The 122,500-nt window shown below is 38.1% G+C and overlaps 5 protein-coding genes across 8 annotated transcripts in view; 3 read left to right on the forward strand and 2 right to left on the reverse strand.

Annotated features, from left to right (window-relative positions):
• The first annotated feature begins 2,479 nt into the window (after positions 1 to 2,479).
• On the forward strand, positions 2,480 to 62,053 carry LOC139128146 (uncharacterized). 2 transcript variants are annotated; one of them, XM_070693982.1, is made up of 12 exons: positions 2,480 to 2,652; positions 5,324 to 6,319; positions 46,019 to 46,230; positions 47,517 to 47,721; positions 50,109 to 50,153; positions 52,844 to 52,977; positions 54,015 to 54,264; positions 54,694 to 54,794; positions 55,547 to 55,688; positions 56,534 to 56,737; positions 58,465 to 58,588; positions 59,649 to 62,053. In XM_070693982.1, the coding sequence occupies exons 2-12, from the start codon at positions 5,668 to 5,670 to the stop codon at positions 59,812 to 59,814; spliced, it is 2,235 nt and encodes a 744-aa protein (XP_070550083.1). In that variant the 5' UTR covers positions 2,480 to 2,652; positions 5,324 to 5,667; the 3' UTR covers positions 59,815 to 62,053. The 2 variants fall into 2 exon arrangements, with proteins under 2 accessions (XP_070550083.1, XP_070550084.1); XM_070693983.1 differs by lacking the exon at positions 50,109 to 50,153 and having other exon boundaries at positions 2,496 to 2,652.
• On the reverse strand, positions 11,350 to 13,559 carry LOC139128147 (tripartite motif-containing protein 2-like). The gene is made up of 2 exons (XM_070693985.1): positions 13,019 to 13,559; positions 11,350 to 12,419 (listed from the first exon to the last, which is right to left on the reverse strand). The coding sequence occupies exons 1-2, from the start codon at positions 13,557 to 13,559 to the stop codon at positions 11,350 to 11,352; spliced, it is 1,611 nt and encodes a 536-aa protein (XP_070550086.1).
• Positions 62,054 to 64,273: 2,220 nt separating the features above from the next.
• LOC139128129 (tripartite motif-containing protein 2-like) lies at positions 64,274 to 66,688 on the reverse strand. Its single transcript, XM_070693965.1, has one exon. It carries the CDS (start codon positions 66,380 to 66,382, stop codon positions 64,274 to 64,276), a length of 2,109 nt encoding a protein of 702 aa, XP_070550066.1. The 5' UTR covers positions 66,383 to 66,688.
• Positions 66,689 to 94,397: 27,709 nt separating this feature from the next.
• On the forward strand, positions 94,398 to 110,225 carry LOC139128119 (guanidinoacetate N-methyltransferase-like). The gene is given in 5 exon segments (XM_070693959.1): positions 94,398 to 94,709; positions 103,912 to 104,121; positions 105,363 to 105,443; positions 105,446 to 105,540; positions 106,559 to 110,225. Coding segments are annotated over 5 exon segments (735 nt in total). The 5' UTR covers positions 94,398 to 94,501; the 3' UTR covers positions 106,700 to 110,225.
• A 7,979-nt stretch (positions 110,226 to 118,204) lies between these two features.
• LOC139128118 (corticotropin-releasing factor-binding protein-like) overlaps positions 118,205 to 122,500 on the forward strand; it is a 52,314-nt gene continuing 48,018 nt past the window's right edge. The window contains exon 1 of one of the 3 annotated variants that reach the window (XM_070693958.1): positions 118,205 to 118,449. In XM_070693958.1, the coding sequence (XP_070550059.1) occupies positions 118,378 to 118,449 (72 nt within the window). In that variant the 5' untranslated portion in view covers positions 118,205 to 118,377. The remainder of the gene's footprint in view (positions 118,450 to 122,500) is intronic. The other 2 variants (XM_070693956.1, XM_070693955.1) reach the window with 2 other exon arrangements.

Below are 122,500 nucleotides of genomic sequence, written 5' to 3' on the forward strand. Positions count from 1 at the left end.
CCCCCCGGATTAAGCCGTCGACTTCAACATATGTTTGTTCTTCGTCATTGGTGTAGATCTTTCGCAAATGTTGTTTTCGAAAAATGATAGTCTTGCAGGGTTTTTTTCCAGCATTTGCTGTACAACTAGAAAATGTATGATATTTTTATTCCGTGTATCAATTATAGTTTCCTTGTCTGCTTCCTACATATGCATCATTCTGGAATACTCATTATTGTATTTGGTTGTCAATACAGCGTGTTAGTGTGTGACATGCCTCAGGGTAATTGTCAATCATTGAATCAGTCCATGACTAAATTAACTTTTGTTTATCAACCCCAAACGGGACAGACATACAGAGAGACTGCGAAGGCATACTGCAGTACTGTGACCACACACCACTTTGGTTCAACAACATCGTTAGACCCCCACCAACGTACAAGGTGTGCATCGAATGCGCGAATAAAATTTTGAACCTACACCATTCAGGATTCCAGTGCAGCTGGATACTTGCGAAAGTACACAATAATGACAGAAATATCATATTTTACCAACGATGTGTATGATTATAAATCTATTTATAAAGTAACTATTTTTTGCACATTTCTTACGACTAATAGCATCTTCTGGCCCTGTGGGACAACTAAGGTTATATAGAAAACAGTGATTTCTCCTTTCTACTATGGAGGTTGCTTCTTTGGCAGTGAGTACGTAGTCATAATGACGTCAAAGCGTTAAGCTTATGTTGCTTGCCTTACGTTGTTCAGTCAATTATTTCAATTAGATTTTTTTGTCTTGCATTTGTGTCTTTTGTTTTGTATATCTATTATTATTTTTATTATTATTATTATTATTATTATTATTATTATTATTATTATTATTTTGTTTGTTTGTTTGTTTGTTTGTTTTGTTTTTATTCTTGCTTCCCTTCGGGTTATCGAGAGGTAAGCTAACTTGGGATTTTGTTCAAAGTATCGACAAAGATGTTCAGTTCGTTTGAACTATGGTAGGACCTATACACTTTTCTTTAGTAGACAAGCTTATGGATTTCATATAGTTTCAGTCTTCTGTCTCGGTGTGGAGAGAGAGAGAGAGAGAGAGAGAGAGAGAGAGAGGAGGAGAGAGAGAGAAGAGAGAGAGAGAGAGAGAGAGAGAGAGAGAGAGAGAGAGAGCAACATTGTTGAAGTATGGGCTTTTGAACAATGCCTTAGGCCTAAGGGACATGGTTCTACTCGTACAATAATATTAATTAAAGATTTGAAAAAAATTCACCCAATCATAAGTATCAATATAACTATTGAAATAATCATACGAGCTACAATTCACAAGTCACAAAACTATCTCGCAAAATTCTCAAGTTAAATTTTTCCCCACTAAATATCGATCAAAATCATTAAGTGGTAAAGCATACTACTATAAGGTCACATACGGAAATATGCCAATAAAACACCACCGTCGTAATGTCTTCGTGGGTAGTGTCCGTTCTGTATGCAAATCAACTTTCAATTAACCGGTGGTGTTTTAATTACCAATGTGGGTGTCTGGCATTCCGCCAATGGAGTAGATGAGCAGTCGATAAATGCTGAACGTGTTAATCTGTATTGTGGGATGGAAAAAAGTCACGGAGGAATGATTTCGTAACCCACCCATTCCCAGCCCATCCCAGCTTACGCATGATGATCGTAAAGGTCACGTAGCAAACAAGCCCACTTCAAGAAATTTTAGGCCTTGCGCGAAGAGGTGTTTTTATTTGCAAATATTTTTCATTTGTAAATATATTTATTACAAATCTATTAAAAGTTTTGTGAGGAAGAAAATGAAGGGAAGAGAAGCTATTCGCAGATGCCGTTCTACTAGCGCCCCTCCCATCCTCCATTCATTCCCACCCTCCATTGGTTTTCTGACCTCAAATTCCCAGAAGGAAAATTCCTCGCTGACTACCCCCTCCAAAAGTGTCCTCTATCAGCCACAAATGTTTGCCCTGAAGCCGATATTCCTACAAAATCCCTGCAAACAGCTTCGATTCAGTCGGCAAATCTACTAGCTACCTGCTGGACCCCTGCCCCTTATTAATTCGAGTTGTTCTGAGCAAAGAAGATCCTTCTCCTCCTATCGATTTCGAGTCTGCCCGTCCGTCCCCCTCCTCCTGATACACGAGGAAACATTGTTGGTCTAAACGATGAGCCGCTTACATACAACTGTTTACGCGAACGGCTTTGTCGACTGCCCCTAGCAATAATCACAGATACAGTGCATCGACGTGTCTCGTATGTGAAGTAGCAGACTTGCAGTTCACGATCATGACGTATACCCATGCCGGGCCCCTCATACACGGCTTGCCATCAATCAATATCAGAGAAACGAGGATTTTTCTTATTATATATTATTTTGATACGCCACGTATGTGAAATATCACATTTAATATTGTTTTATCCCCCGAAGCTATTATTTTTCCAGTCAATATTTCTCCAGACGTAAGAATAGTGTCGAACGAGGCTGCAAGGTCATCCCTGGCCATCCAGCACGATCGGCGACGCCGGAAACAGTCAGTCTTGATTTCGTTCGCGGAATGCATGCAAACCAACGTACGATTTTCCACAAACCATTCGTCGCCTATTAGCTTGACAATTAGCGGTCAGTGCAGTTTCATCTTCGGACGGAAACCCGGGCAAGGTATGTCGATAATGTTGCTGTTTTATCACTAGTCAATAAATTATCTTACGAACAAGTCTCTTTATTCATTCACTCGCCTCTTGTAGAAAGATGTTGCAGCATTTCGTTTCTTATGAACTCGACAGAGAAAATGTGTCCTTCCGAAATGTAAAGGGTACATAAGCAGGCTCCGTACATCGACATATTTATGTGGTGTACGTTTATTACGTAACGAAGCAATCGGTTCGGGTTTGTTTAATTTATGTAACGGAATCATAACAGTAACACTGCACTGAGCTGTTCGTCAATTATCTGACGCCGTAGATTTCGCGACTGTCGCTGCGTGATCACTGCACATCTCTTCGCAATCTCTCTTCGTGACAAAACTGTAAACATCGCGGTGATTCTGATGAAAAAAAATCTGAAGTGTCGCAGAGCAATTATTTCGACGTGCGTTTGATTCGTATAGCGGAGCAATGCAGGCCTGGTGTAGAGGACGCCCGTCAATTTTTACAGTAAATATTGTTGAACAGCGTTCAATGACAAATTCCATTTGGATGAACTCGGCTCAGTTATATTTATCTGGGTTGGTTTTACTTTGAAAGCAAGAGTTTAAAACACGTTGAGAGAATTTTGTATATTAGCGGTAGAGGAATTTCACCTCTGTGTACCCTCACGTAAATAGAAGAAACGCACATACATGGGAGGGCTTCGTTTATAATCGGTAATTGGCGACGCCCGCATATTGGTGAATGGGCCTTTCAAATGCTGAAAACATCAAGCCATTCAGCGACTACAGGAATTTTCAAGCCATGCATTCTAATGAAACCTGTCTGTGCACTGTAATATAGTCGTATAACCTTGCATTTAGGTCAGTGAAATTAAAAACCTGTATATCATATGTCAACATGATATGAAGGCGGGTGGGGCATGTCAATGTCAAAGTGTTAAAGGGAGGCATCATTAGAGCTTAGGGAGGGGGGTGTCGTCAGAACTGTGCCTTTGCAACTTTCTTGTTTACAAACAAGCATGATGCATCACGTCAGAAAAGCAGCAACATGTAAATTTTACTGTGTATGGTACACTATGACAAACATGTTCTAACTTTCAACAATCGCAAATGTACCTTGGACAGTGTTTGCATAGGACGAATGGGTCCCATTGCGACCTTTTAGCACAGTTCTGGTGACCTTGAATATGGGGTTGGTCAGCATTAAGTCCCTCCTCCCAGATTCCTCCCTAGATTTGTATTGATAGCAAACTCCCCTCAAATGCTACCTGCTTTGTAGAGGGCTGACTGTCAAGAGAATACTATTTGACAAAACCAGCTAGATTGCCAAAGTTGTTTTAGTACGTGTATGTTGCTGTGCTCATTGTGTTGCATTTGCCCTGTCCCTTGCATAGATCTTAAGGTGTCAAACCTTTCCATAACATGCTATTACACCTCACTCATTCAGCGCGCACTGCCATTGGTTAAACATGACTCACGTGACATGTAAAAGAACGTGATGATGCCCTCTGCAAACATGATAATGCCCTCTGCGAACTTGATGATGCCCTCTGCATTTGATATTACATGGATGACGTCATTTTACTTACTGCGCGTCCTTTCTGCGCATAACAAATTGTCGTTCGCTTGTAAGCAGTCAGCAACTATGGCTGCGAAACGTCATGCACAGCTGTCACCGGCACAGTTAGACGATATTTTGATGCAAGTAAACAGCAAACGAACGAAAATGGCAACAAGGAATGCAATTTCTGTGTTCAGCGACTATGCAAGCAACAAATGTGGATACGCCACCGAGGAGACGGCAAACTTTCAGCGGCAACCCTAGACTCGGCACTGACAACATTTTACGCTGAGGTCCGGACTCAGAAAGGCGAACTGTACTCGAAGAAGTCTTTGTGTTTTTGTGTCTTTGCATGTTTGCTTGTTCGGTGTAATAAAATTAATAACACACGCCGGCACGGGCAAGATCACGATTTGTTGCCTGCCCTCGGGCTGGTGCTCATGACGGTAATATTGATGATACCCTTGCCTTCGGCTCGGGCATCATCAATATTACCGTCATGAGCACCATCCCTTGGGCGGGCAACAAATCGTGATCTTGCCCTCGCTGGCGTGTGTTATTATTTAAATATTGCATGCTATTAAAAATGCACTTCTATTGTATTTTCCACACAAACTTGCCAGTGCCCAGTGTCCTACATATTAAGAATTGTTCTGGTCATGCAGTAATAGTAAAAGTAAATCTTTATTGAAACCATATTCCTATTTGCATGTTGATCATAAAACAATAAAGTGTGTTATCAAAGAAAGCTGACAAACAATACAGACAATATCAAAAATTAAATGTCTGTAATAAATACATAGGCGAATATATATATATATATATATATATATATATATATATATATATATATATATATATATATTATTCATATAAGTGTTTGTTTTTGATTTCTTTTTTCTCTTTGTTTAAAGCATGTATAAATATGCAGTGTTTGTTATATATATATATATATATATATATATATATATATCATATAAGTGTTTGTTTTTGATTTTTTTTTCTCTTTGTTTAAAGTATGTATAAATACGCAGTGTTCCTTTATACATTTTAGTTAAAATGACATTCGCATATTTTGAAACTTTTGTAAAATTCTAAAATTCTTGAACTTGTCCTTTCAGCATCCTGGAGTAAAATGATACTGGAATATGGTTAAACAGATGTGATACATTAAAGATGGAGAGTATGCATTCACAAAGTTTGCAAGTTGACCAGTATAGAAAGTATGAAAGTAGACAAGTGTAGGAAGATTGACAGTTACAAATCACCATGGAAACCAAGCAGACATTTGAAAGATGCAGAACACACTTGGAAATCTAGTGCGTGATAATCAGAATAATCTTGCCGTAGATAAGGATTTGAAATTCAGCGCCTGCGATTTGGTGAAGAGTGGAGTGCTCTGCACACGTGCAGAGAAGACAGCCACAGTGATGATACCAGCGGAGACGGTTGTCAACAGCAACCAATGGGCTTGCTGCAGACAAAGAAGAGAGAGAGAATCGGGCAAGAAAACGATGATGGAGACGTTGCGACAAAAATTCCCAAAACGGACGGTTCGGCTGTTGACACGTGTGTGAAAGATATGACTGAGAATAAGATGAAAGACTTTGATAAAAATGAAGGATTATCTAGCGTGGAAGGACTCAGTGCTGTATGCAGAGAAAGTGGGAAGAAGTTTTTTTCCGGCAAACCGGTCCCGATACTTACAGTGTCCAACGCATTGCCTTCAAGCGGAAAACCATTTAATTTTCAGGAATCTGTGAAAAGTAAGAATCTTGAACTTGAAACGTTGGCTAAGAATCCAACTCAAACACAATCACCTTGTTCTATTACTGAGATCTCAAATGTTAACAAACAAACTACAAACAGCGTTGAGAGTAACACAAACGATGTTACCATAGCAACCAAAATTGAACATCCAAAATTAGAGGAGGACAAGAAACCGCTCGGTGATGGATGTGAGAGGATAAAAGTTGCCTTGACTAAATTGAAGAGTAAAGGGGAATATTGGAATAAGGAATCCAAGGAATTGGTCAAATCCATCGGGGATTGTTATTGGGATTTCCCGGAATCAAGAGAGAAACTATCAAGAGTTTTCAGACAACACGGAGGAGCAGGTAAGATTGAGGATATCAACCACTGGATTATAGGGGTGGTCAGGATTGGAAAAATAGTCTGCAGAGCCAATGTGGTGATTTAGTCATGGTTACCCACAATGCATTTGAGGGCTCTCATCCGGCTGCCACAACACAGTCTGGGGAAATCCCAGTAAAAAATTCACGAGCAAATATAAAGGTGGTGTGATACAGACAAGAGTGATGTGTTATTGGGGCAGCTGATCCATGATTTAAATTGTTTTGAGACAAAGTCAAGGAAACTGTAGCAATTATGTAGAAGTGGTTTTCAAAGTCCTTTCTAGGTACTGATTTGATATGAGGACTTTTATATTGTGGATCAGTTGCGCCCCCTGATGCATCCCTTTTGTCTATAACATACCCTATTTGCTCTGAAATTTCTGAATGGAATTCCCTGTGTGGGCTCAGCTGGATGAGCTCTTCAGTGCAGTCTGGGTAACCAAGACTGATGTGGTGAAAAACATCTTCATTAGGGGCCCAAGCCGACCGGCTGGGACCCTATGTTATTGCTCGAGTTCTACTATTTCTTCCTCCTCTTCTTCTTCTTCTTCTGCCGTTTCTTTGTCAACCTAGATCTCTTAAACGGCTAAACGAAAACTTCTCAAACTTGCAGGGGGTAACAGGTGATGGGTAGTACTCGTGCACCTGACCCTTGAATTTTTAATTAGTCATGTGACCTGGCTACAATTTTGAAATGAAAATGTTTTTTACTGTCCCATTTCCATAAAATTTGACCGATCCAAAATCTTTTCGCAAACTTTATAGGCAATACTACCTAGATGCTATATAATAAATTTCAAGGAAATTGACCCGGCAGTTTTTGAGAAGAAGATTTTTAAAGTATTATTTTTCTGATTTTTCAATGACCTTTGACCTCCCCTATACTTCTTCAGCTAAGCTACATCAATGGCTTAATCTGGCCTATGTAAGAGTCATGTCTAATTCTGGGCAAGCCAATAGAGCCAGAGGTCTGATTTTTGGTACATAGGGATAACCACGGAAAGCAAATTTTTTAATAAAATGTCACATGACTTCCATGACCTTTGACCTCAAACATACATATATGTCCGTAACTCAGTAACCACAAGAGCTACATCATTCATTTTTGGCATGATGGGAGACCTTATGATGACACATCATGCACCTCATTAAATATGCACATATCTAATTTTGGGCAAGCCAACACAGCTAGAGGTCTGATTTTTGGTATATGGGGATAGTTATGGGATACACTTTTTTTAGCAAAATGTCAAATGACTCAGATGACATTTGACCTCAAATGTACATATATGTCCATATCTCAGGAACTACAAGTGCTACATCCTTCATATTTGGTATGATGGGAGACCATATGGTGCCATATGCGGTACCTCATTAAATATGCACATATCTAATTCTGGGCAAGCCAATAGGGCTAGAGGTCTGATTTTTGGTATATAGGCATAACTTAGCAATACAATTTTTTTGACAAAATGTCATGTGACCTTCATGACCTTTGACCTTGAATATACGTATATGTCTATAACTAAGTAACCACAAGTGCTACAGCCTTCATATTTAGTATGATGGGAGACCTTATGACACTACATCCTGTACCTCATTAATTATGCGCATATCTAATTCTGAGCCATCCAATAGAGCTAGAGGTCTGATTTTTGGTATATAGGGATAACTTAGCGTTACAATTTTTTTGACAAAATGTCATGTGACCTCGATGACCTTTGACCTTAAATATGAGTATATGTCCATAACTCAGTAACCACAAGTGCACACCCTTCATATTTGCTACGATGGGAGACCTTATGACACCACATCCTGTACCTCATTAATTATGCGCATATCTAATTCTGAGCCAGCCAATAGAGCTAGAGGTCTGATTTTTGGTATATAGGGATAACTGAGCAATACAATTTTTTTGACAATATGTCACGTGACCTTCATGACCTTTGACCTTGAATATACGTATATGTCCATAACTCAGTAACCACAAGTGCTACACCCTTCATATTTGGTATGATGGGAGACCTTATGACACTACATCCTGTACCTCATTAATTATGTGCATATCTAATTCTGAGCCAGCCAATAGAGCTAGAGGTCTGATTTTTGGTATATAGGGATAACTTAGCAATACAATTTTTTTGACAAAATGTCACGTGACCTCGATGACCTTTGACCCTGAATAAACGTATATGTCCAGAACTCAGTAACCACAAGTGCTACACCCTTCATATTGGTATGATGGGAGACCTTATGACACCACATCCTGTACCTCATTAATTATGTGCATATCTAATTCTGAGCCAGCCAATAGAGCTAGAGGTCTGATTTTTGGTATATAGGGATAACTAAGCAATACAATTTTTTTGACAAAATGTCACGTGACCTCGATGACCTTTGACCTTGAATATACGTATATGTCCATAACTCAGTAACCACAAGTGCTACACCCTTCATATTTGGTAGGATGGGAGACCATATGGTGCCATATCCGGTACTTTATTAAATATGCACATATCTAATTCTCGGCAAGCCAATAGAGCTAGAGGTCTGATTTTTGGTAGATAGGCATAACTTACCCATACAATTTTTTGACAAAATGTCATGTGACCTCGATGACCTTTGACCTTAAATATACGTGTATGTTCATAACTAAGTAACCAGAAGTGCTACACCCTTCATATTGGGTAGGATTGGAGACCTTATGATGCCACATCATGCACCTCATTAAATATGCACATATCTAATTCTGGGCAAGCAAATAGAGCTAGAGGCCTGATTTTTGGTATACAGGGATAAGTATGGGATAGAAATTTTTATTGACAAAATGTCACGTGACCTCGATGACCTTTGACCTCAAATATACATATATGTCCATAATTCAGTAACTACAAGTGCTACACCCTTCATATTTGGTATGATGGGAGACCTTATGGTGCAATATCCGGTACCTCATTAAATATGCATATATCTAAATCATGGTTTGGCCGCCATCTTGGATTTCATGGAAATCGTACTTTAATCTTCAAAATTGTTCATTTTCAAAAATAAACCACCGATTGAGCTGGAATTTTACTCATGTCATCCTTAGAGTGATCTCTTTCATGCTTGCAAAAGAAATTTTGATCTGCCAAGCGTTTCTGCCGTCATATTTGATTTTGCGTAAAACTTACGTTTACAAAAAAACCAACAGTAACTATGAATCATGTTCAATTTCCTTCTTAACAAGATGCAAAAGATTTTACCAAGTTCAAATTTTGTACACATTATGATCAGTTGAAGAACTTCAAAACAATGTTAACTGCTTGGGCCCCGGCAACGCTGCTTGCAGCTTTAATTCTTACTAATATTGTCATTCAGACAACATGGTGGAATAGGTAAGTGTTAAGGATCCACATTGGACTTTGATGGCCCTAAGGAATGATCAAGAATGGATCACAATGTTGTTGTGCAAAAGTAATTTAACATATTTTCAATATGACTGGTGCTGCTCTTGCAAGGAAATAGGGACATGATAAAATTTTTAAAGTACTAGAAATAGTGTATGAATGTTCTGTCTGCTCCCTCTAAAATGTGTCAAATTTTGGAATGCCAAGAAATGACTAACAAGCACTACTGATGATTTCTAACTATCATTACTGCAATAATTTTTAGTTTGTTGTTCACAGCAGTTTGTAAAGCCACACAAGTTGTGGTATTTTCCATAAAATACCTGGTGTGATTTTGTTTGTGGACATAGATTCATTCAACCATTTAAGGATTTTTTTTTTTCAGAATTTTATTAGTTTACAGAAAAATTTACAACAAATATAGTGACTATATACTGGTATAGTGTCCTGACATAGTTTTAGTATGGCTGAGTACAGTGGTGGATATTTGCCAAAAATCAGATGTTTATTCGAGCTTGTCAGATCACTTGACAGTTGTCTACTTTAAGGTTATCAGTTGTTACAATGTTGCAAGTGTCAGTGATATCTTATCTATGATACAAAGAGACTTTCTTCAATGATCCTGGTGGCAAAAAAGGAAACACATTGCAATATTGTTATCTTTGGAAAGTTTCACTGTATCATGTGATGGTTGTTGAAAACATATCTTCATGAGTGCTACCAGCATTACATGTCTACTCTATGGATTTCAACACTGGAACACTGCTTGAAGAAAACACAGAGCCATTTCTGTTAGATACCAGTACAGCCAACTTAAAAAACAGCCGACTCAGCATTGGTTTTAATGGGTTTAATAATCAACTAGAACCGTCAAAATGTTAAAAACAATGTGAATTTCAATCTGAATCGTCAGACTAAATAACATACCGTCATTGGCATTTTATACTCACAGGGACATATTTACAAACAAAGTACCCCTCAAAGACATTATTTATTTCATTTTGCATATCATTAATCTGATTTGGCAAAAATACCAGTTTGTCACTTGTGTTATTAATCCCATATTACAATTATTATTATTGTGTACATAAATATTGCACTGAATTTGGTTTTAAAAGTATCCTGTAACAATATTTGTTTGTAATTTGGGATGCAAATCTCAGAGATAACATTTATGCAAATAAAAACACAGGATTGCTTTTGCTAATTTGCATATCAGCTGCTAAATATACAGGTTTTCTTTTTTTACATGCAACATGGAATAGTGTAATACATGTGTCATAATCCTTGTTTTGTGATCAAGTTTAAACCCTCTACCAGTACATATACACTGAAATACACTGGAATAGATAGCACAGTGAAAGTCACATTGAAGTACATCATTCTGTTGAAATTCTCAGTAAAATTAGTTGTAAACAATTTATGCGTGTTCCAACTTCAGAAAATGTATAGAAGAGAAATATAAACAAAGAAAAAAGCTAGGAATACCTACATAGCAGTGTAAACATTGTTTTGAATTCTCTCTGCATGATTCTATAGTAATGGCATGTATACATCATGATGAAGGATTGAGCAAAAAACTCAATTATTTGTTATCACTGTACAAACACTTTGATGCAATGTTCACCAGGTATCAGCTACAAACACCCTGCAAGGTACATCATCTGTCAATGCTATACCTTTAGGGCAGTCAAGCCCATCACTATCACTATCAATACGACAAACAAACTTACCACTACTCTCAAACTTCAGTAGACTACAATCCTCAATCTTCAGCTCACTACCTTGCTTATAAAATCTACCAGTGGTAATATAGAGATATTTATCATTTTCAATTGCTATTCCCCTGGGACATCTCATCTTACCATCCCCACTCTGACAATCAAAGGAATACAAATACTGGTCATCTGCATTGAATACCTGGATACGCTTGTTATAGTAGTCTGCTACAAATACCATTCCAGTACTTGAAATGACTACACCCCAGGGACAATTGAATTGCCCTTGACCTTTACCTTCTGACCCAAATGATCTAAGGTATTTGCCATGTTGTGTATAAACCCTGACACAATGTCCACCATTATCTGTCACATAGACATTGCCATCTACAGGACTAATCCCAATACCATATGGATCTTTCAACTCATTTTGTCCAAAGTATCTGATGACATGTCCATTCTCATCACTGACAACTACTTGCTTATTGTTGTTATCTAAACTATAGTATGTATTATCACTTGATATAGCTATATCACATGGTGTGAAAGGCTTCTCAAACTGTTTGAATTTCAAGAATTTCTTAAATTTTCCCTCTCTGGTGGTTATCTGCAACCTATTATTGTTCCTATCTGCAGTGACAATGTCTCTGTCTTTGTTTATGGCCACACTCAAGGGATGGTTGTACTGTCCCTCAGCACTTCCTTTACTGCCAATGGTCTTCACCAATCCTTTGATGACAGGTATGATGACAGGACAGCCTGGTATTGGTTGATCTCCTATTGTCATGGTAACTTGATATTTTCCATCCAATTGTCCAGCCACTGTAACTCTGTGTGTACCATCTCTGTTATCATCTACATTGATGTCTTCCCATGATGCATCAGGTTTTCTTACCTTGGCTTTCACTTGTTGTTTTGGGATGACTTGGTTTCCTGTGGAATCTCTGGTTGTGATCAGTAGGTCTGCAGAGTCATCTTTCCGGAGTGTTTTGGTATGTTTTGAATTGTACAGTTTGACATACACACATCAGATTTCAGTATTCCCAGTATTCCATGCTCACTGTACTGATCATTTGGTGTGAATGTTAAGTCCTCATGTTCAGAGTCTGCTTCAGTTTCCATGGTAATCAGTTGTTTGATACGAGTACCAATATCACCCTTCGTAGAGAGAAGTTGGGCAGCATTCCCATGATGCATTAGTGTCTTGATGTAACTGCATGCACTCTTAATGTTACCATGTTTTAATTCCATCTCATCAATATCAACAGCTGCTCTTTTAATTTTCATTTTGTAATTGTTTTTCAGTTCATCTATCAGTCTCTGCTCTTCTCTCTTTATTTTCTTGATGATTTCTTCTGCTTTTATTCTCACCTTCCTTTCTTCTCTGCTGCACTGCTCTGTAAGATCACTGTGTATCTGCTTGGCCAGGGTTTTGTTCTTTTCAGCTTCCTGTTCTTTCACTTTCAGTTTGTCAACCATGGCTTTCAATTCTGTAAGATACTCATCTGCTGCATCTTTCAAGTCTCTGTGTACATGTTCTGGTATGCGGTGTTTGACTATGGTACAGTCTGTACAGACAGGTACCTGACAGGTTTCACAGTAGAATTTGACCTCATTCTTGGTGTGAACATTGCAATATTCTACTGCTTGTAGTGTTAGTGGACTGGTTGACTTTGCTGTTTCATATTCTCCAATGGTCATTAGTTGATGTGTCTGTGTAATTGGCAGATTTCTATGCACCTTAACACAGTTGTTACAGAGATAATGTCTGCACTCCACACACCTGTGAGTGGCTGTGTTCTCTTTGCAACCTGCACACCTGATCTCAGTTCCCTGCATAGACTCCAGTCGTTGCTTGAATATCTCAATCAGATTGCTCATAAAGAAGTTGCCTTTTATCGCTGGCACTCCTCCAACAGGAAGCTGATATTGCTGTCGACATTCTGGACAGTTTAGAGATCCAGTCTTCTCAACCAGTGTGACTAAACACTGCTCACAGAATGTATGCAGACATGGCAGAATTTTAGGAGACTTGAACTGCTCCAGACAGATGGTACAACACAAGAAATCTTCACCGATTTCTTCCAAAACTTTACGTTCAGGAGCAGCAGCCATTGTGTGTTCTGTAGGTGTCCAAGTGAACCAGTCTGAGACAGGTACAGAGCTGAAAGCAGAAAAGGCCCCTTGGCATGATATTATACTTTTCATGGTGTCATGTGACCTATGGTTAAAGTACTGAACCTATAGAAATTCTGTATATACACTATATACTAACTTAGGGAGTTATTAATGACATCTTGATCAGGCGATTCATTTGTAAAATATTGTCATGTGATGAAGGTCAGAGGTCATTTTAACAATACATTTTTAGCTCACGTGTGTAAACACGTGGGCTAATGTCATAGCGATGTCTGTCTGTCTGTCCGTGTGTGTGTGTGTGTGTCTGTCTGTCTGTCTGTTTACACGATAACTCAAAAACGCCTGAACGGATTCAAGTCAGATTTGGTACACAGGTACCATATGCTACTTGCAAGAACTGATTAGATTTTGGTTAGTGTGGCTTGCATATTAATGAAGTTATGCAATATCGTTTTTTTCCGTACAATGGTTTCCCTATGGAGACGGTAATGACAGTGTAGACATATATCAAGAAATACTGCACAAAATTTCATGAAACTTTTCACAGATGACAATCTCAGAATATTATGATGATACTGTGAGTGTCATGTCAATTACCTTCTCATTTGCATATTTAATGAACTGTTGTTATTAGTGGGATAACTCTGAATTCCTGCACCTAACTTGATGATACTTGCAACAAATATTGATCTGATATATCTAATTATACTTAGAAGCATTTGGCAGTGTCAAGTTAATAAATAGGTCATTTGCATATTTTATGAAGTTTTGTAATTAGTCATATAACTCCGATATAACTTCACCAAATGTGATGAAATCTGCTGCAGATACTGATCCGACTGATATCTAACTGTAGTGTAAAGCATTTAGAAGTGTGAAATTAATTAAGGGTTCATTTGCATATTTAATGAACTTTGTAATTAGGTATATAAGTCTGAAATTACGGCACCCAAGTCTTTGAAAGTGGGTACAGATATTGTTTTGATAAATATCTAATTGTACTGGGAAGCATTTGGCAGTGTCAAGTTAACAAATAGGTCATTTGCATATTTTATGAAGTTTTGTGATTAGTGATATCACTCCAAAATACTGCACCAATTTTTGTGAAACGTGCTACAGATATTGATTTGATAAATATTTAATTGTGCTATGAATCATTGAACAGTGTCAAGTTAATTTAGGGATATTTGCATATTTAATGAACTTTGTAATTAGTGACATTACTCTAAAATTCCAGCATTAAATTAAATAAAACGTGCTACAAATGTTGAGCTGATGATATCTAATTGTCCCATGAAGCATTGAGCAGTGTCAAGTTTTTTAACAGCTCATTTGCTTATTAAATAAAGTTTCTTAGTGATTAAAATCTGAGAGTACTGTGCGATGTTGAAAAAAACCTGCTTCATATAGTGATAACATATATCTTATTGTTCTGTGAAGCGTACTACTATTAATGAACCTGTTGTAAAACACGTGAGCATATTCAGTTCATATCTGGTTTTGTATAAAGGTTTCCTAGGGTACAGTGACAGCCATAAGCTTATGTATAACACCTGATTGACCTATCTTACTTGTTCACCAAATAGTTTCATTTTCATGAAAAATTGCGCATTAGTATGCTGAAGGGTAGAGGAGTTGATGATTTTTTGGACTCCTGAATATATTGAAAGATTTATGAAGTTTTGTATATGTTGGGTCCCATAGAACAGAAAGTATTTACTCATATTAAAATGCAAATAAATTATTGTTTATTTTTGGTTTGGTTGATTGGCAAATTATTTAGTACAACGAAAACAGAAATCACAAAAAGGATGCCACTGAAAATAACATTTAAAAAAGTCACTGAAAAACACTTGTCAGGGACTAAACAAGAAAGTGAAGAACTTATTTCCATTGTGGTCCTGAAATTAAAACAGGCAAAAAGTCACTTTATCCAAGTAACTCTCACTAAAACTGGTAGAAAATAAAAAATTTTAAAAGCCCAAAAAAATCCAAGTTGAATGCAGGCAAAACACATTACAACAAAAAGAACAAGTAGAATACCCTCAGTCTTCAAGATTGTGTACAGATAAATTTTAACCTTCTTCTTGAAAGCCTGTAAGCAATGACTTTAGTTATAAATATTAATATCATTGCTCTATGCTATTTAGCTCCTGACATCAGGAATGAATGTTGACCATGAGAACCAAAGGTGGTCATTGAAAGGAATATGAACTTGATCTGGTGTGGTAAGAATGAGAGTTTAGATCTGGTGTGGTATGAATGACAGTTTGATGTTAAATTAAAATGTTCAGAGAATTTAGGGGCTTGACTATTGACCACTGGGTATAGTGATATAATAGAAAACTGATCTACTCTTTGTCCAACATGCAGCCAGCATGGTTGTTTGAAATGCTTTAAATATTGTAAATAACTATGCTAATTGGTGTATGTGTTCTTGGAGGTAATTAAGAACATATCTGACTATTTATTTTGGGAGCTCTACAAGTTGACCTTGTACACTTTGTTAAACTTGAAAACAAGATGTACAAGCATAGTGATAATGACATTGAATTATAACGACTTGTTATTTCCTTATATTACAATCCAAGAAATGAGATTTTCAATGCAAAGGAATTTAAGAGGGACATTAATTTTGTTCAAGAAATTCTTTGCCATAGACTCTCCATTGAGCGATTGGTCAATATCTGCTCCCAAATATTTCACCAACAGAAGGTTGTGTGAGAAACTTCAAGTCCATCACAAACGACTTTAAGTTTGGAGATTGTTTTCATCCAATGCTTGAAAGCAAATAAGATTGACTCAGTTTGGTGTTGTATTTGGTCTCCCAGTATTTCAGTGCTGTCTCCCGTATTGCAATCTGCTCTACAATAGTAAACATTGACAAATTCATCTACCCGTGGTACATTATGTGGACAGATTCATAAATATGACATACTAAATATCACCTTTTCAGTGGCACATGTTTTGTCATCCAACATGTATTATTTGAGTCTGTATCATCACCTCTGTCTGAGCTGACAAGGTTTGGAATTCAGAAAACTGTCATCAAACTGGTTTACAGAAGTATTAATATTACTATATTTATTTAGTGCTATAGATCACTGGCCATAAAGTTGGAATATACCTTGGGACAGATATTGAGACTTTTAAACTTTTAATATCTTCTTTTGGCCTACTGCTTGTGGAGGCTCATTTTGAGACTTATGGAGTACTGGTAAATAAAGTTTTCACTAGCTTTGTTGTGTGAAATTTTGGAATTTTATTTAATATATATATATAGTCTAACATAGGGATGGTGCCTTGAATTTAAAATATTGGTAAATGTTGGGTAATTTGTTGTCTAGTCCCAAAATTTGCATGGTGACACTCCCCCCCCCCCCCCATTTTTATTCCTGATTTTCAAAGAGATTGGTTGAAAGTTTCTTTCAGGAAAGTGTGAGCAAAAGTTCAAGTCTTTCATTTTTGAGGTGGAAACTACCTTGATGTACACACAGATTTCCAAATCTGATAGTTTAGGAAAGGTCTTAAACTCCCAAATCATTCAGTTGCTGCTGCTTTTTAATGAAAATACCGTAATTCATAAAAGGAGCATACTCCTCAAACATTTCAGTTTTCAGACAACATGGAGGAGCAGGTAAGATTGAGGATACAGACAAGAGCCATGCATTCTAAGAGCAGCTGGTCCATGATATAAATTGTTTTAAGACAAAGTCATGGATATCAGTAATGTAGAAGATGATTTCAAAGTCCTTTTTGGTACTCAACAATGACTTTGACATCATGGATCAGTTTGCTCCCCTGATGCATTGCTCTTGTCTACAGGTATATTGCGCCGTCTTTGCTTGGAGATTTTTGTATGGAATTTCCTGTGTGGAAGATTCTGGATGAGAGCTCTTCAGTGCAATATGAGTAACCAAGACTAATGTGGTGAAAATATTTTAATTCTTACCGTGGCATTTACACAAGGATCAACCATTGGTAAATGTAGGGGTGATCAGAATGGAACACAATGCTTTAATATAGTGCAAGAGTGATTTAATGTATTTTAAGTTTTACTGATGTTGCTGCTTTTGCAAGAAAATAGTGACATGACTTGAAAAAAGTGTAGAATTCTAGAAACAGAGTGAATATTCTCTACGCTCCCCCAAAATACATCAAATTTAGAGTGCCAAGATATCCTTATTCTGACAGTCCTGTCCTAAGCTCTAATGGTGACATCCTTAAACTGTCGTTACTGCGATTAGTTTGCTGTTTACAGTAGTTTGAAAAGCCTCACAAATTGTGGTGTTTTCCATAAAATTCAATGATCTCCTGATTTATTTTGGATGAAACTGGCATGATTTGTTTTACACAGATTTATGTAAATATTTTTGCAATTCTTGCTTAATTTCATGTTCGTACAGAATATTTACGAAACAATAAGGTGACTATATAAACCAGTAGTGTCCCTTACATAGTTTTAGTATGGCTGAGTACAGAGTTGGATATTTGCCAAAAACTATATTCCTGTACGAACTTGTCAGATAATTTGACAGTTAACTACTTTAAAGTAATCAGTTGTTACAGTGTTGTAAATGTCAGTGATATTTTATTTATGATAAAAAAACACTTTTTTTAACCCTTTTCCTGCCAAGCGCCCTTGTCCGTTATCCTGCCAAGTCAGTAGAAAACCGCCCCATAATATGTGCCTGCAAAAGATTGGCTCTCCTGCATGTTATCCTGCCAGGCATTTTGGCAGAAATCGCCCATTTTCAGGGTAGTTTTAGCCGTACTTATACGTGTTAGACTTCGATAATTTCTACATGCCCGTTGACAGGGGAAGGAGCTCAAGGGTTACTGCAGAAAAAAATTGAGGTCACCGGCTTTGTTTGCCCCTGGGAGTGCGTCATTTTATTGCGTTTCATGTTTATTTTTTCTGAAATAAACTCCTTCAGTATTGCGCACGTCCGCTAGGCACAAACATCACCTCACTCGTCTGTTAGTCAGAGACCCTGGGGGTCGTGCTAGGGGTGCGGCAGCACCAGCAAACCTGTCCTGTTTCCCCAGGGTAGGGTCAATTGAATACGTACCTTCAACGACTTGGCAGTGTAGCACAAAAACTACGTTTTTGCCGTTGTATTAACGACATGGCTGAGCCATTGAAGCACAGCTCCATGTAGTTTAGCCAGCTCATTTGGGAGTTGGCTTACGAGTGTTACCGTTCATTACCGACTTAATCGAGTGGTCCTCAGTCAGGTACGGGTTTGTACCTACATGGATTGGGCTGCAGCTAACCAGTGATAACCAGTCACTGCACCCAAGTCGTCAGTCTCACTTTTGCGATGCATGGGTACAACGCAATATGCTTCCATTGTTCTAGCCATCGACGTGTCCACATGCCTGGCAGCCATATTGTACTGCTAGCTGGTTTGCATAACAAAAGCAGTAGTCCTGCTAAGTGCAGGCAGTATCCCCGTACCATTGACCTTATAATGTCCCCTTTTGAATTCTCTGTACGCAAACAGCGTACGTAGTTACCAATGCGTCGGCAAGAGGATACGTTTGCCTGCAAACCAAAGCCAATACTTCGGACGATGGAATAAATAAAAATCCAAAGCTACGACCATTGAATGGCACGGCCAAGGCGGTGAAGGACGTTGCCTGGCTTGAACTTGCAGAGCTGAAGCCCAGCTTAGTACGTCAGACACCAGTTTGTAATGGTATTTCCGAGTCGTTCACATCCGTTCCATCGGAGGAACAAGTCGAGCCGTCCCGTCAAAAATACGTTCTCATTTTCAGTCATGCACAACTGAATAAGTGACTTTCGTCTCGCACCATCGGCACCATCTGCCAAGTCGTTTACAAGAGGTAGCCTTCTAGATTAGCATTGCCGAGTTGGTCAAGTTCGGCAGCAATCTCTATAGTGCCAGGCAGCCAAGTACGTCCAACTCCGCCAGAAAACGTCACCATGCTATCCTGCCAAGTCCGCTAAAAAGCGGTAAAAAAAACCCAGCCCCCCTCGGGTGTGGGGGACTGGCGGACAGGTTTCTGCACCTTTCCCTGTCTATCGACTCCCTGCGAACCCATTTCGAGGGGAAAAAGCATTCCTTGTCAGAAAACCTGTCCTCGGATGACCCCTAAACGCACAGGGGATTGCAAAACGTAGTGCCGTCGACTTGGTAGGAAAGGGGGTACCCAAAAAGGGCCCGATTTCCACCGGGTTGGTAGAATAACGGTCACCAGTGCTTAGATTCTGGCTACACCGAATTTCAAGCGGATTTTCACCGACTTGCAGGAAAAGGGTTAATGGTCTGGCTGCAATGTAAAGTCAACAGATTGCAATATTGTTATCTTTGGAAAATTTGATTGTACCTGTAAATTTTACTAGCAGTTAAAGTATCTGAATACAAATATTACTGAGTACTACCAGCGTTACATGTCTACAGAATGGATTTCAACCCTGAAACACTGCATGAAGAAAACACAGAGCTTATAAACAACTCACTGTTCAAAACGAACAGCAAACACACTATTAGTTTTAATGGGTTTAATACTCAACAAAAACTGTCAGAATGTTGAAAATAGCAATTGTTTCAGGCTGGCTCATCAGAATAAATACATAGAGATTGGCATTTTATTCTCAGAGGGACATATTTACAAACAGAAAGTATTTCCCCTCTAGGACCACATTCTTTTAAATTTGCATATCGATACTCTCATTTGGTATAATATACCAGTTTGTCACGTGTGGTATGATTCAATATATTACAATGTTGATTACTTTGTAAATAAATCTTACAATGAATTTGGTACCAGCAGTATCCCTTTAACATGCCGTAAGTGTAAAGGGAGAAAACAAATGTCAGAGACTACATTATGATTTATGTATTAAAATAAAGACAGGGATAAATTGTTTTTGCTAATTTGCATATCAACTTGTGAAAATACAGGATTTATTTTTTCACATGCAACATGGAACACAGTATATAATACATTTGTAATAATTCTCACTCTTTTCATAAAGTTTATTCTTTCTACCAGTTCATATAAATTGAAATCCACAGTCATTCAATACATAATATTTGTTTTTATCAGGAGGATGTGACACCAATTCAGATGATGAAAAAGTGTTGTCATCAAAACAAATATTATTTATCAAATTTAAGCACCACCTAGAGTTATAGAAGTGAAAATTATTTCAGTAGATACATTAGCTTCTAAGGAAAAATACTGCATGAGATAACATGAAAACAAGACAAGAAAAGACATTTTATGATATTTTTCCTAATAACTAAACAAAGTCTCTATCTACCTATCTATCTATCTATCTATCTATCTATCTATCTATCTATCTATCTATCTATCTTTGTATTTTGCAGGTTATATATATATATATACACTGTATATATATATATTATATATATATATATATATATATATATTATATATATATATATATATATATATATATATATATCCCTGCATCCCTGCATCTAGCACTTTACCCCTCTGAGAAGATACAAACAAGTGTTGGTATATATATATATATATATATATATATATATATATATATTATATATATATATATATATATATATATATATATATATATATATATATATAATATATATAATCTACCTATCTGACGATTGCATGTACCGGTATGCGTGAAACTCAAGTAATAGGTACCAAACATACTTGATGTGTTCTCATATTTATTGTAATATTGCTCTGCATCCCTGCATCTAGCACTTTACCCTCTGAGAAGATACAAACAAGTGTTGGTATATATATATATATATATATATATATATATATATATATATATATATATATTATATATATATATATATATATATATATATATATATATATATATATATATATATATATATATATATATATATATATATATATCAGGTTATCCCATTATTCTACTGTACATGTCAACTATAAATTTATGGAATACAGAAATTAATATTTTGAATTTAGTTTCAGCTGGCACATAAAGTATTTTATATCTTCTTAAAATATAAATTTCAGAAATGTCTTGAATATACTGGTTGTCTTCCACATAAAAGATGACCATTATTTTCTAAAACTAAAGAAGACAATAATATTTTGTATATTAGTACTGCCTTATGTCACCCAAAAAGTCTATGCATACTGCTACCTACATCTGATACTGTTTTTACCTGACAATGAAACCATGACTCTGCTTTTCGAAAGAAATTATTAATTTCTCAAGTTTGTGTTGCCTATAAAGCAAAAGAAGATTAAAATTATGACATTCTAAAGTGAATCTTTAAATTTTCCCTTAAAGTACATGTATTGAACCATGAAAAAGTTTGTACAACAAGAAAAACATTTAATTGCCTGTTGATTGATGGCAATAGGCCACTTTATGTCTTCTCTTTGCTGTGTGTAAAATGTGAGTCTGTCTATGGTACAAAAAGATGAATTGCATACTAACTTACAGTAATAAAGTAATTGTTTGAAATTTTCTCTGCTTGATATAAATGTACAAGTACATGCTGTGATCACATCATATATAATATGATGAAGTCTTGAGCAAAAAAATACAATCTCATACGATTTATTGTGATGTTTTTCATTGTACAAACACTTTTATGCAGTAATTGTTGGTATCAGCTACAATCACTCTGCAAGGTACATCATCTGTCAGTGCTATACCAGTCGGGCAGTCCAGCCCATCGCTATCACTATCAATACGACAAACAAACTTACCACTACTTGTAAACTTCAATAGACAACCACTTTCAAACTTCAGCTCACCACTAGGGGTATAATAAACACCACCAGTGGTAATGTAGAGATATTTGTCATTTTCAATCGCTATTTTTCTAGGACATCTCATCTTACCATCCCCGCTCTGACAATCAAAGGAATACAAATACTGGTCATCTGCATTGAATACCTGGATATGCTTGTTATTGTATTCTGCTACAAATATCATTCCATTAGTTGCTATGACTACACCCCAGGGACAATGAATTGCCCTTGACCTTGACCTTGTGACCCAAATGACTTAAGATATTTGCCATGTTGTGTATAAACCCTGACACAATGCCCTCCCCAGTCTGTTACATAGATATTGCCATCTACAGGACTAATTCCAATACCCGTGGATCTTTCAACTCATTTTGTCCAAAGTATCTGAGTACATGTCCATTCTCATCACTGACAACTACTTGCTTGTTGTTATAATCTAAACTATAGTGTGTATTATCACTTGATATAGCAATATCACGTGGTGTGTATGGCTTCTTAAACTGTTTGAATTTCAGGCATTTCAGAAATTGTCCCTCTTTATCTGTTATCTGCAATCTATGATTTTCTGTATCTGCAGTAACGATATGTCTGTTTTTGTCTATGTCCACACTCCATGGATATATATGCTGTCCGTCAGCACTTCCTTGACAGCCAATTGTCTTCACCAATCCTTTGATGACAGGTATGATGACAGGACAGCCTGGTATTGGTTTATCTGCTGTTGTCATGGTTACTTGATATTTTCCATCCAATTGTCCAGCCACTATGACTTCGTGTGTGCCATCTCTGTTATCAGCTACATAAATGTCTTCCCATGATGCATCAGGCTTTATTACCTTGGCTTTCACTTGTTGTTTTGGGATGACTTGTTTTCCAGTGGAATCTCTAGTCGTGATCAGTAGGTCTGCAGAGTCACCTTTCCAGAGTTGTTTTGGAATGTTTTCAACTGTACACTTTGACATACACACATCAGATTTCAGTATTCCCAGAATTCCATGCTCACTGAACTGATCATTTGCTGTGAATATGAAGTCCTCATGTTTAGTGCCTGCTTTAGTTTCCATAGTAATCAGTTGCTTGATACGAGTACCAACATCACCCTTTGTGGAGAGAAGTTGAGCAGCATTCCCATGATGCATCAGTGTCTCTATGTAACTGCATGCACTCTTAATGTTACCATGTTTTAATTCCATCTCATCAATATCAACAGCTGCTTTTTTAATTTTCATTTTGTAATTGTTTTTCAGTTCATCTATCAGTCTCTGCTCTTCTCTCTTTATTTTCTTGATGATTTCTTCTGCTTTCATTCTCACCTTCCTTTCTTCTCTGCTGCACTGCTCTGTAAGGTCAATGTTTATCTGCTTGGCCAGGGTTTTGTTCTTTTCAGCTTCCTGTTCTTTCACTTTCAGTTTGTCAACCATGGCTTTCAATTCTGTAAGATACTCATCTGCTGCATCTTTCAAGTCTCTGTGTACATGTTCTGGTATGCGGTGTTTGACTACGGTGCAGTCTGTACAGACAGGTACCTGACAGGTTTCACAGTAGAATTTGACCTCATTCTTGATGTGAACATTGCAATATTCCACTGCTTGTAGTGTTACTGGACTGGTTGACTTTGCTGTTTCATATTCACCAATGGTTATCAGTTGATGTGTCTGTGTAAATGGTAAATTTTGATGTACCTTAACACAGTTGTTACAGAGATATTGTCTGCAATCCACACATCTGTGAGTGGCTGTGTTCTCTTTGCAACCTCCACATCTGATCTCAGTTCCCTGCATAGACCCCAGTCGTTGCTTGAATATTTCAACCAAATTGCTCATAAAGAAGTTGCCTTTTATTGCTGGCACTCCTCCAACTGGAAGCTGATATTGCTGTCGACATTCTGGACAGTTTAGAGATTCAGTCTTCTCAACCAGTGTGACTAAACACTGCTCACAGAATGTATGCAGACATGGTAAAATTTTAGGAGACTTGAACTGCTCCAAACAGATGGTACAACACAGGAAATCTTCACCAATTTCTTCCAGAACTTTGCGTTCAGGAGCAGCAGCCATTGTGTGTTCCAGGTGGAGTGGTAGTAAAACAAGTGGAGACAGGTACAGATCTGATAGTGGATATAAAGGCCCCTCAACAGCTCATGCTCTTATAAGAAGTATAAATTATTAGAGATGTGTAGGAATGCAAATCTACATTTAACTAAGAGAATTGTTGATAAGTCTACTTCTTGATCAGGTGATGCATTGCATTCAACATTGCTGTGTGACAAAGGTCAGAGGTTATTTTTACAACTATGCCATAATTCTTAGATGTGAAGATAAATAGAGCTATATAGAACATAAGTTGAACCTGTGCTGAGAACACTAGAGCTGTATTCCCTGTGAACCAAAATGACACACCAATAACCCAAGAAAATGCAGTAAAGATTAGGAAATGTTAAAACACATAATCTATGGACTGATATCACAAGTGTACTTAAAGAAATTTCCAGAAATTCTGTAAATGACCCAATGTTTTATGAAGGTTTGTATTAGCAACGCTGAATTGGGGAAGTATTGTCCTATATTGAAGCTGTGAAAGAACATTTCATTAGTTTATTGTTTGCAAAGTAATGTCGCCAGATTTTCTAACAAGTGACATCTTTTGCCTGTACCCTGACTTCATAGAATGATAGGAATTTCAGATGCCATCATGAATTACTTTGCTTTGCATGCTGGGAAATTTCTGTGAGATCCTGTACCTGTATGTTTGATACAGAAATGTTACTGCATTGTGATAGCCGAGGATTTGTAATTATATCTTGTGAAAAGATGCTTTCTCATGTCTCATGTGAGAAATGATGAAGCGTATTTTTCTGGATCTACTACAGTGCAAAAGATTAATGCAGCCAGAGACAAGAGGTTTTTCTTCTGAATATCTCCCATGAATCAGAACAATCTCACCAAGCCATAATCTACATCATAATCATAAGTTCCATAGTGACAAACTTGATATAACTCACAGCACAGCACAGATTGACAACAAACTTGTTCCGTTACACACAACAAAAGTCAAATCCATAGAAGAAAAACATAATTATGGACCTCAGGTAAAGATAACTGAGAAGTAATTTCAGGCGTTTTGAAAATGGTAAGCACTTTCTGTCCTACATGTGTCACCTGCCATATATAAATCTGTAAGTGAAAAAGGAAGTGGTGATAATCTATCTGTCAGTCAAAATATGAGTACACTTATCTGCCAGTGATAATAGGAAGTGGGCTATCTCTATCTGTAAGTAAACAAAAGTGATCTTTATCAATTGATCTGTAAGTCAAAATAGGAAGTGGTCTTTATCGATAGATAAGATACATCAGACTTACCTATCAGTTCATGATACCTGCCAAAAATGTGTTTGAATGTAGAGACAGTTTTAACCCTTTTCCTGCCGAGCGCCCTGTCCGTTATCCTGCCAAGTCGGTCAAAACCGGCCCCCTTTTCCGTGTCTACAGAAGATAGGCTCTCCTGCACGCTTTCCTGCCAGGCATTTGGCGGGAAAATACCGCATTTTCGGGGTACGATTACCGACCATATACGTGTTAGACTTCAAAAATTTTTGCATGCCCGTATAGAGGGGCAACCGCTGATGAGGTTGTGTCCAGAAAATGACGAGGTCACGGGCGTTGTTTGCCCCGGGGACGTGCACTTTTATGCCCTTTTCTAGCTTACTTTCGCGGAAGTAAAGCTCGTTCGCCGGCACGCACGGCCACACCGGGGAAACGTCACCTCTCTCGTGGGTTAGTAGAAGACCCAGGGGTTAGTGCTATGGGTGCGGGAGCACCCTCAAACCTGTCCTGTTTCCCCTGGGTTGTGTCACTTGGCCACGTACTTTGAACGACTTGGAAGAGTCGCACATTGCAGTCTGCTTTGACGTAGTGTCAACGACATAGTTCCGCCATTGAAGGAAGGCGTGTACGTAGTTTGGCCAGTTCAGTGAACACTTAGCTCGTTAGTGTTACCGTTTCCTAACACGTTAGTTGTGCAGTTGTTACTAAGGTGCAGTTTTGTACCACCTTAGCTCTGGACAGTGCAACTGCTCTATGCACTAACCCCAACGACAGATGGTTGGTACAACGTCTACGTCGCACGAGCACAGCCTCCGTTGGGCTGTGCCCCTCCCACGTGATACAACGCACGTTCATCCATTACTATAGCGTCCTTACGGATCTGCCAAAAACGAAAGTGGGGGTAAAAACAAAACAAACGAAAATATGCGATCCATAGATAGTATTTTATTCGGGAATAATTTACATTATGCCGAACAATAAATCTCGGAGTCTGTCTCGATGTCCGAGTGCATGGTCCGTGTTTCAAAAATTACAATCGGGGTGGCAGATCCGTGTTTCAAAATTATAATAGGGGGAATTGTACAAAATAATCCGTCTAAACAAAACAAAACAAAACGAAAATATGCGATCCATAGATAGTATTTTATTCGGGAATAATTTACATTATGCCGAATAATAAATCTCAGAGTCTGTCTCGACGTCCGAGTGCATGGTCCGTGTTACAAAGATTACAATCGGGGGATTGTACAAAATAATCCGTGTTTCAATTTACAATCAGCGGGATCGTAAAGCACAAACAAACGGCACAACCGTGCTCAAAATGTGATCATGGTCCGTGTTCAGAATACAGTCAAGCCACTGTTAGGCGAAGCTGTCCCCTGTCCGTTATTTACGTCGGGTTCTCTTGCTGATGGGTGTCGTCGGGGCTGTGTGAGTAGAGGTCTGCACGCCAATGCTCCTCTTACCTCGTAGCATCATGCGATGATGAAAAGCCGCAAAAACACTCGCCCTCATGAAGATGAACCCCGCACAGACTACATCCTTTGGAAGTCTCAGACAGTCGTCCGCTCGCAGTGGTCTTACCCTCTCTGCTACATACTTTACAGCATTTCTGCCGCCCCTCCAAACGGCTGACAACGTGCATCGGCTGATTTTGTGGATTGATGTACGAGCAAGAGAAACAGTGGCCTCGACCTCTCTCACACTGGGCTGCGATCGCCCACAAAAACCGCCAATGAGTTGTTTCCCGACACGCAGATGAAACATCTTATGGGTCAGCTTACTATCAGGGTGTACATGCTTGAAGCATATATATGCATTTACCAGGGCAACATCAATCAGGTAACATGCCAGATATGTCCACCATCTGTGGTTCTTGCGCCCAGTGTGAAAGTACTTGCGCTTCTGGTTGGCTCGGTCGACGCCTCCCATGTACCGGCGATAATTATACAGCGACAGAGGCACTTGTCGCCGCTCGTCTCCCTCCCCCACTGGCACGCACTCCAAGGGTGGATAGACCGTATTCAAGATCAGCACCTGAGCGTTACTATCCTGATAAGCAGTGATGTTAAGACGAGAGTCCGTTCTGGTCGTGGCTTTCATATCCCCAACAGACAGAGGAAGGCGCTTCCTCTTACCCGGCGGAATTAATTGAGGGGGCATGGTGCGACGATTACGGCGGTTGAAACTCCCGACCATGTAGATCCCGGTCTCCATCAGCTCTCTAGCAGTAACGACCGTGCTAAACAGGCTATCACAGAATAGGCTGTGATTATATCCACAGAATGGCTGGACCAGCTCCATCGTAATTCTTTTCACCACACCTCGCTCCTGCCGTCTCCCATCAGTCCGATCCCGATATTTCACACCTAGTACGGTGCAAAGTTAGCTATGTATGCAGTGGTGGAGTCGCACAGCTGCCATATCTTGAAACCGTCTCGATCAGGCTTATGCGGTAATCTCTGCTTAAATTTAGAACGGCCCTTAAATCGCACCATGCCCTCGTCGATGGAGATCTCTCTACCCATCTTATAATTATTTACGCACCGGTCAACTATGGGCTCCATCCATGGATTGATTTTATACAGGGGATCCTCCTGACACCGACGTCGGCGGCGTGCCTCATCAGGATCACGACGTGGATCGTTCTCTGGGTCTGCCAGATGAAAGTATCGCATAAGCTGCTGAAAGCGACTGCGGGTAATCACAGTAGAATACCCTGGTTTCTCAGAAAGGGATCGCTAGACCAATAATCCTCCACTGATGATTTACGGTCGATACCCATACAGACTAAGACGCCAATGAACGCCTGCACCTCTCGGTAGTCAGCGTTACGCCAGTATTATCTATTTTCCTAGCGATATGTCGCTGGTGGAATTGGCGTATTTATTAGTCTCGTCCTTGGCCAATCTGATCAGTGTAGCTGGAATAAACTTAAAAAAGTAATCGAGCTCACGGGCGTGGCTGGGCAAGGTGAAAGTCGGTCCTCTCTCATGGTCAAAATCGGTCTCCTCAAATATATTAGCATCGGTAGTCTCCGACATACGCCAGACAGGAGGTGTGTCGTCCTCCGCCAACACAGCAGCAGCGTCATCATCGTCGTCAGAGCTTGCCTCACCTACGTACTGCCTGTCATAAAAGTCATCGTCCTCTGCCGCATCCTCGTCAACCTCCGAGTCGGACTCAGCGGTGATATCACCGTCGTCTGGGCGTCTGGGCCTGAACTCGCCCGTAGCGGCATCAAGGATCATATCTGGCTCAAAATCAGGTGGGCTATCCTGATAACGAACCCTCCGCACTATCTTTTTCGGCGGGGACATCGCAGCACACGAAACTATGGCAGGAGCGGGCTCGGCAGCCTCTGCTGATGACGAGGACTCAAGCTCTTTCGCACTGGGCACAGGAACCTCTCCTGACGCAGGATGAGGGCTCATAGTAGCAACAGGTGGTGTCTCTCCCGGAGCAGCCGGGGGAGAACCAATGGCATCAGCCGTCTCATTACTCACTGTCTCACTAGCAGCAGCAGACGTAGTCTGTGCAGGTGAAGTATCTCCCACAAGAGCAGATGTAGTCTCTGCAGGTGAAGTAGTCTCTCCCGGAGCAGCCGGGTGAGAACCACTGGCAACCGGTGACCCGTCATCATCCTCATCGGCAGAACGATCGGTCTTACGTTTACGCTTACCACTGGGTTTTTCAGCCGGAGATGGCTTCGCCTTACGGGAGCGTTTCTTGCCCGACTTCTTAGAACGTTTACTAGGGACATCACAACGATCGCTACCACTACCGCCCGGAGACTCTGCATCTTTGAGCTTCAGTCGTCTGCTCGCCTTCAGAAAACTTTTGCGGTCCGTCAAGCTCATGTCTGGAACAGTGTCGACAGACTAGCAGGTCCCTCCCTTTTAAAGCCACGGGAAACAAAGCCCTGGACATGATTGGACGCAGGGGTGTTAATATATGCATCCACCTGTTATTATAATGGACCTACGGCAATCAGTCCCACAACCGGCGCTGACATTCCTACCCGTCATGTAAATTGCCTGTCCGCACCATTTGATATGCTAATAATACTCATTTGCGATGCAAATCAATCGAGCACTTAGCATAACATAGTCAATGTCATTAGCATCTCAACTTGACATTCCGTCCAGCTGGGTACGTGGCATGCGCACCTGCCACCCAAGGACGTTGCCCCAAGCCCATGTTTAGTACGGGTGGGAAACCCGTATCTTTAACCTCATGTCCCTTCTAAGTACGCCTGCGCAGGGCGTATTGTCATCCAAGTCGGTGACAAGCCAACCCGACAGATTGCCCATTAAGCAGTAATGGACTGGCCGTCTCGTTCTTGTACGGCAACGAACAGTGCTTCAGCGGCTTGTTTAGGTCATAACCGTCGCCTGCCGAGCGGCTTACCCAACTAAGGCGGTCAAAGATGAAGGATGCCAAAATTGTCAACGGCTGTCTCGGCCTCGTCCGTTGGGCAAACATGGCTCCTTCAAATAACGTGGCCAGCACGTCTACGTCATCAGCGGTGATGACGACCCGTCATTGACGCCCGAGTGCGTAAAACTCGGAATATACCGACAGGTACCTCTACCTGAGTCGGTCATACTACGGTATAAACCAAACACAGGTCTGCCAACTCCCGTTAGACTCGGCCGTTAGCCGAACTTCACAGGGACAACATAGGCGTAACAAGTCGGTGAACAACGGTTCACGCACCTAACCGCAGCCGCCAAGTCGGTGAACAATGGTATCAAATTTTGAGGCCATGTTCCTGAATGGCAAGGCTGAGGCGGTTGTTTCGTTGCACGGCTTGAACGTCTAGAGCCAAGTGCAGCCGACAACGTCCGACATCTGAGTGGGTAGTCTTTTCGAGAAGGTAACAAGTCGGTTAAAAGCGGTGGTTACCCTTCACAAATGTCGCTCAAGTCCGTTCGGATCAGTTCCATGTCAGGGACTAATCAAGCCGAGTCCGTCAAATCCGTCCGCACTTCCCGTCATCAGGACCAAGTCCGTGATTTTCGTCTCGCACCATTGGCAAAAAATTGCACCGCCAGCTGAGGCGGTCTTAGGCGGTTGCCTTCGAGAAAGCCGAGGTCCGTCAAATCCGTCCGCACTTCCCGTCAATCAGGACCAAGTCCGTGATTTTCGTCTCGCACCATTGGCAAAAAATTGCACCGCCAGCTGAGGCGGTCTTAGGCGGTTGCTTCTTACAGATTAGCGTTGCCGAGACGGTCAATTTCGGCCGCAATCTATGTAGTGCCTCAGAGCCAAGTTACCCCAAACTCCGATAGAATACGTCAACGTGCTAACCTGCCAAGTACGCTACTCGTCCCCCAAAAAAAAACCAGTCCCCCACCGGGGTGGGGGACTGGCTGGGTAGCTTCCGCACCTTTCCCTGTCCTTGGACTCTCTGTGAACCCATTTCGAGAGCAAACGCCGTTCCTCGCCCAAAACCTGTCCTCGAACGACCCCTAGCGCGAGCAAGGGTTTGCTACACGTAGTTCCGTCGACTAGGCAGGAAAGGGGGTACCAAAAAGTAGCCCGATTTCCACCGCCTTGGCAGGATAACGGCCGTGGCTGCTCAGATTCTAGCTACACCGAATTTCAAGCGGATTTTCACCGACTTGGCAGGAAAAGGGTTAATCTGGAAGGAAATTTGATCATAACATAGTAATTATTCATTTGTACAGTATAAATGACCCTTGGCATCCACATACATGTATAGATTTCAAGCTGAAATTACGAAATAGGTGCTGTTTGACTATTTCTATGGCAACAACTCTTGGTTGTGCATCAATGTTCTGTTTTACGTTGCACCACAGGAGGGACTGTGGTTGCACAAATTTAACCTATTCACCCCAATTCCCTGTAAACAGGTCCACTACCACCATTGATAACAATAGGTTTGGGCCGCGTGCCAGGGACTCATGAGAAATTATACGGAGGGAGGGAGGGCCTTATTAAAAAGAGTATTCGACGGAAACTGACACAATCACACAACGGAATCTAGGAATTGCGTTAGTTTATACATGCCCAGAGTATATTCAGGCAACACCACAATAGCGCTGTTCGGGGTTACAGGTTTGTTACTAAATATCGTTGTACGCACGCGACATTGGACACGCAGCTTGAAATGCGGACAAATTTTATCAATGTTGCATACATGGCCGTTTTTGCAGCTTGTACTCTGAGTCGTGAATATGTCTTAATTTTAGTATTCTTTGTTACACTAGTAGTCGCGTACTAAGATGTGTTTTCGTCATTTTTACATGTGTAATTTTCAAAAGCGTAATCTAAAATGCGGACAAATATTTTTTTTGCATGTTAATTAGAAAACAGTCACGTAAACTGTGAACAACCTATACCCATCTCAACACTACCTTTGTTACGCCAAACTCACAAAAGTCGGGGATAGAAATTAATTAGATGGAATAAAGTCTTTAGAGTTTGACCAATTTCGACACTTCTGCACACAGAGACTTCGTCTTGGAGCCGAGTTGTCGCAGAGCGGAGAAGTTTGCGACCGGCCGTGTTCTCATTGTATTCAAACTTATTGGCATGTAAAGACCGGCACAATTGTGCATTTTGTCGCAAAACCTTTGCGATCTTTGTGACAAACTGATGGTGAATCACAGTGATATTTGGGAAAGGGTGTCAGTCATTGTTTTCATTACCAGAAAGTAAATTGAAGTAATGCGGAACAACAAATGTTACGGTAATAACACAGCGTGTAGGTATAAAAGTTGGCTACAGATGGAGACATACGGGATACGCTATCCGTTCACGTGATCGCTAGGTCGGAAGCAATTCACACTCAAAGTCGATGCCGAAAAGACAAAGTGAAATACTATTGGCTGATAATTTTAGTTTTTCTCTATTTTCCCGCCTTTGGCAACCTTACCATATGGTCTACAAAATAATGTACAGAATTTTGATTGATCAATTTTTAATGTTACAGATTTACGCGCAGTGTGATTTTGAAAAATACTGGCCCTCCCTCGATCCCTATAATTTCTCTTGAGTCCCTTTCTGCATATGCATAGAATTCGCTGGTCATTCGCTGGTCCCCAGTTCATGCATTTAAAAGGCTGCGTTGAAGCCGAATGTTGATTTATTAATGAAAATGAATCAATAAATTAAATTGGAGTGAAAATGCATCTACTTCTGGCACGCGGCACATGGTATGAGGCACATGAATTACGTTTACCCTCAACTGTGTTATGTTTTGAATACCGTATAACATGGTTATTTCCAAGTCTCCACCAATCAGATTGCAGCGCTTACACCATCAATATACTGGTATGATACAATGGGGGCTAGAAAATTGATAAGATTTAAAGTCCCAATAGCTGCAAATGTTTAATAAACCGATCTCAAAATATCCTTAGTTTTCCAAGAGTTTTCTTTGAATAAGACCCATTAGAGACTGAAAAAGTGTATAACGCTGCCATGAGTGTCGAGAGTGGCGTGTGAATTCAAAAGTTTTAACGTCATTTTAGATTTCCCGCCATTTTCAAAAACTAATCATATGACAGAGAAAATAAAGATTACAACAACAAAATGTTAGCCATCGTGTGTTGTGCATTCAAGTAAATGGCATCATGCTTGTTTCTGTTATGATCACGATGTATATGTGCAGGAAATACTGTTTTTTCTATTTTCCCATGGGGGCGCCATTTTATGGGTGCGGCACCCGTTTATTATTAAACCTGTTAAAACGTGTAGGCATGGTCCAAATCAGCGAGTAGTGATACTTCAATACTCATCCTCCAGTAAGTACATTTAAACGAACCAACTCTCATTTGAAAATAACATCATGAAAATAATGCATAAAATTAGCAGCTATTGGGGCTTTAAAACATCGGTACAGGAAATTTGATCATTCTGTGTCTGACATCACAAGCCACGGAATTTGTTGAGTATTGCAAAAATGAAATACCATTTCCTGATGTCATTCTGATGTATTGTTAACATGTGGTGTCCTCACTGACATAACAGCCTTGAGACAGAAAGGTAGAATGGGAATGATTGGTAAATCATGATATAGCGCCCTCACAGTTAACCAGGGTTTTGTGATGTACTGGTACATGTTTCTATGGTTACCAAATCATTTTCCATGCATTCCCTCTGTTAACTCTACAGATTTCATGATCACAGATACAGCTATACAACTATACGGTATTGTCATCTGTTGTCAGTTGTACATCATGTCATCTGGTTGTAAACAATAGATTTTGGGAAATACTATTGTGAGTGCGTTGAACCAGAACTTGAAATAAACATGTTACCATGCATGGTAAGGAGACCAAGTTTGTTTGCCCAACACTTGTGTCAGTTTTTCTACACAAGGATGTTTCCCATCTTAGACCAATTTCAATCACAACACCAATGTCAATACATAAACTGAAATACACACTCTGCATGTAAAGGTTACCCAGTGTGATAAAGTAAAGACCAAGTTGATCGGATCAAATCATGTGAGCTTTTTAGCTCCACTGTCAGCAATGCCGAGCTTATCAAATAGGTTGATTTTCCGTCGTCGTCGGTCGTCGTCGTCATCATCCGTCATCCCTCGTGCGTCAACAATTGCCTTCTCCTCTGAAAGCACAAGTCCAATTGCTTTGAAATTTTATATGCAGTTCACTTTGGGTGACCTCACTTAAGTTTGTTCAAATCGTGGTGAAATTTGCATATTTGTATTTTTGGGGCATTTTTTGGTGTTTTTGGTAAAAAAATCTTCCTCTCTGAAACCGCTTGTCCGATTGCTTTGAAATGTGATATGCAGTTTACTTAGGGTGACTTCAGTCAGATTTGAAATTTGCATTTGTATTTTTAAGGTAATTTTTGTCATTTTGGTAAAAAAATCTTCAAAGTCTTCTTCTTCAAAACTACCAGTCAGGTAGCTTTGATATTTGGTACATATGTCCCTATGATGATCTTTTTCAGATTTGTTCAAATTGTGCAGAAATATGCAAATGTGTACTTTAAAGGCAATTTTTGCCATTTTTGGTAAAAAATGTATTTCTCAAAAAGAACTGGTCAGATAGCTTTGAAATTTGGTATACAGGTTCCTGCAGATGAACTAAATGATATTTATTGAAATTATGATGAAATCTGCAATTTTGTATTTTTGGGGCAATTTTTCCATTTTTGGTCAAAAAATGTGTATTTCCACAACTACTCATCTGATAGCTTGGAAATTTGGTATACAGGTTTCTATAGATGAACTAAATGATAATTTTGAAATTATGATGAAATCTGCAATTTTGAATTTTTGGGGCAAATTTTTTCCATTTTTGGTCAAAAAATGTGTTTCTCAAAAGTACTGGTCTAACAGCTTTGAAATTTGGTATACAGATTTCTATAGATGAACTAAATTTGGTCTTTTTGAAATAATGATGAAATCTGCAATTTTTATTTTTGGGGCAATTGTTGCCATTTTTGGTCAGAAAATTTTATTCTCAAAAAACTACTCATCAGATAGCTTTGGTTGACATGTTCTGAAGGGATGAGCCAATGTGATATATCAGCGTTTCCGTTACAATTTCAGAACTTGCGTATGATTTTACTCAACTTGGTTTTTATTTAATTGCGTAAATGTATCAACAATGCGTACGGCGTCGGTGGGAATCGGTATCTGAAGTGAGTTGGGCAGTCTTTTCTGTAGAACTTGGGGGTTTCCTTTAATGCGCATGCTCTATAAACAAAAAACAATAACCTGGGGGGCTTCAAGGTATAGTAGCTGAGCTGAACGCTTGCAATGCCGTGATGGATGTCTCGTATATGCCTAATGACTTCATGTTCAAAGAAAATACTTTCTGACAATGAAATTAGTGTTTTCAAAGGGCCAACAAAAAGCAGATACTGATCAAAGTCCAGCGGGACCTCTCAAGATGCAACCCTACAGAGTGAAAATCATCACCCATAAACACTTTCCAAATAACATGCAACGTAATGACCATTAACTGTATTGTGTTACCAACAACGTAGACTCGATGGATTCTCGAATTTTTTGCATCTGTAGTGTCATTGTCTGTACAGAACTGATTGACATGATGCTTTGTGATGATGAAATACAATGTTTCATAAAGAGTTGCGGTCCGCTAAAGTCTAAAATGTTGCAATATCATGATAAATGTCACTTGCAAGCAGGTGCATATGTTCTATTTTTGTCCTGCATTGTAGCATTGAACCACATTCAGGCAATGCATGCAGTGCGGGCCAAGTACGTCATGTCATGGGGCGGCATTTCTCAATGCGTATTAGTTTACGCAGTCATGATTTTTTTTGCGTATTTCAGAACAATTTTGCGTAAAATACGCAGGATTTTGCGTGAACGGAAACATTGATATATTCAAAGTATGATGAAATCTTCAATTGTGTATTTTTGCAGCAATTTTAGCCACTTTTTTCTGGCCACTGCATTGAGCTATCAAAGATTTCCACCTTCAAAAATAGTTATTCTCTACATAAACACAGCGGAGCTATATCGGCCGCTAGGTCGCTTGTCTATCAGAGAGATAAACCTTACTCTCTGATCAAGATCATTCCCAATACCAGTACTTGTACAGTACTTGTAAACTGAAAGACACAGACGTTGATAATCCAATTAAGTCTGATTGAAATACGTCGTTCTCTTTAATTCACATTAACATTAATTAAAAACAATGTGTACGATACTTTAACTTTATGAAAAAAAATTAAAAACTTTCTCTCAAACTTACACAATGTATTGCCTACAAATAAACACCAATTACTTTAAGTACAAGGTAATAATATCTGTTACGAAAGTTTCATGCATTATGCAATCTTCACATAAAACTGAAAGGGTTTTTAGGTCTACACTCCAATTTATATGGTTTGGTCGTCCCAACCATATAAATGAAGATTGTAGGATGCATGAAACTTAGAGCCCAAGATTTAATTATCTTGTACTCAAACTTCCTGCAGTAATTTGTGTTATTATTTTAATGCTTTGCTTTTAGCATTAAGCGTTGTAAAATCCCATGAGGACATCTGTATACTTTGATATATATATATATATATATATATATATATATATATATATATATATATATATATATATATATAGATAGATAGATAGATATAGATATAGATATATAATATTGCAGTTACCATAGAATACAGGTAAACACTTTGATTTTTTCTGTATCAGGTAGCATGAAAATTTTAAAATATAATTTTCTTAAATGTCTTGAATATACGACTTGTTGGTGATAAAAAACGTGATCATCATCCTCTAAAAGTCAAGGAAGGCATAATGTATGTATCAGTATATCATTACTGCCCGTGGTCACATAAAGTCTACCCCTGCTACCAACAAGTGATACCTTTTTGTCTGGCAATGAAAACTGTTAACCCTTTGAGTACCGTAATTTTGCCTTTTTTTTGTGCAACATTTTACCAAATTTTTATGAATTTTTAAAATTTTTTTTGATTATTTTGGACCAAATGGAAATCACATTTCCTTGGCTGCAGTTATCAAAATTTTGCCAAAAATCAGGAAAAATCTGGATGAGATATATTCTGTAAAGGCGACAAAAATTGACTGTGGCGCTCAAAGGCTTAACCCTATGAAAGAAATTAAAAACTTGCTCTCAAACGTAGTCTATGACAAAACTGTGAATAATGTGATATTCACTGTGACCGTGAATAATTGACATAATTGTACTTTATTAGAAAAGGGTGGTTACATGTACATATGTGTACAAGAAATTTGATTTTGGATCGGAATTTCGCCGAAAATGTTCATACACTATATACATGTTAGTCTATGAGGAAAGTATGAATAATATTTTTACAATATAAAACTCGGTAAATCTGTTTATTCATGTACATTTTTGATTATTGATTTTAATGTACTTGATCTGGATAGGGTGGTTACAACTCCATGTGTGTGCATGAAATTTGTTTTTGGAATTTCACCGAAATGTTGATTCACTATACATTGCAGTCTATGAGGAAACTATGAATAATTTGTTTACAATACAAAACTAGCTAAATCTGTGTATTTATAGATGTTTGAGAATTGATATTAATCTCCTTGATTACAAGTGCATGTGTGTGCAGGCAATTTGATTTTGGAATTTCACTGAAAATATTGATTCACTATTTATTGTATGGTAGGCAATGAGGAAACTACAAATAACATAAAGGTTATCTCCCAAATTTTATTCAAAGGTTGTTTGACCTGAAGCTCCCATTGTTTTTGATTACACTGCACTATTCTAAATAGTTTGTTTCTAATCTGTCAAAGTCCTCAAAAATAAAAATGTACATACACATGAACATGAACGTTTGACAACAAGTACAACCTACACCCAATGTCCTGTCAATGCAGGGTGAATGTTATCAAATAATTCATCTCCCAAATTGATATTGAATGGTTACGTTGAAACTTTTTGTCATTATAGAGGACAGTTTTGCACAACATAGGGGTTGGAAAAGTAGAATCATGACAAACTAAATCTTATGCCTCAAGGTGGCTGCTTGGATCATCAATAAATTGTATAATATACCCTAAAACTTGCACTTGATGGGTGCGCCAAAAGTGGAAAGGGCAGAAAATGAAAGTGCCAGAAGCTATTTGAAAAGGAAATGTATATTCAATAAAATTTCATGTCCCCCCTTTGTAATGTTAATTTTTTTCAGATCCCCTCGTGCATGTTGTAAATTTTTTCAAATCTCCCCCCCCCCTTCCTTCGATGTTTGTGAATTCAGCTGAACTTAAAGAAATATAATGATTGTTTTAAATTGTCGCTGCTTGCTATAAATGTATAAGTTCATCCTGTAACCATGGCATGTATACATCATGATGAAGTATTCAGCATTAAAACACAATCTGGTAGTATTTATTGTGATGTTATCACTGTACAAACACTTTGATGCAGTGGTTACTGGTATCAGCTACAATCACCCTGCAAGGTACATCATCTGTCAGTGCTATACCAATGGGGCCACACAGACAATCACTATCACTATCAATACGACAAACAAACTTACCACTACTCTCAAACTTCAGTCGACTGCAACCTGCTAACTCCAGCCAACGACCACGGGAATAGTAAACGTCGCCAGTGGTAATGTAGACATATTTATCATTTTCAATTGTTATTCCCCTTGGGTTTCTCATCTTACCATCCCCACTCTGACAATCAAAGGAATACAAATACTGGTCATCTGCATTGAATACCTGGATACGCTTGTTATCATAGTCTGCTACAAATACCATTCCAGTAGTTGCTATGACTACACCCCAGGGACAATTGAATTGCCCTTTACCTTTACCTTTTGACCCAAATGACTTCAGATATTTACCATGTTTTGTATAAACCCTGACACAATGCCCACCCCAGTCTGTCACATAGACATTGCCATCTACAGGACTAATCCCAATACCCCTTGGATCTTTCAACTCATTTTGTCCAAAGCATCTGATGAAATTTTCATTTTCATCACTTACAACTACTTGCTTTTTGTTATAATCTAAATTATAGTATGTATTATCACTTGATATAGCTATATCACGTGGTGTGTATGGCTTCTCAAACTGTTTGAATTTCAGGCATTTCAGAAATTGACCCTCTTTATTTATTATCTGCAATCTATATGATTTTCTGTATCAGTAGTGACAATATGTCTGTTTTTGTCTATGTCCACACTCCATGGATAGATATGCTGTCCGTACTTCCTTGACTGCCAATGGTCTTCACCAATCCTTTGATGACAGGTATGATGACAGGACAGCCTGGCATTGGTTGATCTCCTGTTGTCATGGTTACTTGATCTTTTCCATGCAATTGTCCAGCCACTGTAACTCTATGTGTGCCATCTCTGTTATCGGCTACATCGATGACTTCCCATGATGCATCAGGTTTTCTTACCTTGGTATTCACTTGTTGTTTTGGGATGACTTGTTTTCCTGTGGAATCTGTGGTTGTGATCAGTAGGTCTGCAGAGTCACCTTTCAGGAGTTTTTTGGGAGTGTTTTCAACTGTACACTTTGACATACACACATCAGATTTCAGTATTCCAAGAATTCCATGCTCACTGTACTGATCATTGGTTTGAATATAAGTCCCCATGTTTAGTGTCTGCTATGGTTTCCATGGTAATCAGTTGCTTGATACGAGTGCCGATATCACCCTTTGTGGAAAGAAGTTGAACGGCATTCCCATGATGCATCAGTGTCTCTATGTAACTGCATGCATTCTTAATATTACCATGTTTTAATTTTATCTCATCAACATCAATAGCTGCTTTTTTAATTTTCATTTTGTAATTGTTTTTCAGTTCATCTATCAGTCTCTGCTCTTCTCTCTTTATTTTCTGGATGATTTCTTCTGCTTTCATTCTCACCTTCCTTTCTTCTCTGCTGCACTGCTCTGTAAGATCACTGTGTATCTGCTTGGCCAGGGTTTTGTTCTTTTCAGCTTCCTGTTCTTTCACTTTCAGTTTGTCAACCATGGCTTTCAATTCTGTAAGATACTCATCTGCTGCATCTTTCAAGTCTCTGTGTACATGTTCTGGTATGCGGTGTTTGACTATGGTGCAGTCTGTACAGACAGGTACCTGACAGGTTTCACAGTAGAATTTGACCTCATTTTTGGTGTGAATATTGCAATATTCCACTGCTTTTGGTATTGCTGGACTGGTTGACTTTGCTGTTGTGTGTTCTTCAATGGTCATCAGTTGATGTGTCTGCGTAAATGGTAGATTTTGATGTACCTTAACACAGTTGTTACAAAGATAATGTCTGCATTCCATACACCTGTGAGTGGCTGTGTTCTCTTTGCAACCTGCACACCTGATCTCATTTCCCTGCATAGACTCCAGTCGTTGCTTGAATATCTCAATCAGATTGCTCATAAAGAAGTTGTCTTTTATCGCTGGCACTCCTCCAACAGGAAGCTGATATTGCTGTCGACATTCTGGACAGTTTAGAGATCCAGTCTTCTCAACCAGTGTGAGTAAACACTGCTCACAGAATGTATGCAGACATGGTAGAATTTTAGGAGACTTGAACTGCTCCAGACAGATGGTACAACACAGGAAATCTTCACTGATTTCTTTCAGAACTTTGCGTTCAGGAGCAGCAGCCATTGTGTGTTCTAGGTGTGTGACAGTAAACCAAGTCGAGACATGCAGGTACAGGGCTGATAGTGGATGAGGTGCCTCAACTTTATTTCATTATATGCCGCTCATGCTGTACAGTAGTTAACTATATTAACTATTAGAGAATTGTTTATTAACCTAATTATGAGGTGATGCATTACATTCAACACTGCCATATATGTGACTAAGATCAGAGGTCATTTTTAAACTAATTCCATTGCATTGAAGATTAATTTCTTCGAATTTTAGGAGACTTGAACTGCTCCAGGCAGATGGTACAACACAGGAAATCTTCACCGATTTCTTCCAAAACTTTGTGTTGAGATGCAGCAGCCATTGTGCATACTGGTATAGGTGAAGAGTTGATGAATCAGCTTGAGACACGTACAGAGCTGATACTAAATAGTGAATAAGGCCCCTCAACTTTATTTCAAACATGCAGCTCATGCTGTCATTTGAAATATGATGTATTATTGATCTATAGCTAAGCAAATTATACATCTATACTATGAATAAGAGAATGGTTGATAACCTACTTCTTGATGAGGTGATACATGCAGGTACAGAGCTGATAGTGGATGAGGTGCCTCAACTTTATTTCATATATGCCACTCATGCTGTCATAGAGATTTATGGCTCTGCAAATAGTATTAACTATATTAACTATTAGAGAATTGTTTATAACCTAATTGATGAGAAGATTAATTTCTTCGATGTTAAGATAAATTTCTTAGTACTATTGCACAATAGCCATTGAGCTCTATAGAACATTATAGCTGAACCTACATGCACAGAACACTGGAGCTGTATTCACTATTGAGCAAAACATACATGAATGACTGGGATATGTGCTGTAAAAATTAGAAAATGTGACTCACATATTGTATGGATTGGTATCACAAAGTGTAGATTTCCAGAAATTCTCAAAATGATCCAACGATGTGTGAAGTTTTGAAAGTCACACTGACTGGGAGAAGTATTCTCTTATATTGAAACTATGAAAGAACATTCACTGATCATGTGTTATGTTTCACTCTTAATTAACAATTTACTCCATAATTTCACTGTCGTTTAATTCTCTCTCTGCTATTCTAATGGTTATACATTAGTCATACATCCAAATTGCATGCATGTGCAAAGTTTTTGAAAATAACAAAAGTAGCATTAGTTTATATTGAATGTGAGTGGAATTCAATGGAGCATCTCTGTTATGATCTGTACAGGTACAACAGGAATTTCTTTATTTGAGTCCCATCAAAATCTCTTTCAGCTTTAAGAATGGAATGCACTGCTGTAGAGCAAAACTGATTTAACATATTTTAAGTTTACTGTTGCTGTTTTTGTTAGAAAACAGTGACACAACTTGAAAAGTGGAATTCTGAAAATAGAGTATGAGTATCCTGTCAACTTTTCAAAAATATGTGTCAAATTTATGATTGCTAAGAAACGCACATAGCCTTATTATGACAATCCTATCCCAAGCTGTAATGGTGACATCCAACTGTTATTTCTGCAATATCTATTTGTTTGCTGTTTACAGCAGTTTTTAAAGTCACATAAAATTGTAGTATTTTCCATTAAATTAAACAACTTACTGATTTATTTTGGATGAAACTTGGATGATTTTGTTTGTAGATCCAAATTATGAAAAGTTTCAGGAATTTCTGCATAAGTTCATGTGTTTACAGAAAAATTTACTGAACGATAATATGGTGACTGTAAACCAGTAAAGTGTCCCTTACATGGCTTTATATGGCTGAGTACAGTGTTGGATATTTGCCAAAAAACAGATTTCTATACATTGCAGTTAACTACTTTAAGGTTATCAGTTGTTACAATGTTGCAAGTGTTGGTGATATCTTATCTGTGATAAAAAGACACTTTCTTCAATGGCCTTGGTTGCACAAGTCACACACTGCAATCTTTGGAAAGTTTTGCTGTACTGGTATTTGATTGTGTAGTGCGGTAGTTAGAAGTATATGAAAAATATTACTGTGTGCTACTAGTGTTACACATCCACTGTATGGATTTCCATGCTGGAACACTGCGTTAAAGCCCCAATAGCTGCTAATTTTATGCATTATTTTTATGATTTTATTTTCAAACCAAAGTTGGTTTGTGTAAATGTGCTAACTGAAGGACGTGTATTGAAGTATCACTGCTCACTGATTTGGACCATGACTACACGTTTTAACAGGCTAAACAATAAACGGGTGCCGCACTCATAAAATGGCACCCTCACAGGAAGATATAAAAACAGTATTTCCTGCACATACACATCGTGATCATACCGGAAACAAGTATGATGCCATTTACTTAAATGCACAAGACAGGATGGCCGACATTTTGTTGTTGTAATTTTTATTTTCTCTGTTATATGATGAGTTTTTGAAAATGGCGGGAAATCAAATGACTTTAAAACCTTTGCATTTACATGCCACTTCGACACTCATAGCATCGTGATACACTTTTTCAATCTCCAATGGGCCTTATTCAAAGAAAACTCTTGGAAAACTAAGGATATTTTGAGATCGGTTTAATAAACATTTGCAGCTATTGGGGCTTTAAGAAAACACTTATTATCTGAATCACCCAGCTGTTACTCACCCACTGCAGCAGAACTCTTGACGCCAATCAAGATGGACAGTACCTTTACTCGTAACTGATCCCAATAGATATGGCTTGTCAAAAGATTCAGACATAACAGGCTGAAAAGGGACTCAAAAGGAATGAAAAATGTCAAAAGATAGTCTGGCTTTGCATATCGTTTATGCAACTGTATGTGAATTCTTATAATTACTGACAGGCTAGAACTGTATGGTATATTGTCTTTATGATTTGCAATTACAAATTATTTGCAAAGTAATATCACCAGACTTTTGGACAGGTTACAGCTTTTTGTCTCCAATTGAGCACTGAATTCTTAGACTTTGAGATGCCATCACAAATTACTATGCTCGTGCTGGGAAATTCTGGTGAGATCCTGTATGTGTATGTTTGGTACAGAAATGTTACTGCATTGTGATATCTTGGGACTTAAAAATTGTCTTGTGAAAAGTTGCTTTCCCTTGTTTCATCAGAAAAAGTAATGAAGCATAATGTTTAAGATAAATAAGAAAATGTCAACGGTAGATTAAGCCAGAGGCAAGAGTATTCTTCTCAATGTCTCTCATAAATTTCAATCTGTAATTAATGTTGAATAACATAGCAATTAATTCATTTGTACATTATTAATGACCTGTGACATCCACGTACCGTGCATGTATAGATTTCAAGCTAAAATTATGAAATTAGGTACTGTTTTACCATTTCCATGGCAACAACTCTCGGTTGTCATCATTGTTCGTGTTTTTGTTGCCAACAGGAGTGACTGTGGTTACACAAATTTAAGCAATTTTAGACTGGCATTGTCTTTGTGAGTGGCGATCATCCAGACAATACCATTTTCATTTGGTATTTCAGTGGAAAAGCTGTACTTACCATTGAAGGAGGGTGAGATCCAATAAATTTTTTTAACATGAATGCATGTAGTAGACCAGGCAAAGATATGTAATAAATCACACCCAGTGACAGCATACCACAAGATCTTGACCAGTCATGTGATCAAGTAATAGTGACTTGTATATATAGAGTGAACTGGTCAAAACTGAGTTGTATACCTGTACGATTCAATATGCGGCCATTTTTGTTTGGTTTTTGTTTCATGTCCAGAGCCATAACTCAGGCATGTCTCAACTGATTTTATTCAAAATTGGTACAAGGACATTGACTTATGTCATACATATGCACTTTGTTTTTTTTTACAGTGAGATCAAGTGCATTGGCTGCGTGGCGACCATTACGTTACGATTTTTTTTCATGTCAGCAGCCATAACTCAGACATGTATCAACCGATTTTATTCAAAGTTGGTACAAGGACATTGACCTACATGTATATCATAAGTTAGCATGTCTATTGGTTCACTCTCCAATGCAAAATGGTGCCTGGTGGCCTTTTTGTCACTTTTTGTCATGTACAGAGCCATAACTCAGACATATTCCACCAATATCATTTAAAGTTGGTAGAAGGACATTGACCTACATTGTATGTCATACGTACATTGATTTGTTTCACGACATGTAGCAGTATCATGCCAATTATTTAATTTTCATAATTAGGCTGGTATATCAAGAAATACTGCATCAAATTTCATGAAACTTGGTACAGATGTTAAGCTCACATTGCTTTAACAGTGAATAAAGACATTATCAGTGTCATGTTAATCTGTAATTGCATATGTAATGAACTTTCTTAATTAGTCTAAGAGTGATATGTCCACAAATAATGCATCAAATTTGACGAAACTTGGTACAGATGTTGATCTCGTAATGTAGTTAATATAATTCAGTTACACTTAGCAGTATTGTTTAAATTAATTGCTAATTTGCATTTACATGATGAATTTTTGTTTTTAGGGTAAATGTCCAGAAGCACTGCATCAAACTTTATGAAATATGGTACCGGTGATAATCTGTCAGTGTTATGATAGGATGCAAAAATGTTTGGCAACATCCTGTCGATTAATTACTTATTGACTCATTTAATGACCTTTTGTAATTAGGATGGCGGCCTACATTGGTTTTATGTTTTCACCACCATGGAACTCATTCTTGGCCATAAGCCCCATCTGTATCGCAGTATTTTTAATCACAGACCTAATTAATGAAGAGGACTCTATCCTCTCTGAGGACTTGTAATTAAAGTACCCATTAACAAGTGGGGACTGTGTCATCAACAATGACTAGTCTATGGGACCCTGCTTTTTGATCAAGCTTATACCCTCTACCAGTTCATATGAACTGAAATAGACAGACACTGACAACACAGTGCAAGTCACATTGAAATACAACATTCTATTTAATTCAATTAAAATTAGTCAAGAAATTGATGTGTACCAATTTTAGAAATAGTATGGAACAGAATGTACACAAAGAAACATCTAAGAATACATACACGGCAGTGTAAATTTAAAATTATTTTCATTTGACCTTTGGCATTAGCCTTGGAGAAAAAAAATCACTGCATGAGATATAACATCAATACAAGAAGACAGCATAACATATTCAACGTTTTTCCTATAATTAAACATACGGTATATATATTTTCATATTTTATTATTATTAGACGTTATAATATACTATAAGTATCTTATGTTTCAGGTTTGTGCGTGACTATGATCAACAATTTATCACGACACGGTTTATTCAAGACAACTGCAGCGTGGTTCACTGCGTACTATGCCTACACTCTGTGCTGGAATTTCAGTGATATAAGTCTGGAGTTGTGCAGAAGTTTTGGTGAAGTCGGAATGATCAGAATATGTCTAACTAACATTGCTCATGAACCGTACAGGAAAAATATCAGACAGAAAGTAAGTTATACTGCACTTTTAGATTTGATATATTGATAAGTTTAATCTACCCTCTCCCTCTCCCACTTTGGTATATTCCTATTGTTTTCTGTAGTATGGTCTAACGCATTTACAGGCAAAAGGGGTCAAGACCTGAATTGAGAATCATTTGTTAGAATCAGTACATCTAGTTTTCTTTAAATTTTGACTTTGTTGCAAAGTCAGTCATGTCCTTCCAACACATTGGTTCAGACAAATCTTGCTTAGATGATGGTTGCTGATTGGCTATTTTAAAATGATTCATCAATGCCAATGATATTAAACCAATCAGCAACAGCCTTCCAAGACACTGTATATTATCATTATTAACAGCCCCACTTTTGTTTTCCAAATACCCAATAAGAACGTTTTCATTTTATTTCATGTCGATCAAAATGTAACTTTTTGTTTCAATACCATGATTTATGTATAAGTTTAATCATAAATGTGTAAAGTTAATGAGGGAGTCATTTATTCACTCAAAAATAAATTAAAATTTCACTCCTCGTCATTAACTTGTCCAGCAAAGCTTATCTGAAGAATAGCATTTATAAGCCAAGCATAGTTCAACTTATTCAGCCTGTGTAGTGAGTTTTACTGCAAATGCTACGCCGGCTGTGAAAGTAAATTTTTGTGCGATTCAAAAATCTGAGACTGTAGAAAAAGAGGGGCTCCTTGTCAGTGGGTTTGTTAGAGAGGGCAGTGTGCTTGCAAGTTGATCACAACAAATAAGTTGACTCATCTGAATTTTTACACTTCATTTAAATTTCAGTGCTTTAGCTGCCACAGATAAATATAGCTTGAATAGCAAAAAGATATTATGATGATATATGTATGATAATTACATTTATTTTAATTGTACTTCATGTTTAGTATTAGACTTTTCCCCGGTTATCCCATCATACATTGTAGTGGCCGAATCAAACACCGTGTATGCACTCAAAACAACAAAAACATACCGACTTTGTGTTTTACAACGGATGGTTGTACAAGAAGGAAACAAATTTACAATGTAAAAATAATGTACCATGTATTTTGTAGAGGTCAGGGTGTCACTTGCCGTGGTGTTCTACAATACCTTGCATATACCCATCAGCTAAAACGTTCTGTGAGTAATGTACCCCTTGCATACACTAGCACGCACTGCATTATGGAGCCAGTAAAATAACTATTGGAGGTACAAGAAAGTGAAGTCTGTAGTCTGAATGTATACTATGTCTGTGCATATATTTCATCTATAGCTGACCATATCTGCCTTTTTATTTCAGAACATTCTGTATCTTGTGAAGGCTTCTCTAAACATTCTCCACAACCTAGCCAAGGAACCCAGCAACCGGCAGTACTTCCGCAAGGACAAGGCCGTCGACAAGATCAAATATTTCATGAACAGTGACCAATATTTGAAATCCATCGCGATGATGACCCTGGCTTACATCATTGAAGAGCATGAAAATCATCTCATATCAGATCACAGTGAGTAAAATCAGATCATACTAGGTTAAAATGTTTCAGAGTACTTGTAGCCTTGCTGGCCAGACTTTGAACTTGTCTTTGGACTTGTCTGTGAAGAGCGCCACCAGTGGCAAAAGCTGTCAGCAACTGAAGGTTGCAAGTTCATGCCGCTGTTCAGAGTTTTGCCTTTTGCTGTCCACATCACAGACAACCATTCATTTAGAAGTTCATGGCCAGGCTTGCATGATTCTTTAATCTTGTGTATGTGCCATTATGTACCTTACATCATTTTTTTGTGTCATCACAAAATTGTAGCTCGACCACTTTCGCTGCAATCTTCATTGGTATTTGTAATGAGTTTGTCATGTTTTTATAATTATCACTCTCCAGCTAATTTTGATGTGATATTTAAGTCTTACTAAACATTAACAGAACGCTCCGCTTGTGAATGCATTTTAGAACCTAAGCTTTCATTTCACCATGTCACTAAACACTACAATTTCCATGGCAACATTTACCGACTAGTCCACAAACAACTCCATACAGACAGTTCAGAGACAAATAATATTCATTCAATTGACACCAGTGCATGAATTTTTCAAGGCCTTTGAAATTTCAATGTTATAGGAGTAATCCACATGTTTCCACCGTAGTATTCTAAAACAACTGCTTACACACTGTCTAAATAATTCACATTCTGGTATCACTAATTTAATAGATTTAATATTTGGAGCTGTCTTCCATTCTTACCTGAAACTTCAGAACAGGAAAAAAGATGTATTGGAATCTGAAAAAACCTGTTATGAAAACAACCTGCATTGAGAATGTAACAAATTAAGTATAGGAATAAACAAAAATACTAGGAATTTAAATGTTGAATTCCCATATTGCAAAGTATAAGAAAGATGGAATACAGTTGATTTCTTGATGTATAAATTTCAGTGATAGCTGATGCTTATTCTCCAATTCATGCAACCAGTGTACTGTGTATTAGTTACTACCTCCCATAATGCTTGGTGTTAGTACAAATGAAAGACCCAGGGGGCTGATGTGTACAACCAATCTAAATATTCACGATATATAGATTTGCATTTCTTTCATTGACCTCAAATTATAGGCAGGGAACAAGAAATATTTTTTCCTGATATAATTGTATAAATCTGACTAAGTACATATCTTTATCGAAGACACACAACAATATACCCTGCAGCAGTTTATACTACCTTGCAATGCTTGGATTTGGTGCAAATGAAAAGCCTAGGTCTAATTGCTGTTATTTGCATCAAAATACCTGTAATATGATGACAAATGAGCTGAAGGGCAAAAATGTTGGTTGCAGCAAACCTGCCACTAGAAAGTACTGAATGCATGTACTTGTATATTGTAATTGATGTGCATACTGTATGTGTCAGAAAAACTTTTAAAAAACTGCGGAGATAAGTTTGCAAGCCAGCTGATGCAAAGCAAAACTGCTTGCTGGAGGTAGTATATGCGCCTCGAAAGGGAAAGACTTAAACTTTTGCTCAAACTTTCCTCAAAGAATATTTCAACCATTCTCTTTCAAAATCAAGAATAAAAATTGGGGGTCACCATGCAAATTTTGGAACTAGAGAAACAAATTACTCAAGATTTACCGATATTTGAAATTCAAAATGGCCGCCATCCCTGTGTTAACTCTATGGAGAAAAAATAAAATTTTCGATTTTCGAAAAACTAAGCCGGTGAAAAGTTTTCTTACACCAAGAGCTTTAAAACGAACCCCTACAAGTGGTAGATCAGAAAAGAATTGAAACAATTTTAGAGTCCGAACATCTGTCCCCGAGGTGCGTTCTACCTTAAGACAGAGTAAAGGCTTGAAGAGTGACTTTCAATTACTTTCAAATGAAATGCACTTTACAGAAAGTTAACTCAGATGTTAGCTCTGAGTATTCTGACAATATAAAAATGAAGCATTTTTTTTAATATTGATGTGTTCTTTTGTAGCTTGAAACGTGGACTAATCAATAGGTTTTTCACTCTCTTTGGCCAGCTGAGTAATGTCTTGTCAACCTTTGTCTTATTCAAGAAGAGAAATATAACCTCCTATTTATTTATTTATTTATTTATTTATTTATTTATTTATTTATTTATTTATTTTAGTATGGCAAGGCGTGTTTGTGGACTAGTTCAGCTTTACTCTATGACATCTGTTAATATGAACACCACTGTTATCCAGACAAATCCAGATGATACAGTCTACCACTGACATCAAACATTAACCTGTGTAATGCAGACAGTGCAATCTAGTCATTCATAGTAATACTGATGATGTTCATAGTACACAGGTTGTGTTTCATTTTGTAATGGAGTGAGCAATTCTAGCATTGCATTTCATCTAACCATAACACCATTTACTTCTCACACAAAAGCTGACGGTAACACTGTTGAAACAGACACTGTCAAGATTGAAAAAGGTAAAAATTAACACTTTCTTTTCCTTCCAATCATATAATCCGTTGCACTACAAAAATGTATTATTAATGTTTAAGAGCACCGTAGCATTCCTTGCATTTTTAGTCTTTGTCCTTTTGGACTTGTACAGGTAGATTTAGTCTTGTCCCTGTGTCCCTGTGTGCATCCATGCATGCATCCTTGTGTCCAGTCACACAAGTTTCTTGGAGATGCCGCGAGCAATTACTTTCAAACTTGGTACAAGCATAGATAGCTGTTTATGGTACCTGGTTACTCCCTATGTCGTACATGTGTTTGTCAATTTGTTTTGTGATACAATCCAATATGACCATCATTTCCGTCAATGGTTCCCAAATTCATAAACCAAGTGGGGACTGTGTCTTTGATAATGACTTGTTTACAAGAATTCTTCAGCTTGAATGTTGACTTTTCAAAGTTTGAGAGTTGCAATTATTTCTTGCTGAAAAAATATTCCTTTCAGTGCGACAGTTGCTAACATGTGTTTTTGGCACATCTTAAAATTTCTGTGTTCAGTGGCAACTTTCACAAATTGGTAAACAAATTTGTAAATCTGTATTCCTTGGCAATAAACACATTGAAAGGATAATAGCAGTGGACACTACTATTTGTACGAAATCCAGACATTAAAAATAGTCAGTAAAATTTTACTGGAAGTTAAATTATAAGTTCCATGTGTATATAAATTACCTTGAGTCATCGAATTACATAGTTATTCTGAAAGATTGAATATTTTACCGGTATAAATATTTCCATGTAGTCCAGAAATTTATTCAAGGTCATATGTACAAATATAAAAACATAAACAAGAAACATGCCATGCAATTTGAACTTAAAGAGATTTAGTGTACAAGTAACAGTGTGATCTGATAAATACCGGTAACTTTGATAATTGCTAATTTGCATGCGCCCATCTGTGAAAGACTTAAATTTTTGCTCAAAATTTCCTCTCTAAAACTATCAACCATTCTCTTACTAAATTCAACAATAAAAATTAGGGGTCACCGTGCAAAGTTCAGCACTAAAGAAACCAATTACCAAACATTTTGCGATATTTGAATTTCAAAATGGCAGCTATCCCTGCGTTATCTCTATTGGGAAAATTAAATTTTGGATTTTTAAAAAACTAAGACAGTGAACAAGTTGTAGATCAGAAAAGAATTGTTGAACTTTGAGAATCTGAATATCTGTCCCAGGGGTATCATCATTGTTTTTCTAGACTAAAATTTGGCATTATTTATATAGTTGATCATATTGCCTGGACATCCCTAACCATTAGTGGGTGAAGAAAATTTTTTTACATCGCATTGGCCTATAGCATGTATCGACTAATCTGTCATGTTTATGTACCATATTGTCTTTTGAACATTGCTTACTGTGTGTATCATTGTCTGTTACACATTGTGTGTACATGTGTACCTGTGTGTTATGGCAGTGATCCTTATAATTATCAACAGAGGACTTATAGCTTGCACAAAGTTTACTAAAAGTGACTCTGTATTGAGGCATGATATCATTAATTTGAGATTGTGCAAATATGTTGACCTCATTGTGATATTAGCATCATGGACTACATCTAATTAAAGGACATAAGCTGTAACTTGTGGCAAGTTTTCCAGTATTCTGCTTCTGTATTTCAACTACCGTGTCTGACACTAATCCATTTGTCATGCTGAAATTTCAAGTATTCTTTTTGTCAGCACAGCTTGTGTGTGTGTAGTGATCATTGTTTGTTGTTTACAACTGAAATTCTAGTCCAGACTTGAATACAGTTTTCACAATATCAAAGGAAATTATACTCATATAGGTTGTGTTGATATGCTAAATACTTGCATTAAATTACAGTTTAGGGATTCAATGCAGAAAGTGTAGGGAAACCCAAAACAAAAGTTCTGAAAAAATAGCTAAAAGATACAGCTTATGGTGCTTTAAAAGACCATGCTACTACATCTGTATTTTTTGTTTTATCAAGCATGTGATTGTCATGTGACATGTGTCTTGATGTCAGGTGATGTGTCTTATGATATGCCATGCTATGTAGCAGTTTATGACTGGTAGTACAGTCTCACCAAGATTTTGAAGTCAGAGCTCACCCCTGTATTTCTGCTACAGTGTCTTATTAGGCCATTGTCTAACTTATCATTACATGAGCATTTCTTGAGTATGAAATAAAAAAACTGTTTAAAAACTATAATTACTATAAATTATATGTGATAAAAACAATATTAGTCTCTTTATATCAAAAAAATAATTGCTGATATTTGATAATTTTTGTCAAGTTTTGCCATTATTTTTGGGTCATAGATGTAAGAAATGTAATAGTGTGACGAGGGAAACCCTCTTTCACGTTGAATAAGGGTGTTTAATCCAGTGTAATAAGTTCAAGTTCACTTACAAAAGTGGTGTCACTGGAAAAAAATCTTATACTGATGTTACAAGTTTCATTTCCCAAAATTTGGTGATTTATTGTGGTTATTTACCACATTTGTGTAAAACTTTGAAAAAGGGTCTGATAATTTCATATACAAAAAAATTTAATAAATGCTTTTGTTATGACAATTAAGTCTTACTCCATGTGCTGTAACACTGTTTGAGAATTACTATAGAATTCAACGGCAATTTTATTTTTCTTCAATCAATATTCACTTGTTTCAATTCTTTCCACTATGACTAGGTGCCATAGAGTTCATAGCCAAGTTACTTCGTGATGCTCTGTGCAATCAGACCGGTAGGGCTGAGGGATTCTCGTGTATGGAACTGGCCCAGGGCCTGGGTCACCTTGCTGTCAATGACCGCAACAAAACAAAGGTATTTCATCATAAATTGTCATCTTTATTCCATCTGTCATATCTGCTCTTCTAATTTTTAAATGATTTTTAAAATATATTTTCAATGTGAGATTTTTCCTATGATTACAAGCTACCAATTTAGCAACATAATTCCTGAGGTATATGTAGTTTTTATTCATGGAAATACAACTTCATACATGAAGTATGGGGTTTAGAAGGGCGCCCTCATTGATGAGAGAGGGGCGGGAACAGACCTGCAGACAGTTATATGATATGGTTGCCAAGGAATTACAGACAATGTTTTCACAAATAAATCCTACAAAGCAACATAACTGGCAAGGGAATTGATGTCAATTTTCAAATTTTATCTCAAGTTAATGACTTAAAAGAAATAGTGTTGACTTGTCAAAGCAAATAGGAAAAGGTGTTGAAATTATGGATCATCCTGTTGCATTTAAATCCCTTTCATACTATGGTTTCTTCATAAAAAAAAATTTAAATTTGAAACAAAATACAAGTCTGCTCTCCTTGATATTGTTGAACTAAACATTGATATTGACATATGGATATTGAATGGATTGTATGTCAAATCAACTTTTACTGGTGTGGAAGATGGTACGAAACACAAGCACTTTCTCACATTTCTACCAATTGGTTTTGAACTTTAACCCCTGTGGGAATAGTATGTCGTCTGCATTTATTTCTTCCATCATCGCTAACATGCAATTTTATGCAAAGCAAATAAATTTCTTCTCTAAGATGGATATTCTTTCTGGGAGAGTGATCCATTAACCTTTTGAGAGCTGTAATTTTTACCATCAAAATTTAAGTGCAACATTTGACAGATTTTTATAAATTTTTCTGTAATTTTTTCGACAATTTTTGACAGGGTAGACATCACATTTCATATGCTACAGTTTTGTACAAAAATTTTGGCAAAAATCTGAAAAAAATTGACTTGGGTATATGGTTTATGAAGGCGCTCAAAGGCATAAGGTATATCTCTCAATGCAATCACTTTGTGTAAAATTATTTTTCTGTTTTGATAATTTGTAGATAGATTCTGCCGGTGCATTGCCTCTGTTGATAGAAATGCTGGACAGATCTGAACCGACGGAACAAGCTGCCGCGGCTAATGCACTCTGGAATCTCACATTTGATGACTGCGTCCGGAAAAAGATCAAAGACAACGAGAATTGCATCCTGGCATTGCAGCAGCTAAGTCGATCTGAAAATGATCTCGTCAAGTCAGCAGCTAATGGTGCATTGTGGGTAATTGGCCGCGATGATAGACCTCCTACAAGAAGTATGTTTGTTACTAAATACTCTTAAATACACTAATTCTGAATATCAAATGTACCGATATGAATATTAACCAATCTCATTTACTTTAAAGCATCCTTTCTTTTCATCCTCAAAGTCTGAGTACAATTTTGCTGAATGAGTCTTCATTCATTTGTTTTCTTAAATGATGTTAAATTCCGCTCATCTTTGTTTTTAGGTTTTCAGCTCAGTTGACTGGCTGTCACCATAACAATGACAAAAGCATAATTACATAAATTATGCAAATTGTGTGTTCATGATTCACAGTATTCAAGTTTAATCACAAAATCGGAGTGTTTGTGCTCATTAATTTTTGGAAATTTGCAACTCTACACGGGATGTTGAGAGTAAATTGAACAACATTTATGTCCAAATATTGAAAAATTGAAACATTTGTAATTTTTTTAATCAGGGTATTCAAGTCGGAGTGGCAAGTTTGTCCAGCCTCATATCATGATAAGCTATCAGTGGGGTTCACAGGAAACTGTCCTGAGAATTGCTAATGATTTGAAGGTGAGTATCGTACCTTCAGATCTATACTGGTGATGACAAAGTAGATATACTTCACACAGGATTGCGTAATATTTACAAAATAAATACAGAAATGAAAATATATTACAAATAAATGTAAATACCGGTATACAGTTTGCATTGTACTTTTAACTTTTTGCTTACTTTTATATAGATTTTATTATTACAATGCCTGCAGCTCAACCATTGCAAATTACTGATAATAACACCATTATATTGGATAAAAGACAATGAAAAAATAGGCAGATACGACACAGCATGTAGTTAAACATTGAACAAGTGTATATGAACACACATACAGGGGAGCATCTTACTTTTAAACATGCACACCATGTAAGCTACATGTACTGGTACAGCAGATGTAAATTGGCTTCCCCTTTGTGTGTGTGCTAATACAAAGTAACTTTAGGTTCTGAGTGTAACCACAGACTCTAACGGTCTGTGGACTAGATGCCATCTCATCTCTTGTGATCTCATTTGTCCTATGTTAATTGTATTAGCATTCTTAGCAGTAATTCATGGTAGTTGGTTGTCGGCGTATGTTGTAGTTTGTAAGTTTCTCTTCAAGTAGTGCATTTTATTGTATTGAATATTATTTATTCAGTGATCTTGATTACAGTAAGGACACATTTTCAATGATGACCTTGTAGCCTCTGTGCAGTACTTGTATCTCAGCAAATGTGGTGTTAATTAATTTTGTTGAAGAAGTGCCTTTCCTTGCATGTTAATTGTAGGAAGCAGGGTACAATGTGTGGATAGATGTCGAGTACATGGGTGGTTCCACTTTGGAAGCCATGGCTGAAGCCGTGGAAAATGCAGCTGTGGTTTTAGTGTGTGCCTCTCAGAAATATAAGGAAAGTCCAAATTGCAGAACAGGTGAGTGTGGTCTGGGGAATTTTGTTACAGTCCTAAATAATAGTCAAAATTATAAGATCACCTTAAATGAAGAATGACACAAGAAAAGCTTTCAAAAATGAAGAAAAACTGCCAAGAACTTTTTTGAAGAATGAACACAAAAAACAATATTGCATTATAGCACATTCAAGATTTTGTTTCTTGAGAAAATATACTCAAAGTATTAGGAACATTAAAAGTTAAATTTACAATTTACATCGATGTTAATTGTCAGGGCAGTGGATAAAGCGTGTGCCTGAAAATACCCGTATGCCATTTCTCTGAAAAGCCCAATCTGACAACTTCCATATCAAAGTGATTGCTATGACCTCATTAGGATTTACTCAAATTGTTACATTATAATCCTAGGACCAAATTTTTGTCAATATTTCTCTCACAAAGTGTTTTCTGTGTTCTATATTTGCATGTTAAATTGCCTAACTGGACTTCTTACTTTATCACAGTGTAAATTGTTGTAATCATGTTGGTCATTTTCCCAGCTTTGTTGAACACATTAATGCTAGTTGTTCTGTGAAAATTATCATGTGATATCAATTTTGCTTACTTTTAAGAACTGCAAGCAATGACCTCTTTGACTGATATCGTCCAATATTACATAATTTTAATTTTTATCTCCATAAATATTGTTGTGTCTCTGTATTGACTTATCTTCAAAGAATCTTGTCTTCAGGTCCATTGGCTGTTGGCTGAGCACTTTTGACTGTGATGTCTTCATTAGGTGACTTCAATTGGTGCCGTATGTTGTGAATTTGAATCAGGTTTTACTGAATTTTCATTCATTCATTTCTGTCTGTCTGTCTCCACAGAGGCCGAGTACACATATCAACTCCACAAAGACGTCGTTCCGTTGCTGATGGAATCTTACTACAAACCTGACGGATGGCTGGGGATGCTGATGGGGGTCAAGCTGTACATAGATTTCTCAGGTTCCTACCAGTACGATGACCAAGTCAAGAAATTAATCAAAGAACTTGGAGAAAGAGGGAAAAAAGTGGTGTCCATGACAGAGGGTAAGACAAATCTTCAAGTTGGGAAACCTAAAGAGTGCTATGCCCAAATCCTGTGAAAATGATAGGTTTTAGGGGGCTTCCACAGCTGTTTAAAGGAATTGGGCCCCATAGGATTATGTTGATATTTGTAATTGTGAAAATCTCGGCAAACCTGAAGAACGCTGGGCCCAAATCCTGTGAAAATCATAGAAGTTACCGTAGGGGGTCTGCCACAGCTCTTTGAAGGAACTGAGCCCCTCAGGATTATGCTGATTTGTGAAATTGTCCAAATCTTGGCAAACCTGAAAAATGCTGGGCCCAAATCCTGTGAAAAATCATAGGAGCTAGCCTAGGGGGTCTGCCACAGCTCTTTAAAGGAACTGGGCCCCATAGGATTATGCTGATTTGTGAATTGTCCAAATCTTGGCAACCTGAAAATGCTGGGCCCAAATTCTATGAAGATGATATAAGTTTCCTCATGGGGCCTTTCATAGCTCTTTAAGGTAGAACACACCTCGGGGACAGACATTCGGACTCTCAAACTTTTACAATTCTCTTCTGATATACCACATGTGGGGGTTCATTTTAAAGCTCTTGGTGAGAGAAATCTTTTCACTGGCTTAGTTTTTCGAAATTCAAAAATTTTTATTTTTCTCCATAGAGTTAACACAGGGATGGCGGCCATTTTGAATTTCTAATATTGGTAAATCTTGGGTAATTTGTTTCTCTAGTACCAAAATTTGCACGGTGACCCCCTATTTTTATTCTTGATTTTGAAAGAGAATGATTGAAAGATTCCTGAGGAAAGTTAGAGCAAAAGTTTAAGTCTTTCACTTTCGAGGTGCACACTACCTTAAAGGAACTGGGCCCTGTAGCATTATTTTGATTGGTGAAGTTGTCCAGAGTTTGGACCCAGTCTTGCCAAAATCTTGTTATAATTGTTTTCTCTTGCAAAAAGCAGTATTGTCTCTGACGATAGTATTTCTGAGCTCTTTTGAGTCTATGAGAGAATTCTTTGACATTTGCCAACCCTATATCAGTGTGAAATTTCTATCCATTGTAGAATTTGTTTCTAAAAAGTGATGGTAGGTCAATTTAGCTTTGGGAACACTTGTGTACGGTATTAACTCTTTGAGTGACAAAGCCAATATTTGTAGCCTTTTGAAATATAACCCAGTCAATTTTTTTTTATTTTGCCCAGAATTTTGATCAAAAACTCTGGCCAATAAACAGTTGTTTCCATGTGGTCCAAAATTTTTAAAAAAATTACAGAAAACTCATAAAAATTGGTAAAATGTTGCACTAAAATTTTGGAGAAAAAAATACAGTACTCAAAGGATGAAATGGAATTGAACACAGGAAATTGGAAGGTTTCGTATGCTGTGCTTGTGATGTATAGTTTTGGTATTTTCCTTCTGATTGTAAGAGTGTTTCCCGTTTTACTGTCAAGGCTAAGATAGAGTGTTGAACTCATGAACACAGCTATGTGTACAATGTCCCATACCTTTGTTGACAACTTAATGTGTATGCATTTATCCACATATATTTGTTTGTTGTGCTATGATATCATGGTGTCTTTAGCATCAGTTTTCCATAAAAAAAACAGTAAGTAGTCAGAGTGCAGCATTTTATACCGAAGTAGTTTCTAGGGCAATGGAAAATGAACTTGTGTGGGTGAAAATTTAATACTGGGTCTCAGAGTATTGGGTGTACTGACTACAGCTGCGTACTATATCTTCTCTCACCAGAGACTTCACCAGTCACTAAAAAATTCACCACAGTGGGTAGTGTGCCGATGCTGAACTATCACAACGTTGTCTGTTGGAACTCACAAGATGTACAAAACTGGGCGACAGAGATCGGACTTGAAAGGTAACTATATCTTACACAAGTTGCATGTTGGTTTGATAAGTCACTCCCTAAATGACAGTCAGTATTGTGAATATATTGTTATAAAATGACATTTATTATTGTCAAGAATTTTTAATTTGATTTTCAGGAGATGTCGTAGGCACCCATTGGATGTTCAACAGAGTTGAATGATAAATTATAATTGGTATTTTTCATACATACTCAGTAAAAAAATCCCCCCAAAATGTGTCTTGAATTGATTCTTCGATGTTCACTCTGGTATGTGTTTTTATGGGTCATTGGATAAAAGTAGGGTTTGTATTGTGACCGTGTTTTGTGTGAGGAAGTTAAAATTTGAATCTTCTGAATGTTGGCAAAATGTCAGTGGACTTTCAATGTATTGGTTGAATGGAGATATTCAAATGAAGTGAGGTATCAGTTGTCTAATGTCAAAGGTCAAAGTTTAGGTCAAAGTAATAAAAGTTTTACGATTTTGTGTCCAGCTATCCACTTTTGTCAAAGTTACTCGGTACAAACGTCAATATGAAAATTGTCAGCCGTGAGAAAGTTGTAATGTTAGAGAACATAAAGTTTTATCATCGGACGAGTCAAGTTTGATGTGTGATATACCAGCCATTAAGGTAGTTCGTGTCTCGAAAGTGAAAGACTTAAACTTTTTCTCAAACTTTCTTCAGAAGAACTTTAAACCATTCTCTTACAAAATCAAGAATAAAAATCAGGGGTCACCATGCAAAATTTGGAACTTAGAGAGACAAATTACCCGAGATTTCTCGATATTTGAAATTCAAAATGGCTGCCATCCCTGTGTTAACTCTATTGGGTAAAATTAATTTTTGATTTCCTGAAAATTGAGAAGGTTAAACCCTTTCTTACACCATGACCCTTAAATTGAGCCCCACAAGTGGTAGACCAGAATAGAATTGATAGAATTTGAAAGCCTCAGTCAAGGAGGCATGTTCTACCGTGAAAGTTATCCTATGACGTTGTTCTATGCTGTTCCGATTCACCAACTGACTATGAACGTCAACATATCAAAAAATCGCTGTTCTTTTTCTCTCAGCTGTAGGGACCAGTTATCGGAGTATAACGGCAAACTGCTGATCCAACTCCAGAAACTACGACAAGAAGCTCCAGAATTCTTCTACAACTCCCTCAAGCAGGATTTAAAATTAACCAAATTGGTTGACATACTGAAATTCACTGAAGCCTTGGACAGTCTACTTTGATATGGTTACTTAATCACTGTTCTCCTAGGGGGTCACTGTTCACAAAAGCCATGGAGAATTCAGTCCAGAGCTATGACAGTGCCATTTAAGTTGCAGTTTAAAGTACCAGTTCCATTTGATTGAAAATGTCAACTGCATTCCATGGACAGCAATGAAAAGGTTGATGGTTTTTTTGAAAATTCAAACATCATGTGTGAGATTGTAAATACTGTAGTTTTGTTCAGCAGAAAGCAAGTGTTCAGCAAGATTCAAATTGTCTTGAAGAAGATTAAATTATATATGTATATTAAAATGATGTAGCATGTACAAAAGAGGTTTTTGCCGATCAACTGTATATTTTCCATGAGAAATTCATAATTTGAGGCTAGGTCATTTGAAGGTCATTGAAGGTCATTGTCCATGAATGTTAGGAACTGTTCGTTTTGACACAGCAAATTGAGCTGCTTGAATTACTGAAGCTTGATACACTGAGCTTTAGGGTCATTGACTTTGAGCCTGAAAGTCACCAACTGTTTGTTTCAATACAGCAAATTGAACAGCTTGCAGACTAAGGGAACAGTAACACAGAATAAAAAAAATGGACAAAAATGGATTTTGTACCTGAATCAAATACAGGTCACAGTTAAAAAGGTATGGCTTGACAGGAGAAATGGTTTATGTAGACACTGACCTCACATGACCTTTTGAACTTTGACTGACATATGGGGCATCAAATTGCATTCAGATGTAGCAGTGTTGTCTGATAAGTGTGGCCAGAGCTGTGCTCTAGTTTAAAGTCCCACTAGTTGCATCTTTTAGCATTAATTTTATGATATTACTTTCAAGCTAAAATAAGTTTGTGGGAATGTACTAAGTTAGGCGTGTGCATACAGGTATTATTAACTGCCTACTGGGACTGTATATGCAATTTTGAACAAGATAAAGATTACACTGTGATTAAATGTTTGCCCATATACTTAATTGCAGCCCCATTTGAAAAAGCAAAAACCATGGATACTGTGCACATCTGCACTGAAATCTTCACATAAACTGCACAAAGTAGTCCAATGTTATGCATAGGGGTGAATGTTTTGAATTGAGAAATTGTATGTTCTGTTTCATTTGAAATATTACAAATATTTGAAAATGTTCGGAAATCAAAATGACTGTTAAAATTTGAATTTACTTGTCAAATGTTTCACCAAGGAATGGTTTCCTAATGCAGTAAAAGCCCATATCCCTTCAGAGGGTAGAATTCAGAGAAAACCAGGAGAGAATAGGAAGATATTTTGAGGTCAACAAATTTCAAGAGTTACAGCTAGTGGGGCTTTAAATTCTGGATGTTTCCCTCTATCTAATATTTTCACTTTCCCTATAGTGAAGCCACATGGATCTAAGCTCTGACAAGTCCAGCAATCTTATATGATTAAATGAAAAACTTCCCTTTTGTTACAAATGTACAATTTTTCCTATGTAGTGTTATTCAATTTCATGAACGATATGTTCTTTTAAGGTAGTATGCGCCTCAAATATGAATGAAAGACACTTTTGCACAAACTTCCTTGATTAAGCTTTCAATCATTCTCTTACTAAATCAAGAATGAAAATCAGGGGTCACCATGCAACGTTTCGCACTACAGAAATAACCACCTAACATTTACTGATCTGAAATTCAAAATGGCCACCTTTCCTGTGTTTACTCTAGTGGGAAAAATTTAATTTTGGATTTTCGAAAAACTAAATCACAATTGCAAGTTTTCTTAGTCCAAGAGCTTTAAAATGAATCCCTAAAAATGGTAAACAAGAAAAGTATTGAAAAAATTCTTGAATGTGAATATCTGTCTCTGAGGTGCATGCTACTTTAAACCCAATACACGTCTGAATATGCTACCAGGGAAATATTTTCTTTCCCTCACTAAATCCAGAAATTAAAAAGTCTGTTTTAATCTGTAACATGGAAACACGAGCACAATGTTTTTGTATTTATTTATTTATTTATTTATCTCTTTATTTATTAAATGCTGATGGCAAGATTAACATAAATCAGAAGAGGCCTTCTTTGAATATGTAAATATTGGATTGCACAGTACACCTGGTATGTCCTACTGTGATATGCAAATTTTTGCCATACACTGAGACTTGTTGGACAAGATTTTGTACATCTTAATAGAGGCAGATTATTGTACTGTCATTGCACACACATTGTAGACAGTACTGTAAATTATTTAGTTTGAAGTGGTGTTTATTAAAACTAGGAAGTAAAATCTGTGCTAGCTTAAAAGGCAAGATATAATTCAACAAGTTACTTTTATGTTGTCTTGTAATTTGACTGATGTCAATCAACAAAACAAACTCTGGCACAATTTGTTGTGATGCTATCACTGTACAAACACTTTGATGCAGTGGTTGTCGGTATCTGCTACAACCACCCTGCAAGGTACATCATCTGTCAGTGCTATACCAATGGTAGACTTGGTTCAAGTCTGTGATTTGTGAATGTTTGAGTGGAGTGAACGCAATGATTTGTATTCTGCTTTCATGTGAAACGCGCGCGTGAGTGGACGCGATGAGTAGGGTGAACGCGATGAGTGGAGTGAATGCTATACAGCGGAGTTTCACCCGGAATCACAGACTTGGCTTTCTTGCACGATCTGCGTTGCTATAAATTATTCATGAGATGACGTTTTCTTTACTTATATATTATTCATAAGATGACATCACTAAATTTTACACATTGGGAGGAGTTACCAATTGACCCAAACGAGACGTGCATAAAACTCACATGGCGTTGTTGAAAATGTCGAGTGCGATCACTCCCACAGAAGTCAGCACGACCTCTGTTGTATCACCGAAAACGCGTGAAAATATCTGTGTTGTTTGTGAGGCCCATGTTGCAAAATGCGAAAATCGTCGCCGGTTATTCAAGGATGGAAAAAGACACCGTCCTTACAGTTGTAGCCTGTTCTATTACGTGCCCAAAGCGACGGAAATCAAAACAATGTGGGGAGATTTCGTATGTCAGTGATTTTCCGCTGCCGGTTGGTGCGGAGACGAACACATCTTTTCCCTTAATGTAACTCTCAACAAGCTTTCTTTGGTAAGCTCGCATGATTAGCGATGGTCGACCGATCAGTTGTAAAACGCGGTTGATGTACGAACTGGATGCCATTTGTTCGCCCAGATATAAAACCACAGTCGTTTGGAGAGCTATTCAGCGCTGGGACTATTCGCCCCATAGACGAGTGTACAGAAGCGAGAAATACCCCAAGTCAGGAAACAGAATGGCTATAAAAACCACGCCATGTCACATTCCGTGTCCGATTTCACTGTGAAAATTAGCAAGTTCATCTATCATGCAACCGTCGATCGTTCCCTATCATTCTAAAATTTCATACCTGATACTTTATCTGATTCAAAAACGCTCGTTTCGTGTGATTTTCGGCCGAATTCGACGGACACCTTGCCAAAACCTGGGGTGAGCAACATTCCGGTCACCTCACAGTGGACGTTGGGCACCTCCACTTTACTGACATTAGCGCCGCATACCCATGAGGGGTGACTGGAAGGTTTTTCATGCCTTATGTTTTGGCGACGAGTCTTCTGAACTCGGCCGAAAATCACACGAAAATTCATACCTGATACTTCATCTGCTTACAAAATGCTCATTTCCTGTGATTTCGGCCGAGTTCGAGAGACACCTGGCCAAAACATAAGCGTGGGCAACATTCCAGTCATCCCTCATGGGTAGGCGGCGCCAACGTCAGTAAAGTGGAGGTACCCAAGAAGTGACCGGAATGTTGCTCACCCCCAGGTTTTGGCGAGGTGTCCGTCGAATTCGGCCGAAAATCACACGAAACGAGCGTTTTTGAATCAGATAAAGTATCAGGTATGAAATTTTAGAATGATAGGGAACGATCGACGGTTGCATGATAGATGAACTTGCTAATTTTCACAGTGAAATCGGACACGGAATGTGACATGGCGTGGTTTTTATAGCCATTCTGTTTCCAGACTTGGGGTATTTCTCGCTTCTGTACACTCGTCTATGGGGCGAATAGTCCCAGCGCTGAATAGCTCTCCAAACGACTGTGTATAAAACGTACTCGATGTCTAGCTTTGCACGGAGATGACAACAAACTTTTTAATGCAAGCAGAGGTTTATTAGCATGCGTTCTTCTTATTGGCCAGAATAAAGGCGGGGGCTGTCAATCACTTTTGTATTTGCTCTACGTTCACTGTGTACACAGTCCGTCTCACCGCCTGTACTTTCCAAGAAGTCCAAGTCGGTGAATCCGGCAGAAACTAACTCACTACTGCGCAGACTCAAACGTGACGCATTCAATCGCTAGGAAACCTGGCGTGAGCTGCAAATTCCGGATAGGTTTATACGAAATAGGAGAGACACAAGAGAAACTATTATAAATGATTTAATTTTTTAAAAATTCACCAACTTGAACCAAGTCTATACCAATGGGGCAGTTCAGCCATCACTATCACTATCAATACGACAAACAAACTTACCACTACTCTCAAACTTCAGTAGACTACTAGGGGTATCAGTAGTAACATAGACATATTTATCATTTTCAATTGCTATTCCCCTTGGACGTCTCATCTTACCATCCCCACTCTGACAATCAAAGGAATACAAATACTGGTCATCTGCATTGAATACCTGGATACGCTGGTTATTGTAGTCTGCTACAAATACCATTCCAGTACTTGAAATGACTACACCCCAGGGACCCTTAAATTTCCCTTCACCTTTACCTTTCAACCCAAATGACCTAAGGAATTTGCCATGTTTTGTATAAACCCTGACACAATGGCCACCACCATCTGTCACATAGACATTGCCATCTACAGGACTAATCCCAATACCACATGGATCTTTCAACTCATTTTGTCCAAAGCATCTGATGACATGTCCATTCTCATCACTGACAACTACTTGCTTATTGTTGTCATCTAAACTATGGTATGTATTATCACTTGATATAGCTATATCACATGGTGTGAAAGGCATTTCAAACTGTTTGAATTCCAATAATTTCATGAATGTACCCTCTCTGGTGCTTATCTGCAGCCTATTATTGTCCCTGTCTGCAGTAACAATGTTTTTATCTTTCTTTAAGGCCACACTCCAGGGATAGATGAACTGTCCCTCAGCATTTCCTTCACTGCCAATGGTCTTCACCAATCCTTTGATGACAGGTATGATGACAGGACAGCCTGGCATTGGTTGATCTCCTATTGTCATGGTAACTTGATATTTTCCATCCAATTGTCCAGCCACTGTAACTCTGTGTGTACCATCTCTGTTATCATCTACGTTAATGTCTTCCCATGATGCATCAGGTTTTCTTACCTTGGCTTTCACTTGTTGATTTTTGATGACTTGTGTTTCTATGGAATCTCTGGTTGTGATCAGTAGGTCTGCAGAGTCACCTTTCCAGAGTTGTTTTGGAATGTTTTCAACTGTACACTTTGACATACACACATCTGATTCCAGTATTCCCAGAATTCCATGCTCACAAAATTCATCATGTGGTGTGAATATGAAGCCATCGTCTTTAGCAGTTCCTACAGTTTCCATGGATATCAATTGCCTGATATGAGTGCCAACATCCCCCTTTGTGGAGAGAAGTTGGGCAGCATTCCCATGATGCATCAGTGTCTCTATATAACTGCATGCACTCTTAATGTTACCATGTTTTAATTCCATCTCATCAATATCATCAGCTGCCTTTTTAATTTTTATTTTGTAATTGTTTTTCAGTTCATCTATCAGTCTCTGCTCTTCTCTCTTTATTTTCTTGATGATTTCTTCTGCTTTCATTCTCACCTTCCTTTCTTCTCTGCTGCACTGCTCTGTAAGATCAGTGTGTATCTGCTTGGCCAGCGTTTTGTTCTTTTCAGCTTCCTGTTCTTTCATTTTGAGTTTGTCAATCATGGCTTTCAATTCTGTAAGATACTCATCTGCTGCATCTTTCAAGTCTCTGTGTACATGTTCTGGTATTCGGTGTTTGACTATAGTGCATTTTGAACAGACAGGTACCTGACAGGTTTCACAGTAGAATTCAATTTCATTCTTTCTATGGAGACTGCAATATTCCACTGCTTGTAGTGTTACTGGATTGGTTGACTTTGCTGTTTCATATTCTCCAATGGTCATCAGTTGATGTGTCTGTGTGATTGGCAGATTTCTGTGAGCCTTGACACAGTTGTTACAAAGATAATGTCCGCACTCAATACACTTATGAGTAGCTGTGTTCTCTTGGCAACCTGCACATTTGATCTCAGCTCCCTGCATTGAATCCAGTTGTTGCTTGAATATTTCAATCAGATTGCTCATAAAGAAGTGGTCTTTAATTTCAGGCACGCCTCCAAGTGGAAGCTGATATTGCTGTCGACATTCTGGGCAGCTTTGAGATCCAGTCTTCTCAACCAGTGTGCCTAAACACTGCTCACAGAATGTATGCAGACATGGTAGAATTTTAGGAGACTTGAACTGCTCCAGACAGATGGTACAACACAGGAAATCTTCACTAATTTCTTCCAAAACTTTACGTTCAGGAGCAGCAGCCATTGTGCACAGGTGTGTCGATCACTAATATGAGACGAGTTCAGTTATTAGATAGCAGTTAAAGCCCCTCAACATAGCATCACTGTTGCTAATGGTTCCATCTGTCCAGTGATTCAAACGTTAGAGCCCTGAAATTTGCAAATTGGACGTTAATACTACATACTATGATAGGGAGTTCTGAAAGACCTATCTCTTGATCAAGCATGCAGTGCATCGAATTTGTCCATGTGAGCAAGGTGACTTTAGATTCCATAGGTCGTTTACGTGATAACCCTAACCAGATTGAACCCTAAGCTTAACCTTTATACAGCATCCTTGGAGTAGTAAGCGTATACTCTATGAACCAAATTGACTGTATGTTACCACATTAGGCCCCTAAATATATCGATTAGTATGCTCTATGCTCTAACAAGAAGAACGTTTGACAAATTCTTAAAATGACCCATGACCTTTTTCAAGTTTTAAGTCACACTGACCTCGAGTTTTGATCATATTAATATTGAAAATCATTGGTGCACTCTGTCATAATTAAGTAATAACCCCAGCCGCAGGCGGGTATATACGAGATTTTGGTACAATTCGCGACATATAGTACAATCCGGTCAACTTGTATGTCTCTGTCGGCTTATTGGAGTATTCTCGTCACTTTAACCCTTCCAAATGCAGAAAATGGACGTCTAAGAGCTCGAAGATCGGAAATTCAGTGCCCGAGACTGAGCATTAGTATTACGTTGACAACACACGCACACAGAAGATGACAAAAAAGCGATAGTGCGAGTATGGTCAAATGCTAAAAGTACAGTGAGGCATTTCTAAAAGGAGGATGAAAAGTCTACACATGTGTTTGCAAAGTAATTATTAAATGAACCATTAATTTATTTTATTTTTTGTATTACCGCCAAAATTTTCCAGTAAGCGAAATGTCCTCTGTTTTATTGGTTTCCCCTCTATGCTGGTTTAGGGGCCCCTTTGAGCGCTACTAAACAGTATTTTGGCATGAGTGGAATGAGCTCTCGTCCAATAAGAATGACACTCTTCTAAACTGCGTCCGCAAGGAGAACAAGTAATAAGAATCGAAATTTTCTAAACTACTATTCTGATAATTCTTGCTCGTAACAACAGTATGTAAGGGAGCTACCGAAGTTAAAATCTTCCGAACAATTTTAAGATCGATCTTACTATCAGACGCATCGTAGAGTTTAAAATGTTATCTAGATCGAGGTAATTGACAACTGCCACACGCAAGTGGCCCTAATGAATAAAGGAGACATTTTCAAGTAAACCGACACTGATCGTTTGTAACGAAGTTAAGCATTTTTTTCAGATCCTAACGTGGTCATTAAATCATACTTTTCTATACCTTATTAATTTACAAAAATAATGTTTCAAATCCAGGATTTCGGCGTCAACTGTTTGACTTTTGTAAAACCATTACAACGCATTTTATGATGATATCATTGTCTTCAATTTTAGTCATACGAGAACTAACGTACACGAACCTCGACACACCCTTAACAACACTCACTAATGTATTGTTTATATAAAGACTGCAAATTGTGGCAATTCGCCTGGGAAACCTATTTATAAGACGTTTTTAAAGTCCAGCACAAGCTGCACTATGGTAGTTGCAGAATCCTGGTATATCATTCTTGTGTGACCACTTTTACCTGCAATCCCTTGATCAGCGATCAAAGAGACTACAGGCAGACTACACATCTTGATGAGGTCACATTTCCATGATGTTGTCCTCTTTGTTCTATGTAATGAGATGAAAAATAAACCCGCAAAATTGCTGAGAATTTGCTCATCATAGCAGAACGTTTGAACAAAGGGTAAAATTTTCGGCATTTCGTTGTGATAAAGCAATAATGAAGTCAACGAAATCTGTAAATAGTAACTTGTTTTAACCCTTTGAGCGCCAAAGTCAATTTTTGTTGCCTTTATAAAATATATCCTTGTCAATTTTTTGAGATTTTACCAAAATTCTGATAAGAAAGTGTAACCAATGAAATGTAATATGCATTTGGTCAAAAATTATCAAAGCAATTTCAGAAAAATTCACAAAACTTAGTAAAATGTTGCAATAAAATTTTGGTGGGAAAAATTACAGTACTCAAAGGGTTAAAATTCTAGCATCCCGCCTTTTTTATTGTATTATGATTAGCTTATTTCATCATTATCACCATCATATATCCACAACTTATGACACTTGGTCTAGCTAGGATTCCATTCTGACAATGGGAGTAAACGACGCTGGCAATTATTTGATTACAACATACTCCTGCCTTGCCACTGTCACCTTCACCAATAGACTAGTATAGAAAAAAGTAAAAAAAAAAAATGGCATCTTTAAGGACATTTAAAAAAATAATATAGTGATTGCCGGAGGAGGGCTATGTCATCATATAAGGACAGTTTTCGCGGTTACGGGTGTCCTGATACCCTAGATCAAGGCGAAGATTGGAAATAGAGGACATATACTGGATATAAATAAAACCACTGGAGGGAATATAGTAAAGTCTTGGTTTAGACTTAAACGTCTCCGAGATATATATAACACGATTGGAACTAATTTGGGATAATTGGATTTTCATATTCTGCAAATTTCTCAAAAAGTGTCAGGTGCCATATAGCTGAATGTTGCGATATCGCAAATTACTCATAAAAACAAGCGTGTAGTATAAAAAGAAAAGGTATGAGATAACATTTGTAGATTAAATCGACATTACTTCACCATCCAATTATTCCAAATTAGTTCCAATCGTGTTATAAACTTCTCATAACCTTTAAGCTAAAGTTGTTACTATAGACTTTGCGAGCTAAATTTTCTAAATTCGATGAGAGACACCTTTTAGGCGCCTTACTCCGTGATATCCTCTTGTTCTGTGTCAGAGGGAAGGACAGGCCGGTGTCCTCCATCGAATGGCAGCCGCAGAGACCACTCAGTCCATTAAATCGGTCTGAGATCCAACAAATCAATAACAGTATATATTATAGCCCAAACATGGGACTATGTGCCCGAGGGTAGGTGACCATTTGCCCGACGTAAGGAGGGCAAATGGTCTCCTGCCCCGACGGTACATAGTCCCTTGTTTGCGCTATAATATTTTTATTACATGTCTCTCTTACATAGTTTTCACTAAAATATTTAGATTTATTGGCAAATGATAATCAAATGCTTTATTTCCTTCTTAGATGAAAACCCGTTAAAATGGAATGATTTTTATCATCGAATGGCGCATTGATATATTTAAACTACTGTTATGCGGTTTATCATTTTTTCCGAAAATTTTCCTAAACTCGAATTTCCTATGCAAAACATGAAATTTCAACATTTTTACATCAAAACGTTGTCAAGTTGAAAATAGTTGCGGTTCACTTTCAGTCCAGTGATGATTATGCGGCCCGCGACGTCACCAACGAGATACCATTGAATCCTATGGAGTGCGTGACGTTCGATATACGTGGCATGTAATAAATAGCCGTGTCAACCTTTTGGGGATTGGTCTTAAAGTTATCAGCAGTAATGGTTGCTATTTATATATCATGGCGCCTGATATTACATCTTCTTCATCAATCTCAAAAAGGGTATGACCTTAAGCTAATATGTCACCATGGTTTTTAGTTAGGGAATACTGCCCCCCCCCCCCCGTTTTGCAAGTTACCCACCCATACTCTACTTGAAGTCAATTTAAAAGTACTCGATCCAATGTTGTGATTTAAAAATCATGGTAACTACTCTTAAAGCCGCAAAGCTTACAACGATACTCCTAAAAACTGACTAATATATCTCGGGGATATAACCTTTAGCGTTAATATTTACACATTTATTAGAACACATCTGCGCAGACGTCTAGCCGTACCCTAAGAGCGCCAAACCAACAAACATACATCAAACTTACAGCATCGACGACCATAATACGGATCTCAATGTTTAGCCTACAAGGAAAACGTTTCTGTCTATTTGCTGCTGGTCTGTGTGTCATCGTTACAACTATTCTCATATATGTGGTAAAGTTAGAAAGTTGGTCGTACAGGCAAAAGCCTTTCAAGGCGAAAAGTAGGTATCATTTTGTACAGTTCAACAGAACACAGTTAGCCCTCACTCCAGCTTCTTCATATCTCAATGTTCTAACTATCAAGCCAGCGATAGATGAGAGTAGACTTCTAAAGTCCCAGTGCCCTGAAAAGAGAATAACGTCAACCATATGTCGTGAAAAATACAGACTGCTCCGGGATTGTCCACCAACATTACCACATGGAAGGACACCTTTGAGAAATTTTTACCTGGCGTTGGAGAACACGTCCCAGAAGTCCGAACACGTTGACACAAGTGATTCGTTGTCTCAGCTTGCAAGGTATCGTAACGCTAGCATAGGATTCGTCCATATTCCAAAATCAGGTGCATGCAGCCAACGGAGCTATTCATCGAAAAAGTAACTTTCCTTATTCCATAAGCAATGAGACCCTGCAAGTGGCAGGAGCAATTTTTGAGGGCAGGGGAAATTTTAATTTAGCTAGGGCAGGGGACATGTTTTTAGGTGGTAGGGGAGCAAATTTTAGGTTATTTTGTAGGGCAGGGCGGATATCGGTTGATTGTCCTGGGGACAGGGCTTGGCGGAAAACTTTTTGAGGGGAATTGTTTCCAGGGCAGGGGAAATTGGCAAGTTGGTTTTCGCCACAGGGCGAGGGAGCTTCAAAAATTCACAGTGGGGAGGGGAAACAGGCAAAAATAAGTGGGGAGTGGGTAAAAATGAAGTTTGAGTGTGGGAGGGTAAGTCGAAAAATGTTCTGTGGGAGGGCAAATTATGAACAGCTAGTTAATTACCCTCTTGACTTAAAATTAGTCAATTCACATTATTTGTCATGCACAATATATCTTATCATAGTAAGGACCTTTTTAAAAGTGCATTGTTCGTTGGCTGCACCTGCAAAATGTGGAGGCACCTCGGTGGAGGATTTGCTGAAAAAGAAATTACCATGGTTCAACAAAAAGGAAAGAAAAGGAAATATTAATTATATAGCTCGCTGTGCTGACTTTGAAAGAAAAACTCTTGATGGAGGGGTAAGCAACGACAGGAATATGTATTTGGCCAAAAGAAGCTTTGGTATTCACAAGTACGTATATCCCCATCGTGAGTTCTTGTACTTAGTATTGTTCAGAAACCCAATAACTCGGGTAATCTCCACTTACTACTACCTCAAAAAACACAACTGCTTCGAGAAAAAATATGTTTGTAAATCATTTCTACTGCCGAGCGAAGATTTAGGAGACTTCCTGCGAAAAATCCGGAACAAAGCTTGGGTGCTTTTTGACAACTATGCTACCAGACTAATGCTATTTGGGGAGTTCCCGGATGTCGACGCTCATCACGAAGACTGTTGCGGAGCCGAACCGACGACAAACTCTTCTGTTGTAGACATTGAGGAAAAACACTACCTGCAGGCTAGGGAAAATCTTGTGAACTTGATGGGGTATGTAGGAATCCTGGAGGACTGGGGTCCATCACAAGAAATGCTGTCATATGTACTGAATATTCCATATGTCAAGGAGGTTCATGTAAACGCAAACTCACACAAATCTTACTTGTCCGATTTTGAAATGAATGAAATAAGGAGACGAAACGTGTGGGATTTAAAACTGTATGAAGACGCGAAGAAGATTTATGGACGACAAAAGGCTACCTATTCAAAAATGATAGGGTCGTTTTAGTTCAAAATTAGCAGGGGGGAGGGAGAGCACAAGAGTATGGGGAAGTGCTAGAAGGATCTAGAGCGTTGCTCAGAGAACAGAACCGCCTAACCAAAGGTGACGTCAGGAGTAGGATATTTATGTCCAAAAAGTTAAATATTAATAGTCTCCAGTCGGCTTTTAATACTGAATATTTCAATTTACCATCATTTTATCAACCATTAAATCTGGTTTGGTACGGTATTGTGACAAAGTTTATGAAACTAGTGGGGTCAATCAAATGTGGATATTAAAGAACTCCAAAGAATTGTTACATATTTTACAAAATAACAAAAACATGCACAATTCAATCCACACATTTGATTTTTCAACGTTGTACACAACCATCCCACATAACAAACTTAAAGACAGGCTATCATCTCTCGTGAAGAAAGCCTTCTTTTACAAGAATGGTAGTCGTAGGTATGAATACGTTGCCATCACTATTTCACCAAAAACAGCGATGCCAAACTCAAATACAGTAATGTTGAGGTGTTTCAAATGGTATATCTCCTAATTGACAACATATTTATCAAGTTTGATGGCATGACATTCAGGCAAACCATAGACATTCCTATGGGCACAAACTGCGCCCCACTAATTGCAGACTAATTGCAGACTTATTTTTGTATTCGTATGAAGCAGAGTTCATACAATCACTTCAGAAATCTGGGTGTAAAAGGATTGCCAAGCGATTTAACAACACCCACAGATATATCGATGATCTCATCAGTTTAAACAATCCTGGTATATCCAATTATCTACACCACATCTACCCAGATGATTTAGAAATAAAAGAAACAACTGAAAGTGTGGACTCGGCTTCATACCTAGACGTATTGTTTGAAATTAGACAAAATACACTATATACTAAGCTGTATGACAAAAGAGACGATTTTAATTTTGAAATCATAAACTTTCCCTTTTTGTCGAGCAATATACCATCATCTCCAGCTTATGGTGTGTATATTTCACAACTCCTTAGATACAGTAGAGCATGCAATTCATATGAAGACTTTCGGATTAGACACAGCCTATTAGCTCAAAAGTTAGTGAGGCAAGGATTCTCAGAAAGTAGATTAGTGAAATCATTTAAGAAGTTCTACGGTAGATACGGAGATGTTGTAACAAAATATGACCTGTCCGTTACTCAAATGATGACTGAAAGCATACCAAATTTTGACTCACAAAAGTAATTTGGTGAATTCACCAAATAACAATGGATTTGTCGCTTTGGGTCAATCTTGACGGGTGCAGCTAGCTGGCAGGGTACGCTTACCCATTCCGGACACCTGGTACCACCACTATTTTGTGGTTCAAGATGACCCCATTGCCTTTGTCATTTTCAATATGTTCCTTGGACCTGGTAAATTTCTTAGTTACATTGAATGATAACGATTATTGGACCTGATTTGATGTCTATATAATATTTAATTTGTTTAAGACCACTTTGATTATTGACTTACAGATTGATATATAGGTGCAACACGTAGGACAAAACGCGTTGATCATTTTTAAACACCTAACATTTCTTCGGTTGACTATACCGGAGGGTCCAAATATTTTTCTACTACAGATTTGACTTTGCTTTGTGTATCAGTACGTGTTTGTTGTCTATAAGTGTTGTGCTGTTTGTGTTTGTTATGTCGCGTTTGTTACAATGGAATTTATGACTATGATTGTAGATTATGGCTAGGTACTATGTGATGAACTACTGACACTCTAACACGCATCACCTATTAGCTTTTTAATCAAATAAAAAATCCGTTCTAAAATCGAGTTCTAAATTCGAGCTTATGTGGGGAGTTTAAAACAGTGTCTTGATGTAGAACAACTGCTTACCGGACAATTGCCACCCGCTAGTCTATTTTGTAAGGAAGAAGACATCAAATAAAACGAAACAGGTCACATGTAACGAAGTTGAGCAACACTCTTAACTACATTCACTAATGTAATGTTTATATTAAGACTGCAACTTGTGGGCAAGTTTAGTCATAAGAAAACGCACAAAACGGACCTTGGCACTTTCAGCTCCTACTGCATTCACAAATGTTTAAAAATTGGAAGTTGACTTAGTTGTGGGCATTCCCCTTAGAAGGCTAGAATAAAGTAGTATTTGACTCGAAAGTGAGAGACTTAAACTTTTGCTCAAACTTTCCTCAAGGGGGCGGGTGGTCACCGTGTAACTTTGAGTACTCAAGAAACAAATAACCGAAGATTTACCGTTATTTAAAATTCAAAATGGCGGTTCTTCCAGAGTTAACTCTATGGGGAATATCTGGGAGGGTGAAAAGCTTACTTACACCAAGAACTTTAAAACGAAGCCCCACAATAGATCAGAAAAGAATTGTAAAAGTTTAAGAGTCTGTATAAATGTCCCAGAGGCGCGACCTACCTTGATAAGATGTTTTGTGTCCAGCACAAGCTGCACTATGCTCTGGCTGCAGAATCCTGGTAAATCATTTATTGCGGAGGCCGGGCAGACTTTTGAGTGGCCACATTCTGCCTATAGTCCTTGGTTCAGCGATCAAAGGGACTGAAGGCAGGCTGCTCATCATAATGCGATCATATTTATTATTATATTACTCATATAGGGGAGGCCGTGCACTCCATAGGATTCAATGATAACTTGTTTATGACGCCGCAGGGCGCATAGCCATCACTTGACTAAAGTGAACCGAAACTATTTTCAACTTGAGAACTTTGGGATTTAAAAATTATAAAATGGCATGTTTTACATAGGAAATACCATTTTTACAAAATAACGCGAAAAAGCAATAAATCGGTAAAAGGTGATTTAAATATATTAATGCACATTCGATGCTAAAAATCGTTCTATTTTTTGAAATCAAATTTTCGTCTAACGTGGAAATAAAGCATACATGATTGCTATTTGTATCTAGACGCAAAAATTTGGAATAAAAACGATGTAAGAGAGGCATGCATGTATAAAAAAATAACCAAAACAAGGGACTATGTACCTTAGAGGCAGGAGACTATTTGACCTTACGTCAGGCAAACAGTCACCGACCCTCGGGTATATAGTCCCATGTTAAGGCAGTAATATATACAAATATATCTTCCATTAGTTCTATGTCATGAAATGAAACAAGAAAGGCAAAAGTTGGTGTGAATTAACTGGTACTACCTGCTCTTCATAACGAAAATCTGTAAACAATTGACAACATGTACTTGTGATAAAGCAATAATGAAGCCAGCGAACAACTGTAATAATGAACAGCTTATATTCTCCTTCAATCATTATGGCAATAAAAGTTGCCGGAACTATTTGATGACGTCACATCAATGTCACCAATGTCAGTGCCAATTAACCTTCACCAAGACGCCATGCAGAAAATAATAAAAAAATCTGCATCTCAGGGACAGTTTAAAAAATAATATCGCTGGGGGGTTGTCTTACAAGGGCTGTTTTCCTAATAAACCAAGAAGCTTTTAAGGATCTGGATAGAGAATATATACTAGGTGAATAAAATTCACTGGAGGAAATATGGCTTGTTTTGATGTATTCGTGATTTTAGAATTAGATTTCTTGTAACTTTTATGCAAAACTTCTTTTTATAAACTTCGTCGAAAGGAAAATAAGGGCACTACATTCCCTGACAACCTCATGTCCCGTCTCAGGAAAGACAGACCGGTGTCTCTATCGAACGACTACCGCAGAGACCACTCATTGCATTCAGCTGGTCTGACCCAATAAATCAATTGTATAACTGTGTCAACGGCTTTGTAATTGGTTTGGAAGTTACCAGCACTAATGGCTATTTTTATCACGTTGCTCGAATACCTTATCGTACAGTCCGCCAATCATCAAATGGGTATGATTAAGGTAATAGCTATGTCATGATGACTTGCAAAAAATCATCTTGTTGTTTCTTTTTAAAACTTTCATATGTTGCCCACCCATTATCTGATTGAGTTTGAATTTAAATATACCAAACTAATGTGGTGTTATAAAATTAATGCTTATTGCCCTAAAAATGCCGATAAATGCTCTCAACGATACAACAAACATGACTGACGTAACCTTTGGTCTTAAAATTTACAAGTGTGCATAGGGCCATATCTGCACAGGTGTGTGGCCTAGTCTGACTAGCCAAAGCCAACAAACATGCAATGAGGTCAAACCTGCAGCATCAATGACCATAACATGGGTCTCAATATTTTCCAAGCCAGGAAAACGTTTCTGTTTATTTGCTGCTTGTCTGTGTGTCATCGTTACAACTATTCTCATATATGTCAAGTTAGAAAGTTGGTCGTAAAAGCAAAAGCCTTTCCATGCCAAAAGCAGATCTTATATTGTGAAGTTTAACAGAACCCGTTCTCCAGTCCCTTCCTATCTCCATGTTCTAAATATCAGGCCGGCGACAGATGGCGGTAGACATTTCAATTCCAATACCCTGGAAAGAGAATGGCATCAACCATATGTCGTGCAAAATACAGACTGCTCTGGGATTGTCAACCAACATTACCACATGGAAGGACACATTTGGGAATTTTTACCTGTCTATGTCTGAACATGTCGGCACAAGTGACTCGTTGTCTGAGCTGATGAGGCCGCGTTCAAAAAATGGTGGGGGGGGGGGGGGCTGGAGGAATTTAGGGGGGGTCGAAATTTTTTGGGGTAGTCGAGGGGGGACTTGAAAGTTTTGCTCAGCCTATAGGGGGACCTGAAAATATTTTGACTCCAAACATTTTGATGTCGTCCGATGGTTCTAAAGTTAGTAATAAGTTATATATGTCTTGTACTTTTGAAAAAAAAATCGGTAGGTCACTGTGCTCATTTTTCCACAATTTCGTTAAAAGTAGCCCGGAATACACAATTTTTATACTCTCTCATGATTGTCATTTGTGTGCTTTTCAGCTGGTGCAATTGACCTGGCCAGAGTTGAATAAACTCAAGTCGGCTTAGACTGAGAAATCCAAAACGTCTACTGATGCATTTTAAATGAATCAATTTAAGAACTTTCCCTAGGTATACTGCTCTAAAACCTGCTCATAAGATGTAGTGTTGAACATATGCGTGCAGAATGTTTAACGACACTTACATGTTTATTTTAACTCTGCGTGCATTCCTAATAAATATGCGGCTATATGGTAATTGGGGGGGGGCTTGAAAATTTTTGAGGGTGTTGAGGAGGGACTTGAAAATTTTAGGGTATTGAGGGGGATCTGAAAAAAAAAAAGATTTCAATCGCGATTCCTCCAGCCCCCCCCCCCCGACCATTTTTTGAACGCAGCCTAAGGTATCGCAACTCGTCCACATTCCAAATGTGGAGGCACCTCGGTGAAATTTGCTGAAAACGAAATTACCATGGTTAAACAAAAGGGAAAGAAAAAGAAATATTAATTATATAGCTCGATGTGCTGACTTTGAAAGAACAGCTCTTAATGGAAGGGTAAGCAACGACAAAAAATGTACTTGTCCAAAAGAACCTTTGGTATTCACAAATACGTATACCCCCATCGTGAGTTCTTGTACTTAGTGTTGTGCAGAGAAACAATAACTCGGATAGTCTCCACCTACTACTACCTCAAAAAACACAAATGCTTCGGTAAAAATATGTATGTAAATCATTTCTAGAGAAATTTCTTTCTGGAGAACTGTCACACATGGCCGATACCTGTCACACGTGGTGGAGAACTGTCACACATGGCCGATACCTGTCACACATGTTAGATACGTGTCATACATGGTGGAGAATTGTCACACATACTTGAGAATTGTTACACTTGGTAGAGAGTTTACACATGAGTGAGATACATACTGTTTCTGTTGTAGTGAGAGTCAATGACAGATCATGCACACAAATTTGTTCACGAAAGCTTCATTATGACAACAGTCAATACGGAAGAGGACGAACAACAGAGTCGGCATTGTACTCAAAAACAATAGTTTTTTTATAATTTCAGTCCTGAGAACACTGTTTGCCCTCCCCTGTCTTTCTTTGTGACTGAACCTACACTTCTGGCCGAAAGGGAGCATTTGAGTCATTCCTCCGGCTTGTATGAGTGGTTATGAGTGGGAGATGGTCTTTTCCTGGAAGATACCTCAAAATTAGGGTCAAAAAGGGCACAACAGGTGTTCGTAATCACCAATTTTACAAGAACGGGTGTCATATTTTCCGCTGACTTTTTGTCAATTTACATTTGCTTGAGCGTCATGCTATTCCTCGTTCGTAACGTATCACTTAGTGTGGGCTCACCACGTATGTAAGACACAAACACGTAACTTTCCCAGTTGGTTTGGTTAAATGTTCGCAAAACAACATGTTATAAGAATAATCCAGAAACAATTATGATAGCTGTGGAAAAACATAGGATCCGAAGCTGTCACTATACGATTGATTGTATATGATCACATCATCTTATGTATTCTTAGCTACGTCAATAGTTCAGCAATTTAGATCTGGGCAATCTAATGATGGATCAAAATAGCATAAGTTTCACTAATATAGCCGATCCAGGTTGTATCAACTATCCATACAGAGCATTGCTTGTGTCAACATTCGAGGTAGCATAGACATAATCTGAAGAAACCAGGTACAATACTTCTACCACAGGTAAGAATGGACAGATGGATGGATGAATCATGGGTGGGTGGATGGGTGTCTGTCTGTCTGTCTTTCTGTCTTTCTGTCTTTCTGTCTGTCTGTATGTTGTCTGTATGTATGTATGTATGTATGTATGTATGTATGTATGTATGTATGTATGTATGTATGTATGTATGTATGTATGTATGTACGTACGTACGTACGTACGTACGTACGTATGTATGTATGTATGTATGTATGTATGTATGTATGTATGTATGTATGTATGCATGTATGCATGTATGTACGTATGTATGTGTATGTGTGGATGGATGGATAGATGGGTGGATGGATGGACGGGGGCGGCTTTGAGGTGGGTAACACAATGTTCGTTCTATGTTTCTTCGGCAAATATCTTAAATGCTCATGTGCTGTCACCAATCAGTGGCCTTGAAAACGAGCATAAATGTATAAGACAACATTCTCATTTTTGGGGGGTCACATTTTACAATTGATGACTTTGGGGGAGGGGTCAAATTTTAGAAATTTGATTTGGAGGGGGTCGCTTTTTACATTTCATTTGTCGCTAAAGTTCAAGTGACCCCCTCCCCGTAAAAAAAGAATGGTCCCTTATTTTGAGAGTTGTTTTTACAGTTAAAGTTTTACCTAGAATTATTATTATGGGTTTATCTAATATATATACAATTATAATTAAGTTGCGAGTATATAGACCGAGGTGGTTGTGTTGATGTACAAACTGTTTATCACCAGCGGGTTCTTCTGTAGCCATTGTATCGGTGAAACTTTTACCATAGAGTTAGCGAAAATGTCCATCCCCGGGGGAGGGGTTCAGGTAGGGGTGTTTTTGTCTCAGCACATGTTCCTTCTTGCGTTTGTTTATTTTATTTTAGTACGTTGGACCATGATATTGCCAACAAAGATTTTTACTTTTTTACCACCAACTTTTGGTGCCATGGTCTTATCTTAGCGCTGGTTTTGTAGGAAAACCTTTTCTGCTTTCACTGTTTAATGTATTTGTTGTGTGATAATTGAACTCCAGGTTTCTTTCACTGTGCTGCGTCTATTACCTGATGTTTTTGATTGCCTAATGCACCAAAGCAAACAAGGATAAGTTACTGATCTGTGGACGCGGTCACCAGATTATCACCTGATTAAAGGTATACTGTCACCAGTTCCAATCTTGCCACAGTTACCATGGAAAGAGAAAGTCTAACCAATCACAGATTTTAAGCGGGTGGCCGCTTTTTAAAAACAGCGCCCTCACATGGGCATTTTGAATACCAAGGAACGCCCCTTTGACCATATATGGGCATACTTAGATGACAGGTGACAGTCAACAACGAACAAACCAGTAAGGGTATAACAAAGAACTGTTATATCCTTGCTGGTGCGTTCGATGTTGACCTTGTCAAAGTTACGGTGATAATCTGGTGACAGCGCCCACAGTTTATTAGCTTACACTTGCTTGCTTTGGCACATTAGGCAATCAAATGCTTCGGATAATAGACCAAAAATATTGATTATTTTTTCTCGTAAAACTGTCAGAGGACAAATATATAAAGCAGTGAATGAGAAAAAGAAATCGTTACGTATACAAAACTAAGATGAGACCATCGCACCAAAGGTTGGTAATATAACCTTTATTGGCAATATCATAGTCTAATCATCCATGTATTAAAATAAAATAAACAATAGCAAGAAGAAACCTGTGCTGAGACAAAGACACCCCCTGCCCCAACCCTCCATTCCTGGCGGCGGATATTTTCGCTGTACCTCTATGCTTCTACACAAAAGCAATACAGTAAAATGGCGTTCACTTTGACAACCTATCGGACCCTTCGTATGGTGATTCCCCAACGGCTGACACAGGCGAACTGTGATATAGTGACACACGTCGGATTCGTCTTCTTGAACCATGGAACATATACATTAAACCGATGCCGCCATTGGTTACATGCAATACGTCTTTCATCCAGTAATAATAATAGTAATACTTTATTGCTTTTCAAGGCCTCCGGCCCATCTGCAGAGGAGTTAAACGTCAAAAAATACAAATAAATTAAAAATTTACCACACAAAATAAACCAATCCGTAATTAACATTGTCTACATTAAGGATTGTCTACATTTAACTTACAAAGTATTTCTTTTCGCAACTGAAAAGCTTTAAATAAAAAATTACCAAGCTTACGTAATACACGTTCATCATAGAACGTCCTAGTAATAAACGCTGAAACTTGCATATATTTGGATGAAAACAGATATCTTCAGGTAAATACAATGATCTGATATTATGATAAGTGGGACATTCCAACAAAAAATGAAACTCATCTTCGACTTTGTTAGAATTACATATTTCACAAAATCTTTCAGTTGAAACTAAACCCACATGTCTACCTTTTTCTATATTTAAAGGAAGGCATGAACAACGGAAGCATGCTATTGTTTGGAAGATTTTAACATTAATATTTAAAGAAATGTATTTCTCTGGTTCAAGGGCGGCCTTAAACTCAATGTATGTACTCATTTTATGTCTTTTCATAATGTTTCCCCAACATTGTTGCTTGCAAATCTTTTATCCTTTTCTCGAGATCAATAAAGAACATTTCTTTGTTACCAACCACCTGTGCCAGCCATAAAAAGCCAAAACCATAAGAATAAAAAAAACATTCTTAATCGATGTAACCCAGTTACGCCTCCCTAATTCGTCAAGTTGGAAAAGCATGGCATATGCTTGGCGTGGCAATCTTGAGGATGGTAGTTCTAACAACTTTAACCAATTAACGTAATACAGCGTTTCAGTGAGTACACAGGAAATCTGCCACATTCTCCTACAACAGCTTCATTTGTTGCACTTGGTGGCAAACCTCAAAAGGTTCTACACCACTTTCTTTGTATTTGTTCAAGTTTTTCATAACGTTGGAAACCCAAATTTCAGAAGCGTAAATCATAATTGGTAAGATAGTTGTGTCAAAAAGCATAAAATGTGTATTACATGGAAATCCTTCAATTTTAATTGCAACAAATAACTTGGCTAGTGCTTTATTGGTTGCTCCGCTAATGTCTATACCGCTGTGCCCCATCTATTTCTAGAAGATAAAACAAGACCAAGGTATTTAGAAACAACTTCAATATTTTGACCATTCAAAACCCACTTTTCTGTACGAGCTCTGCGACCTCCATTACGAAAAACCATTATTTTTGTCTTATTATATTTACAGCCATCGCCCATTTACTGCAAAATTCCCCCAAAATATTAATCAATTTCTGTAAGTTTACAACAGAGTCAGAACATATTACAACATAATCAGCGTACAGCAGTGAAAATAAGTTGTAAATATCTCGTGTTAATTGAATTCCATTGCTACCAGAGTTTGTTTTAACATGTCGTTCAGTTCTCCAATAAGAAAGTAAATAGTACAGGGCTACGCATACATCCCTGCCAAACACCAGATGGACAAAAAATATTGAAAGCCTAGACCCAGACTTTACATATGATTTTACATTAGAATACATGGAACGAAGAAAATTTCAAATTTTAAATTTACAACATTTTACCTGAGACACCGAGAAGAGAAAGCTTATAAAGAAGTAAAGAATGATTCACACTGTCAAATGCCTTTAACACGATTGGAACTAATTTGGGAAAATTGGATGAGAGTAATTGTTAGGAAAATATAACGAAATCGAAATTTTGACAGCTGAAATTTTACAAAATGATAGAATAGTGTAAAATTTGAAATATTGTTCTCATCGGACAAAACAACGAAAACACAACGATTATTGCATACCTCTTTAATCGGATTCATTTTATGAAAATAAGTTCATTTTTGTTTAAATGTACTAAAGAAACGAGACAAAATGCTTAAATTTTCTCTAATTGACGAAATTTGAGTCAGGGCACTTTGAAATGCCCCTGACTTTTTCATGAATTTAAGGCTTCATAAACATATAAAATTGAGTCAGGGCACATTTTAAAGACCCTGACTGACTTAACTGTAAATCAATCGAAAAGCTTCATTTTGGTCGAGGAAAAATGACAATCTGACATTATTACTAGTGTTTCAGTTATGAAGAAACTACAGACAACTCTCATATTTTCATTCAAATGTGAATATTGTTCATATGTTTTGAACAATATTGCATTAGATACTATCATGCACTGATTCTTACTCATAAGATTTCAACAGCATCGTAAATTGTGTATAAAATTTTAAAGATGGTAAGCAAATATGGTGTAAAATTAGAGAAATTTCTAAAATTCTTGAGAAATTCTGCCAATCCAATTATCCCAATTTAGTTCCAATCGTGTTCTTTGCAAAATCAACGAAAAGGCAACAAAATTTCCCGCCCCTTACACTCAAATATTTTGTATTATTGCGTGCAAAACAAAGATGTTATCAACTGTTCTGTGATCTCTTCGAAAACCCGCTTGACAGTCAGATCTTCACTCATTGAGATCCGCCCTTGTTGACAAACGCTCATTAAGAATTGAAGTAAACACTTTACCAAAAACATTTAAAAGAGAAATACCCCGATAATTACCAGTTTCATCTCTATTTCCCTTTTTAAACAGATGAATAACAACACCGGGAAAATAACCAGATTCAAAAATTCTATTAAACAAAATATGTATGGGGAATAGTGACATCTGCACAAAATTTCAGAAATTCTCCGGGAATGCCATCAACTCCCGGTGATATACAAGATTTTAATCTTTTCAGACTCGATGCAATTTCCTCAATAAAAATACTCTTATTCAAAATATCGTCATCTTGTATACTGGTCGATGACGTGTCCATTCCATGTAAGAAATGATTTACAGTGTGTATAAGATTTTCATCCCCTGAAACTGTGTCACCACATTGCTGATAAGCTTATATATTTTTGAAATAATCATACCTTTCCTTTAAGCTTATACTATTTGCATTATTGCACTACCTACGATTTGTGCACGATTTTAAAACTGACCACACTTCGAATTCCTTCATTCACCTTTGAACTAAAACGACCCGATCATTTTTGAATAGATAGCCTTTTGTCGTTCATAAATCTTCTTTGCATCTTCATACAGTTTTAAATCCCAAACGTTTCGCCTCTGTATTTCATTCATTTCAAAATCGGACAAGTTAGATTTGTGTGAGTTTGCGTTTACATGAACCTCCTTGACATATGGAATATTCAGTAAATATGACAGCATTTCTTGTGATTGACCCCAGTCCTCCAGGATTCCGACATACCCCATCAAGTTCACAAGATTTTCCCTAGCCTGCAGGTAGTGTTTTTCCTCAATGTCAACAACAGAAGAGTTTGTCGTCGGTTCGGCCCCGCAACAGTCTTCGTGATGAGCGTCGACATTCGGGAACTCCCCAAATAACATTAGTCTGGTCGCATAGTTGTCAAAAAGCACCCAAGCTTTGTTTCGGATTTTTCGCAGGAAGTCTCCTAAATGCTCGCTTGGCAGTAGAAATGATTTACAGACATATTTTTTCTCGAAGCATTTGTGTTTTTTGAGGTAGTAGTAGGTGGAGACTACCCGAGTTATTGGGTTTCTGAACCAGACAAAGTACAAGAACTCACGATGGGGGTATACGTACTTGTGAATACCAAAGGTTCTCTTTGACAAATACAACTTTCTCTCTTCACTCGCCCCTCCATCGAGAGCTGCTTTTTCGAAATCATTACAGTGAGCTACCTTGACAGTGCCGCTACCTCTTGTCTTCCTTTTAGGCCCTGCTATCTTCGTTTTCAGTATTTTCTCGACCGAAGTGCCTCCACATTTGGGAATGTGCACGAATCCAATGCTGGCATTGCGGTATGGTGCAAGTTGAGTTGCAAATTCACTCTTGTTAGGGTGTTCGTACTCCTCGACGCTTTCCTCGTGTGACAAGTAAACATTCCCCAGGGGTTGCCTACCATGAGGCGATGCCGGCGGACAATCGCGTAGCATCCTGTATTTTTCACTGCATCTCGTCCTAACTCTATTTCTAGTACATTGTGAATACTGTCTATTGTCTGTCACTGGTTTGGATGTTGCAACGTGAACTTGCTCTGCACTGTTGCTCAGCTTTTCGCTTGTGTCTAGTCCTCCACCCATCTCTCGCGGCACTGAGAAAACCTGTCGGTGTGACCAGACGTATGACTGAACTTCATACAGCACAATAGTGAAAATGACAGACAAAATTGACGCAAGTAACAAGACACGTTTTGTCCGTAGCCTGGATCGCTGGACCAACATTATGAACACTGAACGACTTGGTTACGTATTTTGCTCTCATTGTGTTTGCCTAACAGGAATTAGCATATTTTTTACCTCAAACAATATCTTGCAACAATGGGGGATTGCTTGTGGCGTAACAGTATAACCTGTAAAGAGAGAGCAGGATCATTTTGCTGCAGTGTGATATGAAGTCTCACTTTGCTCTGTCATACACATTTGTTATATTGTTTACAGTCAGTAGTCCCCTTGTTGGTTTATTTGTTCGTTTGTTTACCTGTTTGTCGGTGTAACTGTATGTTGTTTGTTTTTGTCCCGCTTCTTCAGTCTGAGCCCTCCGTGTTGTGTTCACATATCGTCTCCCTTGCCAGGTGTCAGAAACTGTGCAGAAATTTCTATTCTTTTGTTAATATGTCGGTAAATGGGATAATATGAGCCACGCACAACCCCCCCCCCCCCCCTCCTCCCGCCGGAAAAAAGTTAATCAAAGCAAACACTAACCCCGTGTCGTATCATCCACTCAAAGACAGTGGTAATGTATATGAAAATGTGGAATATAAGTGCCATATCAACCTTTTGACAAGCCGATCCGTTGGATGTGCTTACAAACACCGGAAAAGGAGGGGGATGATATTTGAGGGGACTTGCAAAACTAGTACTTAAACCTGTTGTGAGACCGGGAGGATAAAGTATGGCGCTGGAGCAACATTTCCCAGGCCCATAAAGATTAGTACAAAACACGTGAGGCTCTTCTTTACTGGTTTTGTCAAGAGAACAAACATGGCGATCTTGGTTACAGCATGGATGTAAAAAATAGTTATATCCATGGTTACAGTGAACCTCTCTCCTCGAGTGAAGATCTATTGGAAAGTTACACCTCCAGTCTGGACCCAATAATTTGGTCGGAAGGATCCTCCAGCGGAGTTGTAAGACCAAAGGTGGAGAGGATACAGATTTTTTGTGGTCTATTATTCTGGTCAGACAGTTTATGTGATGGTAAATATTCAAGTGATAACTTGAGATACAATTCCCACTACACAACTTAAGTTTGATGTATTTTGAAACTAATCTGCCTTTGAAATTTTAGACAGTATCTTTCTGATGATTGCAAGATGCGTGTATATCATATATGTATATATATATATATATATATATATATAATATATATATATATATATATATATATATATATATATATCCCTCATAAGTATGAAATACCATATCTCTTCAAAAATTCTTGCGTGATAAATTGCGACTGTCCCTCCAAAAACACCAGCCCTCCCCTCCGGAACTTGTCCCTAATTTACATAACAATTAAACCAATTTTCATGTAAATTACCTGATACTCTTTCTGTTATCTCTGGGGAGAATACTGCAGTGGTTGGGGGAGAGTCAAGTTTTAGAATGTCAGACAAGGGGGAGGGGCACTTTTTAGAAAGGAGGATAGGGGAGGGTCACATTTTACGGTACGGTACAGGTGTGCGCAGAATTCCTCCTTCCGACCCGACCCCTAAGTGTAATTACTGAAGCCTTCCTTAGTGCGAGATAAAGGCAGATTAGTTTTAATTTATGCAAATTATATTCGTGAGCATCGTCTCGGTATTGACATTTTATGCTAATGATTCTTCATTAATGTGGTTTTTGAGTTGCGGCACTGTTGTGACCTGTTACGTTGACGAGGCTGTCCGTATGTCTGGACGTAGCGTTTATGTCCTGGCGTTCACAATGTTTTGTAACAGAGCCAGAAAGTTGAGAACTCTGTTGGCTGTAAGCTTATCTGTTGTCCTTACTTTAACGCTGTATACGGTAAAGACAAACATTCGGCCAAACGAAAGAACTGAGCATGGGCTTCTACAAACAAGAGGCGGATATCCGAATCCCCCTGGTAAATTCGTCAGCACGCTACTGGCCGGTGTTGCGACAGTACGAACAGAGACAGATGATAACAGAGATCGGCATTCGGGTTGCATCGATAACCAGCCGACGAGTAAACTGTGCCGCGAACAATACAGGCTGCTCCGTGATTGCCCGCCAATACTCCCTCACGGTAGGAACCCGGTAGGAAACTTTTACCTGTCACTGGAGAGCAACTCAGACAAGTACGACAACACTCTCAAAAATGAACTTGTGTCCCGGCTAGTGCCGTACCGCAATGCCAGTATCGGGTTCGTCCACATTCCCAAGAGTGGAGGAACCTCGGTGGAGAGTTTTCCTCAAATCTAAGGTATCGTGGATCAAAAACAGGACTCGTAACGACACTCTCTCTTTTCTGGCTCACTGCAATGAATTCCAGAGAGCAGCTCTCCATGGAGGGGCAGGCACCGAAAGAAAGGCTTACATATCCAAGAGAGCGTTCGGTATTCACAAGTACGTTTATCCTTACCGTGAGTTCCTATATCTTGTCTGGTTCAGAAACCCGATAACACGGGTGGTTTCAACTTACTACTACCTTAAGGAACATAAATGTTTCGGGAGAAAGGGCGTCTGTACGTCGGTTCTCTTGCCGAGTACGGACCTAGGGGATTTTCTGAGGAGCATGCACCGAAGACCTTGGGTGTATTTTGACAACTATGCGACCAGACTGATGTTGTTCGGGGAGTTCCCTGACATTGATGCCAATAATGAAGACTGCTGCGGCGGCGAAGCCACCATGGACTCCCCTGCTCCGGGCATCGAGGAAAAACACTACCTGCAGGCCAGGGAAAATCTGGTGAACTTGATGGGGTATGTCGGAATCCTGGAGGACTGGGGACCATCACAAGAAATGCTGTCATATTTACTGGATATTCCGTATGTGAAGGAGATTCACGCAAATTCAAACTCACACAAATCTAACTTGTCCGATTTTGAAACGAATGAACTAGAGAGGCGAAACGTTTGGGATTTGAAACTGTATGAAGATGCAAAGAAGATTTATGAACGGCAGAAGGCTGTATATTCAAAGAAGATAGGGATTTTGTAACGCGTTTGTTACTTTCTGAATGACGATGTATTTTCGTATTTTCGTAGCTTAAGATTCCAGTTATTCATGCGATGTGGTAGTCTGTTTGCTGAAAAAATCTGATTGAGTATTTGCATCCGCGCCCTTCTACGGAGCGCGCAATCAACAGTCAAGCCGTCAAGTGTGTGGAGGCAGCTTGCACTCTCTGTCTCTGTACTGTCTGACCCTTTTGATCCACGATTTCTCTCCGTTGTCGTTCGCCAAGGGACATGCGATCGAATCGACAGTTCAAAACACTAAGGTTGTCAGCGTTTTACGGCCTCGTTATGCAACAGCTAAGACAACAAAGGCAGCCCTCTAAATACACTGGCCTTATCCATTGTGTCTGTCCTTTAACTGGTGAGGGCTTTTCAAAAACGAGAGGGCTGTTCCTTTTGATGGTGTGTTTGGCTCTTTGAATAAAACACAGTACAGTCAGGGCAAAGTTGAATCCATAAATTCTGTAGACTTCATACGATCTCTTGACAATAAGGATGGCCTAATGGGTGATGTGTTTTATGCGAATAGTGTTCCAACATACGTGCACACTGTTGTCAAGCTGTAAGTGGAGAAATGGCATTTATATGTATACCCTACAAACTGACTTTCTTTACAAGGTTCTAAGTATTATAAAAGTTGCGTAACTCTTTGTTTTACGAACAATGCACATTCACAAGCAAAACTGGTACAAATATCATACAGCCGGACACTGCGACTCATTTGTTCACGAATTAATAAAAAGTTGCTGATTGGCTCACATAGGTGCTATAATAGTGCATGATTAGGTACTTGTTAATTATTCACATCTGGTGCAACGAAATCACACCGCAGTCGTGGTTCCAATATTTTTAAGTGGAAGCAAAATGTAGACATCGGTCACTGGTCATGGCAGATCATCATCTAGGATTTGGAATATAATTCTTAGTCGCTGGTCATTGTGGACGATGTCCGCTGAAGATAGTAGTGCAACGGTCATCATTATTGCTGCCTATCTGGCATGACTGTCGCTATTTAGTGCTCTTTCTACACTCAGTGTGACAGTTTTCGGACAGGGTAGTGAATTTCGCCCAAAGCCATTTCAAAATGACGAGCAGTAAGAATCTTATTACCATACCCTTCGAAACTTTATTGTGTTTATCCTCAAACTGTTAACAGGACGGAAGTGGTATTTAGGGGTCAAAGTCGCCAAATTTTTGACCTCATGTTGAGTGCATAGTAATCGGACTACTATCGCAGTAATCGGACGTCGTTTTTGGAATGTGATTATAGGGGCTAAATATTGATATTTTGAAACTTCAAACCCCGATTTTCAATTTAGATGTCTTTAGAAAACTGTTTGTAAAATTTTCGCGACGTTCAATCCATGGACGACGCAACTATATTTCGACCTGTATGGTGCTTACATACCGGACATGGGCTGTCTCTGCGTGTTGCTTTCGACGCTTTGTATCGCCAAGTTTGTCACGCCCGAAATAGCTTCTACCGGAAAAAAATATTCAAAGCGGGGCAGCAGCGTCACCTGACTTAATGACTTGTAAAACGCTATCAATACGGAGCGAAGTAAGTACAAACGAACAGCATGTCATTAAATGTCCGAAAACTGAGATGCATTGGTTCTGAATTGTGCTCTTGTCATGTCAATTTTTGTCACCTTTATAAAATATACCCAGGTCAATTTTTTTCAGATTTTTGCCAAAATTTTGAAAAAAAATGTAGCCAATGTGATATCCTTCTCTAGACTTCCAAAATTATCAAAAAATTACAGAAAATTTCATAAAAATTGGTAAAATGTTGCACTAAAATTTTGGTGGGAAAAATGAACGCTGCCAGATGTGGCAAATTATGGCCGTTTTTTTGCGCCTGCCCACTGAAATCAGGCAATTTTTAGTTCTCGGCAAAGTTAACGTACGCGCTTCTATTCGTAGATTCATGGCCATATTGTTAAAGAATTGTCGTGTGGGATTTGTTGCAAGTATATCATTGTTAGATGTATGTCGTTTTTTCAAGGGTTTGATTGTGATTTAATGTATTGATTGACAGTTACGTGCCAGTGTGGTTCGATACACAGCGGCCGCTGTGGTATGTATTAGAAAAAGGCCCTTCTAATGCATACTTCAATGGCCGCAGTGTATCGAACCACACGTAACTATGTATTGTTTCAGCTCTCTTTGTGAAATGTAATGTAAGCCCCAGGTCCAGGTCAATAATAATGTACTTCTCATTGCTATACATCTAGCATCGAGAATGTTAGAATTTTGCGTGCGCTAAGAAACCGTACGTAACTCTCGCTCCGAAACATTTACCGTTTCCAGACGCCCCCAACCCCTGCGGCTGTATTTGTGCGTTCACTGTTTAACGGTTTCAAGGGACCCCATTGGACGAGTCTCAGAATGTCTCGCGCTCTGTCCGTACAATACGTGTTGTGCACAGTCGTCCAGATAGTTTCCCACCTGCACTGTGACAATCTAAGACAATCTAAAACCCCCAACAATTAAAGAATTTGCAAAAGATGTTCATATAATCACATTGAAGACGAGACACATTTCCTATAAACCAGAACGAAATACATTATACAATACTATTCAATCAGTAGGCCTACACCCAACATTTCAATCATTATCACATAACAGTCAACAAGAATTCATGATGAATAACAAGAAATTATACATTCCCATAACAATGTACATTAACAAGTGCCTACATATGATAGATCAATAACAAACAACAACAATGAACAAACAAATAATATCTTTCCTGTTTGTCTTCCATTTATGTATGAACTCTTAGTTTTTCCTTTTTGCTTGTTTTGTTTTGGATTTTTTTTGGCGACTCATTGTATTGCTTCGTTGAGGTCTTTCTGTATGACGATGTTTACCTTTTCCTTAGGGTAAAGAGTGTCAATAAAGTATAGAAGTAACACAGTCCCTCCGTACACCGGTGTGTGGAGGGACTGTGACAGTATAATCGGAAGAAAAATCGAAATTGCGCGAAAACGGTCAATACTCGGGTAATTTGATGCCCCGGTCACGAATGTAAGCTACATATAAATAATTATAACGCTCGTATTATACACATGTTCTACAGCTTTCTTCACATTTCGTTTGGCTTGGATCTGCTTAAATACTTTCGTCAAGGCCTACTGACTTGTGACAGTTTTGTGTATTTATTAGAATTTTCCACGAATCTGTTATCTATCAAACAGAAATGAAAGTAGATGTTGACAAATTCTGTTTCTATAATTGTAAATCCCTGATAAGCTTAGTGGTTTCATCCGCTCAGCGTGAAGTGGGGCCAACTTTTTCATCTAAAATAATTATATGCACCCATTTACGCTTCGACATTATCGAATTCTCTGCTTTTTGAAAATGTACAGCATGAGAGCGAACTCACGTGATCTTCGATGAAAGTATTGCATTGAAAAATAGTGCCAGTAACGCGCAACGCCATTTTAATCCGACTTTTTCCGTTATCACGTCTCCCTATTAACAACAACGACAAAAACAAAAACAACAACAATAATAAAGGCTTTATAAAAATCTTTATATCGACTATGATCAAATGGTCAAAGACGCCGTATAACACTATATGAATATTTGACAATTAATTTTCTCTTTAACGTTGTCCCTTGACATTTTACGTGTGTCTCTTTTGCTTGTGTTCGACACCTGTTTGTCTCTACCATTCACTCGCTGCAATACAGATTTGATATTCTATAGTTCAACTTTTGTAATAGGAGTTTTATATTTCCAGTTTAGTTTTGTGAACTTTAAACCAGTGAGGAAATATGATAAATAAAATAAGAAATAAAAATAAATCAATTCTGGATGTTAGAAAGATATTTTCGAATAAGTGCAATGTGTAAAGTGTGGCTCCGAGGCTTTTGGCCTGACAGAAGGTATCACCAACCCTAATTTCTCTGATTCACGGACTGTCATAATTTTTGATATGCTTTCCAATATCTTTCTGAAAAGGATAGGTCCGTTCCCAACAGCTAAAGTGACGTCGGAACGCCAGATGTCGAATTGCCAACGCAGCCTGTATATGTTCCCTCTTTTGCCATCGTTGAATACAGAATTCTAGTCCCGACAAGAATCAATTGCATATGTTGCAGAATATATAATATTCGCAAAGCTCGTCATTGACTTTAGGGCTCTCTGTTTTATGGAACAAAACCATTTTTTATGGAATGTGACATGAAATGATTATGAAAATATTGTCAAAATATTGTCAGATATATTCTCTTTTAAGTTGCATTATAGTCTGCTGTTACATTTTTGATCACGGTGTATTTAGAATTGTTGAATAAATTGTTAACGGAACTTGAACGAAAAACATCCTGTAGTAAGAAATATTGTTATCTGAGTAGAATTAATTTTTGGTAAATTTTATGCCTTGAAAAACTTCTCATCCTAATATCATGAACGTAGGCCTACTTCATTCAATTGAAATTGAGTGACACTCACTTTATCATGCCATACTTCACTGATGATGCAACACGTGAACTTTTGAGTCTCGCCATGGATCTGGGGAAATTTTCGCCGTCTTGCTCCATATATAAAATCAAAACTTTACCCCCCCCCTCCCTCCACTTCACACAGAGTTAACAAGGAGGCTCTTGCAGTTAGTAGAGCTCAACCCGTCTGCGCTAGACGTGCGCCACGACCGACAAAGCCCAGGCTCGCCGCCACGATGCCACAAGGTAGCTCGCAGCCCAGCAGTGTAATTGCTCGTTGCTTCCCTGCTCGTGGTGCTCTTTGTTCGCCAGGCAAAGCAAGGAATGAACAGCTCGTCAATTCAATCCTAGATTCCTGGAAACAAATAATCAGTTCAAACATCCAAAATGAAGAAAGTTCTGATATTCTAGACTTAGAGACCTATGGACGAACAGAAAGTGATGTCAAAACAGAGGCACTTTATTGGGAATTAGTTGATGAGAAATGGCATGAAGTCAGAGATAAAATTTGTAAAAAATAGGCTGAGAATCTAAGTCTCACTGACAGTTACAAAGCCACTTTATTCAGTCATCTTAATTCAACAGGAATTGTTAGCGATTCAGTAAATGATTTAAATTGGATGATCTTTCACAGAGGCCTAGTCATAGGAACTTGAAGATTGGCCAAAAACTTTTTAATGTAAGTGATGGGAAATGCCATATTTGTGGCCAGGAGAAACACTGGAATACAATGGCATGTGATTTGAGTGGAAATATGTAAAATGCTAGTGTATTTTTTTCTTTGTCAGAAAACACATTTTGAAAACAATACCAATATCAAAAGATTAGCAACTGTAGGAATCGAAAATGATAATCTTGTAAGACTTGAAGGAGAAGGATATCCCGAACACATTAATATCGTGTTTATTTTGATATTTCTCTTTCTCTTCTTTTTAGTAAAATGACTAATTTTTTTCTGATGAGTTGCTTTGTAATTTTGTTCATTTGCTCGACTCATTCACAGTTATGTAGATTTGTCTTATTCGTCACTTTGTTGGAATGAATTTCTCTTTTCAAAAAAAAAAATTAAAAAAAATGGACAATTCCATGCGTTTCGAAGAGGTGACTGGGTGACGTACGTTGTGAGTTCGAATCCGATTGAAACCACCGTATTTTCTACCCTGGGTTGATAGCTCTGCTGGTGGACAGAATTGTCCCCTTGGCTGTCTTTCGCCCAGTTTAAGCGATGTATTCATTGCTTCGCTTCGATTAAGTTTGTGTGCGATGTGTGACTGTGAGCGTACGGGCGTGAGTGCTTCACGAACTCTACAGCGTGTGGAGGGGTCGCAGAGAGAAAAATATAACAACTTAGCTCAGTTATTGAACCGATCTTTTTGAGAGCGGGGATTTCCAAGCGGTTTTGTCTGTGGCTTCTCCGCTAGGTGACTGGGTGCCGTACGTTCGGAGTTCGAACCCGATGGATATGAAGACCACATTATGTATTAGAATATTATTACTCTATTTTCGTTACATAAGAGAATTTCTTTGATAAAGCGGCTTGCGTCGCCGGGTGTTGAATGCCTATGTATTGGTGTAAAGCTTTTTTGTCTTCAGTCTCGGTCGAAACTCCACTATAATGTCGACACAAGCATTTTTTGTATTTTCTGTAAGTCTTTTATTGCAGTTGTAAGCTTATAGGTTTTGTAAAGTCCGCTGTCTTTTGAGAATACGTTGTAAGGAAAAATTATGTAATAAACGTGGTGAGCTTTTCGAGGGTACACAGTACGCTCGTTGGGTGTGAAGACCACCACATATTATCTCTATTATGTATCATTTATTTCTCCAAAGTACACATTTTCTACCAGTACCAGCCCTGGCTGCGCTGCCTTTTTTCGTGAGCAGCGCAGCCAGTGGTAGAAATGGGGCAGGGAACCCAGCACAGAAAGTGTACACATGCGCACAGCTCGAGCTCGCAGTACAGCAAAGAGACACGCGTGGCACAGAGACTAGATTAAGGGAGGGGGTGAGTCATTTAAGTGGAACAGCATACCTATGAGTCGGCTAATTACATATTTAAATTACACTATTGATTGACAACGCGGCTCTCAACAGCGCAAGCACTAAGGTCAGGTCGGGATCGATATAGCATTGCTGGTATAGTTCCAAGTCAAACGCGAGGAAAAATTACAGCATGGCGGCGGTCGCTACGAGAAATCCAGACGTTATACCGTCAAAGGAAACTATCTTCACAGAAGGCGAAGATTGCAAAGGCGACTGGAAGAAGGCCGACGCAAAATATGACGAAAGTGACGACCATTTAGAAATCATGGGAAAGCCAGTTATGGAGCGGTGGGAGACACCGTACATGCACAAGCTGGCCGAGGTTGCTTCGTCTAAAGGTATTTCCAATTTCATTGATTCTCGTCTTCAGAGAACATAATCCACATAATATCTGTGAAAGGTATACGGCCATAAAATTTCATTTTTTCCGTCCTTTGTTGTAATTGAAAACGAAAGTTGTTTGATGTTGTGAAGGATAAGTCAATTCAAGGATCCAGTCTTGATAATATTTTCGGTGACATGCCACACTGTATTGCCTGCACGTACTCAACACGCCGCATGAACGAACGGCCACGGGTGTCCCCCACCCCAAAACATGGACGAGACGAAGTGAATGAAAAGTTGTGCTGTTTTAATTATCTGTTTGACCTCTCTGGCGTAGCAGTAATACTCTTTTTTATCGTACAATAATCGATAAAGTGGTATTGAATTTGGACTGGGGCCGGGCTAAGCGCGTTCAGTGAGTGTGACTCCACTGGTCGGTGGAGGGAGGTATACCCAGACTGCTCTGCGAGATCTCCTCTCCTCAACAAGGGAGGCAAGGCAGCCCAGCTCACAGAAATTCACCCATGGTAATTCTGCCGCGTGCCATTTAGAGTCACCTCATAACAAAGGTCATCGAGAGTTGACCACAGCGGAACAGCCGCGGTAAATAACAATACTATCCCATTCACAGACAGCCCGTGCGTTCAAAGTGACCTTCGAATTCGAAGGTCAAAGCCAGTTCCACTCATCATGTCTCCGTATCCTAGAAGCTGCGGTTTGGCCTCATACGTGTCCATATATCACGATTTTTATTTACTGAAATAAGTGTGGCAGTCTACTCTACTGTTTGTCCTCTTATTTCCTTGTTTTCATGTCTTCCCTTTTATGTAACAAAACCCAAACAAACAAAAATACAAATAAAACGAAAAAAAAAAAAAATTGTCTGGTCTGTGGAACGATACTGTACTGTTTTCTGATGGAATCTGACTCAAAACGAAGACTTTTTCAATTCTAATTCAATCTTAACCTGTTCATCCCCAACTTCCTTGTAAACAAGTCTAAACTCACCATTGCTAATAATGGGATTGGGCCAAACCATGGTGGTTAAAGGGTTTAAGGCCTGTTCTTTGAGAAATGTCATCTGCTCTCTAGATGTCACAATTTCAGACAAAAATATGAGTAAAAATGACCGATATTAGCAGCGCGAGGAATGATAAGATGTGATGAAACACAATATCCAAGTACACTGTAAGATTTCAAGATTTTTTCAATCAACTGAGCCATACACAATCTGAGGTGAACACGGCACATACATAAGCTACATACATTTGCTGCATACATTTGCTACATAAGTCCCTTAAGATTTGTTTAAATCATGCTCTTTTTTGTGGTGGAAAAATTCTTCAGATAATTGTCATTCAGCATTTGCTACACACAAACGATTATTCATGCAGATTTATTCAGTATTTGTTATCGAGAAACTTTCAAAGTTCAACCCTTTTGTGTGTTTTTGTGTTGGGATTTGTTGGATAGATGGCATTCTACGTAGTGTATTGTTGAATGCTAAAAAATGTGTTGCTGTTGTTTTATGAGGCTGTTTTTTGAGAAAAAAGAATTGAAAATGCCTTTTTAAAAGCAAAATAATACATAATGACTTGGTATGTTGTTTTATCATTATTGACGTGTTTCTACTTGTTCACCCATTCTTGCATTCATCATTGCAATAAAATGCTGTGAAAAAAATGAACCTGATGTGGCCTGCATCTGTTTACCTTGATCTTAATAGGCAAATATAACTTTCTCTTTTGACAACCATACCATAGTTTCAATGTTTTACCTAGTGTACCTGCTTGGTTTGTACGCAGGAAACAAGTAGAAAACAGGCTCTATAATTTTATATATATTTTCAAGTGATCAGAATACAAAAGTCCTGAAAAGATAAGATAATCACAACTTCCAGTATAAGGGATACAGTCACTCTAAATGTATAAATTATAATTAAAAATGTACCTGAGGATGTACTAAAAATACAGAAAGTTGCTTCCTGTCGGTAAAATGTAAAAAAAATTCAAGATTTTAAAGACCTTTGCAGATTTTTACGCATTTGTCTTCTTATTTTTATCACAACTGGAAGTTGTGATATAGAGGTGGTTTCAACCAGTGTTTGATGTCGTCCATTTCCGTAAACGACAAAAAGTCAAAAACTGCTGAACAGAGTGCGTTGATATTTGATACTGATACATAGACTGGTTCCAAGGTTCCAATTCGGAAAAATGGAGCCAAACGGAGCAGCGGTTAGATAGTTTTTGGAAATTTCTAACCCCCCTTTAACTAATTGATTTTAGGGGTCTTTCATATATGTAGTTTTGGAATGTACACCAATCCTGCATTGTGGACTATTTAATGAGTTGTGGAACAGAAATGAGGTTTTGATGAATGTTAGAAATATGCAGGATGGCTGATTCGAAGTATAAGAGATTTCTATGGTCTTTTGGGCATCAAAAGCATTAAAAAAAAACATATTTCATAGTTTAGATTCTCACTTTTGAGATGACCCTAGGCATTTGTTAAGTAAACATCCTTGAGTCAATATACAGACTTTGACATTCCAGAGATTAAGTATCCACAACCTCACATGTTACAGTCTTTCACTACAATGGTATGGCCCAAACCCATTGTTATCAATGGAGAGTGTGGACCTGTCTACAGAAATTGGGGTGAACAGGTTAGACAATGACGTTACAAGTTGTAGGTTAGTTATCAAGGTAGCACCAGCATAGAGTCCTGAGCATCTGTCCATGTGTTCTCACAGCAAATTACAGGGAAAAAAATTATTTGAGAAGTTTCTCTCCTTTAAATAGAAGTATAAACCGTAAAATTCCATTGAGGCCGCACCTCTAATTGAAGCCGCACCCTGACTTTGAAACATTGTCTTGGCTCATTGTTTTGCCCATTGGGGTTTTTGAATTGTACCATTATAGAAGCCGCACCCCTTCTCTGAGCCCATCAATTTAAACCTGTCATGGATAGATTGCTCTCAAATGATCTGAAACACAGTTATTGCCCATTAGCAACAAATCTGTAGCAAGATTTATGTAAAGTTCATGAACTTACACAAGGTATTAGACAAAAGATGACCATGACTTTGCAACTTTTCAACATTTATTTCATTCAGATTTCCTCAGTTTAGTGTATAATTTTGTAATCTTAATTACTGTCAACTTAGCTTTACTAACTTATTCATACCTCATTATTCTTACACTACTGTTATACCTTATAACCACAAAATTTCAAGAGATGCATATATGATTGTCACTTAACAAACAATTTACAAATATGTCTTCTGCTTTTTCTCCATATACATATACATGTCTCTTTTCTCATAAAAATGAGCTTAAAATCGCAATGTGAAAAATAGTCTTTCAGCTATATGTTGCTCATTGACTTGTGGTCTGTCTAATTCACAGTGAGTGTGGTTGTTGATAAATGCCGATAATACTAGGCGGTCATTATGTCCAAGCGCCATTGGCGGTATTTTTTAACATAATGACCATAGGTCATTATCACAACTGGAAGTTGTGATATAGGGTTAGCTTCAACCAGTGTGGATAGTGTCCATTTTCTGTAAACGACAAAAAGTCAAAACCGCTGAACAGACTGCATTGATATTTGGTAGAGTTATTCAGACTAATTCCAAGGTTCCGATTCCGAAAAATGGAGCCAAACGGAGCAGCGTTTGATAGTTTTGGAAATTTCTAACCCCCCTTTAACTAATTGATTTTAGGGGTCTTTCATATATGTAGTTTTGGAATGTACACCAATCCTGCATTGTGGACTATTTAATGAGTTGTGGAACAGAAATGAGGTTTTTATGAATGTCACAAATATGCAGGATGGCTGATTCAAAGTATCAGAGATTTTCATGCGCTTTTGGTAATAAAATTGATAAAAACAACATATTTAATGTTTTAGATTTCTCACATTTGTTATGACCCTTAACATTACAGACTTGATGCCATAACTAGCTGCTGGACCTGTTTACTGGCGCATTGATTTAAAGACAAAGATCGTTTCATTTTGTAATAAGGACGTGTGATTTCGTAAAACATAGTCTATTAGCCTGGAAATGTGATTTTTGCGAATACTGCTTACCCCACTGACAAACAGTAGGTTTGAAAATGGCAGGAATTCGCTACTTCGGGACTTTGTTTTCTGTGTGGATTTACTGACAAACTCCAAACCCGCAGCACCTACCCATTCAGTATTTCATGTACAGGTGTACCCAGAGAAAGAGTAGTTTCACAATGTGCCAGTTGTGATCAAGTGCCATTGGTGCTATTTTTTATTTTGCAAACTAGTTTGAAGATTTTTTTTTCCTAACTTTCTGCTCTGAAAATTTTTTTTTTTGTTTTTGACCACCCCCTCCCAAGATCTAATGGTCCATCCCTTATCTGATTGCATTGATATACTGTACCAAAGGGGGAACCATTGACATTTACAAGGTACCTCCTTTTCTACATTGTTAATTAAGGTAGTTCGCATCTAGAAATTAAACAACTTAAGCTTTTGCTCAAATTTTCAGTGTAGAGAACTGTAAACCATTGCCTTTCAAAAATCAGAAGGAAGATCACCTTGCAAATTTTGCCGCAAGTAGCAAGAAGTTACTCAAAATTTACCAATATTGAAAATTCAAAATGGCTGCCATGCATGTGTTAACTCTATGGGGGAAAAATTAGGATTTTGGATTTTTCACAAAAAATACACCATTGAAACTTTTATTTACTCCGTAAACTGCAAAACGAGCCCCCACAAGTGGTAGGCCAAAAAAATGTTTATAAAAGTTTGATATTCTGAATATCTCTCATCCGTCTCCCTGAGGCGGATTTGACCTTAACAAAATTATGAATTGTTATAAGACCGTGATGTTGCAAGAAGTTTTACCGTAATGACAAACCCTAATTTTAGTAGATATATAATGATAATGAAATGATTATTGAGATGTCTATATTGCGCATATCTAGAATACAAGAAATTAATGAAACAGGCAACATTCAAAGGTACAAATCAAAAAGACTAGAGGGTGATTTGTGGTACGTACTGTACTGTACAGTGTAAGTTCATTGTTAATATTCACTGTGCTGCCGTAGAATGTAAAATCATGCCTTTCAAACAGGGAAAATTTGAAATTTGAATATTTTGTTCTGAAAGGAACCCGACAGATAAGCTAAAAGCCATACTGATCTGTCATCAAATTGATGTCTTTTATGAAGATGGTATTATATAGATCTCAGTCTGAGACAAACCAATCTTACTGATGATAATGGTTGCCTTGACAATGACCCTGGTAGTGTATGACATCACAGCTAGCTCTCTTCCTCTGTCTGTCTGTCTGTCTGTCTGTGTCTGTGTCTCTCCCTCCCTCTCTCTTTTATCTCTTCCTGTCTCCCTGTCTCCTCTCTTCCTCTTTGAAGATAGTATAGATCTCTGATGAACTAATCTTGCTGATAATGGTTACCTTGACAATGACCAGCCATGTATGACATCATAGCTAGTTCATTTCATTCTGGCTCGCCCTCTCTGTCTTTCTCCCTCTCTCTGCCTCTCTCTTCCCCTTTCTTTCTCTTTCTCCTCTCTCCCTCTTTGTCTGTCTCTGTCTGGCTCTCTATCGCTCTGTCTGGCTCTCTCTCTCTCTGTCTGGCTCTCTCTCTGTCTGGCTCTCTCTCTCTCTCTCTCTCTCTGTGTGTCTTCCTCATAGCCAAATATTTTATGCAAAAGTATTTCAACAGTTCAACAGTTTAGCTGTCGTTCACACAGTAGAGGGCATTAGACCTCCCTTCCCTTCAAAAACACAATGATTGAGAGTCATAATTGTGTTTCAATAATGTCTGACAGTTACATTTGAAGTGCAAAGTATGATTGTGGTACGGGAACAGAATTTGTCTCTAGTGTCTTTCAATTAAACTATTCGTGAAATGATCTCGGTGTTGCAACTTTGAATTGTGTACAGATAAGACACATGCAATGATCGCACAAGCAAGCAAAAAGATGTTAAATATCATGAAATGAACTGTCTGTTTGTCTCCAATTTTAGGAAATGCGCAATAATGTTGATTATAAATAGTACTTGTATGAGTTCCAACCCTAGTTACATGTAATTTATGCAATTATTATGTAAATTTATGCAAATGTTTATGCAAATTATCATACACGTTCTATCTAGGGAATAGTGTAATACTGAACTGTACTATGATTATAATTCATCGAATTTTTATGGTTGATTTATTAGAAGTGTTATTTCTTTGTTGTGAGTTAAAATGTAAAAATACAATTTACGGCCGAAATTCAAAGGGTTTTGTTTCTCATCCTTGGGTACAATGATGGACTAGCTTTGTTAGCTTTTTCATGTTTGCTCGTAAAAAGTGTATATAAAGAAATGACAGTGTTCAGCTCACTTATACAGCGTGTTCATTTTTAGCCGGATGCCGGCCAAATTGACCGGCTACTTTCGTATTTTGGCCGGCTACTTTTCAGCACTGTTTCGCTCTCTGGCCCGGAAATTCTGGTTTTGATAACAATAATTAGATTTTTTTGGTGGTCTTGCAAGCCGCAGATAATATTTCAGAAGTGCCGTGGCTATATGTAGTCTAGCAATTTACGCGGTGAACTTGTTGCTATCACTGCAGTAGTACCGCGATCAGCGAACGTGTTGTACTGTACACCGTGACTGGGAATCGCTCTCGAGGTCACCCTCGCTCGCCCGATCACAGCCCGAATTATTCCGACGTTCACATCGGGTATAGCCGAACATTGGACTAACATACAATTACGTTATGCCCGCGAATAGCCGACCATTTCCGAATGAAGCCGACTTTTGTTTCGCTCAAACGCGGAAGAGAAAGTCGACGCTTGAGAGCTTTGGTTTTCTGCGTAAGAGTAAGGCCTAGTCTGATGGGTTTGGTAGGTTTTTGATCAAATCTAAAGCGACCACAAGTTACTGAGTCTCACTTTTCATACTTTCGAAACGCCACGTCAATCTATCCATGGTCGATCACGATGTCAACTCAAGTCGATCGACATCGCGTTTGTGTGAGGGGCCGTGTGGTTGTGTGCATCGCGGAAGAGAAAGTCGACGCTTGAAAACTTTGATTTTCTGACTTTGTCTGTTGGTTTTGGGAGGTTTAGATCAAATCTAAATAAAAAAAAATTACTTGGTCTCACTTTTCGTACTTCTGAAACGCTACGTCGATCACAGTGTCAAATTTCAGGTCGACCGATATCGCGTTGTGTGTACTGTGTTACAATTGACTACCGGTGCTTTGTACACACACGGTGTAGTACAGGCTGGCGTTCAGTGTCGTTAGTTTGAGGTTTTATCAAACATGAACACTGAAATTTAGCTCTCTTTTTCAATTATATTCAACATCAGCAAAAAATCGATAATCAGCTCGCGGATTCGTTTTATTGTGAAATTAGTACAGTGAATTAAAATCACTGAAAATTGTGTTCCTATAATTCATTGAATTGAATAAACTCTTTGATTTTACTGTATCTTCAATCAAGTTTATTTAAATCAGTAAAACACTTTGTACAGCCAGGCTGGTCAGGATTCTAGCGGATCGTTATCTGGGTTATGAAAACCCTAGGCCCCATTGTATGATGTATTTCAAAATGTTTGTTCAAGTCATGAGCTAAACATAATTCTGCACAACAGTCTGGTGAAATTTTGCTATTATCCATGTCAACTGAATGCAGTTGACAGGCCCGAGTGATATCAAATTAATTTTTCTGACTTTTTAAAACTTTATCCCTTGAAAACATGTTGTAATTGGCAATGATAATGATTATTCTGTATGCTGAAATGGTCTATAATACTGTACAAGAATGCATAAAATTACTCTCCCCCCCTTTGTGTATGTTGAAATAGCCTTTTATACACTGTATAAGAATGCATGAAATTGCTCAGAAATGTCTTCAAATTTAAAAATAATCCTTAACACTCTCATGCTGAAATGGTCTTTCATACAGTACAATAATGCATGAAATTACTCCAAATGTCTTCAAATTTTAAAAATTTCTTGCACACCCTCCCTGAAACCCCCCCTGTGTGTATGTTGGAATAGCCTTTTATATACTGTGTAAGAATGCATGAAATTGCTCAGAACTGTCTCCTCCCCCCCCCCCCCCCCCCGCCCGCCCCAGGGAACCTGGTTGCACACAGAAGCTAACCGCCTACTTTTCTGAATTTTCCGCCTACTTCAAAAACTTTTGAGAACCCTGCTTATAATATCTGTAGGGCCACATATGTATAATTTACCATTCTCAAGGGCTGTGGATAATTAAAACATGCGTATGGTAAACAAAACTTATTGCCTTTGGCCTCAACCCCCCCCTCCCTTCCTTCCCTGAACGAAAGTTTGGAAGTGCGAAAATCCAACCAAGCCTCATTCTGTATCTGCATACCAACAATCGGTAATTATGTCGCTATGACAATTATTTATTTATGCATATTAATGAGAGAAATGACATCATTTGCATTCATTGCTATTGCAACCAAAGTGTGGCTATTGATGGGCATTACAGAGATAACCATTGTGACTTCAAATTCAATTCATGGATTTCTAGAAATGTGTTAGTGTGAGCCATGTGTCGGTACATGTGCTGGTAAAAAGGCAAATTTTCTTGTATCAGAGAGAAATTCCTTGTGTCAATGGTGTGTCCATTTGGCTTTGAAGTAATTTGAAGTAATTTGCAGGGTAATATTAACTATGTAGGATCACATGGTCTACTTCATGTACATCTTGTAGTGAGTCATGTAACCAGAAGCTGTTCACCCCTTAATCCCTGTAACCAGGTCCACAATCACTAATCACAACAATAAGTTTGGGTCAAACCATTGTTGTCATAGGATTAAGATAATTACACCTGAGGGACAGCTATTCAGACTCATAAAACAGTTTACATTGTTGGACTGACTTTATAAAAGCCTTTGCAGTGAATTAAATATTTAGAGTCTTGTTTGTGTGAAAAATGTTTAGTTTTCCCTGATAGAACTTATACACGGACGGCACCATTTCGCATTTCAAACATCCGGCAATATTAGGTTATGCTCATCTTGAATGCTACAATTTTTGGCTTGACCCATAACTTTCATGCTTGATTTTGAAAAACAATGGTTTATAATTTCCTTGAGGAAAGTTTTAACAAACGTTTAGATCTTTCAGTTTTGAGGTGTGTGCTATCCTGCAGTACTCAGTGGGGTATCCATTTTATTTTCAGGTGGTAAGGTTTTGGAGATTGGCTTTGGAATGGCCATTGCTGCATCTAGAATCGAACAGCTTGACATCGTAGAGCACGTGATAATTGAATGTAATGATGGCGTCTTCAAGAGATTGGAGGAATGGGCTAAGAAACAACCGCACAAAATAACGCCGCTCAAGGGAATGTGGGAAGACGTGGTACCGACGCTTGAAGATAACCAGTTTGATGGTAAGGGTGTCTTTAACGCTTCGAGTGCTGTAATTTTTCCCACCAAAACTTTAGTGCAACATTTTAACAAGTTTTATGAATTTTTCTGGAAATTTTTGATAATTTTGGACCAAATGGATGTCACATTTTATTGACTACAATTTCTTATCAAAATTTTGGCAAAAGTCTTTTGTTTTTGGAGATATTGTTAGTAGTCGTAATATCAATGATACATTTGGACTTCTGCAGAACTCTGTAATCGACTAATGTTCCTCTGTGCTCAACGTAATGAATTTACAAATTATCGAAAATACTAATTGGCATATCAAAAAACTTAAGAACAGTACATGCATGAACTTAACTGCCAGATAAAAACTAGAAACCTAAAAAAATAGAAAGAAGAAGGGACAATTAAATGAAGCTAAATTATAGCAAAGACCATTTCCAAACATTTAGTTTTTCAGGTCATAAAAATATAGACCAAATGTGTGGCTCAGTAACCAGCCATGAATATGTTTTCAGCACATTTTGTTGACATACGGCCACTGCCCTGCACTCACAAGTTACGCCCATGCATGGACTTGTGAAGTGTGCCCTCATAATTAAAAAAAGGTCACTTTGGCCTAAAGATGGCGCTGTCACCAATGATAAGCATGCTTTTGATAGAGTCCACTTCATTAAATGAAAACTTAGCTTCATTACTAACTCAGTGATACTTAAGTGTAGAGATTTTTATTGTGCTATGTACAGTGCTCTGTAAAGAAGTACATTTTTCTCACTATATTTTGTGGTTCAAACAGCTTCCCAAGAAAATTGGAAGGTAACAATATTGTAATGGAATTATTAAATTACTTTTTGAATGAAATCTTTATCAAATGCATGGCGACTATACATCATTTTGGTCTGTTTGTTTGTAAATATAGTTAAGCTTTCCTACAGAGCAAGAAATCAGAAATGAGGGTGACATTGTTTCTACTCTGTGTATCGCTCTTAGAGTGATTTTGCAGGGGCTAATGTGCAGCGTCTCGGAAGCTGTTATCCGATTGGTTGGCTGAATCTTACCGCTATCATTGAATAATATAAATAGACTCCTAAGTTGATGTGAGTAGTGACGATCAACCATCAGATATAACCTTCCGAGCACGCTGCACATCAGCAGTGATTTGGTGTTGAGCAGTTGTGCTGTTCCGTGAGTAGATTTAAAAGGTTACTGGAGCTTCTGATAATATCAATGCAAATGTGAATGATTTTTTTCCATTCAGGTATTTTGTACGACACCTACCCTCTGTCTGAACAAGACTGGCACACGCATCAGTTTAATTTCATCAAAGTTCACGCACACCGTCTCTTAAAAGTGCGGTGTTTCTCACCTACTGCAACCTCACGTCGTGGGGAGAGTTCCTCAAGGGCAAATATGACGACATTGAGAAAATGTTTCAGGTGAGACTGACATCTATGAAACATCTCTTTAGTTGTGAATTTTATGTTTCCAGCTTTTTTGTTGTTTATTTTACCGCCAACTAATGTATCGGCATTCTTGACCCCAACATGACTTCTCATTGTATTTTGGAAAAAATAAACAGATGCGACAAAAGCTAAACTTTATCTGAAACTGCAGATACATCCTACCATAGTAACCAAATTCTGAACCGGATTGCTATTCTTACTCAGTTTTTTTTTGCTACATTTGATTAAGCTCATGAATGCAACTCAAGGACAGGTCCTACCTATTCTGACTCTCAAACTTCAATAATTTGATCTACGGCTTTTTGGGGCCTTAGACTCACAAATTTCAATATTCTTTGGCGTTCCACTTGTTGGAGCTCATTTTGAAGGTAATGGAGTAAATAAAATTTTTACCGGCTTAGTTTTGTGAAAATCTGGAATTTTATTTCCCTCTAGAGGTACATAACACAGGGATGGCAGCCATTTTGAATATCAAACATCAGTAGATATTTGGTAATTTATTTCCCAGTACAAAATTTTGTACAGTTACGCCTGATTATTATTCTTGATTTTTAACCCTTTGAACGCGACTCTGACATAAATGTCCGATGACGTCATATAGTACCCAGGGGGTCAGGGTGCAAGGGTTAAAGAAAATAGCTGAGAAAAATTTGAGCAAAAGTTGAAGTCATTCATTTCTGAGGGGCAAACTACCTCAATAAATGAATTCCAGCCTGAACTAAAATTCAGTCATTTGACAATCCACACATATTACAATGTAGAAAAGTTGAACACTACTTCAATCTTATTTTGGGAGTATAACAAGAAACAATGTTTTAGAAAATAAAAGCACTAGGAAATGTACCACAAGTCATGTTGAATGTAGCGTCAGTGTAAAAACAATCGACTTTTTGATGAGTCTGTGAAGAAAATTTCCAGTTTATGTATAAATGTAAATCAGAGACAGAATTTTGACAATTTATATTCAGCATTGTGGCTTTTTACCTTTCAGGAAACTCAAGTTCCGCATCTCGTAGAAGCTGGTTTCAAGAAGGAAAATATTTCCACAGATGTGATGGACATAGAACCGGAAACAGAATGCAAGTACTATTCCTTCGACAAAATGATCGCTCCGAGAATCATCAAGGAATGAGGTATTCCGGGATGAAGCACGGAACGAAAACTTTCTGCACTACCTTTAGTGGAAATCTCACTTCTTGTTAACTTGGTCAACTTTCTAGGGGCATTAAAATTTGATGTCTTTGTCGGGGAAAAAAAAATGAATTGTAAAATCACATTAAATGTTAGGCTGCTTGCTATGTGTTGTAATCTTAAATTCTTCACAATTTAGACCTGTTAAATTGACCCATTGACCTTTGAACCTTGACTCACTGATGACCTATGACATCAGCCTTGTGGGTAAATCCCACCTTGGGGAGAATTAGCCCACGAGTAAGGTTTAAAGGATGCATGGGGATATTTTTTGATTTAAAAGTGAATGCACATCAAATAATCTGACCAAGTCAGAGGGCTTTTGAATTATTTGCACCGTGTTCATATTGTGTTATTTTTGCCATGGCTCATCGGTCAACGTTATGAGGGTTTTTCTTGTCATATTGAAGCAGTCACCACAGGGTACAGCAGAAATGGTTCTGTTGTTGTGCAGAAGCAGTGACCACAGGGTACCACAATAATGATTGTTGTTCTTGAAAACCATTTTTACTTTTTCTTTACACTATCAAAACAGCATTTTACTCAGTCCATTTATGTGTAAAAGTGACCCTCATTGATCGACTTCTTTTTTTTTGCAAAAGCATCCCTCATTGGTCACTTTGGACCTCAACTGTAAGTTGTATCAACCAATATGATTGGTTGATTCACTGTTTTAATATTCAAAATAAAGGAAACTATTAATTGTAATTGTTTTAATTTTGCAAACCAATGCAAACTATCTTTTAATTATTACTTATATCAGTGTTTTTTAACCTCAAATTGCGTATTCATGCTGCATATATTTCTAGTTGTTTGCAGTCCCTCCTAACAATGTGTGTTTTTAGAGGCAAAATTACAACCTTCTTCAAATTTTCATTAGCTTTGCTGCATTTAAAGTTTATTTCATGTGGACTGTTATTTCGCGTGGAAAGCCAGTTCCATATCATTTACCATTTAAGGCATCTCCAACACCCCCCTCACATGCAGTGCAATCTGCGCATTCATTGTTGAACGGTTTCAGGGACCCATTGGACGAGTGCCAGAATATGTCTGGTGCTCTGTATGTGTAGTGCACAGGCTATGCAGAAATGTGTACAAGATAGCATTCCACACTGTAAATTGGAAGAAAATTGCTGACATTGCACAAAAACGGCCAATACTCCACATCCTTATGTGACACCCTAGTCACGAATGTAAGATGCAGAGAATGAGGTTATCATGAAAATATGGCAAAGGATGCACTCGGACATTGGCCCTGCGCATCATCCTCCGCAATACACTGCGCCAATGTCCTCTCGCATCCTGTGCGGTATTTTTGTAGTAACCTCATATGGCTAATAGCCATGTAAACACAATGCATCGTATACAATGTACAATGTTACTGAAAGCAAGTTAATTCCAGTCGGAATAAAAATCAGTCGCCAACAACATCAGACACCATTCACATACAGCCTGCATTGACAAGTCATAGTTACGACATTTGGACATGACTTTGGGATTAGCACAAGAAACGCATTTCACAAATAGATGACACCTCACAGGTCACCACTAAAAGAGCTTTAACAGGTAACAGATTTATGATGGAAAGTTACTTTGCGGTACTTTATATCGTTTTTCATACTTAAAGAGTCATACAGGTGTATTGTATTTACTTTGTTCATTTTTAACAACATGGTTTTAAGTAAAGTTAGAGGACAGGCTCCCCCTGGATATATATCCACTGGACAATTATCCAAGCACTATCAAAAACTATGTCCGGGTTGTGAATGTCAACGGGCACATAATAATCTTGATCATACCATAAGAGGGATTTGAGTTCCTGAGTGAATCTATACGTGTGTTACCTGCAGATTTTTACCAACCTAGACACTTATGCTAACCCCCACTTTAACCCTAGGCCCCCCCCCCCCAACTGGTACATTTTGGAGGCATGGAATGTCCAGGGGGTGCCTTTCCTCATGCCAAACATAAATACAGTAAAGTATTATTTTGAATCCACAGACCATGTCATCTTTTAGACTTTACGAGAAACAAAACCACACATATGGAAAATAATTTTCTCAAATCAAGGAGTACATTTTGCATTTTTAGTTCTTCCAAACCTAATTCCGAGTTGAAAGGTCCAACTTTGTTGATTAAAGCTGTAAAGACGTCCCAAACTTCACAGTAAAAGAGGTAGGATGCTCTGAGGGGTCTAATTTTTGGCACGGTGTGCCAACAGTGTTTTTAATGCTGTACATGTTGGTAATTTTATTCTCAATTTACAAATTTGATTGTAAACTCATTACCTATCTGTGAAGAATTGCCAATATGGCATACTTCTGCTGCACAAATTCCTGTCAGCTGAATGTTTGATTTTGAAGACTACATAGCTCCTAGACTATCAGGATGTAAGGTCATATTTTGGGTTCATGAAAATATGACCTTTGACCCATTGACGGTAATTTGGGCAAGACAATTTGACACCTGACACATAGCTTGAAATAAGGATCACTGCCAAATTGACATTCTTATTACCCTAACATGACCTTAAATCCTGGTATTTTTGTAATATATGCATTTTCTTGTGTTGTAAATACTTAATCTCGACAATATTTAACATCATTAGTTCTCATTTAAACAGGTTTGTTGTGCCTGTATACTGTGAAACCTGTCTACTAAGGACTCTACCCTTTGTAATACGGAAATAATTTATAACAGTGTCTATATTACACAGGTAAAATGCATACCAACTGTAGTAGTGTTTGACTTGACCAGTCTCTCTTTGGATGACAGGCTTTTCAGCCTAGAAAGTTGCCAAAGAGTGAGTTTTTACTTCATCTCATTCCAACCAATCATGGTGCAATAACCGACACATGATTGTCAGACTACACCAGTCAAACATTTCAAATTGAGTTGAACAAAGGAAATTTGAAATTTGGAAATTTGAAATCAAATTATCATTTGCTGTCACTGTTAACCCTTGAACTCTTTATCAGTTTTTATTTATTTGGAATTAAGAAGTCAATTATTTTTTTATATTTTGCCAAAGCTTATTAAACTATTTTCAATAATTTTAACTGGGAATTTGAATAGAACACGGTACAGACAAAAGTACATGCGCACGAAAATACGTGTATTTTCATGAGCATTTGTACATGCAGGCTTGTTTGCACTGCTATCACATGATTTCTTGGGCGTACTGAGTTTGTAGAACATGTCGCATCCTTTTTTTAATTTCGGAGTAGAACCATTGACACATGCTGAATGCAAAAGGTCAGCAGGAAAGATTAGAAAATTTTCAGGAAACTGATATGAATGACAAATTTTAACAATTTCAGGAAATGCCAATGAAAATGTAGTTTTTAAGGTCAAAGGTCAGACATATGTGAAGTTTCTTTTTCCATGTATGACATTCAGTAAGTTCTGTTTTTATGCTGTGTGAGTTTGATGCATGTACTAATAAAATGTCTGTGTGTCTGCAAGTATTTTATCGTCTGCTATTTAGTCCTGTCAAATGTATGTGCCATTGCTTGAGTTTAGAATTCACAAGGGATAGGAAGCGTCACACATAAAATCAGACAAATCATTATCACATAGCATTTTTATGATACAATTCTCCAAAACAGATGACAACATTAAAAAAATTTGTATTGTTAAGCCGGCCTGAGTACTGAAAATTTGGAGACACTGTAAATTATTGAAAGCATTTGAATGCGCAGCTACCTATGATACTGTTGCTGAGATACAGCCAGCTGCAAGGAGATCAGAAGCATTTGTGTATCCTTAAAATTTATCTGTGCTCCAAAATTCAAGTTTTACCCCAAAGTTTTACTCCAAAAATAGCAAATTATAATTTCCCTTGGATAGTGTTTATCTGGCGTACACAATGGTTATTCCTCGCATTGGGGACCGATATTCAGATATTTTACGATGCTTTTTCTGGTCAACCACTTGTGAGGGTGCATCATGGAGTAATTTAAGTTTTCACTGGCATATTTTGTGAATATTGTAAAATTTCATTTTCCTCATGGAGTTAACACAAGGATGGTGGCCATTTTGAATTTCAAAATATCGGTAAATTTTAAAGTCATTTGTTTCCAAAGTACCAAAATTTGCACAGTGACCCCGATTTTTATCCTTGACTTTGAAAGAGAATGAATGACAGTTTTCCTGAAGAAGGTTTTAGCTGAAGTTAATTAGACTCTCAGAGATGCCCACTACCTTAAATGCATTAAATGATTGGTTTATGGCAGTGTTTGATTCCTCAATCTTGTGCACTGGCATTAACGCTTGTTGACATTATGTACATATTGGTAGCCCTTTTTTTCCTTTTAAAGTAATTGTGCCGTTTTTTTAAAAAACCTTTCCCCTTACATGAAAAGGAGATATTTCTATAAAAAATCTAATCAACTAAGTGCGTCGTCGTTTATGAGTTTTGTGTTGTTAATGAATTTTTTAGCGATAATGACACCACCTGTGAAATTTTCGGTAGGAAGGGAATAAAACTGTATTGCTTGAAGGTAAAATATTTAAGAGATGTTTGAACAATTTAGACGTGGTTATTCATCGATAAATTGTTACTTTTACTGGCTTTCCCATTTTCCGTTGAAATGTTTACGGTCCGCTAGACCCAAGAACTTCCAAACTCGCCGTTGGTGGCGCCATCGACGACAAGAAGAACAAATGCTGACGGCCCGGACTCTCCGTAGGAGGACGGAGAGTTGGAGAATGTAGCACGGTGTTTTTCCCCTGAGCAAAGAACTTAAATCCTCAGTGCTCCATTGGGTACTGGGCTATGGGTACCTCATCCTGAAAGTGGTCCAACGCCCGGATGGACTGATAAAAAAAGCCGACGGCCTGGTCCACGGATTGAAATGCAAGTATACTGTTTCAAGCTATTTTGGAGAGAATTAATATTTGGAAAAGACAAAGAATTCTGTTCGCAACCGCCCTCCTGCACCATTTTGAAACTTTCTGAGTTCCCTTCCACCGACTCGCTTCAAAATCCTCACGAGCAAAATCCAGGAATGGCCGTTTCCATGACAGCGAACCGTGGATTCTTACTCCACTGCCTGCCATCCAGCAATCTATTAACTTATATTTCTGTTGAACAAAAGAATAAAAATTTCATCGCTCGATGATGATATGAAACACTGCCCAAAGGTCTTCCCTGTCCTATGATATGAAAATAAATACAGCCCGAATGCTTAGAAACCACTTTTATCATCATACGTCATTTTTAGTACAAGAGCTTTATACATTTTACTGTTCCTGTGGACGACTTGTTCCCCCCCCCCTGAAATTGAAGCCACCAACTTGGTGACTGTGCTAGTATTCAATAGGCTGTTGTCTGCGAAATATGAATAAGAACACAAACCTCAGATGATAAGTTCCACTCAGTTGTCATAAATATACGATAAACAAGGCAAGTAAACTTCGCATTTAGAATATTTTTGAAAAAGATAAATTTGTTTCCACACAGTCACAAAATAAACAAATCTACATAACTGTGAATGCATTAAAATTACAATGCGTCTTGTCTGAAGACAAAAACCCAAATAATTAGCTGTTTAATTACAAAGATCATCATATGAATGCATTCAGGATGCATTCTTCTCCTTCAAGTCTTACAAGGCTTGAAACTTTGTGATAAAATCCTCAGTTTTGTTCATCATCTTATAAGTGAAATACAATGTATTCATCCATGAGGAGAGATAACATTTCAATTGCATGACATAGGATTGAAGGGAAACTTTAATCCCATCAAGAGTAACCGAATTTCGAATATTCCAACCGTATATTTTACAAAGGAAGTAATACAGTAAATAATGTCAGATGTTGCATTATTATCATTTTCGATTCCTGCAATTGCTAATCTTTTGATATTGATATTATTATCAAAGTTGTGTTTTCTGACAAAGAAAAAATACATTTCTGCCAGATTTCTTTAACATATTTACACTCAAATAAGATGTGTTCCAGTGTTTCTTCTTGGCCACAAATATGACATTTCCATCACTTAAATTGAAAGTTTGGCCAAGCTTCCTGTGACAATTAAACTTCGCAATTTAAAATTCATAAATATATACTTCGTCATAGCGCCCTCTGTGGTGATATCAAGGAATCCTTAAAATTGGTTGCACTGTCTCTTTTCGATATAATTCACCTCAGGTACATTGACCCATAGGCTTTAGACCCCAGGAAAAGAGAGTCTTTACTTGACCTGACTTATGGACAATCAAAATATCATTTGACCTGACACGCAGGTATACTAGGGAAATGTAGCGTGGCTTTGACAAACACAGCACCTTAGTGTAAATGAGAGTCACAAAGAGTCACAATAACGGCAAGTTTGAAACATTTTCAAGAATAAACTTGAACACATGTGACCGAAACAACAACCACGCTAAGGAGTTTATTCGGGCTGTTCAGAATGAGGCAGACTCTAATATGCCAAGTCGTGTGGACCGGATGCCCGGGGGGTAACTCGCATAGACGGCTATACGGGGAGGGTCCGCGCGAAAGGGGTCGTTTTTTTGCACAGTTTGGTATCAGAAAGGGTATACTTTCACGAGGAGTTGGTATGAGAAAGGGTCCGGTTTTAAACACAAACTGACATTTGTTAAAAAATCATGCTGTCAACACTGGAAACCCATGTTTCTACATCCCAGATCTAACATCAAAATTTCCGATCAGTGCCTCCATCAACACACGATGACAGTGGAAGTGGACTGACACGATCACACAGATTAAGAACAGTCTGACTGTTCTTAGACTGATTAGATCATTATATTGTATGGTATCGCAAAGGGTAGGTTTTTTGGCTCAAAACTGGTATCACAAAAGTTTGGTTTTCCATGTTCGTCCACTGGGGACGGTCTTCTACGATACACCTGAGTATCCTCTCAATTAACAAAACAACTCTGACATAGATTGATGACCTTATTTACGTGTCAAGTCCTGCTGTCAAATACTGTAAACAGAAACACGTACTCCAGTGAAAGATGTGACATTATTTGAAGGAGTTTTGGATCTCACCTACAGAGGGCGTGGTGGTAATGCAAAGTGCGCCTGGCCCATACGTAGCCATACGTTGACATGGTGAACCGTACAGACGTGTAATAAATATCTCAGCTAACGAGGAAGGGAAATGAGGAATTAAACAGCAAACTAACTAATGAGATTGTCCATGCTGAAAACAGCAAAGGTGTTTCGACAGCGATGTTGGCTGACTTCGATTATATTATCGTTAAAATACAAGAAACAAGATTTCTCTGGAGTCTATGAGTGAACTAATGTCGATCTAATCTGCAAATGTAAGCTCATCTGCTTTTCTTTTTAAGTTACACACTTATTTTTATGAGTAGTTTGTAATATCGCAACATTCAGCTATAGGGCACCCAACACTTTTGAGAAATTTGAAAAATATAAAAATATACTGATGCAATTTTCCCAAATTAGTTCCAATCGCGTTAAGACCAGAAGATAGTCAAGTTCATTCTGAGAAGAACAGTAAAGATCAAGTTCGAAGTTAGGGTGACTCGAGACCAGGTACTCGGAATTTTGAGCACGGAAATGGGGCGGGGAAACAAGGGTTAATCGGTGAACTACAGGATGGTTCGTTACTCTGAACATCGTTGAAGAGAAGGAGTTATGCTTGAGAAGAATATCAAGATGTAATAGATTGTATTGTGAACATAACGACCCCGAGGAAGTATGTACTATGAAGCAAGATTTCTCCGGTGTTAAATTCAGTTGATGAGGAGAATCTGTAGAGCAAGCAATTGATTTTGGATAATACACGTCAAGCTGCTGGACGCCCAATCGTGTAATTTGGGATTTTGCTTTACAAAGAAGACAAATTTGAACACAGTAATTAACGGCCTTTCTAAGTATGTGAAGAATACTCTTAATCTATTTGATAATTAACCTGTACACAAAAATCGTCATGTACACTAATACTTTGAATTTTGTAGTTTTATCTGGCGCAGATTTTGTTCCGTTTTGTTTTTGTTTGCATTGTTTTTGGTTCGGGGGGGGGATTAACAACATCTGACAACACAACACCCGACAACACAACACCCGACAACACAACACAACACAACACAACACAACACAACACAACACAACACAACACATGCGCACACTTTGTTCTGCTGTGCTATTTTCTCTGTAATACCACCCATCGGTTTCAGATAATGCATTGGTGCTGAGCGATATGTAGATATTACACCAAGTGAGTGCAATGGCTAGAGATATTGCATTGCATGGTGCAATATGGAGAACAAGTGGGCGTTATCATACGGAGAATAACACTACAGAGCAAAGAGCCTCAGCACACGTACGTGTAGTATACCATTCCGCCTATCACAACGCCATGCAGTCAAGATAGAAATGTTTAGTTTACGCCTTTTCTGCCTTAATTCCACATGTCAAACTGAAACATGTTTTGTATTATTCTTTGTTACTGGATAGACACACAGGTATCATGTAGGCTAAATATCGTGCAACTTAAGCCTTGAGAGCGCCATCGCATCAGCGACTGGAGTAGGGTCGCCACGAAATGCTGTTATACGTGGCACAAAAGACAACAAGTGTTTAGCACTATCTATCTAAAATATCTTATCTTATCTGGCATAGATATATACTATCGCTGACTTTATTGTATTTGATGTATATCAATAAGTAAACCGTATACGTAGCAAGTTGGCCCCTCGACTCATCATAAAGATTCCTCATAAAAATATTAACATTTGTGTCTCATGTACCGCGCCGTTTGATTTGTGATATTATGTGTCTTTTCTAGCTAGCAATCAATTTATCAATCAATCAATCAATCTATCAATCTATCCATCTATCGATCGAGCGATCAATCTATTTGCATATAGAAAGATAGATATACGTAAACAAGCTTTCCTTGAATTATCACTAATGATTTTCTTTGAACGAGATGCTAGAAGAGAGAAATTTCAGTTGCTTGCCTGAAAATAAATTATATCTTATCTTCATTTTGTGCCTTTAATTGAGGTTCCAAAGCACAAGATATACTTTCTTGGTGTAATGTAAGAGCCACACGTCTTCCTGACCCCTGATTTTACCTTGAGACAGGTAAAGTGAGTTCTTAACTACCGGTGTTATGGGATGGATTTACTCTAACTTGACCGTGGAAATATCGGGTTGCGACTGTGACTTTCAAGTTGTTGAACTTCATGTGTAATAACCCTCACTGCCCTGTGGTTAGTTTCCCATTCATTTCTTCTGTTCAGTAAAATGAATGAAATAGACCTGCACAACGAAGCCCTTTGAGTGTTCAGAAAATGGGTTTTAGTGACACGTATGTACGTGCAGTCAGTAAAAGCAATGTCTTTGTCACGTGACAACCAGACGTCGCGTAGGTGCAGCACGGTCTTTTGTAACGTCACAACCGACACTTCTACGGCGCTACGCTGAGTAATAATTACGTGTTATTTTTTCGGATTTCCTCTTGGTTTTCAGTTGATTAAGACGAAAAGTCTCGTTGATAATCACAATGTAGTCGCTTGCATGTTTGATACCTAAAATATTTACTAAAAGTCACTCCAGTACTACAAGTCCCTGCAATACTGTCTCGAAAAAAACGATATATTATTGCAGTGTCAATCGACGTTCAAAGATTTCGTTAAGTGCGCAATAACTCTATTAAAAGTAGATGAACCAATTTAATGCGGGGATGGTATAAATTTGGAGGAAGGTCGTCACTTAAACTAATTTATTTTACGTGACAATATTACTAGACTTTCGCACGTCCGCTAAAAATTGTGTAGCAAAAATCACCGGAAACGCACGGCAAAATCGAGAAGGTCAAGCTTTTAGTACGGATACACGAACGCACCACGTTGTCGTCAGACACGTACCCGCAATGCCGTTTAACAAAACCTCTCTATTAAGTTGTAATTCCGCCTATCACAATGCCATGCAGTCGAGAGAGAAATATTTTTTTTTCTACCTCGTCGACATTATGTCAAACTAAAATATGTTTTGTATTATTATTTGTTGCTTGATAAAAACACACGTGTCATTTACGCGAAATATCGCGTACCACCGATGCCTTCTGCCGTTGGAGAGCGCCATCAGATATCAGCACCTGGAGTTCGGTCACCACGGAAATGCTGTTATACAAAACACAAAAGAAATCCTCTCTCTCTCTCTCTCTCTCTCTCTCTCTCTCTCTCTCTCTCTCTCTCTCTCTGAATTGAAAGACAGATAGATGGATACAAACCAGTTGTTTAAATTATCACTAATGATTTTCTTTGAACGAGATTCTTGAATTGAGATTCCAAAACACAAGATACAATTTCTTGACATAAGATCTCCACGTCTTCGCCCCCTCCCTCGCTACGATTTTACCTTGGCGCGTTTGAGTGCGCTCAGCTACCGGTTACAGGGTTGATTTCCTCAAACTTGAACTTTGGAAATGTTAGCTTATGACAATGACTTTGATTTCATGGATAATAACCTCCCCGCCTAAGGTTTACATTTCGATTCCTTTCTTTTGTTCTATAAAATGAAGAAAATAGACCTGTACAACGAAACTTTTGGCGTATTAACAATGAATTTTTGAGGTTTAAATAAGAAAGGTTTAGTTACACGTATTTACACCTACCATCAGTACAGACAATGTCTTTGTCACGTGACAACGTAGCAGACGTCGCGTAGGTGTAGCCCAGCCGTTCAGAACGGCAAAAGACATTTCTACGCGTAGTCACAATTACGTGCAATATTCTTTGATTTCCTCCAGGTTTTCAGTTAATGTTGGCGAAATGGTTCATAAAAAAGTCACAGTGTAGTTGCTAGCATATTTGATATCTGAATATTTACTAAATTTTACATAAGTGTCAGAAGTTGATGCAATAATTTCACGAAAAGAACCCAGCAAGTTTTAGCCTCAGTGCACGTCTTACGTTTACTAAGATTTCTTTAAGTGCTGAAAAGCTCTATTAAAGTAAATCAGCCAATTTATTGTAGGGATGGTATGAATTAAGAGATTTGGAGATTAAGTTTAAGTTTACATGAAAATAACTAGACTTTCGCACGTTTGCTAAAAATTTTGTAGCAAAATCATCGCAAAAAGGTCTCGCGTTTGAACGGGTGCACGTACGCCCTACGCTACCGTCAGACGCGTACACACTCGTAATTCCATGTAACAAAAACCTCGTAGCATATGTATACCTGTTTGTTCCGACGGGGAAATCTTGGCCGAGACATGTGATTCTTTTAAGAACACTGCATCTCAAACAACCTAACGTAGGAAAAGATAAAGAACATTGTGTCATGTGTTTTCAACAGAATACCCCCAAAGACATACATTTGTATTCGTAGTTTGGGTTTTCCCAAAAAGCCAGTTCTCTCAAACAGCCCTTTCTTGTCGCTCGGTATGAAAGCACCGTTGCCCGGAGCTTCGGAGTATTACACTGCGCATGCGCAGTTTGACAATTCCGTTCTTCGCCCAGATAAAAGCTTTTGAAACCGCACGGCGGTGTTCAGTGAAAGGCTCAGTGGCGAAGTCCTGTTGATACACCAGGCTCTACCTTGCTCCTCGTCACAGTCGTGCAAGCAAGTTGTTTTCTACGCGGGTCTCGCAACACACAAGCCGTCGCCATGGTCAAGTATCTGCCTCTAGCTGCCTTCATCTGTTGTTCACTGAGTGTTTCCCTGTCTGCACCATACAAGGTAAGACCCAACGCTTGTTATCTAACCCATCATTTGTTCCTCGACCCCTCCACTTAGTTTTGTCTTCCCTAGATTTTAGAACTGTTGATGCAAGAATTCGCTTTAACGTCACTGAGTAGCTGCACTGAAGAACAAGTCACTCGCACAGACTTGAGTTGCCAACCACTTAAAGCATTTCCTTAATAAAAACATTTCTGTCGTCACATGTAAGGGCACAAATTGAACCCACCCAAGACACACGATTTACGACTATAATCTGCACCTACGAAGAAACAAGTAATTTCACATTTAAAGACGAAAGGCACCCTCACGTTTTTAAAGTGTATCGTGTAACTTACGCACAAAGATTATAGTTCCACACCGAGCACGTTTTGCGTCTCACTGGGATAAACATACTCACACACGTCTGAGCCACGACACAAGAATAAACTTTTCACTCAGGTTTACCTGCTTTAGCACGATTCATTGTAATAATTTTGTGTGCTTTGATGACGGGCGTGATTGAGAGAAGATTGTGTGAACGACCGAGCAGTTTCCACCGCTGCGACAGGTTCAGTAGCTCGCTCCTTTTAATGAGGCGTGCCACAACCGTCAGTGCACTGTTAACTGTTCATTGCCAGCCATAAATTACGGCTTCTTTCCCCACGAAACGCGCGAACTTAATTACCTTGCGTAAGCGATTCACATGGCAGCAATTCTTTGACTAGATACTTTTGAACAACGAAGAACCTGCAGAATGACACACACGACATGTAAAGAACGACTCTCCGCCACTAAAAGTGAAAGTTAGTGCTCAATTAGGGTTTTACTTCCATTTTTATGATTTAGAAAGTCACAAAATTAGAACATGTGGAAGGAATTAACAACATAATAATATTTCTTTAACGTATATATATATATATATATATATATATATATATATATATATTTTGACGCTCGCCTTCTTATATATTTGAATGATTTGGTTTTCATCGGTCTCACCATCGGTTTCACCCGTCTCATGTGAGAGAGATATGATATGTATGACGTGGTGAAGAATCCGGGCATACATATGTCGCGATTCCTGCCGTTCTTTTCAGTGACGAGAGACATGTGACAAAGTATTGAAAATGTATCTATTATTTCTATACTATACTGAACGCTTCTTGCATACGTTCGAGAATTTGTTAGTTTTGCCAATCCAGTGGCGCCACGTGAGGGGAGTTTAAACAATTCCGCATCTGGTCAGCCCCGCAAGCAAAACGTAGAAAATCTACCTTAGTGTTTTTGATCCGATAATACTGTCTATCTATACAACAGTGCGGCTAGCAGGAATTTACCCTACGTAAACTTGACGCACTTGCTATATACAGACAGTATCAGAAATCCTGGGAGGACTGCGAAAATGTACGTACAATGAGTGTGGAGGGACTGTGGTACAGTGCAAGCACAATACATCAGAGAAGAACGACTGACGAGGTTTACGAGAGTCAATCCGGTCTCCCTAGATACAGAAACATGACCAAGTAATCAAAAGACTATAATCTCCTTCGGTAATGATGCAATGCTAGGACGTTGCTCGTCTCCCAAGGTCACAAACACGATCATCAGTAATTGCCTCATTTATTCAATAAATATTGACATTTAGATTCTAATGGAACCGCATTGATGAAAGAAGATCCCTTGATAATTGATAAGTTCGGATGCCACACAAGTATAATGGCCCTCAGCGTGTGCCCAGTATGTCCTCTTTAACGCTTATACGTGTGTTTGAGCTTTTTGATTTTTTTGCTTCAGAATATTCTTGAGAATCGCCGAAGGCTCCCTTAAACGACAAGGTTATCATTCCATAATTAGTGACGTCTTCACTGTTTTCCCGCCAAGTTAGGGGAGAATGCGCTTCGGAGACAGATATTCTGATGCTCCAACGTTTGCAATCTCCTTTTCACCTACCACTTAATGGGGGGGCTCATTTCAAAACTTGCAGAGTAAATAAAGATTTCGTCGATTTACTTAAATTGGTCAAAATCGAACATGTTATTTTCACCGAGTTGTGATGGCAGCCACTTTGAATTTTGAATATAGGTAACTGTTAGTTTTTTCCTTTTCTCATATCACACTTTCAACAGTGACACCTGATTTTTTTCTTGATTTTGAAAGAGAATGGTTGAAAGTCTATTTGAGAAAAATTTGAAAATAAGCTGAGGATTTCATTTTCGAGGCTCGGAATGTAGTAATATACCGGGCGAAGTATAGCCACGTCTGCATATTGGTATTTTCATGGATATTGAACTGTTTGTGTAAGAGGCTGATAGTTTACTTCTTGAAGCATGTCTAAATATGTACAAACTGTTAAACTTGTCAACACAGCCTTGTATGTTTAATATTTTACTTACGCGTCATTTCATTGGTCAATTACAACGCGCTGGATCAATGCTAAAGGTAAATGACCAATGAGCATATGTCACATGAAAAGTGTTTGCTCGTGCAGCGATACAGAAAGTGATAACACATCGGTCCTGAAAGTGTCAGCGACGTCAGACCTCGTGAGGGAAAAACGACCTTAAAGCCTTACCTTGTTTTCGTTTTCGTGGAGTCTTATGAAATATGTCAACATATTCATCGGAAATACTTTTTCTGTCGAGGACAGCAGATACTACATCATGATCTTCCGTGACCTCGACGTTACCAAGCAAACGAATTAAACACTGGGTAATATGTATTAATTATTTTGGGAACAATAAGTCGCATACGTCACTATCTACGAGCTAGATGGGATTGCAAATTTGAATTGTTACAAAATTGTGAGCAGATTAGGCATCTTAGCGTAGTTTTCGCGGCTAAAGATAGATTTGAAACAACATAAAGGCATATATATATATATATATATATATATATATATATATATATATATATATTATATATGTATATACATAATATATATATATATATATATATATATATATATATATATATATATATTATATATATGTATATACCATATAGTAGAGATCACTTGTCATGATCTACATTAAAATTGACAAAACTGAAGAGATGATTCAGGTCAGATGACGTCACTTGAAAACGACGGTGTGTTGATTTTGTTAAGCAACTTGCTAAAGCATTGATGAGTGTAAATCCAAACTCATAGACAGAATGTTAAAGGGAATGTCCTACCAGTGAAAAAGCAAACCCTAAAGGAGTTAATTTTTTGACATTGAATACGATGAGAATTAGATAAGTCGCACAGATGTTTGAAGCAGTGAGTAGCTGAAACCAAGTTTGCATACCTCGTGAAATGTTAATGGTACGTTGTTGTAAGGTGCGCATGGAAAGGACCTGACGCTTTGAAGGCTTAGTAGAGGAGTGGTCACATGATACATTTCTACAACATGTCGCGAGGTGTGCGCCTCGAAAGTGAAAGACTTAAACTTTGGCTCAAATTCAATATTTGAATTCAAAATGACCACCACCCTGAGTTAACTCTAACGATAAAAATAAAATTTGCGTTCAAAAAAAACTAAGACGTGAAACCTTGTTCTTACTCGAAGAGGTTTAAAAACTATAGGTCAGAAAAGAATTGTAAAGGTTTGAGAACCCGAATATATGTCCCCGAGGCGCGTTATACCTTCAGTATGAATTTTCCTCAGTGTTCATACAAATTTCTTCAAAATTTACAATTTCCCTGGCGGCCTTAGATTGCTTTCTTCGTCAGTCAGCATTTGTGCCAAATAAACCTTTTATGTCTACTTTCTTTTCCTGGATTTTATCCCAAAATTTTGCCGACATTTCCAACATGTATGGTCCATTCCTTGCCGTGTTGATTGACGCAACTACTCCGTGTTGTTCCAGTTCGTTTATCATACCAACCACTTGTTGTTACTACTTTCAACTGGAGTTTAACGATCTCTAGTCCACGTACGTGCACAAGACGTCACATCGGTGACAGCCTGGTTTCAAGTGATAACGTGAGACACTTCGGCATATGTTCTCGAGAAAGTGCCAGAAATGTAAACGAACTTACCAAACATAAACTTCAATATATTAAGGTAGCACGCGCCTTACAAGTGAA

This window comes from Ptychodera flava, unplaced genomic scaffold (genome assembly GCF_041260155.1).
Source record: "Ptychodera flava strain L36383 unplaced genomic scaffold, AS_Pfla_20210202 Scaffold_44__1_contigs__length_1314385_pilon, whole genome shotgun sequence".
In the NCBI taxonomy this organism is placed as follows: domain Eukaryota; kingdom Metazoa; phylum Hemichordata; class Enteropneusta; family Ptychoderidae; genus Ptychodera; species Ptychodera flava.

Excerpts from the sequence above, each read along its gene's own strand:
- LOC139128146 (XM_070693982.1), top strand. The coding sequence starts at position 5,668 with ATGGGCTTGCTGCAGACAAAGAAGAGAGAGAGAATCGGGCAAGAAAAC. Across the intron at positions 50,154-52,843 it reads CACTGTCAAGATTGAAAAAG|GTGCCATAGAGTTCATAGCC; the intron begins GTAAAAATTAAC and ends CACTATGACTAG. Across the intron at positions 56,738-58,464 it reads AGTGGTGTCCATGACAGAGG|AGACTTCACCAGTCACTAAA; the intron begins GTAAGACAAATC and ends TTCTCTCACCAG.
- LOC139128147 (XM_070693985.1), bottom strand. The coding sequence starts at position 13,559 with ATGGCTGCTGCTCCTGAACGTAAAGTTTTGGAAGAAATCGGTGAAGAT. Across the intron at positions 12,420-13,018 it reads AACCTGTCAGGTACCTGTCT|ATGACTCTGCAGACCTACTG; the intron begins GTACAGACTGTA and ends CACTCCGGAAAG.
- LOC139128129 (XM_070693965.1), bottom strand. The coding sequence starts at position 66,382 with ATGGCTGCTGCTCCTGAACGTAAAGTTTTGGAAGAAATTAGTGAAGAT.